This window comes from Sitophilus oryzae, unplaced genomic scaffold (assembly GCF_002938485.1).
Source record: "Sitophilus oryzae breed Bouriz unplaced genomic scaffold, Soryzae_2.0 scaffold_1063_pilon_pilon, whole genome shotgun sequence".
Lineage (NCBI taxonomy): Eukaryota > Metazoa > Arthropoda > Insecta > Coleoptera > Curculionidae > Sitophilus > Sitophilus oryzae.
Window position 1 is genome coordinate 1,428,208 of NW_022145686.1, and position 126,940 is coordinate 1,555,147.

A 126,940-nucleotide genomic window follows, 5' to 3' on the forward strand; every position below is an offset into this window, starting at 1 on the left:
TGGTTATTTTTGATGTGGATCGCAGTGTGCAATTCGTTCATTTAATTGTGGGAATTTGTGAGTTTAGTTCGTTCATTCACCGGATATCGAAGATGGCTGTGAAAATAATCTAGAACATCATTTTTTATTTATGCCTTTTTGTGAATTGGACTAGTCACGATATATATAGTTCTCTATCTATATCCTGGAGGGAGATTTCCGGTTGGAAATCTGATTTTGTGAAGGAAATCGAATCCTTGCATCACTTCTTGTGTACTCCCCGGCTGAAGAGTGTCGTCGTGAAGAACTGGCTGCCGTTTCGTGAAGCATTCCCTGTTGGTGAATAGCAGGTCTTCGTAAAGGATTAAAGCTTCCGAAACATATTTGGTCAGAGACGTGGTTGGATTTTGTTGAATTTGTATGGACCACCAACCAAATTTCCGTCAAGGGATTAAATAGCCGAATTTTCCGACTGATATTCCGATTCCACGTGCCCAAGAAGTCCCCGAATAGTTCCAAGGTATGCTATAATTCTTCTGCCTAGTTTAAGTCAATGGTCAACTGATTTTTATTCGTATTGTTGACTGGTCTTCGACTTTTCCACGCCCACGTGGGGTAGAAAGATTAGTTGAGTGTTATCTTTCTTAAATCTTATTTGGTTGTTCGTAATTGTAGAGCAAGAAGACCGATCCAGACCGTAGCACAGAACAGTCCAGAATTCCATCCGTTCCTGTTGCCCGTGTGTAGAGTTACCCGTTGGACATCATAAACCCTCGTTGAGGTAAAGTTCAGATTTAATTAGTCCTTCTTTATTACCTTCATTAACTCCTACACGTTGTGCTAGTCCTTATTCTATAATTGAGGCTCTTTTCTAAGACAACCAATATTATTTAGGGTTTTTATGTTCACCTTTTGAAGTCCTACACCTGGCCGGCATCCGTACGTCTGCTGACATCCGTGGGCTCCAGTGACAGTACACCGAGTTGCTGTACACCATCGTAGCCACCCATAGCTATACACCGTAGCTCAGCCGGAGGAACTTCCGAGTTGTTTCAAGATTGTACATCCATTAGAGTAAGACTGTTTAGATTTAGATTTGCTATTTATAAACCACCCTGACTGTATCTAGTATAAGTTAGCTAAGGGGTTTGACGTCATAGGTTTAGTTCTTATTGATTTACATACTGATTTAACTTACATTTTCAGTCATTTACATTCATTTTTCATTTTCTATTCGTTTTTTTATATATCCTATTTAACTTTTAATATTTTAATAAATTGCTTAAATATTTTTAGTAGTATTATTTACAGTCTAGTCTCATAGTTAAGTTAGAGTCACTTAAGTTCAAATAATTATAGTAAGATTTGAAGTTCATAATAGTTGCACTCAACAGTTCGAGGTTAGTGTTGAAGTCTACTTAATAGTAACATCTTTTATGCCGAGTTCATAGAGTATAATCTCGTGGCGCCCTTTTATTAATATCTTTGAACCCCGACCACCCGGCTGTTAAAATTAAAAAGCTAGTGGCCTCTATGCAACTCATTCAGATTAAGTAAACTTTGTGTTTTATTTAACTTCAAATTAAAAAGGGCGTGGCACATTTTCAATATGTCTTAGAATTCTTTTGGTAAATTGAAATAAAGCAGTTTCAGTGGTCTTGCCAAAGGTATACCCTTGCTGATGCTCCCTAAATAAATCGCATTCATTAAAAAAAATTGTTATTCTTTTACACATTACTAATTCAAACAGTTTTGAAAATCCAGGTAGCAAACTAATCGGCCTATAGTTGTCAACTAGTTCTGGATCGCCTTTTTTGTAAAGTGGTTTTATTAGAGCCGTTTTCAAATGATCCGGAAAAATTCCAGTTTTAAGACTATTGTTAATTATATAGGACAAGATATTTTTGATATGTGGAATTGATAATTTTACAATGCTTAATGGAATTTCATCATAACCAGAGCTATGTTTGTTTTTTATTTTGTTTCCTAGTTCGCAAATCTCATCAGTCGACACCGGTTTTAAGAACATTGATTTATTATTGGGTGTTATTTTAAAGCTGTAAGGTTTCTGTTCCAATCTATTAATTAAGTCGGGTATAATTGAAAGAATTGTTATATTGATTTGCATTATCCCTGGGATCTCCACTTTTCCTAAAATTACTATCATTACCTTTTTTGCCCAAAATCTCATTACATACTGTCCACATGGACTTCGTTTTATTATCTGAGTTTCTGATTTTTTCACTATAATCTTTGGATCTCACTGCTCTGAGAAGATTGTCACACTCTTTTTTGGTGTGTGCATATTGAATTTTAAAGTTATTGTCAGTTCTAGATAATAGAAGTAAAATGTCAAGTTGAGTTTTAATATCTATTATTTGTTTGTTACTTTTATCACGATATTTTTTTCTTGTCCTTGATAACTTTAATGGAAAGCTGTGATTGAATACCCTACAGATATTTTTTTATAAAATTGTTCCACTGCTTATTTACATCGTCTTTATCGATGTTATAGATATCTAACCAGTCCTCATTTGATATGCATTTTAGGAATGTTTCTATGTTTTCTTTAGAGAAAATTCTTGTGTACCGGGGTTTATCTTTGACATTTTTTTTAATCTGATCAAAAGTAATCTTCTGAGCAGTGTGATCCGAGATATGTGTGTCTACAACTTTGCAATCAATGAAATTATAATTTACAAAGATATTATCTATACAACTTGAAGTATTTAGCGTAATTCTAGTATTCTGAAAAATAGTTGGTACAATATTAAAAGAAGATAACAATGATATCAAATTTGTGCGATTGTTATTACATTTTAACATTTCAATATTAAAGTCGCCAGCGATCACAATATTTTTGTATTCACTAAAAATTAGAGAAACAAGTTTTTCTATACAACTGAGGAATGTTTCAATATTTCCTTGTGGTGGTTATAAATCGAAATCACTAAAAACTGTTCTTTCTTCATAGTACATTCAATTGCCGAGCACTCAAATTCATTTTTTATTGACATCTTTGACAATTTGTTTCTTGCCTTAAATGGTATTGTTTTATGAATATATATTGCACTACCCCCATGTTCAAAACGAAAAAGACTTAAACTTTTTAGAAAAGACTTAACTCATTAAAAACACTTAAGTCTTTTCCAAGCAAAGCAGCAGAATAAAAAACAATATAAATACCACTAACAAATAAAATATTAGTTTTTTCCTAAAAACTTACCGGTTTCGATTATTAATTTGTCGTGATAAATACCTGGTATCTATATACAGTAATACAAAGTGTAAAAGAACGAAAGGCAAATTTCCAGAAACTGGAAAGCCTTTGATCTCTAAATGGTTAATGATCGGTACTGGTGGCTTGATACTCTATCCCAAGAATAAAATCAGTAAGCTCCGACCGTACACAACTAAGGAATAATGTAAACATGAGCTACATTGCTTTTTCCCTGAAAAAGTAATAATGTTTACTTTTAGTGGCTATCGCTGCGCGTCGGACTAATGAGTTTTGCTTTTTCTTAACGTCCGTGCCATATTAAAGGCACGTTTAAATTTTTTGTGTGCAAACACACCGGGTAATTATAGTTCCAGTAATTTTTAACGGCCGTTTGTTGGGCGCACACATTCGCATTCAAAAATGCAATTTTTAATGAAATTTCTTTCGTTGAACAGTAAACACAGGCAATTTATTGTCGGCATATTTGCACAAATAAGCTTATGTAAATGATTAATTAATATTTATTGTTTTTGCACGACAAGAACGGTTTTATTATTTTCAGAAATTTGTTTAACATGAATAAAACTCATGGAAGTATAGTTTTATGCTTCAGGAAGTTTTAAATTTTCTGACTTTAAAGCAATAAAAATATTCATGAAGGAAGCTTTAAAGGTTCACATAACATTAAAAATACGATAAAAACTAGATTATTCAAGAAACTATGACAATTTTCTTCAAATAAAAATTTTCGTCAAACAAATATTCTAATAATGTCAGGAGGCGCCTCACTGTTCAAAGTACATGTACCTACATTTTCTTGGTAATTTTCTTCACAGTCATTGGTAGTCGGTTGGCTGTCCCAAGTGGCATTTTTGGACACATGTTTCTAATAATTGTGTCTGTTTCTTGACACAAAATGGAAACGGTATGCCACAAATAGGAAACATTTTCGAAACCTGTATATTTTATATGGCTTTATTACATGTGTTTCCAATGTGGTGGCACTACCCGTTTCCTGAAATGTTTCGATGCGGAATCAAAACTTTTAGAGGAAATGTTTCGAAACATTTTCTGCAATTTTTGTCCAAGATGTTCCCGTTTTCAGCAGCCACCATTTCTAAATGTGAAGAAATAAAATACCAAACTAAAACAGTGTGTATCTACACGCAGATACAGACTGTTTTAGTTTGGGTTTTTATTTTGAAATCCACACACACACAGTGCCAGTGGTCGCGCGACTGCTGAAGCGCTAGTAGGGTCGAGTTTTCGTTGCAGTCGTTACGTTACTTTCGAGATCGCGATTTTTGGTAGGTTTAGGTACTAGGCATTTTTGATTAATAATAAACACATGTTAGGTACATTAGATAGTTACAAATAAACACTTTTACAAAAGTAAGAAAAAACAAAGAAGAAATATGAGCGAAAAAAAGGAAATTTGTAAAGCTAGTTTCAATTGATTAAAAATGTAATTCCAATTAGAGTTATATAGTCTGCAAAGAAAGAAAATTGCATTTTACTAACACACGGGAATAAAGTAAGTCTGATTTTATTTTGACTATCTGAGATGAACATTTTACTTCTAACTGAACTGTTCCACCAATAAGGAATATACACTGAAAAAAAATATTGTTCATAACATTAATGAACATTGATTTTATTAACTGTTGTTTCATTGGGACAATGATTTTTTTCATTAATATAATGATTTGTTAATCATAGATCGATGTCCGATTTATTAATTCTATGAATCTAATTTCATCAATATAATGGAAATCTGGTTATTAAATTAATGTAAGATTTTCATTAATATAATGAACGCGTTCATTGTCCCAATGAACGCGTTTTTCATTTTAGTGCTGAAACTTTAATAAACACATATTCATTATATTAATGTACTAAATCATTGATTAATGAGTTGTACATTGTGACAATGAACAATGTTATTAATACAACGAACACACTACATTATATTAATGTACGCGGTTATTAATATCATGAATAAAATATTAGGGCTTAAATGTCCGCCATGTTGATCGGTTACTTTGGCACTTTAATAACGTCTATGTGGTTGAGTTATTCAGTGAGACTTTAGTTTCATTAGAGCGGTAAGTGTTCTCTTCAATATTTTAAATAAAAGTCCTATCGTATTGTAGTTAATTTGTTGTGTTGTCAAATCAAATTCCGCTGTGTGAGATCTCTGGTGTGGGTATTCATTAAAACAGCGGTTTCCAAATATGTTTCAGAAGATAAAAAACAAAAAGAAGAAAAACATAGTAACAAGTCGAGGCATGGAACTGATTATGGTATATTCGAATATTCTTTTAATATTTGGCATTTTAATTATTTTGATATACGTCTTTTAGAACCGGAAGAAGATGTTGAGACCTGCCTTCAAGCCCTCAAATTCGACAATTTAACATCGGACCCACTTGATGCGACTTGGAAAGCCTGTTGCAAATTCGTCTAGACGTTATCAAGTCTAAGAATGCAGCTAATATAATGAAGAAATGGTATTTTTATAGAAATCCCTCAGGATATCGACTGGTAAATTAATTTTCTTATTATAATTTACCCTAAAATTAATAATAACATTAATATTCTCTTCGTCGATTCGATTTTTTTAATTTTTAATTTGTATATACCATATCGAGTTTAATAAATTATTATTAGTTTATTGCACTCTTTTTTTTATTAATAATCCGTAATGGAAAAATTTACTGTGCTGGTAAGTAAGTCGGCACTATTAGTAATTTTGTTACCTTTGTAGCTAAGGGCTTGTTCAAATGGAAATCTATTTATAGTAGAATTATTTCAGGTAGTTGGCTGGGAAATGACTATCAATGACATTTCATATCAATGACAGCGATCTTCATCATCGATTATACGGTGTAACAAGAGTTACTAATAGTGTCGACTTTTAAATGTATAACTAAGTAAATAGGTTATGAAATTATTTCATTCTATTAATGATAACGGTTCATTAATACAATGAAATAAATTTCATTGTATTAATGATACGGTTCATTAATACAATAAAATTATTTCATTCTATTAATGATACTTTTCATTAATATAAGGATTTAGGTACATTATATTAATGAAATCTGTTGATTGTACCAATGAATGTGTTCTTCAAATTAATGAACACTGTTCAACAACAAACAACAACAAACAACGCTTTATTCATCGACTTTTCATCGACAAAGCACTCACAAACAACAAAATCACAAAAAAAATACAAACAACAAAAAATACACAATACAAATAATACAATACAATAAACAATTCAAAAAAAGTCTTTAAAATTACAAAAAGATGGACAATTTTAGAACAGTACGCAGTAAATAGATATAATTTTAGAGTTATAAAATATTAAATACTTGACCTTTGACCAGTGTGTGAGATGATCAAAATTTTAAAATTCAATATTGTTCATAATTAAACATCAACAAAAAAGTCGTTTACCGCAATATAGGTACCTATATTACACTCCAGAAGGTATGATTTTAGAGCTTTGCGAAATGCGGAAAAGAATGAAAGCGACTTGATATTCAAAGGCAGATGATTGTACAATTTTTTGGCATTGTACAGTATTGAACCTTTAACTAGTTCTGAGCTCGGGATTGGCAGATAAAGATCGTGCTCTGCATTCCTAAATAGATAGTTATGAGATGGCCTCGGGAATAGCAGATATGTGCTTGCGGATTAAGCAAACGGATTCAAAAATGAATAAAGAAGGAAGAGTCAGTATTTTCAAATTTTTAAAGAAATTCTGGCAGTGAGTTCTACTGTTCAGTCCCAATAAATATCGAACTGCTCTCTTTTGAAGTCTGAAAACACGATCAAATTTTGTTGCGCAGCAAATACCCCAGAATGGAAGGGCATAACGAAGATGTGACTCAAAAAGGGCATAATAGGCTATTCTAGAGGTTGAGAAGTTAAGTTCCTTAGAAACTGATCTTAGCGCAAAACAGGCAGCGCTTAGTTTCTTTCATAGAGCTTCAATGTGAAGTCATATATAGATACGACGTCAATAGTGGTGTTATTAAGTACAAAAGGTTGTATAGTACTTTTATATGACAAAACTTTAGTTTTTGATAGGTTGAGGCATAGGAGATTAGAATCGCACCAAGACTTAATGGTGCATAAGTCACTGGATATAGTATCATATAGTGTCGCAACATCTGGGCCGCTCCAAGTGAAACTGGTATTGTCCGCAAAGAGGCAGATTTTACCGCTAATGTCTAGATTTGCAATGTCGTTGATAAACACCAGAAACAAAATAGGGTCAAGTACTGAACCCTGAGGGACACCACATTCTATAGGCTTACAAGAAGACATAGACGTATCAATCCTCACAAGCTGCCTTCTGTTGCCAAGATATGACTTAAGCCATTCGAGCGGCACTCCCCTGAAACCATAGTATTGCAATTTGTTAATTAAGATATTATGATTTACACAATCGAAAGCCTTAGAGAAATAATAATTCATTCAATATTCATTGATTTAATGAACTTAAAGTTCATAGAGTTAATGAATTACTTTTCATTGTGCCAATGAAATCGTTCATCGGCTCAAAATTAATGATTTAATTCATTATATTAAAGAACTTTTTCATTATATTTATGTCGACTTTTAGTTCAGTGTACTGGAGCCAGAGCCTCGGTTACAAAATCGCGGTATTTTGTAGCGGTATTTCTATGGAACGGTCGCTATTGTAAGGCGACTAATGTGGAACAGGTATTCCCATTACTACTAAGATTTTTTATTGTTATAGCTTATGTAGCGAAACCATATTTTGGTAAAATGTTTCGAAACAAAAGGTGATTTTGTTACGTAACAAATGTATCAAAAATGTGGCAAAACTGTTTCGCAATGTTTCTCAGCAGAGATTTTGTTTCGATTTTGTGTCTAAAAATTCCATTTTTCCATTGCAAGTTACGGATGGAGTCTTCCAAGTTCTTGAGTTTCGCTTTAAGTTGGTTTCTTTCTCCACTTGGGAGGCAGAAAATAATTTGAAGTCAAATATAAAAGCAACCACAAAAGTGTACAGGGTGGTCGAAATTGGCCTGTTTTAACAGAGAAAACCTATTTCCTGACTAGATAGAGCAAAACCGACATAGATGTCATGGGCTCGATTTTTGAGACACGTTTAATGGCATAAATCGCCTGTTGATATTTTCACTGTCAACTGAGATACGGGGTCTTTTTGAATTTTTTACCATTTGGAAAATTCTCCATAACTTTTTTATTTCGCTGAATAATAAAATTCTGTAAAAACGTTCTTAAGGCACTTTTTTAAGCACAATCCAGTGGCGTAGTCAGATATTTTCTATGCTTGCTCTTTTTGTCACAAATAATAAAAAATATAATTTTTTAAATAGAAATCATAGTTGGCTATGAACTTAAAAAAATGCTGGCGTTTAACCCTTTCCAACGATATAAAGTTATGGGTATCTATTTCTAAGAATGAGAGAAATATTGTTTTTTTTATCTTTGTATCGAAGTGGGAAGCTAGACCGGACAACATCTACCCAGAATTGATAAAACTAATAAACGGAGACAATTTAAAGTTATTGGTAAACCTCTTCAATTCTGTATACAATACCGGAAACATACCGCAGGACTAAGGTCGACATTTATACCTATTCCTAAAAAAACTGGTGCAAAAAGATGTGATGAGTTTCGTTTCATAAGTCTGATGAGTCAAGTCCTAAAGCTGTTTTTAAAGGTTCTGCATAATCGAATCCGAAGAAAATGTGAGCTAGACATAAGTGAACAGCAAATGGGATTTCGCGAGGGACTGGGGACGAGAGAAGCCCTGTTTGCGCTATCGGTGCTTTTGCAGAAGTGCAGAGATCAACGAAAGGAGGTACACCTATGCTTCATAGACTACACGAAGGCATTCGACTGCGTCAACCACAGGGAATTGCTGAGCATCCTTGAAAGAAGAGGCCTGGATACCCAAGACCTGAAAATTATCCAAAAGCTATACGAACAACAAGTAGCGACAGTAAAACTACAGGACACTGAAACAACAGCAATACCTATCAAGCGTGGAGTTAGGCAAGGATGCGTATTGAGCCCTATGCTCTTCAATATGTACTCCGAACTAATATTTCGAAATGCGCTTGAGGGATCAGAAGACGGCATAAAAGTGAATGGCAGGCTGATTAACAACATGAGATATGCTGATGATACCGTCGTTATTGCAGACACCACTGAGGGCCTGCAAAGACTTCTTGATAGACTGTCCTCGGTGGGCGACTCAATGGGTCTCAGGATAAATACAAACAAAACAAAAGTCATGGTGATAAATAGAGATGCAAGACAGGCAACGGAGGTAGTCGTAGGTGGGACACCAATAGCAAGAGTCTCAAAGTTTAGATATTTGGGCAGTTGGATTAGTGAAGACCTAAACCCAGACATTGAGATCAGAGCTCGAATTGAGATGGCTAGATCAAACTTCCTAAAATTGCGGAACCTACTGTGCGATAAACGTCTCAACATCCATATAAAAGACAACTTCGTCAAGTGCTACGTACTTTCCACACTTCTCTACGGGGTTGAGTCGTGGACACTCAAAGTAAGCGCAATGAATAAGTTGGAAGCATTTGAGATGTGGGTATATCGCAGAATGCTGAGAATACCATGGACTGACCGTGTCTCGAATGAACGAGTTCTAAACCAAATGAACAAGGACCGAGAACTCCTCGACATAATAAAAAAGAGGAAAGCAGCCTATTTGGGCCATATCATGAGACATAGCAAGTATGATTCCTTCAGCTCATCATCGAGGGTAAAATTGAGGGAAAGCGCGGACCCGGACGACGGCAATGCTCCTGGCTGAAGAACATCAGAGATTGGACAGGCCTGGACTCACATACTTTGCTGAGAAGAGCGAAAAATAGAGAGGAATTTGCCATGGTTGTTGCCGATCTTCACTGAATGGAGAAGGCACTTTAAGAAGAAGATCGAAGTGGGCCTTGATTTTGTGTTGAACTAGTTGCCTAATTATTTTTTATTACAATTTAATATTCTATATTATTATTTATCTACATAATTAAAAACTTTTGAAAAGGTAAATTGACATTCTATATTAGTATTAGTAATTACAGTTGAAATCGATACAATAAACAAAGAACAAAACTAAAAATACGTATTTTTTGGGTGACGAATATAGTTTTCTGAAAAAATCATCTAAGATGTTCAAACAGAGCACCTCCTTGTTGAATAAACATCTTTTGCGCACAGAGTTACAGCGATATATTACAGCGAACTGGTGTGATAAGTCCAAAAGCTTGCCTAGTAGCCTTCTGCAATTCTTCTCTCGTCCCAATGATTCTTCCCTTATATATAAGGTCTTTTAATTTTCCCCATAAGAAGTCGAAAGAACTTAAATCACAGGACATAGCACGCTAAGATATGGGGCCCCTTGTTCCAATCCGATTCTCTCTAAATTCTCCATTTAATAGTTCAGTTGTAACCCTGGCATTTTAATTGTAATTAGTAATACTAATATAGAATGATGATTTACCTTATCAAAAGTCTTTAATTATGCGGATAAATAATAATATAGAATATTAAATTGTGATAAAAATAATTAGGCAACTAGGTCAACACAAAATCAAGGCCCGCTTCGATACAAAGATAAAAAACCATCATTTTTCTCTCATTCTTAGAATTAAATACCCATAACTTTATATTGTTGGAAAGGGTTAAACCTCAGCATTTTTTTTAAGTTCATAGCCAACTATGATTTCCATTTAAAAATTATAATATTTATTATTTCTGACAAAAAGAGCAAGTATAGAAAAAAATTGACTAAGCCACTGGATTGTGCTCAAAAAAGTGCATTAAGAACGTTTTTACAGAATTTTATTATTCCGCGAAATAAAAAAGTTATGGGCAATTTTCCAAATGGTAAAAAATTCAAAAAGACCCCGTATCTCAGTTGGTAGTGAAAATATCAACAGGCGTTTAATGTCATTAAACGTGTCTCAGAAATCGAGCCCATAACATCTATGTCGATTTTGCTCTATCTAGTCAGGAAATAGGGTTTCTCTGTTAAAACAGACCAATTTCGACCACCCTGTACATCAATTATGGACAAAGTAAAAATATAATTCAACTAATATAATAACACTATAATCATATTTGGGTAAAAGATTTTAATTAACTATCACTTTATACGAATATCCAAGCATTGCCAACAAGCGCAACTCAACGATCCCCAACAAAGAAAGACGACTGTCCTGTAGGTAAGCCACACAGCCTAACGGCCAACGACAAAAAAACGCGACCAGTTCCGCCAATGGTCGCAGAATCAGCGCGAGAGCGACTGAAAGCCAGGTGGACCACAAACTCGGTAGCGGTTGATTTATTTCCTAATTAGTTCGGACAGGTATATACGACCGGGACGGCAGTCAAGTTTGAGGACGGAGAGAATGTGATATTACACGCGGGCCGATCGAATTGGGCCTATCGCGAGCCGCATCTCTTCCACCGGACAATAATTGACTAGATTTTTATTCGCGGAATCGTCAATCGTTCTTTAGTATGGTTGTATATCGATAATTATCGAGCTACATTGATAAAACTAGTACAAATGTGTGGAATGGATAAAATTGATCAAAACATCTATGACATTACTTACTACACAAATCTAAAGACTCGATATTTTACGACTAAAATGAATTGCGAAGTAACTAAAAGCGCCGTTATTTTCAAATAATCCGCCTATTTTTGCAAAATAGCGAGCAAGTTTAAATTGGATAATTGTTGATTATGTTATTATATTTCCAGAAACTTTTGGAAATGTGAGGCAACATGGGGTGCTAAGTCAAAAATAATTCAATATGCGACATCACTGTAGCGGCACAAATAAGACTGCATAACTAACTATTCAAAAGCTGTAAAATAGTAGAAACTATACTTAGTAAATTTACCCAACTAGTGACAATGGGAGTAAGGAAAAGTTTAATAAGTTAATGATTACCAAACTCAAAAAGTTTGTGTTTAAAGTATAACGTTTTTTAAACAACTACCACTGCGAACGGCAGCTTTTCATCGGAGAGCAGTCGTGGATAGGGTATTTCACTGGAAAGAAAACTAGTTAATAACAATAAACAAAAAAAAATAGATATTGGGCGCCAGGCATGTACAGAGAAAGAAAACACAGTTGTTTATTACTTAAAACTAGTGACTATATTCATTCATGATGTATTCTGATGGTAAATAGCATTGTACAATTTTAATAATTATTACAGTGGTTATATGTCGAGTTAAGCTATGTTTTGGTTGGTTCTATAGAAAGTAATACTATAATAGTAATTTTTGTAATAATAATATTTTATCTATAGTAAGTTAAATCTACACTTAGCTGTTCTTTATGCAGTCATGATTCAAACAGTAACAGCGTGAGGTGGGCTCGCATCTCTGTACTGTCTCTCGGCTATCCTGTTGGCCAATACAACAAAAGAGGCCAGAATGAGGACACCATGAATCAATACAGCCGTAACTATCGACTAGGCTTAGAAATGGGAAAGAAGCAGCATGGGGCTCAAGCTACATCCACGCTGGGGCACTCTATATATAAGATAAACCATCCCTACATGGGACACTCGTCCACAGGACATCCGTACATAGGGCATCCAACCATAGGATAGAGTCCGTAACTTGGACCATAACCTTGGACCCTAAAAATACGAAACTCTTGTTTAAAACCAAACAAGGTCTAATAAGCAAAATAAACCTACCTCGAAATACTTCCCAGGGCTCAATAATAAACAAAGAAACTGTCCTTTCTTCCATTTAACATTCTGGAGGACAAAAGCAAAAGAACAGCAATGTGCCAGCAAAATACAAATACGAGTAATATAATAATAACGAATCTAATAAAGATAATATCTCATCTTTACCTGTTGCTTTGAAATAGCAGCTGATTCAAATTATGCAGCAAGATTTAAAATAGCATTTCTAAAAGTCGGGTTTGCCAAACCAAACCGGCCAAAAACCAAAGGTGAGGTTAAAACGCAGAGAGGCGCCTTGAAACGATCTTGACAGCCCTCCACAGAAGCAGTGAAACGATAACAGGGTTGTTGACTAGAGAAAGTAAAAATTACGCCAGGCGCGTCAAGTAAATTATCAGGCCTGAGCGATACGGAATCCGGTGATGATACGCCAGACATCATATATCATATACAAAAGACACACTGAAAAAAAGGATCTCTCAGTCGAAATGAATATGACTGACCCAAAAGATTGGCGCTTTTCAATAGGGCCAAGAACGACGTTTCTTTACCCAAAACATTAACTATCTTTTCATAAGCTTTAAAAAATTACTTTAGAGAATAGAAGAATCTATCAGTCCAAAGTATTTCACTCTTGACCCAAAATGAATATGCAAAGAAGTTCTTGCTACAAGAACAATAGTCTCTTTGATTCATGCAAAAATTCTTGATTGAAAAGGGACATTTCCTGATTAAAGAGACACTTTTCTTAAACCAATAGCGAGTACTATTGACTCGACTAAAATTTATTTTGATCTAAGAGAAGTCTATACATCATATACAAGCCTATTACGAGGTATTTTATTTTCTGATAAATTTAGGTTTTCCTGGTCTGTAGTAAGTAAAGTGATATAATTTTCCTCGATAGTAGTTATTTCTGCTTCTTCACTCGTTAGTATTTTTTGGGGTGGTTCATCAATCTACAAATTACAAAGAAATGTTAGATCACGATTAATCAAAGTAAAGCAAATAAATTATTAAAATTATAAGCTTTGGTCACATTTTGAATTTTTTAATACGACGGCTTGAAATTCTAAAATTTTTGTAATTATTTGCATAAAAAAATCGATACCTATATTCTTATTCTATCTAAGTCATACATGCATTATCTAAACAGGTGCATTAGGTAAATGTCTCTTACCTTCAAATATAGCAAATAAATGCTGTAATTGCCATTTTTTCAGAAACTCCTTTAAATAATCCATATATCCTAAAATTTGCCCATAAAAAATGACAAATGCATGTTAATAACGATCACTAATTTGTTATACGATATGCGTTTAAAAAGCAAATTATGCAAAATTTCAAGTGGAAAATTCCAAGCAACAAAACCCGTGCGTACTATGATGTACGACTGATCGGACTGCCGACTGATTGTATATATACCGTCCTTCGTCATCGTCTTTGCGTGTCGTTATTATTTTTCATCAAAAAAGTGTTTATCTATTGGAAAAATGACCATGTTTCTTGAATTAAGTACTTCCTAGCGTATTTTTCTTATTATCTTAAAACAAAGTAACTTGCACTTGGTTGAATGAAAATAGATTCAAGAAAAATTTTCGAATTTTTCAAGAGAACCAGTTTTCTTGAGATAAGAGAGTTTTTCTTCAGGCAAAATATTTTCTTTTACGCTAAAATAAATTCTCTTGTCACAATTTTTTTTTTCAAGAACGATGACGACTTTAGTTCAAGTCTATCATTTTTATCAGTGCAAGTAACGAACTAAAAACGTTACAAAATTTATTTAGTTTTATCAATAAAATTAAAGAAAAAGAACACCAAAATAGATATTTTAGTAAACTACATACCCATTATAACAAAATTTTCTAAATCCTTTGCATACCAACTAGTTAGGTTGCAAAATAGCTGCTTGTTGCCATTTGTTTTGCTAGAATGGTCGGATTAGCTGAGTTAGCGGGCTAGCGGTTGAGGCTATTGTCATACGACACTAAATTACTTCTTTTTGTCATTATTTGCATTAACATAATATTGTCTTCAAAATATCAGCAATCAAACATAATAATAATATCAAGTATCCCAAATTTAACGAAACAAGGTATAGATAGACCTTATATGGAAACTCTAGCCAATATAAACAAAGCAGTCAAAACAAGAGTAATAATATACAAAACAACCCCAGAATTCCAAACTGGTAAAGGAGTACGCATACAGAGTGAAACGCGATATCCTCAAAGCTGTTTACAGCAACACTAAAAAAAATCTTCCGTCAACTAGACTGGACAAGGATTGGAACAGAGGATTAGAAAGGGATTGAAAATAGATGAAGAATATCTTAACCATCTAAGATTAGCTGATGATATAGTCCTAATTGTCAATGGTCTTGCAGAACTACAAGCACAAATTAACGAACTACATGCAGGCAGCAATAAAGTAGGTCTCAAAATTAAGTAATCAAAAATTAAAGTGATGTACAACGAACTAGAAGACAGAAAAACATTAGAAAAAGTAAGCATACCTATATTTAGCACAAATAATACACACCTCAGCATCTCTGACCAGAAATCAACAGAACAATTCAGTTAGCATGGAGTTCATATGGACGAAACTCCAAAATATTGAAATATAAAATGCCACTTTATCTAGAGAAAAAAACGTTCGACAGATATGTAGTACGACAGATGTGTGTAATACTAGAACATGACCTATGAATGCGACCTGGATACTTAAAACAAACATTATAAGGAAACTGCAGGTCGCACAACGCTCGATGGAACTAAATTATGCTGGGAATAACCAAGAAAGACCGTAAAAAATAGTGTGGATACGACAAAAGACCCAAGTAATCGATGTAATCCACAGAATCAAAACCCTCAAGGGGCAGGTCACCGGGCAAGCAGAACGGACAGCAGATGGACCACAAAAAATACATCATGATAACCACGAGAAATTAAGAGACCTAGAAGCAGGCCAAACCGGAGATGATACCATGATATTAGAAAATTAGCAAGGATAACTTAAGCCCGCATAGCCAACAATAGACTAAACTTGGCCCAAGTGCAAGTAGATTATCTAAATATATGTGAGGGAGGCTATACCATAATTGGAAATGGTTGAATAAGCTGAAAATGATGATGATGATACCAAACTTGAGCCCAGTCGAACATCACGAATTGCTCTATTTTAGCCCACAATAACACACTAACTAACACGACAAATTAAACAAAAGCTTGTAAAAAATGTCTAAAATCAATCCGTCACAAACGTGTTGACATTATTTTGAACCTCCACTGATAATTCTAATACCTTTACATAGGTTTACGTATAAACACTGAATAACTGTTAGACACGACTAAGCTAGCTCGAGCCGACCAAGTTGAAACTTTATTTTGCCGAGGAATGCACGAGAAATCCGCGAGACACATGTCCCACAGTTAGGTGTGCGCTAATTGCTAATTATTCGATGTGCCGAGGAAACGGTGCACGAACTTGTCTTGGCTAATTAGCGGAGGAGGTCACGCTTCTTTGTTGAAAAGTGCGACGGGGAAACGGTTATTACAGTCGTTGCCCGTGGACCGTACGCCAAAATAGGCAATTTGATAAAAATTCCACTTGCCTGAATGTCAACAAAATAGGATTGGTTTCAATTAAAGTAAATTTATTATCTATAATTATAAAGATTTCATTGAACAAATTTAACTGGTTTTTATCACAGTAGGTGTCCGTTGAGGATAAATTTACTTTATTGCCACCAACTTACCATTAAACTTTTTAAGGTATCGTTATCAAATAGGTACGTAGAAATACAAAAGATATTTTAACACCTAAGTATTAAATTTCCTTCTTTGTATAAACAAATTACGTATATTATTGATTTTATAGAATTTAATAATTATATAAATAAATTAAAATAAACTGTGTGTGCACTATGTGCACATATTTGAAGTAGATTCAAGCTAAGAAAAAAACGGAAAATGCAGATTCTGTGGGGAGAATGGGGAAACACCAGAACACCTCATCACTGAATGCGCCAAGACAATAACTAACCGTGCCATAAAATTTGGTATGACTAATATTGAAGATGGAGAACTACCGTCTGTAAAACCGTCCCAAATACTGGCGTTTGTCAAAACCCTGAGACTATATGATGAGTTATAATTCAAGAAAGGGAGACACAATAAATATGTAAGGTCGCGATGATTACCCCCGCCCCCCCCCCATTATTGTCTATCTATCTGTCCGTCTGAGGACTCCATTCGTGTTCCTCTATCCACGTGCCGAGTTTGGTTCCAATTGATTCATAATTAAGAAAATTCCTGATGATTTCGGCCATTTAGAGGTATGGGTTCGAAACGTCGAGAGCATCATCCTGTAGCCCGCCCCAATTATGCAGAAATCAACTCACATGTTTCTTCAATATCGAATCGTTAGTCCCACCTTGATGAAGATGTAAACGAAACGTCGTATCTAACTTTGCAGTGTGGGACCGTGTGCACCGTCGCCCACACAGCCTACCCATCAAATTTGAAATTTGGTCGCGATCGGACGACATCAACTTTTGACGTTTCCTACATCAAAACTAACTGTCACAGTGACGCGTGTCGTACGAGTTAAGTTGGTCTTGGTCATTACTTGGAAACTTATATGGTGAAATTTTGATAAAATAATTTAGTACTCACTAAAAACACGGTATGTCGCTAGTGGTAGGAAAAATAATTTTTAGAGGTTACTAGTTTATTTGGTTGCCTGTGATATGCATATACAGGGTGTTTCCTAATTAATCTAAAAAATAAAAAATCGTTAGAAAACGAATTAAGGTGGGCTCTTAATAAGTATATTTATTTTTTTCTCGACAACCATTTGATGAACAAGAAAAACTCAAAAGATCAATTTTGTTGAAAAAGGATGGCCAGTCAAGAAAAAAAAATATTTTCTTTAAAAAAGCAGTGGTGTACCATTTATGTTAAGCAAAAACATCGTTTTTTTTTTAATTTTTAACACTCTGTAGAACAGAAAGGAAGTACTTTAGACCTAATGGTTATATAAAAATTGTTTTAAGAACACATGAGGAATCACACCATAATTTTTTTAGACTAATTCGAAAACACCCTGTATATTGTCAACTTGACAATGACTGCTGATAAATCAAAAAATACCTTTTCAGTGAACAAAGCCTGATTTTCGCAGGAAAAATTTTGATTTTTATTGAATGTTGGGCCTGCGTTTGCAAATACTCGTTTGTTTTTTAATTTTCTATCTATCTAAATTTTAAATATCATAGTCAGAAATAGTTTTATTATTTATTAACTGTAAAATGGTGTTTTCTTGTTGTGTTGCATCTTGCAAAGAAACTAACAAAACTGCAAAAATGTACGTGTTTTCCAAAAGACGATAAGATATGTATCTTAGATAAAAGAAAATATATGGTATGTATTCGTTGTTTGATTTTTTTTTTTTTTCGTTCGATTTAAAATCTATAAATCTCGGTCTATTCATTAGACAGCCAGTCGACTTACGATCATTTACATGAAACTCTGTAAAATAAATAAAAAATAAATTGTAAAATATATATATATATATATATATATATATATATATATATATATATATATATATATATATATATATATATATATATATATATATATATATATATATATATATATATATACATATATATATAATATATGTTTTTTATTAATAATTAAATTTACCTTTCTATGTCAAAATAATTTTTAGTAATGTCAGAAATCATGAATATTTAAGAAGATTTTAACTTTTATACAAAATTTTAGTTCCTTTCTTCCATATGGAAATTGATATATTTTTCTATTTTTATAATTAAACTTTTTACACGTAAGTTTATAATAATATTATATTATATTCAGTTGACTTTTGTGATATGTTTTAGCCTTGAAAAAGGAAATATATTTTCCGAAAGCTCGGCGTTTGTAATAAATTGTTTAATTTTTTGCCTCTAGACCGCTATCCCCAAGAATTTTCTTCTTAGTTTTGGTTATATATATATATATATATATATATATATATATATATATATATATATATATATATATATATATATATATATATATATATATATATATATATATATATATATATATATATATATATATATATATATATATATATATATATATATATATATATTCTTATGTTTTATTAAAGTTACTTTGATATACTAATATATCAGTGTAACTTTAAAAAAAATCCTTTGAATTCAAATATAAACATAAAAAACATTTACAGCAGAAAAGGCGAAGGCGCTGGGTTAAACGTAGTCTCCACTAAAAACACGGAGGGACGCTTTGACCCAAAATTTTACTATTAAGTTTCATATCTATCTTAATAGTAGATTATTTTCTTTTATCTATGGTCTTGGTCCAATCTATCGACATACCAAATTTCATTTAAATCGGACGATTTTTTTATTTGATTCGTTGATGATGGGGTTCTGAAAAGATAGGGCTCTTTCTTTTCATGAAATTAAAGTTAACATTAAAACAACGAAGAATGGTGTCAAAAAAAATTAATTCGTGAAGAACAAACACGAGATGTATAATTTATATTATTTTGAAAAAATAATTGTTTTCACTTTCTTGTAAAATTAATTGTCTTATATTTTGTCTGATTTTCTTGTACTATCTATATACTAATTTACAGAGGAATTCCTATGTTTAATAATCAAACAATTACCATCAATCAACCAAGTATTTATAGCCATATTACACTGTCTCTAAGTGGCGATGCATACTATGTAAAACTTATTACATTAAATATATTTAGCAAAAAGTCCATTATTGCTTACAGAAATAAGCGAACAGCTATTCGTTTTCAACTAGGTAAAAACGGATCCGCCTTTGAAGTCGTCGGTCGTTTCGAATTACCCAGCAATGCATAAGTTGTAACATCCAATAAGGCCAGCTTTGCGTCTTCTATTAAGTTTTTCTGTCGGATCCGCTGCAAATGAATAAGAATGATCAGAATTCGTACAAGGAACAAGGAATGCACCGAGAAATCCGCAAAGTGGACATATATCGGGAAGGTGGGAGTGCATGCTCTAATGGCTAATTATTTGATGCCTGGAGAACGGAGAACAGCCAACACAACGGCTTTTTTGTAGAAAGACCATTCGTGCAGAATACAAGGTTAACGTAATTATGTCTTAACATACGTTTTAAAGGTAATTGTTTTATAGCATATTTTATGTACCCGTCGAAAACATTAAAATGTCAAAAAATTTCAAATCTCTCAACGCAGTTCGTCCGATATAAAAAGGTGAAAGATCTCATGTAAGATCCCAAATCAGTTATTTTAGTTAATGCCTATGTGAACCACCTATTTATAAAAAAAAACTTTGTTATAAATTGCTGTCTAATCAATTACCTATATTTTTAGTAAATTGTACGACAATTAATTAAAATACTTTATTTTTAAGGACATTTTTGCAGGTTAATAGTTATTTTTTATGCAAGATGATAAAATGGTATTTTATCGTCGACCGAAAAAATTAATTCACGAGCGATAAAATCGCGAATTAATTTTGGGAGGCGATAATGCAATTTTATCGTCGTGTATAAAACAATATTTTTTTCCATAGCTTCCTTTCCATATTTCAAGAAATTTATTACGAGTAGAAAAAATATTGTGCTGGGTTGGCGTTGGTTTCTATGTAATTTGACAAATAAATAAAGCTGTCTCTTTAGTTGTCAGTTTTGAGTCAATATTTTTAAATTCTCTTTCGTGTCGGTTGCTTTTTGAATTGGAGGCAGAAATGGCTCAAAACGAAATAACTAAATTACCAACAGAAATTCAGGCTGAGGCGACAAACGCCATATCCAAACTACTTCCATTTAAATCCCGAATAACTTATGAAAAGTAATACAAAAATTTTCAAAAATGGAAGCAATTAAAAAACGTGGGAGAAGAAATATAATTTTTAATCTATCCTCGCTGTTAAAATATCGTTTAATCTACCCTTGCGGTTAAAGTACTATTTTATCTACTATTTTTGATAGATATAAGGCAATTTTAACTATGGAAAAAAATAAATAAAGACAATGGAAGTTCAAATAATCCTTAGTTTCAATACTGAATAATTATCTACCATATTCAAAATTATTAGAGAATAACATATTAATTAATCATATTTTAAGTTTAACTGAATGACAATCAAACGCCGCAAAAAGTGTCATTTTTACTCCTAATAAAACAATATATTATTTTTTTTAAATTTTCATATAGGGATTGTTCCTATCCAGATTATGTTTCGTATATTTGTGGCGTATATAATTTTTCCATTGAAATTAGACACTAAATAACGCACAATTCAATTATTTCATGTAATTTAATTAAAAAAATTAATAACTACAGACATACCCGACAGGGAGAATAAAGAAATGAATAAGACGAGACCGAATTTCGTGTCACCAGACGTAATGGAACAATTAATAATTTTCCGCGAAATAAAAACAAAACGGAAAACGTTAACAAGGAACGGGGGGAAAAAGGCCAACTCTCTGCCAAGGGAAGTAGGATATTAAATGACCGTTTTTTTCTCTCGAACTGTCGTAGACGTTCGTTCGTGCCCGTTTCTTTCTCTCCCTTTTTGCTCCTTTTGTTTCCGTCTTTGTTTCGCCTTCAGACTTAATTAGGCAGTAATTAGTTTGCGGTTACGGCTCCGTCCAGATGTTGACGTTTCGGCTTTTTCGTCTCCTTTTTCCATTCTTTCGATTCGTTTAGGATGAGTTTTTTGCTTTGTGTTTTTGTGACCGGGTCTTGATTGACACAATGTGCTAAATACTCTCTTTGCTCGAACGACGTTCGACTTCGAGTTTGTTTACTGAGATGAGTTTGTTTATGTGAGGTAGGTTATATGTTACAGTGAAAGTCGGAAATTTAGTGATTGTTAACATTCATTAGGAAATGCTAGCAATTATGCACTGGACCAGTGAATGTGGTATTTTAAAGAGATTTGTCGACTTTTCCTAGTAATTTCTAACATTCACTAGTGGAAGTAACATTTACTATAGGTTGCCAGTAAAAGTTATTCGATTGTACAGGGCCAGTATGGTGAGGAAGAATGTTGGTGGAAGTTAGAGCAAATAAAACTTTTAAGAATATTGGATCACCCCAATATTCAAGCTGATCCGCATATCTTAACGTATATTTTTTTTTAAATTATAGAAAATAACGACATATTATAACATAAGATAAACATAAGATTACTTATTGGTACAAGTTTTTTTAATAGTTCTTCATCGTAAACAAAATAAAGTATGTCCGAATTTTCTTCAATGGGAGTTATTCGTTTTTTCAAACCTGCTACTTCAAGCATATCAGAACGTTTAATAAGTTCATAGTCACTAGGTTTCTTAGTATATTTTTCTCTTGCATGCTTAACTTATTGCATGCTTAACTGAAAATAATTTAGACTGATGGAGCAGGCGCCTTTATGCAAAAGTACACCGGTTCTCCATAAACGTCTAACGTGCCATGGCCGTGAATCACACTGTATATTAAAGAGAAAGAAAGATAGAATGCAACCATGACACACTCCCACCTTCAAGCTAAATGAATCTTAAGATGGTGTTGTTTATTATCACTCTTCCTCGATTAAACTAAATAGGACTACATAATTTATTTTATTAGTGACACTCATCAATTATTTCAACGGACATATCTCATTAGCAATTTTATTGAAAACCATATTGAACGTACACACAAACAGCTTATCGGCTCGACGGCCCGCGAGCAGCGGCATGTGCGCGCCACAATACCCCTTCACCCTACAATCTCCCACTCTTACTCCCTCGCCCCCACCGACGACAACGGCGCTGCCGCCGCCACCGCCGGCGTTGTAGGAAATTACGGGACGACTATCTTCCATTTTACGCCCGAAAATTTCTTATTCCAATTTCCCGTTCGCGTCTGTCAGTTGTTACGAGTCATTTTCTGATAAGGGCTCTCTCGTAGCGCGCGCCCATTATGCAATAGAACGGGCGCACAAAGCGCGCTTATCTGTCTGCGCGCCGCCCGCCGGCGTTCGATTCCAGACTTGGCCGCCGTCGTTCGATGGCGGCGTCCGTATAGGCTACGGCTATGGATGGGCTCGGAGGAACATGACAATTTATTACGCAATTAATTACTGGATCATATCCTTCTAAGAACATTTTAATTCCGAAGGACGTAATAGAAAAAGAATAACATATAAATGAAGAAGAGTACTAATGCTTCCAGGCCAGTATTGGTATTTCCTAAGAATGGGTCCCGCTTGGGACCCACTCTTAATGATTCCACTGCGGCCGGAAGGGCCTTTTCAAGAGAGTTTAGTATATTGGCTTAGTTCTAAAAAACTTTCAAATTCACACTCAAGACCTAACCTTTTACTATAGGTACCTATAAGTCTAGCATATTTTTTTCCAAACTACTCAAACCTGGTCGTCCTTCCAGCGGGGCAGGTACTGCTTCATAGTTTCGTCGCTTTCCATACAGAGTCGGCATTCGAAGTCTTCCATCAGTCCCATCCTCTGCAAATGCTATCTGATCCGGCAGTGGTCTGATTCTCGTACAATGAATCGTCATTTTTCGATGTAGTGCCGCTCTACCAGCAGATGCACACAGATTTCGATAGCATACAACTCAGCTTGGAAAATTCTGGTCTGGTTCCCAGGCTTTAGTAGATCTCATTCTTTCAACTGCTGCAATTTTTGCTTATAAAAAATCGTATTTTAAATTTCAATCTAGAGTGCCATGGCTATGTTAAAAACATTAATTTTTAATCAAGGAGCTTCGGAAAAATAGATTTGATCGTCTAACGTTTTTCGTGTCTTATCCTGGCCGATTAAAAGATGCCCAAATCGTATTTTTAATAATATCTCAATTTTTTTCAAATGGAACAAGGGTGGCTCATTAGCATATTTGGAGAAAGATTTTTTACGAATAATTTGGTACCATCCACTTGGTATTTCGCGTCAAATTGTCGTTATGAACCGCATGTTACAATTTCAAATGAACCATTTGCGAAAATGTCAAGAGTTGACATATTATGTCATTCTATTCAGAGTGTCATTTTCTTTCGAATAAAGTAGAAATATACCGAAGGTGCCATTTAAAAATCAAATGTTTTAGTCATTTCCGGCCAATTAATCCTAACTTATGTCACAAACTAACATACCAAATCTGTATACCTACGGTGATATATCATCTGAGACAGAATCTCATCCGACTATAATGCGTCTACTAGGTGGTTATGTACAAACTTGATTGTTCCTTGGCGTTCTCGTAACATATTTTAAAATTTATAAAAAATTATATGTAGCACAACTCGCCTCTCCAAAAGAATTTGAAGAGAAGGTAAGTCGAGGAGAGTTTCCAGAGCTTTCGACGGCGTGGAATGAAAGGCATTAATCACCGCTAAGCATGCTTGTCGTTGTAATTTCGACGTTAAACTTTTCCGTTGTTTAGTTTGCTTTTATTGTCATGATGTAGAAAGCCCGTCTCATACAATATTTCTCTCATACAATATTTTTCTGCTTAGGTGGCAAGCGATAAGAGAAAAAACAAAAGAAATATACAAGAGAAAGTTGCAGAAAAACACAGTTGTGTCGAGCCTGTGATGAAGAGTTGAGTAATTATGCTGTGATATTATTGCCTGTGATAAATATCTAAACTGTGATAAAAAAACCGACTATGATAAGATTAGAATGATAAGGAAGAAATGTATGTATATAATGAATGTAAGAATAGTTAAGAAATCGATTAATAACTGAAGATCACCTACTATCCCGATGTCATTCTTCATGGCAGTTCCAGGATAGTTAGGATTACGTAGAAAAGATGGGTTCTAAATGGGTAGACCCTCTGAGTAGAGTAGGGAAGTAGATCCCCACACTCCGACTCTAAAGTCGTTTCCCATCTATAAAAAAAAATGGTTGGATTTCTACCAGTAGATAACTGCACCATACGTGATTATAGGTAATGACTGTCTGTAGAGCCAGTACATATTTTTGGAGCTTAGTCCCTAGTTTCTTCCGTAATTCGACGGCATGCCCATAAAGCATGGCACGCCTTTTTTGTGTTTTTTCCAAATAGGTGTTCCAGTTAAGTTTTTATCCAGAGTTAATCCAAGATATTTAACTTCCTCCGCAAACAGAATAGTCACACCAAGAAGAGTAGCCGATTTTTTTTTCTCTTCTTCTGACCAATGGTATGATCACAGTCTTTCACATTTCGTTATTCCAGTGTGCACCAATCGTGGATTGCATATAGGGCCTCCTGTACATTTGGGGTGATGTCCTCCTCTTTGTGTCTTTTTACTAAGGTCACCAGGTCGTTCGCTAACAGAGTCCACAGAAGAGGAGAAAACCCCCTCCCTGCGGGCAACCCGAGCATGTGCTCAATCCAGTCAGTTATGGTTGTTTCGACTCCTCGAGCTTTTACAGCGCCTAGGAGTGATTGAGGGGTAACATACCACAAGTTTCTAGTGATCAAGAGTACTTTTAATACCCCCTCTTATTTCTTAATTCATTATGACCCAAAAAACTTAGAAAGAAAGTACCTATAACAAAAGCAAGGAGAGCCAGAAATCCAAGTGAGAAACAATAGTATGATTGAATGGCGTTACTGGCTATAGGACAACATACCATATGCCGTTCTAAAACCGATGTAAAACCTACCAATAATAAATTTATTTTTTTTTATTTTAAATATGGTCTTAAGACGGAAAGTACGTAAACGCCATGACACTACCATAATAAAATTTAAAATTAACTATCTTAATATAGTCTGCATACCTCTAGACACAACCCTGGTTAGAGATACGTCTACCAGCCACGATTCGACGTATTGTTCTCCAAAACACTCGGTATTGTTTCTCGGTTGGTCCTTTGTGGTTTGCGTGGCGTCTCTCGCTTTCATTGGACGATCGAACCGGAAGCTCGGCACGAATGTCTTTATTAATTTGTTATTGGGTTACGACGTATTGACGTATCGACTGTTTATTCATCATCGTGTAATTATTTCGTTTCATCGGAAGCTTCGTCCAATAATAGTTAGAGATGAAAGGCGTGATTTTCGATATCTAGTGGCCTGGAATTAATTTTCAATATACCAAAAGTTTTGTTTTGAGTTTTCTGCGGTAGGTTTATTAATTGAAATTCAACTTATTTTTACTAATCTAATTCATTGTCACATTTCCGTTGCTTGTTTTTCAAGTCGATGTTTCAGAATTGACACATCATAATCAAAATTCTTAATTATATTAGTGACCTAGATTTATTATTTCATATATTCTATATTCATAATTCTATATTTCTATAATGCCCTTCATAAATACAAAATATATTCCCATATAAAAATCATAGGTTGCGATTCGTTTTTTTTTTTGAGAATAAAACCATTTATTGGAGAAATTCCAAACAGAGCCGTCTAGTGACTACTAAGAGAGTCATTACGGTACAATAAATAATTTATGGCTCCACAAGTTTAGAAAATAAAGCACTTTTTGACACTAAATTGATTAAAATAATTTGATTGTATGTCTTTACATCATTAATATCACATATAATAAATTTACAAGAGAACAGTTCCATTGACATCCCCTGCTACATTACCTTTCTGTCCCAACCACTAAAGGTATTTTTATATTCCTTTTGGTAAATAAGTTCACTTTTAGGTGGAAGAACGCTTGACGTGCTTCTTCAGCTTTTTTAAATATTTTCTCCATTTTAATGGAAACGTACTCGAATATACGAGTAAATTCGTACGAAAGGTGTTTTTTACTAAGAACTCGATTGACCACAACCGTCAATTTATAAACATCTCATTTGCTACTACTACTACTGCCATTACTCGCTGACGAGTATTTGACACGCATCAGAAGATGGTTACCTAAGGCGTTCTCTTTCATGAGCTTTTCTGTGACTGAAAAGCCCGATACGTAATGTTATCTCTCTTCCGCACTCCGAACATTCAAAAATCTCATTACTTTGTTGCCTTTTTACTTTTTGGTTGTCGTTGTTTACTTAGTTTACAATTGTTCTCCATTGCTTTCTATTGTGCGCTGCTTTCTCCGGCACTTAAGACCTGCACTGATTCTGCATGCTTATCCCCTTTAAGTTTTCATGGAAAACATCCTTGTATCTTTTGAGTTGTCCACCCGGTTTCCTCTTACCCTCTACAAGCTTACCGTAAAGAAAAGACTTCGGTAGGCGGTTCTCTAGCATCCTGCATACGTGGCCAGTCCAATCATGACTTCAGCGCTCTCGCAGCTAACTTTTTCAAGGACTGATACGTTTGAGACATGGTGGCACCATTTGGTTCTTAACAGTTGTCTCAAGTTGTAGCTTTGCAAGTACTGTTGCAACTTGTTTAATGCGTTCATGTGCCGGCGGTACGGCACCCAGGTTTCGCTTCCATATAACATGGTGGAGATTATTATTGCTCGGTACACTGCAAGTTTCGTTTTTATGCTTTCCCCCAGTCATGAATGTAGAAAACCCCGTCTTTTAATTTCCAGAATGCTCTTGAGGCGCTGCTAATTATGTGCTGAATTTCAGAGTCGATATTTGCCTTTTCCGAAATCAAACTGCTGCATGTCGAGGTAATTGAATTCCGCTACATATTCCAGTAGTCCTTCTCCGATTTTTATAGCACTGTTATGATTTTCTGGGGGAGTCAGCCACATGAATTTAGTTTTATCGATATTCAGCTTAAGGCCCAAAGACTCGTATGCCCAGGTATTCATTCAGTTCAGCATTTCTTGTAATTGCTGTAACGTTTTTGCAACTAGAGCACAATCATCAGAGTATTGAAGTTCTGTGTTGAATTTTATAAGTATTTTTATGTTAAACAGACTGCCGTTATGCCTGTATCTAACACGCATTCCTCTTTCCTGTAGTTTGCTGTCCACTATAATAGAGAGCGCTGCCATAAATATGTTGAAGGAGAGGAGCTAAGACACATCCCTGCCTAACTCCGATATTTGTCAGGAAGGGATCCCTCAGTGATCCATGATGTGACACTCTCGACTCGTTATGGAAGCTTTTACACATTGTAAAAAATGTGTTGGGTACTCCGAACTTTTGCATAATTGCCCAAAGTGCATCTCTGATATAAGACTCTAACTAAGACTAAGTTCATCTCTTTACAGAGTCGAAGACTTTTGTTACTTGTTTTGCCGAAGGCTCTGCTGCTCCTTTACTTTCTAATGTAGTTAGCGGACGGAGGCTATTCTGGGAAGATTTAGCCAGTCAAGGTCTATTATAGGGGGTCACTTGGAAAAAGTTTTGGAAAGCTAATTATGGTCTTGATTTGTTCAGTTGTCATGAAAGATAAGTATCCTAGTTTTGCACGGTTACTCAATCGCCGCTCGACTAAAATGCTAATTTGATGCTCTGTAACTTTTATTGGATGGTTTATTATTTAGAATGATTATTTCCGTGTGACGAACGTTTGAATAGCACTTTAATGCCTTTATCAACAAAATAGGTAAATATCACCATCTTTCGATTTCTGCCATACTTATGCACCGAATTGAACGAATTGATAAGTACTCATACGCAGAATTTAATGGTCTTTAATTTTTGTATAGTAAAATATTGGCTAGAACACAATATTTCGGAACTATAGGCGAAAATCTGAAAAAAGTCCAAGAATTTTAACATCTTTTGGCCCTCCTGAGTCGAGCGGCGGTCGATCAACCGTGCAAAACTAGGATACTTATCTTTCATGTCAACTGAACAAATCAAGACCATTTGCTTTCCAACACTTTTTTCCAAGTGAACCCTCTAATTTGATTGGCCTATATGTGCAATATAGAAATATATAATTCTACAGCTCATTTAATGCAATAGTAACCTAGGAAAAAAGTTCCTACCAGCAGCGATAATACAAATATACAGGGATGGAGGGATATAATAGGATTATCTATGTACCACAGAAATTATAAAGTATAACCTCTAATATATACGTATTCATTCTGTAACAACATTGAATAAGTAAATAACCTCGGGCAATTATTGTCCCTCGGGACAGAAACTTTACCCTTTATAATCAATACCCTTATAATTCCCTTGATACATATAACTATTTTAAATTGAGGTGAGCTGGTAGCATAGACATCGCCCTTGATCCATGGGAGGTTCTACAGGATCTACATTAGGCACTAAAAAAAATCATGTTGTTCTTTTGAGCATTTTTTCATTCGATCTTTCTATATTATAGGTTCTGCGATATTTATACCTTTTTTTCAGATACCATCCCCTTCCATTAAATTAATTACAATGTTACAAATCATCCACAAAATCTGAGCACTGACAGTACGCCACAACGACTTATCTCCGAGCGCTGCTACTGGTTCCCTTAATTAAAAGGAGCAGCAAAACTGCCAATAGCTCATTGCAGATTTAATTACTGGCCGCCGCGCCGCTGACCGGCCATGCATTATCGTTCGTATTTGTCAGGAGATTGTGGCGGCACCGTTTTTGATCTATTTGTGTTGCGGAGGCGCAAATTGGACCCGAAGATGGGAACGCCGCCGGCCAAATTAACAGCCGAAGCGATACGGGTAGCCGAACCACAGCCGAACAGAGAAAGAGGAGCTATCGATTAGTTTTTAATATATTCGAATCGAAATGGAGTATGGGTTTTTTACGGAGATAGGCTTTGCGATGTTCAATTTATAGGCTTGTGATATCTGTCTGTGTCATAAGTCGAGCACAGCCGTACGATCTACTTGGGAAAAACGGATGATTTCAATCCTCGAGGATTGCAATAATCGGATGGTCATCCGAGGAATCCTCGGTCTGTCTCGATCGATACTCGGATAATGCTCGATGCGTTTTGTTTGCTGATACATTGTTACCATGTATCTGAATTACTGGAATCATTGGGTTTGAATACTCGAATGACCGAGTTTTTTAGCCGACCATACCAATAAGTATGGTAGGCTATTAAGATCGACAAAAAATATAAAATAAAAATAATAATTTCACTCAAAATGAGTTATTTGGGTCATAAATTACCTAAATACAAAATATTTTCATGGTGTCTGTCTGTCTGTCTGTCCGTCTGTAACACGATAAGTCAAAAACCGCTAAACCGATTTTAACCAAATTTGGCACAAAAATACTGTGGCACCCGAGAATCTGGCCATTAGCTTTTGGTGGGGGTGGGGGGTTGGTAAGGGGGTATGGGAGGGGGCTAAAAATTGAAAAAAATTGTAACTCCAAAATTACAGTAGCTAGCGAAACGCGGTTTTCAATTTAAGAATAGGAATAATATTTGCAAGAAAATTTGTAATAACATCAAAATCAGTCAAAGTCGGAGTTTTTGAGATAAAAAACATTGAAAAAATTCCTTTACTTTGAAACTAAAAGAACTGCCTACCAACTTTTTATTAACATTTTAGTATGGGCGGCTATACGTGCCTCCCGGCGCCAATTTTTTTTTCACTCGAATGATCCCATCACTAATACCATCTTTTTTTCTTTTTACCTTCACGTAGCTTCGTCGTGGATAAAGCAAGGATCTTAATTTTTAGTGATCAAAAGGAGTGTTAAGGGACCGTCCTATGTTGGAAACATTGTGGCTTGTAAGGCCCATTGTGTTTGTCGCCTTTCTATGTCTGCGCCCACTCTTCCAGTGATCGAGAACCCTTCTGCGGCGCCGGCGCATAGTGTTCAAAATTTGCAAAAAACCGATCGAAATTGAAAATTTTTAGTTTATTTGAGAATCGTCAAATTTACGTATATGTTTCTTTACCTCATTTTACAACTTTTAACCAAGCATTGCTTTAATGGCTTTATCATGACTGAATATCTTTATGAGCAAAAGCTAAAAAAATAATAATAATTTTATACAGCATATTTTGGCATTAAAATGTTTTCTTTTTTAGCCGCTGCAAGTCAAATTTTTCATGGAAATGTAATTATATCAGAAAAAAGTACATATTTTAAGGATTTAAATAACCTAAATACTACAATGAAGGTCGCTTTTCCTCTCAGGCATAATTCGCTGCCAATAACTCACTACAGTTTTTGAAGAAATGTCATTTTATTGGTCTTTTATGTTTATTGCTAGTCCTTGCTCATCAATAATTATACATTAAATAAAAGCCTATAATCTAAGGAATTTAGGAACATTTTGTTTTACCTGCGCAAAGGTGCGCATCAGGCTGCAATTCGGATTCATTTGCGCTGAGTTCTAAACATGTTTACACGCGGCCGGGCGGCCAGTATTTAGTTTTTTATTATATGGTGTTCAGTGTAGTCATAAGTTTAGTATGTGTTATTTTGCGGTGTTGTAAGTCAACAAATATATTGTTTTAAAGTGTGTGGGTTTATTTTTGGCATTTATTCATGATGGCAATTACACGTCTGCATCTACATGAGAAAATGATGGAAATACCTGGCCAAGATTTCTCTGTGAAGAAAATTCATGTTTTGGACTTTTTAAAAGATCATTTTGAAACAAACGGAGATGAAATTGCCACTAACGCTCTCAATAACTTCATGAGGCAATCGTTTTTTCCGTAATATTTAACAAAATAGAAAGCTGCTCGGAGGAAAGACAGAAATTTCTTGTCTAGGTATGCAGATTGGCTATACAGGTTGATATTATTTTTCCCGATGAAGTGTTTCATTGTCAACGACAACTTACGGTTCCTGATTATTCTGCATCTACAAGTGGAGGTAAATATGCAAAATAATTATTTATCTATAGGGATAAATTCTAACATTTTATATTATTATAGCAGGTCGACCGTCAAAAACATTTGTAGAAAGTTCGGAAAAACGTAGAAAGACTGAAAAAATTCGACGGCAAAATACAGCAGCCGAGTTATCATTTGCTGAGTCCATGAAATTGCGTGAAGAGGGAAACGTCTCTGCTTCAAAATTGGTAACAGAGGCAACTATGACCACGCCCACAAGAGCAACTAAAATTCTGGAATGTTCACATAACAAAAATCAGCCCTGCTAAAATTAATGAGGATTTGTTCAAAAGACTCATATTGAGCTCGGATCCACTCCTGAGTTCATTTCATTTCTCCAAAAAAGTTCATAGGAAAATAGACCAAAGCATGCTTCCTTTGCTGGACCTTACAGAGGAGGAGAAACATGAACTCAAAATTGATGAGCATAATGACAATGAAGATAATGATGGGCGAGAACAATATGAGGATTCGGATGATGAGTTTTTATACTATTATAATTGATATATGACTGCTATAGACTATTTGCAATAAAACCTGTCATAAATTAATGAAAAAGTCGTTTAAATTGGCGCAATAGGGTTTACAGCTTGCACGTAATCAATTTTGATCAAGTTTTCATCAATTTTGAACACTGTGCGGCGTTGCAAAGGCCAACAAGTCTCAAGAATGGTGGAGAAACTCACCAGGGCAGAGACAGGTAAAAAAGTTTATAGCAGAACATTCACCAAAATTCACGGCAAACCTGATAAGCAAAGACAGAAAGACAGTCAAAGCTGTGTAGTGGGTCTACTAACAGGGCATTGTAAACTGAATAGGCATCTAAAGCTAATGGGATTGATGGACCAGGCCATGTGTAGGTTCTGCCAATCTGAAGAAGAAACGACAGAACACATTTTATGTCGGTGCGACGGCCTGGCAAAGGTGCGGTTCTCCAATAGTCCAATGTCCTTTTTTTTACTTTGCAAAAAGTTGGCAACCCTAATGGCGAATCGATTTTGGGATGAATACAGTTACTTAACGGAAGAATGATAAAAATTATTATTTCTTCTCAAGAAGATGAGACTTTAAATTTGAGTGTTCATGTGCGCTCGTGGAATCGCCATTGTCGAATAAGTAAAATATGTTAAGTTAATGTTTCCGTAGACTGAGCCCATTGAATTTTTACATAAATCAAATATTTCAATTTTTAAGTAGGTACTTTATTATTTATTTTTTTATTTTATTTTTTTCCTAATCAATACATCCCGTATCAAAAATCTGTTATTACACCATCTAAATGTTAATCGTTCTTTTTAACCCCGAAAGGTTAACTTCTATCAGAATTCGCATATTTTCCATTTAGCGTATCGCTATCATAATCCGCATCGAAAACAATCAAACATTTGCATACGTCCAGGAGTCCAGACGACAAACCGAACCTAAAATTGCACTTTACGGGCCCGTTGATAGAACACATATAAATGAAATATGGGCGGCGTTATAATGTCGCGGGAGTGCAGGTCAGGAATAAAAGGAAATAAACTAGATTTTACGACCTTGTTGCGCGAAGAATTTATGTTCGATATGCACGTATAATCACTTAGGAACGTACTTGTTCGTACCCTAATACGATATACGAGCGCTTTATGCAATTTTCAAACCGTAAACCACCAGTATATATTACGTATAAATAAATTGACACTATTCTTTTCAATGCAAATGTTATTAGAGGGCTGAAAACTAGACAGAACAAACGATATCCTATTTATAGAATGATATCGTATGACATGTTACGTCAATTTTTTTAACATATTTGAAATGTCTACAATGGCGAATATAGGACGGGAGAGTCCGTTGTTATTAGAACATTTACAAAAATAAAAATGGTCTGAATGGTCCAATAACTTGGAAAAAAATTGACTTCATCATTGTCTGTCTGACATAAAATGTGCGCTGGTGTTTCTTTCTTAAACAAAATTGGATCATTCATTGAGCAATGAGTCGATCCCATGAGCTTTAGATTTTCCATTCCTTAGATTTCCCATTTTCCCCACAGAATCTGCATTCGCCGTTGTTTCTTAGATTCAATCTACTGAGGTTACTGAGGTTATATTATTACGCTTTATAGGAACTCAAAGAAAAGAGATTAACGAGTTAGTTGAAACATATCACATAGCAAGGGAATCCTGGGTTGATTATTTGTCAGAACTATGCAAATCAGAAGAAATCGAGGTCGAACTAAATACACCCGAAATAATGACGAACGAGAACGTACAGATTGAGGCAGCCGATTTTATTACATCCCTTCGAAAGCTAAAGAATAGGAAGAGCCGAGGGCAAAATTACATCCCAAACGAATTACTTAAATATGGCGGCCAATGTCTCATACAGCAGCTAACATCCCTGATTCAAAAAATCCTTTACCAACACAGGATACCCGATGAATGGCGAACCAGCACCACTATTTTGATATTTAAAAGAGGAGATAAGAAACTGCCCTCAAACTATAGAGGCATAAATCTTCTAAGCGCCACAAAAGTGATAACAACCAAAATTAACGACTTAACATGCTTAGCAGATGAACAGCAAGGTTTTAGATCGGGCAGATCATGCACAGACGCGGTTTTTGTCATAAGACAGATAACAGAAAAATCAATCGAATATAACAAACCAGCGTATATGTGTTTTATTGATTTAGAAAAAGCGTTCGACCGTGTGCAGCTAAGAGATGTTGTACACCTTCTTTGCAATAGGCAAATCCCACACACCCTCGTTAAAACCATAGAAAACATATATGAAGCGAACCAAATTCAAGCCAAAATTAACGGGGTCCTGACGGAACCAATAAATAAAGGCTGTTGTATCCGACAAGGTCCCTGAGCCCTCTTCTTTTCAACATCATTATGGACGAAATAATAGAAAATGTACGTTTACTGAAGAGATACAGTATGGGCGACAAGGAAATTACTATTCTGTGCTATGCCGACGACGCCGTATTGATAGCTGAAAATGAGGACGATCTACAGCGTTTATTACATCGATTTAACTGCTCTGCCACACACACAAATCACTTAATATGATAATATCGACCCAGAAAACTAAATGACAACAAACTAAAGATGACGACATCAAAAGTACCACTAAGATGCAGACTGGAAGTCGAGGGCAATGTTATCCAGCAAGAAATGAAGTTTAAGTATCTAGGCATTGGAATTTCAGGATATGGTCATGTAGAGGCGGAGGTGCGAGAACGGAAAACGAAGGGAACCAGAATAGCAGGATGCCTGAATGACACAATATGGCGAAATAAAAACATTGAGGTGGAAACTAAAGCAAGAATTTGCAAGGCAAAGGTACGACCAATAATGACATACACTGCAGAAATTCGACCTGGTACACCGAAAACTAAACAACTAGTAGAGACAACCGAAATGAGAGTACTATGCAGAATAGCTGGAAAGACGCTTCTGGACAGGGAGAGAAATGACAGCATAAGAAGAGCATGCAAGTTGGAAAATGTAAATGAGTGGGTACTCAGCAGAAAGAAAGAATGGAACGAACATATTAGCAGAATCGACAACAGAAGGATAGTGAGAGTTGCACACGACAAATCACCGTTAGGTCGCAGAAGCTTAGGACGTCCACGAAAATGATGGAGCGACAACTTGACAGTCTAACCAGTAGAGACGACGAAACCAAACAGGCAATTCGCCTAGTATGAAGAAAGAAGAAGAGGAAGAAGCAGAATCTACTGAGGCGTTCGTTAAGGACACAGTGCTGTTAAAAACCCCGTGACAATCCAAAGATTGCTCTATTGACGTTATTAAACGTTTCTCTCGTCCAATTTTTCTTCTTCTCTAATTTCCAATTCTTATATCTTTTTTTGTATATATCTGTTTTCCTTTCTCTTTCCAATTCCTCATTTCTACAGAGAGGTTTTTCTCAAAGTTCTACATTGAGGTATGTCATCCACTGGGAGTTGGAGGAGTGGAAAAAAAGTACTGAGAAAAAACTATACCTGCTCTATCGGTATTATTATTACTTATTATTTATCCAATAGATAGACACCCCTCGATTTTTGGTATATCTGCTTTGTCAATTATTCGATTTTTTTTTAAATTCGAATGTGAATTTCTCTAGCATTAGTGAAATAAATATAACAAAAAAAAAAACGATCATCAAAAACGTCATTTACTCTAACAGTACCTATATTATTATTCTTATAAATTAAAACCAGTCGATATAATTTGGATTAATGGTAGAACATCATATTTCGGCAAAAAAATAGATCCACAATAAATGAATACAGAGTTTTTTCAGACAGCAAAAAGCAAAGGATAGCAAAAATTCGGGCGATTTTTAAATTCACAGAAATCATGCAAAATCACGTAAAGCCAAGAAAATGGTAGAATTTTAATATCTTTACGAAACATTAACACCTATTTCACTGAATTATTTCAAGATTTCTGAAATATTTTTTGAATTATTCTTTTTTTTAATGTTCCCAAATTGACATATATAAAATCAAAATAATGCAAAAACACTTAACCAAACCAAACGTCAATCTTATAATATTAAAGAGAATTTTCTTTCTGTCTATCAATTAGTTACTACAGGCATTTTGGACTTAAGGTGAAAGAGAGCAGATATGCTCATGGTATTAAAACATGACTCTAAATGAATTTTTGCAGTATTTTACAAGTATTTCTTGCAGTATCGAAAATACAGAGGTATTTTCATCTTGAAAGCGTCAAACAAAAACAAAACTAGTTTATTAATTATCGAGTGTCATAGAAGAAAGAGCTCCTATGAAAACTCTTAAAAAACAAGACTTAAAAATATTCACGCCCCAATCGTCTCACTAAAAGCCTAATGGATCAACTACTTCACAAAATCGTTCTGAATGTATTTTCGTACCTTCAAAGATGAAAATTAATGAAACCACCGAAACCAAAAATACCGTCGCGCGCTCAAAGATCGAGACCTCTCCGCGTCCTGATTAATACACAGTTTTGACAGCGAACGGTGTAAGACTATTAGCTAAAGATACACTAATGATCCTATGTGTTGGCATATGAAGCTTTCCCGAACCGTTTTGACACTTCTCAATTAAGGCTGTTTTAACAACTCCGGATTAAGGCAGTTTTTACAAAAGAATGAAAATAAATCAATCTCACACACAATCACTTATAAAAGTTTTTGATATTCTGATTTTGTAATCTCTAGTGTTGGGGCTGGTCAATTGACTATGGTCAATTGACCGGTCAATTAACCACTTCTTAATTGACTAGTCAAATTCGGTCAAAATGTCTTAAATAATATCTTACAATTGTAGATGTTATCTATGAATATATCACACCCAGATATTCCAGCACACAGGAAACAATGCCAGTGAAATTACAAAAATTATTAAGGAAATTGATGAAAATAAGATTACCTCTCTTGTAACCGACAATGCTGCAAATATGCAAGCGGCTTGGGCTGAATTAAAGGAAACATATCCAAATCTACAAACATATGGCTGCGTTTCTCATATTTTAAATTTATTGCTGGAAGATATTGAATCACTTATAACACTTTCTGACCATATTAGTGTTTGTAAGGAAATGGTAATTTTTTTAAATTCAAACATATTCCCAATAGTGATGGGTTGTTATTTAACTATCTGTTATTTTATAACAATTGTTTATAAATAACATAACGCAACCGTTACTACTTCTAAAAAATAACAGATATAAAATAATGACACGTAGAGATCGGCCGCTCGTGAAACGAAAAACGAAGTCGGCGCTCTGCACCGCTACGAAATTCTATGCTGCTCGAAGCAATTCCAAAAAACAACTAGTATGGATGGAAAACATGTTATTTCGTCAACCATCGATACAGGCGGCGAGACAACGGACAACGGAGTGGGGAATCCGCTACGGCGAACGTAGCTGCTTCGGCCGATACCGTCGATGGTCGTATTGGGCTTACAACAGCTTAAAAATAATAGGATATAAAAGAAGCAGGTTTTTTGAAACAGTTGCGGGCATAACGCCTGGCGGTCGAGATAATAGGAGTGGGAAAGGAACGCTGCTGCATCGGTCGATTGTCGATGGAGGCTCGCAACGGGTTAGAGAAGCAGTCATTTTAGATACGTTGTTTTTCAACCTGTGACGAGCATAACAGGGCGGTGGTCGAGATAATCGGAGTGGGAAAGGAACGCTGCTGCATCGGTCGATTGTCGATGGAGGTTCGAAACAGGTTGGAGAATAACGCATCAGTTGTTTTAGATACATATTGTTTTTCAACCTGTTACGAGCATAACGGACGGAGGTCGAGATATTATGGCGCTGTATGTTTCAGTACTTACTTATTAAGTTTCAATATTTAGGTATTTATTCATTCTGAAAATTTTTCAGAATAATATTTTAAGATTTTTTAAAAATGTATACAGGGTGTTTTAAAAAATCTGGTCATTGATTAATCACGATCCTGCTTAAAGCACTTGACGTAAAAAGCTGATTTTTGGAAAACGGATTGACTTTAGGGTGTAGAGGTTCGATAAGAAGGGATTTTTCGAAACTCGAATTCTAAGGGGGTGAAACTAAAAGAAAATTGACAGTACACAACCCTAGTCATCTCACTATTGTTTTTCTGAAATTAGTTAGTTATCTATAAAGAAATTCTATGTTCTGGGTCATGGTACTTGGAAAAGTTGCAGTGCGGTGAAATGTTTAGTTAGGGAAGCAATTTTTAGAAACTTAATACCTATTTGTAATGTAATTCGATTCTTCGATCGCTTTTTGCAAATTCGTCAATTACGTCATCATAAAAACGTGGATGGTCCGACTTTTTTGGGAAAGCTTATTTTCTATGGACAACAGCAATACTTGCGGAAGTTTATCCTGACCCGCTGAATTTCTCACGAAATTTTTTATACATTTAAGTGTTGAAAAATTGCGGTTTACTAATAAACTTGTGGCAGATATTGTCAATACTAATTTACACAATTTCGACACTTCGGTGTAGGCATCTTATAGTTTCTTGTCTTTTAAAAATTGCATTAGTTCTCTAGCGTTATTTTTTGTACTAATGTCATCAGTTTCGTAAATCACTTTTAATTCAGATCGCAGTAACACTTGGTCGAAGAACTGGCCATAATGAAGAAGAAGATATTTAAACGCATCTTCTGGAAAATGTTTTCCTTTATTTGCATCAAAATTACAGAGCTCGAGGAATTTAAAATCATTTAAACCGTTAAATCTGGTTTATTTGTTGCTTAATATCTGTCCGAGGAAACAAACGACATCGATAAGTCTTTTTAATATTTACCTATTTTTATCGATTAGTTATTGTGTTGGCGGTGACAAATTTCCAACTGATTATTAAGGTTGTTTTCAATTCTGGTGTTGCCAAAGACTTTTTCTTTTATGACGGCCTGCAAATGTGCTTTGGAGATTTTGTATCTTTTTACAGCTTTATGGAAACTATTTAAATCGGAAAAACCAGTTTTGTTCTAGAGACCGTTTTCATTTTCAAATAATAAACATGGCCAACCAATTAACTTACTTATATTTTCACACCCTGTTAACACTAAGTTAGGGGAAGCACTGCTTCCCTTGCTTCCATGGACTGCACGCCGCTGATCAATGGGATAAATGAACTATGTCACAATAGGCGTAGAAATAACATTTTAACTCAATCTTTGTTACGCCTGAAGTACGTAATCATGGCCGGAACATCAATTTTTAAAGTTGAACTTCTTTAAGTGCGATGGGTGTAAAAATTCAAGGCCGCGACACACGAACTAATTTACCGCCACCCGTCACAAACGTAATAACGTTCGAAATAGTGGTAATCCCATAGATTTTTGGGTAATCCAATGAGTAAGTTAAGATGGGTTTTTGGAGCGTCGTAACTTGGACCTTATGTGAGCTACGGGACTGAAACTCGGAATGTTTTCATGATATTCTGATGACGTTTCGTGCACTACGAAACCCCATCATCAATGGCGAAAAAATCGTCCGATTTAAATGAAATTTGGTATGTCGATAGACCGGACCAAGGCCAACTTGACCGTGTACCACACGTGTCACTGCGACAGTTAGTTTTTACATAAGGAGTGTCATAAGTTGATGTCATCCGATTGCGACCAAATTGAACGACCAATCTGGATACGACCGCGACGTTTCGTTTACATCTTCATCAGCGTGGGACTAAGGATTTGAAATAATGTGGGTCGATTTCGGCATAATTGGGAACAGGCTACTGGATGACGCACTTGGCGTTTCGAACCGATGGCTCTAAATGGACGAAATCATAAGGATTTATCTTAATTATGGGTCGATTGGAACCAAACTCGGCACGTGGATAGAGGTATCCGAATGAAGTCCTCAGACGGACAGGCGGACTCATTATACTGCATTATGTAATTAATTACTATACATTATACTAGTGGCGGCTTAACCATAAAGTCAAATATTCAATGCCCCCCCCCCAAAAATCAGAAGAAAATTAGAAAAAAACTATTTAAATTATACTTTTTGTAAATCACAATTTTTCATCCTAAGAAATCTATCCTACTAAACCATCCTATTCAAAACTATTCCCAAAAATCTTCAATTTGTCCAATTTTCGCTTGAAAATGTTTTATTTTAGCCATTTTCTCTAATGCCGGTCAAAATTTCATTTTGTCCTTCGTTCCCGCTGTGTTTTGCACGTATTTAATTCCAAATGCCGCGGCTCGTGACGCCAACGAGGTAAGGTATACTACGTATAGAAAATATAATGGATTAAAGTGCGATAGATATAGTTTATATTGGCCATTGACCGCGTCATTCATAACAGGATTTCAATCATATCGCTGGAAAAAAATCGCCGTTTGGGCAGTTTGGGTGTTTTATAAGAACTCAAATTATAAAAAAACCTCTAGGTTTTTGTGTCGTTTATCGCATATAATGTATGGTTTAGTCAATATAAAGGAATATTTAAATTTTTAATATCGAAAGAAATCCTATCTAGTTTTAGTTGTCGTTGTCGAGTATTTGCGGTGTAAAGCGAAATTTGTGTAGGTAATAATTCATAATTTTCTGGTTATGGATAAATGATGAGCTGTGGTTGACTAATTCTGGAATAGATATTTTAAAATAGACAATATGGTGTTTAGTTTCTGAAATCGTGCGGTTCAAAACAATAAAATTGCTTAAATTTCGAAAAACGTTTAGAGAAAGAACGCCGCATTGACTTAAAATTTAAAAATTGTGAAATAAAACTTTTAAAATTGTGTATGTGTATATAGGTATGCATTTATATTTTTGTGACATTATTATTTAAGTGTCTTTTAAATCCTACCGTGGAAAATTTTTGTAAAGAACACTGACTGGATTTTTAGAGAAATAGAACGAACCTGTTTCACAAAAATGTAAGGGTAGGTTTCATTTTAACAGAATGTATATTTAATTTATTTTTCTTTTACTAAACTTACAAATGCCTTGTAAGGAACCAATTAAATTTGGGTGCGTTTTAAAAAAATTCCACGCAATATTTTTAGATATTGACCTCCCTACAATAATAACCACGAGCCGCCACTGCATTATACGAAAGTAGAGATAATTATGTCTTTTCTGAACCGGCCTATAACTTATTTAGAACTTTAAATACCCTTGTGTATGAGCATTAGGCCCCAAATGACAAAAAATCAGTATTTTTTACGTTTTTTATTGTGGAAAATGCTGAAAAAAAAACATTTTATATTATTTTAGTATAATTTTGGTTCTACTGGTTATTTTTTAAAGATAACATAATTTTTAATTCATTAAATTCTGATACCCGTTATTCAAATTTGTCCGTCATAATAGTCAATTTAATCATTCGTGAAAGGGATTTTTAGTAATGACCATAAGGCATACGGAGGCATATCTACATTTCATGACTGCAGTCCTCACATATTGTCTGTTGTAGGTATTCCTTTAGATAATTTCTAGTGATTCTAGTGGAGAATTCGGGTGCATACTGCATATTTTCATATATTTTTTATTCAAATTATATATATATGGATATATGGCAGGGTTGATTTCATATATCAATTACACGTTTCTGAGAAGAACTATATACCTACCTAGTGGCTGATATTAATTTTTTAAGGTCAAATAGAGCCGATACAGGAATAGCACGGGAGTGGTCTGTTTTGGTCGTTCTTGGTTCTCTCTCTTATTTCTCTTCACAAGATAATAAACATGTGAAATTTCAATTATTAATATCAAAATCAAAATTATCTAACTTAAATTAAATTTTTCTAAATCCTTAACTACGCACTTACCATAAAATAATTCTTTTCTTCTACTCGGTAAATAATAAGTTCACGATAAAAAAAACTAATTAAAATCCATTTAAAATCGCAGACTTGTCGCAGACCACAGCCATCTCACAATCACAAATCTGTGATTGGTGCTATGCTAAAATCACAATTTATAAATCGGTTTGCTACATTTGCTGCCATCTGTCGCGGAGTAGCTAAACTAATACCAGCAATATAATATCCCTGAGTTTGTAAATTTCTGAATATGTCTTTTTTAAAGGTTTAATTTTGTTTTTATTGTTTTTTTAGATATTTTAACTAGATTTCATATTGTGTTATTTTGCAATAGTTCAAGAGGCTGTAAAAATTATTTTTAGTAAATGTAAATACCTAGATTTAATAAAAATAAAACATTATATAAAAAGTTTAATAGATGGGGCCATCTTATAACAAATAGTCAAACTAAGTGTGGCTGCAAATAAACAGGGTTCGCTTTGTCAATAAACAGATCTCTGTATTTTATAACAATTTCTTCAAATTGACAGTGACAGCTATGGCGACCCAATTATTCTATAAATGACGTTATTACAATATTTTCGCTAAAGGTGTTTGCAAAATACAAACAATATTATATTAAATAGGGTAATACATGTATTTGCAATGAAATGTCGCTACGTGCAAAAGTATTAGGAGTGGTGGAGGTGTTGCTACGAGTGCCGCCACTTTTCGTAATAGACGAAATTTTAAAAATCGGTTTTGGACTCTCAGAATATTACCAGGACCTTTCGGACTCATCACCTGATTACTCAGAGTCTCTGGATGGAAATTATAAGGTAGATGAGACGTTCTCTAATATAACTACGTTTATATCCTTGGATCCAAAGGTCTCAAAATATATATTTTTGTCTGTGATAAGACTGCTGTTAGCAGCTGTAGGTTAGTATTTTAAATTCAATTTATTAACATATTTTTATGTAAATGTACCGTTGTATTGTGCCTAATCACGCTACACTTTCTTAAGTGATATGACAATATTTTTGAACAATTTAAAAAATAATTTTTGTAATTGCTTGTCATACAACAGTTTACTTACTGTCTTTTCATGATGTAAAACCACAAATTTTGTCTCAATTCAAAACTAATACTTGTTTTTGTTTTAGGATGTATTTCAGCAATGTGTATGTTTGCTTTAAACACAAAGCATCTCATGGTAGTTTACCTGTATTTGACGTCAATAGGAATAGCAATACTTTCATATTTTACCAATTTAAGAACTGTAAAAAATGCACCTGTAGAAGAAAATATACTAGAGGAACCCATCACCCTAATTCAATTTTATAATACTTTTAATTTCAAAGGAATATTGGAGAACAGAGAACTGCTAGAAAATTACATTTTACAAGGAATTCTAGGATTTCTGTTTATGAACATTCATTTAGGACCTAGATATTCCCTTATTCAGAAATTTCTGCCTATTACCTTTTTGGGACCATCATTTTTTGCATCGTTGCCTACACCGAAGGCATATTTGAAGCACATTCCTACAATATCTGCTCTCTTGCCTTTTTCTATAATATTATCTGCCCTGTTGTCATCATTTGGGTCAATTTCAAATGCCCTGTTTATAGGCTATGTTCAAGCAAAAGCTTTTATATCAAATTTTGGTATATCTGCATTAGTCGAAAGAGAGTGGCTTCGACTAAATGTTCCAGAAGTTTTAAGAACGTTTTGGTTATTAAGAACTATAGAACATGCAGGCACATTTTTTTTAGCTGGCTACTGGGGTATAGAAGATGGACATTCACCATATTTCCGACTAATGAAGTACCTGTTGGTTAGTGGATGCGATACCTTAACAGCTGTACTTGGTTTAACCAGTGTTGTTTCCTATATTTGCAATTTCATTGGAAAATTTTTCCAGTGGGTGTTATTAACTGAAGATGAAAATGACAGGAATTTTGGCACTGTTTCTGCAATAGTTTTTTATATATTAGCCCTGCAGACTGGACTGACTGGGCTCGAGATTGAAGTAAGATTTGTTAGACTTTGTAGAAATTTTTGTTTATTATTTACCGCTCTGTTACATTTCACTCACAACATTGTGAATCCTTTATTGATGAGTTTAAGTGCTTCACATAACCCTTCAATACGAAGACATACTCATGCTCTTGCTGTGTGTGCCGGCTTGGTGGGCTTGTCTTTGTCTTTAATGTACCTATTGTGGTCTACACAAGACGTATCAACCTGGTTACTAGCCGTGACAGCTTTCAGCATTGAGGTTATAGTGAAAGTGATGGTCTCTTTAGCAATTTATTCACTATTTTTGTACGATGCTCGAAGAGAGTCGTTTTGGGAGAAGCTGGACGATTATATATATTATATCCGATCTTTCGGAAACACCATCGAATTTTGTTTCGGTATTTTCTTGTTTTTTAATGGTGCCTGGATCCTACTGTTCGAGAGCGGCAGCGCCATCAGGGCTGTAATGATGTGCATCCATGCTTATTTTAATATATGGTGCGACGCCAAGGCTGGATGGTCAGTCTTTATGAAGCGACGCACTGCGGTAAACAAAATTGAAAGTTTACCAGAGGCTGATCGAGAACAATTACGTAACCTCGACGATGTGTGCGCCATATGCTATCAAGAAATGCAGAGCGCCAAGATCACCAAATGCAAACACTTTTTCCATGGGGTGTGTTTGCGGAAGTGGCTCTACGTTCAGGATCGTTGTCCACTATGTCACGAAATCCTCCATTTGATCGACTCCGATGAGAAAACGAGGTCCGACGATCAAGAGCAGGCTGACGCGGAACCTCTGGATATTATGGAACACCACGACAGGTGATAAAGCTTCATTGTGATTTAAGATTATGGACTGGGTTTGGTCGTGTACCGTATTGACTTTGAAACGAAGAGGTGAAAGAAGGTGGTGCTCAAGACGGTAATTTTATTTGATGTGAAAAAAAAAACAAGGAAAAATTGTAAATACAGACTTAGAATTTAACGATGTTGAGGTATTTATAATGTATTTTAGGTTATTTCAAATTTTACTAGGGTTTTGACTTAAATTTATAAAAAGGTCATGGATTTGAAAAGATAATAATTGATTAAATCACTTTTGGCTTAGTAAAACGAGAGTTTTTTTAGAGAATTCAATAAATTAACTATATGTAGCACTATACAAATTTAATATATATTTAAGCATTTATCGGCAATATAAATATATTACATTCAGCATTTTATCTTAAAATTATCCAAAAGAATTAGAGTAATAGAACAATTTCATATCCTAATATTAAAAAAAATAATTATTCCTTTAGTTAAAATAAATAAATAGGCTTATATATTACATTTAACTATGGCTGAATAGGTATTTTTTAGACTATAGTATATACTTTCCTTTCACCACATATGTATATCAACAGTTGAGTTTAATCAAATGAAGCTTTTATAGCATATTTTTATCTTTAGCTCAAAACTTTAGAATTGTCTACTATAATATTAATTTTAATAGTCATTTAATTTTTTTCCATCGTTCTCCAGATCCAGATGCTAAATAAACAATAAATAAAAACACTACAAACAACTTGGAGTAGACATTTTTTAAATATTTACTTATTAGCTAGATATACAGCATGTCTCCGGATTGTCTTTATAAGAGGAAAAAAAAACTTTTTTATTAATGATATTTTGACAAAAAGGCATTCTTGATAAAAAAATTTGCTTGTTCTGAAATGGTCAATTCCGTTTATAGTTTTCCAAATTTCCATATCGTTTTAGAGATAATTAAAAAAAAACATGTAAATATGATTGAATTTTTACTAAAGAAGTCCTAAAAACCAAAAGGCGTTTGTATGGTAATATAATTTCGATTCCTATTTCTTCCAATAACAATCTATCAAAAGTTGAAAAGGAGAGTATATTACCATAGAAACGCGTTTTGATTTTTAGGAATTTGAAAAAATTCAACCATATTTTCATGTTTTTTTTTTTAATTTTGGCTAAAATTTGAAGAAGTATAAACGGAATTAACCATTTCAGATCAAGCAACAATTTTTATGAAGAATACATTTTTCTCAAAATGTCAATAATAAAAAAGTTTTTTCTTTTGTAAAGACAATCCGGGGACATACTGTATAAAGAGTTTATTATACAGGGTGGTCCGAATTGTATTCGGGAAACTTCGGCAATACATTCTACAGAAAAAAAAAATAAGTAAAAAAGTTCGTATAAATGTATGTCCTAGAATACTTCATTTCGGAGATAGAAGTAGAAGTTTCATTTTTATTTCAATTTTAGGTAACCTCACGCCGCTTTTTTATGGGGACCGTATTAGCTACTCTAAAAAACTGACTTCCAGTGGCGGATACCCTAAGATCTATAAATTGGATTAAATATTAGCCTTTTGGGTTAAAAATGGCGCACTAATAAGCATATTCTACATTACTTTTTTACTTGGCCCCCCCTAAAATAAATTTCTGTATCTGCCCCTGCTGACTTATTTAACAGAGCAATCTAGAATGAGGTGGTTTATCAGCTACTGTGTACGCACTTTTTACCAATCATGTTAACATTAGTACGAGTATACAGTATGTCCCCGGTTTGTCTTTACAAGAGGAAATTTTTTTTTATTACATATAAACAGCTTGAGAAAAATGCTTTCTTAATAAAAAATTTTGCTTGTTCTAAAATAGTTAATCTCATTTATACTTTTCCAAATTTCCATACCGTTTTAGAGAAAATTAGAAAAACCTGAAAATGTAGTTGATTTTTTTCCTGAAATCCTAAAAATCAAAACGCGTTTCTATGGTAATATAATTTCGTTTTCATTCTTTGATAGATTGTTGTTGATAGAATTTTAATTAACGTCATATTTTTTGCTGTTTTAAAGTGTTCAAGAAGCACAAAATTTATTTAGTTCAATGCTACGGAAAGAGTATAGTTATTTTTCTAATTTTCTCTAAAATGGTGTGGAAATTAGGAAAAGTATAAACGGGATTAAAAACTTTGGAACAAGCAAACATTTTTATAAAGAATTCATTTTTCTCAAAATGCCAATAATAAAAAAGTTTTTCCTCTTGTAAAGACAATCCGGGGACATACTGTATACATAATTAACTATTAGGAGTATATTACTAATTGCTAGTAATATAATTATTTTTTTTTATCTGCTATTGGTTTTAACATAGTTAGCAAAACAAACATACTGAGTGATTAAAAATAATGTTCATATACAGGGTGGTCCGAGTTGTATTTGGGAAACTTTGGCAGCATATTCTGCAGATAAAAATAAGTAAAAGAGTTCGTATAAATGTATGTCTTAAAATTCTTCGTTTCGGACATAAGGGTGTAAAACTAAAAAACGGCAGAAATATATATTTTTTCACTCAGTAGTGTAACACGAATAAGGACAGAAAGGTATTACTGTTTAAAACAGTAAAAAAAACATGTAGCTGGCACCCTCTATAAGTGGGAGTCATATTGACATCGAAATCAAATTCATCATGTCAAAAATACCCAGGCACCAATTTTTATCCAAATATCGACGTTTGTTCAGAAATTATTTGGAAAAAATCGAAATTAGAATGAAACTTCTAGACCTTGTGTTTCCGAAACTAAGCATTTTAGGACTTACATTTATACTTTTTTACATACTTTTTTACAAAACTTTTTTACATATTTTGATCTGCAGAATATGCTGCGAATAATTCGAGCCACCCTGTATTTTAGACGAATTTTTCGTAGTTTTATGTGGTAATTTAGAATTAAAAAAAAAATAAAAATATTTTTAAACACATTGAAGTATTGACGAAAAAATGCATGCAAATGCATAAATTTGGATAGTGGGAGATCTTTCTGAGAAAAAAAAAACATAAATTGTCTCCTTAAAAATATAATAATACTAAAAATATAGTATGAGACATCTGACTTTCAAAATTGTCTTTGTTTAATACCTATTTAGCCAAAATTATAGAAAGTCCATATGCAAATAAAAAATATTTACACGATCATTATACTTTTATGGATGGATTGAATTGTAAGGCTGTATATTTATCTAATCTGATTAAATTAAAACTCTGCATTGAATCCTGTTTTTTTCTTTTGTATAGTGCTTAAAAATTTATTTGACCATGACATTATAGTTTTCAGTACTCTATTAATGAGTGTCAAAAAATCATGGCTAGTGATACATAAAATTTTAGTTATTGTACATGTTAGGTGCCAATATTTTAAATATTAATAATTACACTGTATTTTGAATGTGTTAAAAGTGAACAGGGTGTCACATTTTTTTGTTTTATACGGTTTCTCGTTTATGAGTAGAGATACAAAGATGCGGTTTTCAAGAAACATCATTGTGCTACTTTTTTATGAAACTAAGATGCTACACACATATTTGTTTTGACCTTCCTAGTTCCTGAAATACGGAACTGTCGTTTTCGAAATATGACTGAAACTTATTTTAATGGGGCACCCTGTATACAGTCGGTTGTTTATACAAAAACGGAAAGTTGTAGAAACAAAATATTTTATGGGTATATGTGGGGAGGCAATGTGCACAATTTAAAATTATCTAGAAATATACAGGGTGTCTCAGAATTAAGATCCATACCAAAGTTATATTTTTTCTTATGGAACACCCGGTATTTTATTTCATTTTTGGATTCTTGGGCCCAAAAAAAGGCATTTATTATAAGGGTTAAATATGTTTAAAATCTTTGGTTTTTGAGATATTTAAAAATATTTAAACATGCATGCTACAAAAGAATTGATTATTAACACCCCTGTACTTTTCAGAATTAATTCTTGTCCTGAGTTTAAAGGTAAAGAAATAAATTTTACTGAAAAATGTTATTGCTTCATTAAATTTATACAGGGGTACCAAAAATTGGTGATCTATTTTAAAGATTTATTTTACATATAAACTTTGTTATTTCAAATACAACACCTTGTATTTTTTTAAACAAATCAAAGCAGATTCAAATGCTCTTTCAAACTATATTAGGGTTTCCTATACCTATATATCTCAGATTTTGAATAAAAAGCGATTTTAAATAAAATGGCAATCAAGGTGGCTGGTATCGCCATGGCAATTTTCTAGTGACAGTTAGTAGCTATATAAAATCACTAGTAACATATTATCTTACTAGTGATTTTATTTTGTGAGGAAAATTATTTCTTAGCCTCAAGAGCTTATGCCCAAATATCTCCAAATAGGAATCTTCCTGGTAAGTGTTTCTTTGAAAAACTACTTGTCCTATTTCCTATTTCGCAGAGTTGGTAGTGTAGTTTATAAAAAAAATCTATTAGGCAGAAACCTGTCGTTGGAAGTGAAGAAATTGAATTTGCCGTAATTGGCTCTTTTATAGAAAATCCGTATATCTACAAGTTATCGTAAAATAAAACAAAGAACTACTTCTTCGTTTTTCTTGCTAGAATAATAAAAATACATATTAATAAATATTATTTATTAAACTATTGTAGGTAAATTAAATAAAAATAAACGGGTATAAATTTAAATACAAACTAATTTTGATTTTGAAAATATTTACTAACTGTCACTAGAAAATTGCCATGGCGATACCAGCCATCTTGATTGCCATTTTATTTAAAAATCGCTTTATATTCAAAATCTGAGATAGATAGGTATAGGAAACCCTAATATAGTTTGAAAGAGCATTTTAATCTGCTTCGATTTATTTAAAAAAATACAAGGAGTTGCATTTGAAATAACAAAGTTTTTGTGTAAAATAAATCACCAAACTTTGGTACCCCTGTATAAATTTAAGGAAGCAATAACATTTTTCAGTAAAGTTTATTTCTTTACCTTTAAACTCAGCACAAGAATTAACTCTGAAAAGTAACGTACAGGGTGTTAAAATCAATTCTTTTGTAGCATGCATATTTAAATATCTTTAAATATCTCAAAAACCAAAGATTTTAAACATATTTAACCCTTATAATAAATACCTTTTTTTGGGCCCAAGAATCCAAAAATTAAATAAAATACCGGTTGTTCCATAAGAAAAAATATAACTTTGGTATGGATCTTAGTTCTGAGACACCCTGTATATTTCAAAATAATTTTAAATTGTGCACATTGACTCCCCACATATACCCATAAAATATTTTGTTTCTGCATCTTTCCGTTTTCGTATAAATCAACCTAGGCGAATGAGGTGCGCCAAACTGTATATTTTTTTAAGTTTTATTTGCCTGTTTTATTTTCACAAATAAGAAAAAATTGCATTATTTAACTTTTTAACATAAATCAGCCTAGTTTAAGAGTATTATTATTTTATTTTATTTAAGTAACAAGAGATAATTTTGCTTTCCATCGTGTTATCTTAATGAACTGCACTGAGAATAAACTAGTACACCTTTTAGTTAACACGCGTTAATCAGAGTTATTGATGAACGAACTTTTGATGCACTTGTGCAAAAATTTCACACACAGAAACTAGAATGGAATAACCAATAACCAAAATTTGACGTCGAATACCTTATTCAATTGTTCTGATTACATATTTTAGACCGGCCGCCTATGTTTAAAGTTAAACAATAGATTTTTTACCTTGTTTATGAAAATAAGTATACTTAGAATAATTATATTTTCAGAAAGATCCTCGGAAATCTCATAACAGGACAAATAAATTAAAGAAACTCACTAAAAATCTTCAGAAAATATCTTTTATACTCCTTTACACTCTATTTTTTAGAATTTTTTGAAGTGGTGGACATGAACAATATGAAAAAAATAAAAACCCATTTTTTCTAAAATCTTCTTGTACTCATTTTTTTTATAATAATCTTTATGTTTATTTCTGGCAAGGATGTATTTTTAATGAAAATTCCACACCTGTAATTTTTAACCAATCAAAACGTGTTTTTCTGACAAATCACCATGGAACGGATAAATTTTAGTGAAATTTTTTTCCGTGTGGGCACCCAACAGCGAATTATACTGGAAATTTTTTGACGTTTATAATGACAGAATATCTTTTTGAGAGTCTGGTTTTTATTTGTTTACATGATGATTTTGATACATATGTAATGTATGTATATGTAAACTGCTTCCATACGCTTGACTTCGATTTCCTAGTATTCGCTTAATCTCCTGGCGAATATTTTCTTTGCTTTCATGACCGAAGCGAAATATTTTTTTTAAGCCGTGCCGCTTGACAGCTTCAAAACTGAAATAGTTTTTAAGTTTGGGTGTTTGGGTATCATCATAGATAAAAGAAAATAATCTACTATTAAGATAGATATGAAACTTAATAGTAAAATTTTGGGTCAAAGCGCCCCTCCGTGTTTTTAGTAGGGACTACGTTTAACCCAGCGCCTTCGCCTTTTCTGCTGTAAATGTTTTTTATGTTTATATTTGAATTCAACGGATATATTAAAGTTACACTCATATATTAGTATATCAGAATAACTTTAATAAAATATATAATAATAATAAAACATAAGAATATATATATTTTACAATTTATTTTTTTTTATTTATTTTACAGAGTTTCATGTAAATGATCGTAAGTCGACTGGCTGTCTAATGAATAGACCGAGATTTATAGATTTTAAAGCGAACGAAAAAAAAATCAAACAACAAATACATACCATATATTTTTCTTTTATCTAAGATACATACCTTATCGTCTTTTGGAAACACGTGCATTTTTGCAGTTTTGTTAGTTTCTTTGCAAGATGCAACACAACAAGAAAACACCATTTTTACAGTTAATAAATAATAAAACTATTTCTGACTATGATATTTAAAATTTAGATAGATAGAAAATTAAAAAAACAAACCAGTATTTGCAGACGCAGGCCCAAATTCAATAAAAATCAAAATTTTTCCTGCGAAAATCAGGCTTTTTTATGGCTTTTTTCGCTGAAAAGGTATTTTTTGATTTATCAGCAGTTATAGTAAAGTTGACAATATACAGGGTGTTATCGAATTAGTCTAAAAAAATTATGGTGTGATTTCTCATGTGTTCTTAATACAATTTTTATATAACCATTAGGTCTAAAGTACTTTCTTTCTGATCTACAGGGTGTTAAAAATTAAAAAAAAAACGAATTTTTTGCTTAACATAAATGGTACACCGTACATCACTGCTTTTTTAAAGAAAATATATTTTTTTCTTGACTGGCCATCGTTTTTCAACAAAATTGATCTTTTGAGTTTTTCTTGTTCATCAAACGGTTGTCGAGAAAAAAATAAATATACTTATTAAGAGCCCGCCTTAATTCGTTTTCTAACGATTTTTTATTTTTTAGATTAATTAGGAAACACCCTGTATATGCATATCACAGGCAACCAAAATAAACTAGTAACCTCTAAAAATTATTTTTCCTACCACTAGCGACTTACCGTGTTTTTAGTGTGTACTAAATTATTTTATCAAAATTTTACCATATAAGTTTCCAGGCAATGGGTACCACTTACTTGTCATGTCATAGTAACTAAATAATCAATTCGACCAAAAATCGAAAAATACATTTTAATTATTTGATTTTCAAACACAATTTGGTATGGAATTTTCTTACCGAATACCACACGAGGTCAAATTAAATCCGGACATTTTTTCTCGCTCATGAATATTTTTAGAAAATTATCCCTCGTCTTCGACTCGGAAAATTTTCAAAATATTCATGAGCTCGAAAAAATTTCCGGAAATAATTTGACCTCTAGTGGTATTACTAGTGAAAAAATATTTTCTATTCACTTTTTTAAACTAAACAAAAATATAAGTTAGATAAAACAAGATTTTAGAAAAAAAATGAGTACCACTTCAAAAAATTGTAAAAAATTCCAGAGTGTGGCGGAGTATAAATGACATTTTCTGACAATTTTTAATGAGTAACATATTTCACAAAGGTTAAAAAAATGAAGATTTTAATTTTCTTTTCTCCGCTAAAAATCGACTTTTCGTTTAAGAATCATGATCATATTATTTTTCCATGTCTTAGACTTCTAAGAATTAGAAAAAAACATCATTAATTAATTTTGAATCTTAAAAATAAAAATAAAATTGAGATAACAGGTTTTTTTCAAAATCTCGAAAACCGTTTGAGTTAAAGAGCTGAAAATTTAGGTGAATTATTTTGATTCAACACCAAATCGATCCCCTGAGTGCGAGTAAAAGCCTCGGAGGCAGATTTCCTCTATTAATTTGGCTATACCCTTTGTGTGTAGCATCTTTGTTTTTGTCTACTCATAAACGAAAAACCCTGTAAAACACACGAAAATGGGACACCCAAAACATTTGGCTTTCTTATTTGTATTATGAAATTTGTGAAACAGAGCAAAACTTTTTAACACTATTTCTTTTGTTGTTACATAGCTAGACATATTTATTTATGATGTATATATTTGTTTTTTCAAAGTCAATATGGAAGTATACTTTAAAATAATTATTAGTTACATCAATAATTGTTAGTATTTACATATAAATAAACAAATTGTATATAAAACTTGGTTGTACATATGAAAATCGTAATTTAGTCAGCATTGGCTGGCTATTACTATACTTTATACAAAATATCTAATTTTTTCTTGGAAATATAATTTATTTATATAAACAATTTGTATTGCACTCATTTAAAGGATATTTATTCTTGACAAATACAAGGTCTGATAGAAAGTACCATGGTTTCCATTTTTTTTCTGTAGATTTAGTTGAATACCAGATCCTTATAGTTGGAAAGTAGATAGTAGTTTGAGACTCTGCAATTTGTTAACGCCCTAACCACTGTCATGCGATCTGCTCTTTCAAAATTTGCCTTGACAATTTCATAATATCTTCCATCACTAGAAAGAAACATAAAATTTTAATAGTCGTATCAAAGACCCATTATTTCGAAAAAAAAACCCTATTATCATAGTGGGGTGAGAGGGCTGAAAAAAGTTTTACATCTGGCAACCAATGCGCCCTTTTGGATTCAGATAGCACATAGGTAGATGAGTCTAAAAAGCTCGGGACACAAATTTTTCTGGCCCTCTAGCGGTTTTGATGACGTAGTCAAAATTGCCGCCAAAATTTTGACACACGCTTCTAGATTTCCCGTTATAACTCAATTTTCCTTTCCGTTATTAACATATGTCTTTGGTGATTATGAATTAGAAGAAAACATGCTTCCCAACGGTGTATTTGGTTTTATACTTTAGGTTCACAAAGCCAAAAATATTTGAAATTTTATTTTTTATTTTTTTTTTATTTTAATTTTTTTCATCGTATTTTGCTAAATAACTTGAAATCAGTTACATTTAGCTAAAAACGTGTCATATTGTTCGTCAGAGAATTACCTTTCTAGCGGTATATATGACTTCTATTTTGTCACAAATGGTTTTTGACAATTTGCCAAAATATTGTAGCGTTACACATCTATACTCTGTTTTTTTTCTCAGGTAAGATTTCGACAGACAATGACAGAAGAAAAGCAGATGACGTCCCATACCAATCTATTTATTTTACTTAAAAAAGTTTCTAATAATTTTTAAGTTAACTATGGATGAATTTAAATATAAATCCGTCATGCCTCGTCTCTTGTTGTTTTAACCAGTTTTATTGGTTTATTTCAAAAATGACACATCGTATTTCAATTTTATCGGTTTGACGGAACGATGAACGGCAAACGGACGCCGATGCGTATGAACTCGCCTTTAGATTTTTGACGCTTGTCAAAGTCTTGCCAAATTATCGGTTATAATTTTGTGTCAACTTTTGTCAAATACCCTGCGTTTTGGAAGATGTGTTTTGTGTCTTTTGAAGTCAAATTGAGGAAAAATCGAGTGAAAATTAACTGTAGTCTCAGAGCACAGTTTATGCTTAATACTCGCTGCCCAGGCAGAAAGTCTTATTCACCAATAAAGTTCCAACAATAAAGTTCGTATACCATCTCGTCGTAGATAAGTGCATCTCGAATATGGTAGGAGGACCATACTATGGAGTAGCTGTAAAATATCGACATCACATGATAGGTAAATAATGGATTTTAGTACTGCAGAAAAATAATGTCAAAAGATACTGGTTTAAAAAAATTAAGATTAAAGTTAATTAATCAACTTTTAAGGTATAAAATTTGGTAAGTGCTATTATTAATAAAATAGTTTGTTTTATTTATGTTGTTTTATTTATTCCTGTGGAATATTACAAATATGTATTTGTACATAAGTTATATTGATAAATATAATCATGAATGCGGGAAGTTTCATAAAGCTTGAAAGTAAGAAATAGTTCTTTTTTTATATTTTTTTGGTATCTGGTGTCTTGTTCTTGTTTGTTTTGTATTAACACATACCGTTTTTTATTAAATAAAATAACTCGATTACATTTTTTTCAGTTTTATACAGTTTTTTTCACAATATTTTGAAACAATCACTTGTCAGTCAAATTTTAAATATATTAATTTCCTGCTATGCGTTCCAGTTGTACCAACTTATTTCTTTGTAAAATAAAATAAACTACTTTGAAATTAAAATGACAGACACATCTATTACTGTCAAGGATCTTCTCGTTGGACAGACTATAGTCGTTATGGTAAAAACACAATTTATATAGATCCTGAAAAGTAATACAGCGACCTAATGACTGTAAGTAATTGCTGTCATTTTTAATGTATTTCTAAAAATATACGAAAAATGGTGTACCCTTCTAAGTCGTGTCCCACTGTGTTTGTAACATTAGCAATAGATAACATTGATCACAACCAGTCTTCTTCTACTTTAACCGTTAACTGTTCCATGGTTCAAGTGTTACTATTATTCAGCATCCTCACAGTGAAGCAACTATAGAGATTGACGATGACAGCATTCGTATCCAGCAGTGGAACAAACAAATTGTCAATGGTCTACCTGAATATTACACTACTCTTCCTGCAACTGGTAAAGTAACAAGTGACCCATCTTTGCTTACTGTCAATCCACAGTACACGGACCACGATCCTGCATTCACCCCTAGGAAAGTTTTAAGTCATTGGCTTAACTCTGTCCTGCAGAGAGTGTATATTGCAGACATACAAGTATGTGCCTACGAGCATACATACAACAAGTATGTACATAAGAGCACGTGTCTACAATATCGTTTGCTGCTTTTCATGCACAGAATGAACCTGGTATTAAAAAAATAAGGTGTAATGCGTCGTTGCTTCCACTTCTTAATGACGAAATTGCAACGCCATCAATGGTACGTCATATGATGGATATCATAGTAATAGCTACTGCAGAATTACATGCAAATTCAATTCCAAATGTACATGCTCAATTTCTTCGTGGTAACTTTATGAGCAGCAAAACTGCTACAACTTTTTCTGCAATATCTGACGATCAGCTTCATGAACACAATAATAACGTTATAAAAGGTGAAGGTGAAACATATCAAACAACATATCAAACGAGCTACATTCCAAGCCACAATTTGGAGCAACAGTCTCGTTGCACAATACACGATACATTCACCAACCGAGTGGGAATGGATACTAACTTCGGAAGGATCATACCGACCTGTGTGGATAACAATTCCAGGAGTTTCAAAACACTATGTAGAACTTACCTCCTGTACTTGCCGCAAGCGATGTACATCTTGTAAATGTGTTAAAATGGGAATACGCTATACAAAACTTTGTGTATGTGAAGGACAGTGGACAGTGCTCGGATAGTGATCGGTAATCATAAGTGCGGGTAATGCAAATCCTCTACTCTGGATATGACTTCTGTAACTATATATCTGTATGTTTGAAAGCTACTTTACAGTTATACCTTGAGTGTGCTTCGTGTTTGCGATTTTAAAACGGAAATCAAAGTTTCGTCTTCCGAAAAAAGCTATACCTTATTTACTTATTCACCTAAAATTAGTTATTAAATTTTTTGCTTTTTGGCAGGTACAAAACCGCTGTATTACTTCTCGAAATCTATAAATTACATTGCTGCCCTAACGACTAGTTGTGCAACGCTACATTGTTTTGGCAGATTTTTAGCAACTGTTTATGATAAAATAGAAGATATATATACCGTTGTAAAGGTATTTTTTTGCGAAGAAAAAAGTATAAACACATTTTTAGCTACATATAGCGAATTTCAAGTTATTTAGTAAAAATCTGACGAAAAAATTAAATTAAAAAACATTTTTTTTATGTAACAAATATTTTTGTTATTATAAACGTAAATAATTTTGTGAAATATACCATTAAAAAGCGCTTTTCCTCCTCTTTCATAATCACTAACAATTTTTGTTAATATCGAAAAGTGAAACTGACTTATAGCGGGAAATATAGAAACGTGTCTAAACATTTTGGCGGCCATTTTGATTACATCATCAAGACCGCTAGAGGGCCAGAAAAATTTGTGTACCGAGATTATTAGACTTGTCTATCCATGTACTATCTAAATACAAAAGGGTGCGTTGGTTGCCAGATGTGAAATATTTTGGCATAATTTTAAGCTAACATACCCCACTATCAGTTTTTTTTTACAAATATGCAGGTAGTACTGCAAATTTCAGCAATATCATTGTTAATATACTGTAAGTTAAATATATTTTTTACAATTGTTTTTTTCTAAATGTAGTAGTTAAAACTTTTATAATTTGTAATCAAATTGTCATTTAAAAAATACTATACCGGGTGCGTCTAAAAAGTGGCTCACCCCTACGACTTTTTTTATTTTTTTAGATAAAAAACGAGATTTGGAATGTTAGTATATGACATAAATTAGGAATGATTGACGTATTCAATTGTTTCACCGAAAATGACTACAACTTTTGATTTTTAAATGGCACCCTGTGTATATTTCTACTTTAATCGTTAGAAAATGACTTTCTGAATAGAATGACATATATCATAGGTCAACTTTTGATATTTTCGCTTAAAAACAAAAATCGTATTTTAAATTTCAATCTGAAAGTGCCACGGCTGTGTTAAAAACTGTAATTTTTAATCAAGGAGCCTTGAAAAAATAGTTTTAATCGTTTAATGTTTTTAGTGTCTTGTACTGGTCGGTTAAAAGATGCATAAATCGTATTTTTAATCATATCTCAATTTTTTTCAAATGGAACAAGAATGACTCATTAGTATGTTTGGAAAAAGCATTTTTTATGAGTAATTTGGTTTGATTTACACACACTACATGTTATATTTTCAAATAAATCATATGCGGAGATGTTAAAAGTTGACATATATGTGATTATATTCAGATTGTTATTTTCTATCCAACAAAGTAAAAAATACCGAGGGTCTCATTGGAACTTTTGTTAAAAACTTATTAAGTCATTTCACGATTTTTTACCTATTTGTCAATATGATTTTTCTAGTATTTTTGTAGTCGATGTTGATCTTTAAGAACTGAAAATTTCAGAGTAAATGTCGATTTTGATATACCCTAGAACTGCTTAACACATAATCATAAAGATAAATGAGAACTATGTTTATTCTCTAATGGGGAGAAAATACAAACATATGTGATTTTGGCTCACAGGAAATAGCATATTTTATTTTTGGAATCAAATTATCTTACAGGGAATAGCATATTTTATTTTTGAAAAGAATATTAAAAACATTTTAAGAGGCTAATATAAATACATGCCCAAAGAGTGAGAGATATTGTACCTAAATGTGTGTACGTGCAAATTAAACTTAAAAAACTTGATGTGACTCAGCAGAGTGTCTACAAGAATTACTTATGTATATTTATGCAATAAGATCACTTGGTAGAGGGGAAAATAACTATTCTTTATCCTAAGTGAGTATATACTAATTTCATTTTTTCAGAAAAGCTCCTAAATTAAAATAAGTGTGTATCTACTATTTTTCATGAAATTAAATAGATTTTATTTTGTTATGTGCAACTGCATTTTATCTATTCAAAGCAATATTGAGTTTGTTGAAGATCGGGCGTCTAGGGATAAATTAAACTAATAAAAAACGTCAAAAGTTAAATCGGTTAAATATTTTCAAGTAACTTTTTATTCAAAAAACAATCATGTCAGTCTTAGTTTGTTTAATTATTTATATGATGAGTTTATATGTATTTATGAAACATTGTCCGTCGCTATTTTTTCTTTTTGTATCTGTTGGTTTAATTTAAAAATGAACACATCGCACTTCAACGCCCAAGTCGCATTTTCACGACTTGCGACAACATGTTTACTAAACACAACGTTGGATTAGTTACAAAAAATAGTTAGGTTCCCTTGGGTATTAAAATAAATGTAAACGTTGTTGTAACGTTGTGCCGACGTTGAACTAGTACTACAACAAAGTAAAAGCTTATGCGACGTCGAATAAACGTTATCTTGTAACCTTTTTTGCTTAAGTGATCTTTAGGTGATTCGGACAACGTAGTTACAGTACGTCTGTCCCTTCTGTAGCTACGGGGTATCCGTGAGAGGGGAAACGATATTCTCTCGATGTTTTTCGTAAAAAATTAGACGACGCGTCCCATCAATAAAAATTCGAGAAATTTGCAAGTAGCCAATAAAATGAGTGGGCGGAACGATTTGCGGTGACGCACTCGTCAAGTCGGCGTATAAAATATATTGCTGTTTATTTAAATGTTTTTTGTCCACATTCCTTTCGTAGACACAGATCCAGCAGACGCACTTTACCGACTGCGACTAGCCTAATATATTTCGGTATAAACCTATAATCTTAGTGATTTTCATAAAAATTCTTCGTGTCAATCATAAGTACCTATTATATAAATTATAAATATTAGTATTACTCCTATTTATATGGTAGGTACATAGTAGTCTGCAATTGCTATATTATTTTAATAAAAATAAATTATATTAAAAACCAAGTAATTTTAGAGCGGTCATTTATAAGATTTTATCATTTTGTTAGCCATGAGAATTGCGCTATAAAACTCAAAGTTTTGCCAATTACTGGTTTTATTTTTTTCTTTTTTTTTGTTACCTATATTCTTTATAGATACAGAATATATTTAAATAATCTTCATATAAATTATTTGATCGTCCTTGGCAGTTATTTTATCGTCCTTTTTGCCAAATTCGAAAAAGTTATTTATTTACAGTGTTCTACTGGAGGTCATTAACATTAACTGAATAAAAAAATCAGCAAATTATGGTAGGTATCTTTAGAGTCGGAATAAAAATTAAATATGCAATTATTAAAAAAAATAATTTCTTTAGAAATAACTTGTATATAATATCCCAAATAGTACAAACCACTATCAACTTACAGTCATTTCTGAATGATTAAATGGAATTGTATTTTATATGGTGAAGATAATCTACATAATATAAAATGCTAATGTTTCTCTGTGTCGTCTCTACTGAAGTAACGACTTGCTCTAGAGAGTTGCTTTTTTTACTAAAAGATAGCTAAGTGGCTCCTCTAAAAACTGTCGACGCCGGATTTTTTGTGTTTTTCGTTTAATTATAAAAAAAAGTAAAAAGTATTGTTTTTTCCTGATGTCGCATTTTGTGGCGGATGCGCCAGGCTTCAACTAAGCTTCAACTAGTTTATTAAATACCATTCTATTGAAATTTTGTCTTCTTTAAATGGCGAATGCGCTGGGATAGAATTGAAAATCCATTGTTTTATATTTACCTCAATGCTAAACATTTTAATTTAAGACACTTTACTCTCAAAGTGTCTATAGCTTTTTGACTCTTGTCGGAAAATCTCAAATTGTCTGGATCCCATCTTAATTCCAACCTTTCCAGATTACTGCAATTTTTAGCTATACTGTCCATTAACTGATCTGCTAAGATATTTACTCCAAGCCTTTCTTGAGTTCCCATTACGATTATCCTAAGAAGCAAGAGACAGTTAGTAGAATTCATTTATTATCGACTCAATCATAAAATCGTTTATATATATAAAAAAAAACTTTAATACTCTTAGCTATAGCTAAAAGCGTCTCGCCAAGCAAAAAGTACATTTCATAGAGTTAGATCATAGTTAGATGTCTGAAAATTTAACACAATATAGTATCGTAGGGGGAAATGGCGCCTAAAATATTTTCAACCATAAAGGCCAGGACTTTTTATTTTTAATTGTAGCTACCAGCTTATGATACTGGTATTTTAAAATTACAAGTATGTTTTATGTAGAATCTACACGAAGTTATAGGTATATTGTTTGAATTATTTTAAATTGTATGTTATGAATGAAATTATAGTACCGAATACTTTTAAATAGTTTTCATCATGACTGCGTTTTTAATGACATATTTTCTTTATTTTTAAAAAGCACTTTACTTATTTTTTTTATACAGGGTCCGGCAATAGTGAGTCGGGCATCTGTACAGTACGTCTGTCCGTTCTGTAGCTACGGGGTATCCGTGAGAGGGGAAACGATATTCTCTCGATGTTTTTCGTAAAAAAATAGACGACGCGTCTCATCAATAAAAATTCGACAAATTTGCAAGTAGCCAATAGAATGAGTGGGCGGAGCGATTTGCGGTGACGCACTCGTCAAATCGACGTATAAAATGTATTGCTGTTTATTTAAATGTTTTTTGTCCGCATTCCTTTCATAGACACAGATCCAGCAGACGTACTGTAGCTCCTAGAATAAAAAAGTTGCAAATTTTGTTTAAGCGCAAACCTGAAGTATGTACTTGGATGTATTTCAGGAAAATATTTAACTTAAAGTACAGTAAAAGTGTGAGTGGATCGGGATAATATTTTTTAATTTGACACCTTGTGTGCATTTTTGGCCTTCTTTCTTCTTTCTTCTTTCAGATCACTTTACATAATTTTAAGATATGAGTAAATATATTTCAATAGTTTTAGAGATATTAATAAATAAATAAAAAATATATATTTTTCAGCTTACTTAAAAAATTTTATTAAAAATACAAGAACTGTCCTGAAATCAAAACTATATTAAGTATTTACTTTAGATGGTCTGTATACTTACTGTGCTCTAAATATCGGAATCTTAAATTATACAGGGTGTTCAAAATTCTGCACCACACTTTCTAGAAATCTTGTTTAAAAAAAAATGGAGAATATTATCATTAAAAATAAATACATTTTTTGAATAAAACGTTTACATGAATTTCTCTATCAATAAATTTTATAAACTTATTGATTATCAATCCGTATTTCTGTGGATTACTTAAACACCTACAAATTTTGTAAAAAAATAAAAACTCACACACATTTTTTGAACAAACAAAAATAATATTAAGTAAACAAAAATGGAAAAAGAAATTTTTACTACTTCACAAGCAAATAAAAATAATATTTAGCCAAGAGTTATAATTCAGTCAAAATTGAAGATTTCTCTGGGAGTACCCAGCAGTACCTCGGGAGGAGGGGGGTCCGGCACCGGCACCCCCGGCACATTTACACCAACAGTGTTGATAAAAATATATTAAAAATTATTAAAAAAAATTAAAATTATCCGATTTTTCCAACGAAACTTTTCATAAAACTGTCATGCCAGTTGGCCCATTATAATAATAATAATAATAGCTCCCGTATACAGGGTGCTACAAATTCGAGGTACGAGCATTGGTATCTCGGTAACCGTAATAGATACGAAGATGGCTAAATTGGGGCAAAGTTGCGCCTTGGGATGTTCACCGAGATGCCATCAAAAAAGTTTTAAAAATTTCAAGGATTGCTGAGTTTTTTGGAAAAAACTGATTTTTTTGAAAATCAATTTTATTTTTTCCTGTCATTAGTTTTTAGAAAATCAAAAAACTAATTGCACATTCTCATTAGGGCTATCGGATAGTATTTTTAGATTTTTAAATTAGGTGATAATTTGTGAGATACAGAGGCCTACTTAATTTTTTTAAATACGGACCTGCATTTTTTATTTCAGATTTTAAAAGAACTCGGTCTCCTGAGTACAATGATATGCCACACTTAATTTTTTTTTGTTTTGACATTTGAACACAATTTATTTAATAAATAAATAAATAAATAATGATTTTTATTGTATAAAGAGTAATATTGCAAATATACAATATTACACAATAATTGGTAGGAGTTTGGCGTTAGCCACTCTTCCACTCCACCATAAAATAAAAGTAAATGATTCTGCACTTAGAATTCGAATTATAAAAAAAATGCAAAAGAATAATTACAATAAAGAATATATTTTTTTTTAAACAGCTGATCATTAAAACGATTTTAAATTAATTTAATTAGTAGACAATAATGTATTATTTTTAATTAGCAAACAAACGATTTTTTATCTCAAATTTAAATCTTGAAAATGGTGAATCTAGTATATCTAGAATTGGATTTAACAATAAAGGTGCCTTATAGGAAAAACTACATTTAAATTTTGCACTAAATGCCGCGGGACTGTAAAAGTATTTAATCTAATATCTCTACTATGGATTTCTGATCTTTTTATAAGTACATTGTATAAATATGGAGGAACTTTGTATGTACAGACTTTATATAATAACATAATATAAAGGTATTGAAAACGTAAAGAGAGTCTAGGCTCATTCAATTTAATTAGGTGAGGAGTTACGTGCTCTCTATATTGTAGATCACAAACAAATCTCACCGATGCATTTTGTACTCTCTGTATTTTTGCTTGGTTGTAGTTTGTCAATAAAGTGCAATAAATCTGACTGCAATAGTCCCAATGTGGATATATCAGCGCCTTTATTAGGTGAAGTTTTGTCGCTTCATCCAACAAAAATTTCAGATTATACATGCCCTTCAATTTAAACATAGCTTGTTTGTATACTTTATTACAGTGATGTTCAGTCAGGCCGCTGTCTAGGTAAACTCCCAGGTTCTTGGCAACATCGACCCATTGGATCAGAGTACCACCAATAGATAAATCAAAATTGGAAACAATAAAGTTTCTACTCCTCGCATTACCTACACAAAGTGCATGAGTTTTATTAGAATTTATTATTAGTCCATGGTTACTACACCATGTTTCGTAAGCAGCCAAATCGCGGTTCAAAATAGTAACAGAGTCCCCAGCATCTTCAATGGCAGTTTCCAGATATATCTGTACATCGTCAGCGTACATATGCATTTGACACTTATGAATCGCTGATGGCAAATCAAATGTGTATAATAAAAATAAGAGTGGGCCCAAGATGCTACCCTGGGGCACTCCATTCGTTGTCACGCTAAAGTTGGATAATTCTAAACTATTCAGCTTTACTCGTTGTGTCCTATCATTTAGATAATCTTCAAACCAAGACAATGCAGCAGTATCACATCCGATGAATCGAAGCTTAGCTAAAAGCAATTGAAACTTAACCGAATCGAATGCCTTACTCTGATCCAAGAGAACTAACATTTGTACACTTAGAGACCATCCATGGCGCGAGAAAGATCATCTACAATCTTAAGCAAAGCTGTAGATGCTTCATGTTTAACACGAAATCCAGATTGGACCATTGGAAGAATATTGTTAGCCTCCAAAAACTCTAAAATTTGTTTATAAATTATGTTTTCGAATAATTTCGATATAGCCGGTAATATACTGATAGGTCGCAAATCACCAAAAGAACCGGGCGTCAATACCTTAGATATAGGGAGAATATTAGCTGATTTCCATGCACAAGGAAATTTACCAGATATGATTGAGCTGTTGAATATATTTTTGATATGAGTTATGCAGTGTGGCAATACGAATTTAAACTAATTTTAAACTATCAAATCATTTTCCCAGAAGATGGATTGGAAATGGTAGAGAGTATAATGTCCAGCGAGGTTTCTGGACCTATCGTCAAGTGGCTACATTACTTGATGTCATTTGTAAAAGTGAAATCAATTCATCTCAACTTTTACAATAAAGAGTACAAAATGCATTCGGAAGTATTAGAAAAAAGTTCAAAGAGCTATAAATAAAATTGAACTAAAAATAAATGTGTGCAATAGGGAGGGTGGTAATCCTTTCGAACATGTGGAACATTAGAAACTAGTGTGTAGAAGTTGATTTATTTATAATAACTACGATTAATTTTATGCATATTATTAGATCGCACACTGAGATTTCAAATTCACAATAAAAAAAGTTAAAAATAATATCTTTAAATTTCTGACCTGGATATTATTTATTTGACTGTTCCAATTGGCTCGATTTTCCTTATTCAATGTTAATTAGCGCTGATCAATATTGTTGCGATGAATATAATCAGATCAAATAATTTAAGAAACAAGAGTCGGACTTGAAATTATAGTAAATAATAATTAAATAGTTTTGTTGCTGTTAAGGTACCCAAAACAAAAAAAAAAAATTGAAGAAACAAAAGGATTGTGAATCCCAAGTACTCATTTTAAGGCTGAGACGACCTAGGTACCCAAACTATTTTTATTTTAATAAAGATAGTCGGCTGATGAAATGCCGGGTGTTGGATTCGAACCTACAACCTTGAGATTCGTAGATAAGAGCCTGTACCTCTACGCCACCGGGCACCATGGCCCATTATTAGTGTTTTATTTTACAAACTTCTAAATATACTATGTACTTTTTGCTATAGTAATTTAACAATACAGTACTAATATTTACTTTGCATTAGCTAAGATCGGCAATATTGATTGCCACAAGGAATCAGTGATGTGAGTCATTCCAGATAATCCCAGACCCCAAAGTTGATGACCGTATTTACATAGGAATTTATAAATGGCATCTTCTGATAGGTTATCTGAACTGTCTAAATCCAAAGACACCTAAAATTAAAATAGGAAAATAAGCCTTAAGAGCAAAATAGTATAAGTTTGTCAGTGAAAAATGTAATGTTGTTAAAGTATGTGCATAATTTTCAACCAACTATTTTCATACCAAATTCCTCGGATTACCCGCATCCATCCAAGTTTTCAACACTGAATCGTTGAAGCCGTTGATTTGACCAGCACTAAGAAACCTCAAACCTGGCAATCTGGTCAGCATATCCTGTAGACATTCCGTGGATAGATCTGTCGCTGTTATGTCAAATTCCTGAAGGGAGCACTTTTCCCACTCCACTTGCATCAGATAGTCGCTCTGCAAATCTTTACAATCGTAAAAACCTTTAGAAAATGTTTTGTTTTAGTATAGCTTACTGGTTCCGTTCATCAGCAAGCATTTTAGTCTTCTACTTCTTTGAAACAATATTTTCAATGTGCTTCCGGTTACTTTGTTGCAATAATTTACTGCTAAGCATTCTAACTGTAATGAAGAGATCCTTACTGAATAAGTTCTGTTGGAGTTTAATAATTGCAATTAAACTATGAAAATATAATAAATCATGAGATTTGTAATGTGATTAAGTTGTAATGAGATTTGTAATGAGAGAGTTATCTATTCCTATATTTACTAAAACCTAGATCAAGATCTACAATACCGGGTGTTTTTCAAAAATGGTTCGCCCCTGTAACTTTTTTTTTTGTAAACTGTTATATGTTTTTATGTTTTATGTAAACAGTTATAAAATTAAATAAACTCCATAAACTATATCAATTTTGGAAATAGCTACTAAATGTCACTAGAAAATTGCCATGGCGACACCAGCCATCTTGATTACAGTTTTATTGAAATATTGCCATCTAGATTGTCATTTTATTAAAAAAAATCGCTTTTGTCTATTAAAAATCTATGTCTGAGCCAGATAGGTATAGGAAACCCTAATATAGTTTGAAAGAGCATTTAAATAGATCAGCAATTTTTGGTACCCCTGTATGCATTTAAGGAAGCAATCAAATTTTTCAGTAAAGTTTCTTTCTCTATCTCTAAACTCAGCACAAGAAATAATTCTGAAAAGTAATGTAAATGGTGTTGACAATCGTATCTATTCATAACAAAACAACAAAAACCTAAGTTTTTAAACATATTTAACCCTTATAATAAATGGTTGATTTTTTAGGCCCAAGAGAGGTATGAATCTTAGTTCTGAAACACCCGGTATATTTTAAAACAATTTTAAATTATGCACATTGCCTCCCCTCATATATCCCTAAAAATGTTATTTCTACATCTTTTCGTTTTCCTTCCTGTATACCCAATGTAAATCAAATATTTTTTTGATTTTATATTTTTGCCTGTCTTTAAAGTAAAATTATAAAAATTTATACCGGGTGCGTCTCAAAAGTGGCTCACCCCTATAACTTTTTTATTTTTTCCGATAAAAAAAACGAGATTTGGTATGTTGTTATATGATTGATTGCGAGTAATGTAATTTTGTGGTTAGAAATAAAAAGAGTTTTTTGTTTTATAAGTTAATTATTAGGCTTTTCTATGGATAAAACTGACTGCCGCAAGCTTTGCTAGGATATTCTATTAATTTTAATTGTATTTTTTTTAGACATTGTGAATGATCTTAAACTCATAAGCTTCATTCCGAACCTCGCAATTAGTGGAATAAATTGGTGGTTTCAATTAGCGTAGCAATTTGCTCCTTTAATTTCAATGTAAGCATTCAGAACGCCAAAATTAATAGACATTTTCAATTGGTAGAGAAAGTTATCAAACTTTTAACTTTTCCACTAACTATACTTCAAAATTTGTCAGAAATGTCATTTTGGCCTTTGATTATCTTGCGTCAAGAGAAATCAAAAGTTGATTGTTTTATAAGATAAATATTAGGCTTTCTCTAGGGATACAACTGGCTAACGCAAGCTGTTGCTAGGATACGTTTTAATCGTGTGTTTTAAACATTGTGAATGATCGTAAACTAAAAATATAAAGTGTATTTAAAACCACTAATTGCGAGGTTCTGAATGAAGCGTTAAAAGTATAAAGTGTAATTGAAACCACTAATTGATTTCACTAATTTCGAGGTTCTGAATGAGGCTTAAGTCTATTGCTTCCATACCTGAATACAGTTAGAACTGAAGGCGTCGATATGACTGTCATCCACAAAATTAATTCCATACAAATTAATCACCCTCAAATTCGGGGTGGCGCTTTTCAGCCTGTGTACATTAATAACTTCATAAATTTCTTCTTCCTCCTCTTCAACTTTCTCATACGTTCCTATTAAATGTAGGATTTCCAAGCCGTTAATAAAATTGTAGATTTTCCTCATAAAACCTTCCATAAAGATGACCTCCGACAAACAAATACACAAATACTTTAGTTTGGTGGGGAAGGCTTGAAGTTCGCTGAAATCGTGTAGTTGCATAGCTGTCGAGAAATCCAGCAACATGTGTGTTAGATTGGGGCATTTATTAGCTAATTCGTGCAGGACAGTGTGGGTAATAAGTTCGATGGGAAGTTCAATATATCTGAAACCAAAAATACTTTTTTACAAATGTTTTTCTTCTTCTTACAGTGCCATACTCTATATAGCGCGTCGGCTACCTCTCGCATGTACTTGTGATGTGTGTCATCAGTGTTTCACAAGTACACGGGACCGACAGTTTATCGCCGAATGCGAACGGCACTATTTGAGAGGTTGTACAATGTACAAGGTAAATATACTCAAGGTGGTTTGCCATTGCCTTCCTTGAGGTGGCGGCTCGTTGGTCGCACTATTTAGATAAATAAATATTTTTATTTAAATAAATAAAGCGACCGTACTGGCTGGGGATCGAACCCAGTACCTTCCTCTCCGCAGATCGACACGCTACCGCTGGATCTACGGCCGGCCACACAAATGTTTTTAGCTATCTCAAATATAATACACCCTCTACACTATTCGGAGAATAGTTCGAAGCAGGTCAAGGTTAGCGTAACTTTGTCGCGTTTCGGCTAATATCCAGTTGTCTTGGCTTATTTCGATTTGTCTTGACCTACTTTCGTTTCTTAAAAGCGCCTCGAAACTACTCGTGAAATTGCGGAGAAGGGTGTTGGTTTTTTTGGCGTTTCCTCTTGTCTCGTTCTCGTTCAAATTCGTTTCATTTTTTAATGTTTTTACAACGTGTCGGTATCTGTACCCGAGGCAAAGGGCTTTTTTCACAAATGTCAGTGAAATACGTAAAATTAGACGTTTCTAAAATATCTGTTGTTATAATGATATTTCGTTAATTACATCTCGTTTTATGTTGATATATATTTCACAAGATTAATATTTGAGCACGCGTTTATAATATGCATAGGTTACGTGTGTTATAAAGATTTTGTCGAAAGGTTTTTGGAGACAATTCCAATAAAAAAGCATTGAGTTTACTTCTGAAAGTATTTCGAAAAATGCTTCGCCGAAATGTAGAGAGTGTTTAAATGTGTAGTATCTGACAAAGGGATTTAACCACCCTGTACATTGCTTTTCAGAATTAATTCTTGTGCTGATTTTTAAGCCAGAGTAATAAACTTTACTGAAAAATTTTATTGCTTCGTTTAATGTATACAGGGGTATCAAAAATTGATGTCCTATTTTAAATATTTATTTTACATAAAAACTTCGTTATTTCAAATGCTTTTTCAAAGTGTATTAGGTTTCCTATACCTATTTAGCTCAGATTTTGAATAAAGAGTATTTTTTCAATAAAATGGCAACCAAGAGGGTGTCGTCATAGAAAGATTTTAATGACAGTTAGTACCTATTTTCAAAATCGAAATTAGTTTATGGAATTTATTTAAGTTTCTAGCAGTTTACTTTTATTTAATTTACTAATAAACTTAATAAATAATACTTATTAAATATGCATTTATTATTCTATTAGGAAAAACGAAGAAGTAGTTCTTTCTTCAATTACAGCAAATTCATTTTCTTCACTTCCAACGACAAGTTTCTGCCTAAAAGGTTTTTATAAACCACACTACCAGCTCTGCGAAATAGGATACCTAAGTATTTTTTCAAAGGAACGCTTATCAGGAAGATTCCTATTTGGATCTCTTTGAGCATAAGCCCTTGAGGCCATTTTCTCACAAAATTTGCCAGAGATGCCGACCCGGTATACCAAAAAATGTAGGTATCATTATGAAACCAAAAAAAATGTTTTTAGTAGCTTTATGAAGATATTTTAAGAGATCCATTATATTAGAACTACTAAAAAAAATGAGGAAAACGGAAAGATATGTTTAATAAAAATAAATAATATTTTTAAAACGCCTGATTGGGTGAGCTTAATATCTATGGAGATATATGGATCTATATTATTCTCTCTATAGAGAGTAGGAAGTTTTAGTGACAAAAAATATTAGGTTCCACCGAGATTTGAACTCGAATCGCTGGATTCAAAGTCCAGAGTGCTAACCATTACACCATGGAACCTCTATATTAATAAAATTGCAGATATTTTTGTAACATAAATAAGTCTTGTGTACGTTCTGCTAATCTATATACTAAATATAATTTTATTTATTTTTAAAGCATACATATTTTAAATTATTATATCAGATCTATATGCACATAAATTACATATTTTGGTTTAAATTGATAGTGTTGTGAATTAATTATTTATCATTATTTTCATAAATAATCATTAAAAAAATTATCTCTGAATTTATTATTTATGTGTCTGTCTAACACATATGCCATAAAATATAATTAGCCTCGTAATTAGCTAAAGTATGATTTTAAATTATTGATTCAAAAATAAATCTTAAAGTAAAGATCCAAGTTTGACATTGATTACTTCGCGAAGTAGTACGAAGAATATAGACGCGTGTTATTAAAATGTTGTCAAAACTGATCGAAACGTCTCTCAAAACATTTCCCGAAACAATTAAAATAACAATAAATATGAAACAATGACGATTTGTCTCGGTCGATTTCGATATGCTTCGGAGTTTGCGGCCGACAAGCCAAGATTCCCCGCAACATCGCCGCAACAACCCAAAGAAAATCATTGAGTTTACTTCTAAAAGTATTCCGAGAAATCACAGCAATATATTCTGTGGAGAAATGATTCGCGAAATATTTCCAGAAATATTTCATGAAACATTCGGGCATAGTGTAGAGAGCGTTTAAAGTTTAAAAATAATCAAAAGCTCCAAGTAGACTTATATTAATTATTAATAACAAATACGTTTCTAATGTTCGTAATACTATATGACATAGAAAACCAAAGGAATAGTTAAAGTTGATGAGAACAAAAAATTGCAGGTTCCACCGAGAAGTCCAGAGTGCTAACCATTACACCATGGAACCTCTATATTAAGATTTTTTGTCATCTTAATTTGTTTATTAACACTGGTTATAACATTGTAGTTATAAATGTGCAGAAAAATATTTACATAATTTTAATCTTTAAATTGATAATGCATATAAGTCTTCTAATTATTTTATTTCTTTATCCATCTAACAAAAATAAAAGTAAGTGTTGTCCCTCGTTAAGCAGATTACTTAAAAATTATTGGACCTAGGTACAGTTGAACAAATATAGGAAGAGACTTGAGGCTAGCACCGATCGCCGTGTTATTTTATATTTCTCACGTCTCTAGCTATACTTGTTAAGTTGTATATGGTTATTTATATTAATAAATAATACTTTCTTGCCTTTAGCTGTGTATTTTTTCTAATTTCGAAAAATGGTTGGTTCCCTCCCTTTACGACAAGTAAAACAATTTTCTTTTTACTTTTTTTTCTCTACTTTCGATTTTTCGTAGTTCCCCCCTTTACGACAAGCAAAACAATTTTCTTTTTACTTTTTTTTCTCTACTTTCGAAATTAGAAAAAAATACTCAGCTAAAGGCAAGGAAGTATGATTTATTAAGATACACTAAAGCTGTAAGAATTTTGTTCATTTCGTAGTTATTTATATAGGTATGTAAATAGTCACAATAGTGTAAACAAGGTTTTAAGGTAAAAAAGTTGTATACAAAATATATGTAAAGTCAGAATATTGGAGAAAATATAAGTTTTAAACTATGGAGCGTTTTTGTATATGATTTTGTATATGGAGAGTTTTAATATATGAATTCTTAGAATAGATTACCTTATTTTGAACGGTCGGCGAAAAAAATAGAAAATAGTGTAGATCTAAGAAGACTTTCATAAATGACTGGAAAATTAAATCAGGCAAAACTAACAAAGAAAAATTAATAATTTTATTTTTATAAGTTAAAAAAGTTGCAGTACCTTAATGATGGTCCAAATCTTATACTGATCAGGGCCAAAAGTGATTCCAAGGATCCAACGTGCAATCCTGATATTTCTGGTCTCAGAGATACATTCTTCCATAATTTGGTGTCATAGGCGATGAGCCTCCAACGTTTGCATACTCTTGCCATTCGACATATTTCTTTATGGGAAAGGTAGCTGAAGATATGGAGAAGCACTTTGTCTGGAAGCTTTTCGATAGTCTGAAAAAAATAAAACCATTATAAAGTAAAATATTATAGAGGAAGAAAATTGTTTCATATTAACAAGACCTATTTTACTTTTATATTTTAGGGATTAAAATAATTACAATCATACATACATTACATATTATCGCTTTTGATGATATTATATATTTTGAATTTTCTAGGGGACAAATTTTTTAAACATAAATTTAGATTCAACGAAATTTTCTAGTTTATTCGCTTGTGGATTTTACACATCGACTGTGTTGATAAAAGATATTAGTGCTAATACCCAAAACAACAACTACAAAGAGAACATACAACAAATAATAGAACAAGAAAACAAGAACACTTTAATACGAATACTCCTAAAATTAACAAATGACATATTAAATTTAGAAATTTACACACCGTACCTAAGATAATTCATAATAAGCCCTATATACAAAAAAAAAGCAGAAAGAACGAAACACGGAATTATAAAAACGCTCTACACTATTCGGAGAATAGAACGAAACCGGTCAAGGTCTCGTTTCGTCGCCTAACTTTGTCGCATTTCGGCTTATCTCCGGTTATCTTTACCTATTTCGGCTTGTCTCGACCTACTCTCGTTTCTTAAAAAAGCCTCAAAACCATTCGTAAAATTGCGGAGAAGGGGGTGGGGAGATTTTTTTTGGCGTTTCCTTTTGTCTCGTTCAATTTCTTTTCCTTTCGAACTGTTCCCAAATCGTGGCGGTATCTATAACCGAGGCAAAGGACTTTTTTTATAAATCTCAGTGAAATAAGTAGTAAACCTAGGCGTTTCTAAAATATCTGTTGTTACGATGATATTAACGAACAAATTAACGAGAAAATTAACAAACTAAATACAGCCAGCAATAAACTGGGTCTCAAAATAAACTTCGCAAAAACTAAAGTAATGTACAACGAACTAGTGGACAGAAAAGACATTCTCATAAATAACACAGCATTGGAAATAGTAGAATTAATATATACAGGGTGGCGCACCTCATTCGCCTCGGTTGATTATACGAAAACGGAAAGATGTAGAAACAAAATATTTTATGGGTATATGTAGAGAGGCAATGTGCATAATATAAAATTATTTTCAAATGTACAGGGTGTGTCAGAACTATGATCCATACCAAAGTTATATTTTTTCTTATTTCTTTTTTGGATTCTTGGGCATAAAATAAGGCATTTATTATAAAGGTTTAATATGTTTAAATGATTTAGGTTTTGAGATATTTAAAGATATTTAAATATGCATGCTATAATAAAAAAAGTTTGTCAACACCCTGTACATTACTTTTCAGATTTAATTCTTGTGCTGACTTTGAAGCTAGAGAATTAAACTTTACAAAAAAAATTGATTTCTTCTTTAAATGTATACAGGGGTATCAAAAATTGCTGGTCTATTTTAAATATTTATTTTGCATAAAAACTTCCTTATTTCAAATGCAACACTAGGCATATTTTTAAATAAGTCGAAGCAGATTTAAATGCTCTTTCAAACTATATTACGGTTTCCTATCTGGCTCAGATTTTGAATAAAAAGCGATTTTTCAATAAAATGGCAATCAAGATGGCCGGTGTCGCCATGGCAATTTGCTAGTGACAGTTAGTACCTATTTTCATAATCGACATTAGTTTATGACCTTTATTTAAATTTATAACAGTTTTCTTTTATTTAATTTACCTACTAATAAGTAAGTATTTATTATTTTATCAAGAAACACAAACAAGTAAAATGACTTGTAGATATATTGGATTATCTATAAAAGAATCAATTAAGGCAAATTCATTTTCTTCACTTAGAAAGACAGGTTTCTGCCTAATAGGTTTTTCATATATCACACTATCAGCTCTGCGGAATAGGAAAAGTAGTTTTTCAAAGGAACGCTTGTCAAGAAAATTTCTATTATCTAACTATATCCCAATCTATCTATCTTTGAGCATAAACCCTTGAGACATATCTATTCCTTCCCCCAGCAGATACTGCTTAATTTTTCTTGATAAAATAATAAATACTTACTTATTAACATTATTGTAGGTAAATATTGTTATAAATTTAAATAAAGTCCATAAACTAATGTCGATTTTGAAAATAGCTACTAAGTGTCACTAGAAAATTGCCATGGCGACACCAGCCATCTTGATTACAATTTTATTGAAAAATCGCTTTTTATTCAAAATCTGAGCCAGATAGGTATAGGAAACAACATAGTTTGATAACATAGTTTGAAAGAGCATTTAAATTTGCTTCGACTTATTTAAAAAAATACATAGTGTTGCATTTGAAATAAGGAAGTTTTTAGGTAAAATAAATATTTAAAATAGACCAGCACTTTTTGATACCCCTGTATACATTTAAGGAAGCAATCTTCTCTGGCTTGAGGGTCAGTACAAAAATTAATTCTGAAAAGTAATGTACAAGGTGTTAACAAACTTTTTTATTATAGCATGCATATTTAAATATCTTTAAATATCTCAAAAGCCAAAGCTTTTAAACATATTAAACCCTTATAATAAATACATTATTTTATGTCCAAGAATACAAAAATGAAATATAATACCGGGTGTTTCATAAGAAAAAATATAACTTTGGTATAGATTTTAGTTCTGATACACCCTGTACATATCAAAATAATTTTAAATTATGCGCATTGCCGTCCCACATATACTCATAAAATATTTTGTTTCTACATCTTTCCGTTTTCGTATAATCAACAGAGGCAAATGAGGTGCGCCACCCTGTATATATATTTGGGAAAACCTTAGGGGACAACCAATACACAGCTCGGGATCTCTGCTACCAAAAATCAACAGAAGAATTAGGTTGGCAAGAAGTACTTGGGAGAATGGAAGAAACTCAATCATATTCAAATCAAGAATGCCAGTATATTTAAAGAAGAAAACATTCGATCAATGTACCAGTGTACCAGTGATGAACTATGCATGCAAAACCTGGACACTTAAAAAGGACATCATAAGGAAACTGCAGGTCGCACAATGGAATAAATATATGCTGGGAATAACCATGAGAGACCATAAAAGAATAGAGTGGATACGACAAAAGACCCATTAATTATAATACTAATTAATCATTACTTATCAATACAGGCAAAGTATTACATCACTTTATTACTGAAAAAAATGAAAAACTAGAGTGATTAATAACAAATTTAAATAATACCTGCAATTTGGCTTTTATGACCAAGTAGGTATAACAATCATTTATGAAAATTGATTTGTTGTCAAGTGGTTCGCTTCCCAACTAAACATTTTATCTAAAAAGATAATGAAAAAATAATTAAAAGACCTCGGCAGCGTTGACGTAAAGATTAATATGTAAATATTTTTCTGCACTTTTATAAAGAATTTTTATTACAAAATTAATTGCAACAGATAATATTTTTATTAATACAGAGGTTCCATGGTGTAATGGTTAGCACTCTGGACTTCAGGAATCCAGCGATCCGAGTTCAAATCTCGGTGGAACCTATCCTTCTTTTGTTCCCATATTCGATAGAGTAATATGTTTGTTTTATAACTTGCAACTTTTAATTATTTTGTTAACTTATTATTATGAATTTGTCTCAAACTAGAGAAATGATTAGTTAATGATTGTAACTGCTAAAGTGACTTTTCCTTGATGACTGTAACTCTTTCTTATGGATTCATAATATGTATGTAGATTGTAGAATGTATGATAGGGGAGTTAATCCACCGCGACCTTACAGATCTATTTTGTCCCCTTTCTTGAGTTGTGTTATAACGAGTTCATACAGTCTCAGGGCTTTGACAAAAGCAAATATCTGAAAGTGTTTTATTGAGGTCATTTCTCCATCTCCGATATCAATCAGAATGGTTGTCGTCTCGGTACACTCAGTGATGAGGAGTTCTGGTGTTTCCCCATTTTCCTCGCAGAATCTGCATTCGCCTTTTTTGCCGGCTCAATCTACATAGGTGTTCATTATTGAGGTCCTATTAAAAACCCCGTAACAATCCGAAGATTGTTCTTACTTAAATCAAGGAAAATCTGTGATTTTTCTTGACCGTAAGTTCTGAGAAATTTCTTCGAGTATCCTAGACCGTTGAAAGGATTCCCATTCCAGGTTACGGATGAAGTCTTTCAACTTCTTGAGTTCCGCTTTAAGTTGGTTTCCATATGGGCAGTTGGTTCTCGCCCAGTTAGTAGACTGTTCGCTCCTTTTCTAACTAGATAGATTGCCTTCTATCCTGGTGGACTGGCACTTCATAATATGTATACCTTGCCGACAACAGAGTCTTGTATCTTTATTTATATATCTAGGAGTGAATCGCTATGGCGATCCTATAAGTCGGAAAAAGAACAATGCGAAGTATTTATTACACAACAACTTGCTCCGGCGCCACAGTGGCTCTTGCATATGTTAAAGAGCGGTCATAAGTGATTTTGGAAAAATTAAACTATATGACACACTGTTAAACTTTTTGAATAGTAGTAGCATTGGTTTAAAAAAAAAACAACAACAAATTTTTTGAATAAAATTTGTAACCATGTTTTTTTTTTCTCTGAAACCCATCACATTTAATTGTCTTTTTCGCTTAGTAATAGCAAATAAGAATCTAAATATTCCTGGAGGCTTTAAAAAACCCGAGATGATTATTATTTTTTATGCTTTAAAGAAAAGGTTTTTTCTACTTTTGGAGTATTACTAAGAAAGTTCTGAAATTATTATCATGTATTAATTTTTCATGTTTTTTTAAACGTCGTTTTTATCCATATTTTTATAGTTTTCAAAATACCAAAAAAATACCTTCGACGCTTATCGACGTTTCCTCTTATCGCAAATAATATCACAGATTAGGTATCCTATAAGTATACAGATAAAAATCTTGTCCCTAATTCGTGGTACGAAAATTGTTTTTTATGACGATATGCAAACGAGTCAAATTTCCTGTGCGCAAAAATAAACTCGCATAAAATAACAATAACCAGCGTAATAGAGAGATATCGCTAAACCGAATAGCATGCATGGACGTTACTAAGGCCAGGTGTTATTTCCTTTACGTGAGGTGGTATTAACTCTCTTCATTTATAATTATCGGATCGGAAAGAATTCTAACTAACCTAACTTTGAATTTAAAACTTTGAAATTGTTTTGTTTACTAGGTATTTTAAAACTAAAGGGCTAAAGTGCTTATTTCCAGTGCTTTATTGTTCAACGTCTGCCAGTTGATTTAGGGCAACAAGCAACAAATTCTCTTAGAAGGGCTAAGTCGTCATCTGCTGTAAACCTAAGACTCTTTATAGGTTCTTTAGTATTGGAAGAGGTGGAATCCATATTTTGGGCCATATTTATTTAATTAAAACTAATCCCAGCTACTTAAATATCAAATTACCTAATATAACTAAAGCAATAATTCAAAACAATTCAAACATAACCTAAAATAAAAGATCTCGCCGGCCGGCTCCGGTTGTCAAATACCCGCACATGCCCATTTGAGCAATTTTTAAACGTTATCAGAGGTTATTTAGAAAGAGCGCTTGGTGTAATTGATCCGCAAATTACGTCAATCGGTAACGTTATTAGCGGGTGTTGCGTTAAAAATTGACTCGCGCATATCGTAACCATGATAAGGTACGCGTAAATACTGAATGACGCTATTCGGTTTTCCGATAACTCTCTAATAACTGTGCCGGTCAGGTGCACAATTTTAGAGGCCATAAGTGGGCGTGCTATATGCGCAAACTAGTCACCTAACTAGTGCCTGATTCCGAAAATTGGAACCACGAAAAACAGTAAAGAAAAAACAAAGATTATAATCTGTGATAATATTGTTTGAGGAATGTATTTGTTTATAAACAAAAAATGGTTTGCCGAATTCTGCCTATTCATGCGATATATTTGTTTGAAGTAGTCCGTGTTTCTCAATAGACCGCAACACAATTTTAAGTTACGTTTTTTCAGAAAAGAAAATAGTCGAAAATGTTCACGGCATGCCACAAATCAAGATGTTTTTAATTGTCTCCTGATATCCTCTGACCCTTATTTGGTTGCATTTCGGCATATGTGGAAGAAAAGTGAATGTTTAGAGCTGGATGATGAAGCCAAAGAACTCCTTTTATAGAACATATTACTGAGTTGGTTGAGAATATGTTTTCTTAAATAAATATTATTTTCTACTTTTACGTTCAGAGTGGTAATGGTGGTTTAGTTTTTTTGTTTTGTGAAATATATATTTTTTAAATTTTATACTTTATTTTTTTTAGGTTTATTTTAGTATTGTTTAAAGTTTCTTTTAAATATGGAAATCACTTGATTTACAAAATAAAACTTTTTTACAAACATAATTAAATTATAAACACTTCTTCGTCTGCACGGATATAATCACAAGATTAAACGAACTTACCTGAAGTGAACTTCAATCTTGATTATATGAAGGTCTCGTCGAAATAAATAAGTACAATGTAGTTCCCTTTTCTCCGTGCGGCGACCACACATTTTAAAGCCTAAACAAACAAATTTCAACATGCCCCTCGCTTCCCCGCTCCCCCACCTCATTACATGCCCTTGCATCATTTCTTATTTAGTCAATTTTAAAGATACTTATTATGTTGTTGTAAATTGAGGTTGAGGGTGGGAGGGAACTTATTTATTTCGACGAGACCTTCATATAATCAAGATTGAACTTCACTTCAGGTAAGTTCGTTTAATCTTGTGATTATATAGGTCTCGTCTCCATAAATAAGTACAATGTAGATTTTTTAAAGTAATAACAACAACATAATCTTTTCTCCCATTTCTATATTGAAAATATATAAAGATTAATTTCTCAACAAAACTATTCTCATTATCCATCAAGGATCTATTGTAAACAGTAGCGACATTCTAGAATTTTTAGACCAACCAGCAGCGAGTCTGATGGTATCAAAATTTAACCCTTTCCTGGCAGCTGCTGAAGTTACAGCATGCCGTGTACTATGAGCGGTAAAATGATCCGTATCAATCCTACTCTTATTTAGGACAATTTTAATCCAGCTCCCCAAGGTTTGAGTGGATGTTTTCTTATGCGGTTTCTTGATTGTTACGAAAACAGAAGTTATACTTCCTCTAATGCTCTCTGTTCGTTTTAGATACTCTACTAACGTGCTAGCTACGCATAAATTAGCGTCTTTCTTGAAATAAGGTAAGCGTAAAAAGGGTTGCGGCTTATTTCTACCGAATGTTTTTAATCTTGCGCTAATTTTTATATGTATTTCCCCTAACTTCCGAAAAATTTCCCTTATATCAATAAGCGATAGTGTTTGTAAACGTTGACCCGATGCTAAGGCCAGTAATGTCACTAATTTATGCGTAAGCCCCTCCAAGGTTAACTCATAATTATTTTTTATTTTTAAATAATTAAGTACTACGTACGTAGGATCCCAGGTATTTTCGGACTTGGGCTTATTAGGTCTCAACATATATATTCCCTTAAAAAACCTTTGCATACGAAAATCTTGTAAGAGGTCTGGGCCCGCTATCTGTGCTATGGCTGCTCTATAAGAACTTAATGAGCTAAAAGATGCGCCTTCGTTAAAGAGTTGAGTCAAAATATTAGAACGTTGGAACCCGAAACCGAGAAGGGATCTAAGTTCTTAACGCTACAAAATTCCCACCATTATTTAAGCCCTGAGTTAGACTGTTTTAAGGTGTTACTTGTTATTGAAGACATGCAAATTTCCAGCGCTTCTTCTGGAACATTCCCTAAGAGCAAGGCTTGCCTGATAGCCGGACCTCCCGTCAGAGAAAGATGTTGGCTAACGGGTGGGGAGATCCGCTAAAAGAAGTAAATATTTATTAATTTAAAAAAATAATCGGCTCATCTATTAACATCGCCCTTAAAACCGAATACCAAGGTTGCGAAACCCAGTTGGGTACAACCATTATACCTTCTGCCTGATCAGAAATAATTTTTTTTCTTTTTGCAGAGCCTTTGGGACCATTGAAAATGGAGGGAAAGCAAAAAATAAAATGTTTCCCAGTTTGTTGTAAAGGCATCAATGGCGTACATATCTGGGTCCCTGTGCCACGATATGTATTTCTTGCATTTAGCATTTATATGCGTAGCAAACAAATCTATTTCCGGTAAACCCCACTTATAGTGACCAATTTCCCAAATGCCCAGCTCGCTAAACTCCATTCTGTCTCGACCTTAAATTCCCTGGAAGCCCTGTCAGCTTCCTTATTCTCTTGAGATCTAATATAAGAGGCTACGATAAATAATCTCCTTTCCTCACACCATTGCCAAATTATTCGAGGGATATTGTTTAACTTGGAAATTGAACACATTATGTTCTATGTAATATAGGTATATGCCAGTGCAGTAACACTACTGCACTGGCATATAGGGTAGACAACACTGTCTACCTTGCACAAGCTAGAAACGTTAGATAAGTCATTAGCAAAGCCTTTCAAGCCAAAATAAACAGCTTGTAACTCCCTAAAATTTATGTGTTCTTCTCATTCGTAGGTAGGCCAGAGACCTTGAGAACTTATGTTATTGCAACAAACACCCCATCCAATATCTGATGCGTCAGAGAATATTTCCATAGAGTATTTACTATATGATAATAAGTTTTTGCTAATAGGTATGTTTCGAATCCACCAATCGGTATCAACACATAACTTCTTAGAAATTTTCATAGTTCCGTTATAATTTCCTTTATTACTCTTTAACGCTAAATTTTTTTCTCTCTCGAAACAATTTGGTATATAAATAACCGTACTTATGGCTGGACATATGGATATCAACTTCCCTGTTAGCCTTACAAACTCCCTTGTAGTGCATTTCTTCCATCTTAAAAACTTTTTTAAATGCAAAATTATTTTTGTGATTTTTTCCTCTTGAACAGAAATAGTCATATCCATAGAGTTTAATTTAAACCCCAAAAACGTCACAATTTTTTGTGGAGATAATACTCTTTTTATAGTTTACAATAAACCCCATATTCGAGTAGTCCAATTGTTTCTAATACATTTGCTAAACATGCATCATAAGAATCTCCTAGTAATTAAAAATCATCTAAATAAACAACTGAAACGTGAATATCTCTGTAATAAACTGATTTTTACATGGCTGTGCCTTAGAAATAGCCCCTATACTAAGCAATCTCCGAACGTTGCCCTCAATTGTCTTATGTTGTTGCACCGACCATTTATGTCTACCTGAGATTATGTTATGTGATGGTCTCGTCACAAACGGAATTTTAAAACCTTGCAACCATGCCATAATACATCTATTATCCCTATACATCTTCCCTGAGAACGCGACCTTACGCCGAAGTGTTGTATTCGGTTCCAGGTCCGCCTTTGACGTGGGCGGTTGTAGGAAGTTTCTCGAACATTGAGTCTGTCCCGTTTCCCTCCCTGCTGATGTTGAGGCAGACTTTTGAAGTTTAAATGCGGCGTGGACCGAGATCTGGCTGCATTTGATACGATTCTTCCTGGAGTACTTCTGACAGTCTTTAACTGACTGGATGACAGTTAAAGGCGGACAACTCTTTGGCCGCCTTTAATCTTCCTTCCAAATCCTCACCAAACAACCAGGTATCCAAAGGGGATTCCGTTAGAGTGGTTTTCCAATTTTTATTTAAATCGAAAGACACTAGTTCCCTCCTCGATATTGACTCGGAATGGATAACACCAGTTATAAGACGTTCTGTGTCGTTTAGGGTCTCTATATAATGCTTTATATTCCTTTCTCCCCCCTCTCCTTTTTCCTCTAAAATTTTTGCCATTACTTGGCCTATAGCCGACAAACTGGCTGCTAATCTTGATTGAATTTTAGCCAATTTCATCTCTGCACTCCACATTATCATGTATGGCCTGTTTCCCCATTAAATTTAACTATGGTGGTCCTAAAGAGGTAGCATTCTCTATGGGGTACTTCTCCATTAATAGGTTAAGAACGGGTTCTTCAAGGCCGGTTTTTGCGATGTGTATCCATCTTTCTGCAATTTCCGGTTGAATCGGTGGTGTCGTGGTATTTTTCCCGTCTACCTTATCTCCTAAAACCGCTAATAAACCTTCCTACAAAGGTTTAGGTAGGCTCTTTCCAATACCTTTTTTTAATAAGTGTACTAGCGCTTTCACCTATAAGAAAATATCATGATATGTAAACACATATTGGGCTAACTCATGCTTAAGGAGTTTATAAATCTTATACAGCTAGCTTAGCAAAACGTCACTCCATAAGGACAACCACCAACGTGCCCTTATGGGACTACCAACTTGCAAATAAAAGCAAGACAGCCATGCGATAAGTATTCACCAATAATACATATATACCAAGCTAGAGTAACCACCAACGTACTCTGCTGTATTAATGTAATAAGTGGGAAAAAACTAGGTAATATAAGCATTCACTGAGGTATTCGCCAACAATACCTACACACCAAGCTAAGTAACCACCACTGTACTCCCGCTACAATTAACTTGAATAAATTTAATGTCCTATAAACCAAGCTAGAGTAACCACCAACGTACTCTGCCATATTATTGTAGTAAGACAGCCATGCGATAAATATTCACCAATAATACATATATACCAAGCTAGAGTAACCACCAACGTACTCTGCTGTATTACTGTAAAAAGTGGGAAAAACTAGATAATATAAGCATTCACTGAGGTATTCACCAACAATACCTACCCACCAAGCTAGAGTAACCACCACTGTACTCCGCTACAATTAACGTGAATAAATTTAATGTCCTATAAACCAAGCTAGAGTAACCACCAACGTACTCTGCTGTATTACTGTAAAAAGTGGGAAAAACTAGATAATATAAGCATTCACTGAGGTATTCACCAACAATACCTACCCACCAAGCTAGAGTAACCACCACTGTACTCCGCTACAATTAACGTGAATAAATTTAATGTCCTATAAACCAAGCTAGAGTAACCACCAACGTACTCTGCTGTATTACTGTAAAAAGTGGGAAAAACTAGATAATATAAGCATTCACTGAGGTATTCACCAACAATACCTACCCACCAAGCTAGAGTAACCACCACTGTACTCCGCTACAATTAACGTGAATAAATTTAATGTCCTATAAACCAAGCTAGAGTAACCACCAACGTAATCTGCCATATTAGTATAATAAGACAGCCATGCGATAAGTATTCATCAATAATTCATATATGCCAAGCTAGAGTAACCACCAACGTACTCTGCTGTATTAATGTAATAAGTGGGAAAAAACTAGGTAATATAAGCATTCACTGAGGTATTCACCAACAATACCTACACATCAAGCTAGAGTAACCATCACTGTACTCCGCTACAATTAACGTGAATAAATTTAATGTCCTATAAACCAAGCTAGAGTAACCACCAACGTACTCTGTCATATTAGTGTAATATAAGCATAAGTGGAAAAATCTAGATAATATAAGCATTCACTAAGGTATTCACCCACAATACCTATATACCCAAGCTTAGAAGAAATTTCCCCTACTATTCAGGTATTGTATATGTATATGTTATATGTTTATTTACCTTTATTTCTAACATCTCAAACACTGCTTCTAATCTCGTCCTCAGAATCTTGCGAATAATCACTACTATTCGCCTGCCTCTCAAAACTTGTTACACTTTCCTCTTCCAAACTTGTCACTAATCTTTTTCTTTTATGCATGTTTTTATTTTCTAATAACTTTAATCGCTTATCCATCCGTTTAAGATAATCTAAAACACTCCGCTCTACGGAGCGAGAGCCGATCGATATCTTTTACGCGACATTCGATGTGGGTCGTACCGCACACAAAAAAAGACTGAATAAGAAATGATGCAAGGGCATGTAATGAGGTGGGGGAGCGGGGAAGCGAGGGGCATGTTGAAATTTGTTTGTTTAGGCTTTAAAATGTGTGGTCGCCGCACGGAGAAAAGGGAACTACATTGTACTTATTTATGGAGACGAGACCTATATAATAGATTTTTTGGATCCCATTGTTAAATTGGTATCTTGTTATTTTATTTTTTCACGGGGGAACTTGAATTTTTTTATTAAGAATGGTCTAAACAAACAGCTAGTGATACCAGAAGTGATTTTTAAAGAATTTATAAACTTATCTCTTTCACCTTTCACTTGCTCACATTTCCCGAAACCCATCCCCCACGTTCACCCTTTAAAGGAGGGGGCATGGGGCTCTTAATGTAAGAAAAACATTTTTTGGAGTTCACCAGAAATCATTACTAAACGATAACGGTAAATCTACAGGTGTGTACCTTTACCGATATTATTAAGTGACACGCTTTACAAAAAAATAATTTTTGCAGTCATAATTAGACCGGCGTTTTGCTAAAATTCAACTAAAATTATAAAAAAATCTATAGATATTTTTCTTGTCACCATAAATAAAGCAGCTTGGCTACAAATTACTTATTAAAGTATTTTTTTCTATTTCTGACCGCTATATCCCTATACTTCGATCCACTGTGGCGGCGCTTTATTTCATGGGCTTGTGAAAATACTTGCTCTTCTCTCTTCGTTCAGTACATCTTATTGTACTAAACAAACTGCCTGTACTCTTCGAATACACAAAAATTGGCATCCAAAGCCAGGCGTTGCCGACCGTGCCAAAAATCTTCTGGACAATTAACTTTGTCTTCCCTCTCCTTGCTTTAAAATAGTCCTCCGAAATCCCTATAAACAATCTGTTCTCTCTTTTTCCCCAATACCAGCAGGAATAATAGCTGACCGTACTTCGGCAACTGATTCCTCGGAGGTGAACTTTTTTATTGGGTAACATTTGACTCCCACACTGTCTGGAGTTTGTCTCTATGATTATATCCCTCAAGATGGTGATGGGAACGAGCACCATTCGCCAATAATTTTGTTTACCACCCCCTCACCAAAAAAAATCTATCGAAATTTTTATTGGATAGGACAGACAACTTTTCTTATTATTTGTAAACAAATGTTGTAAAACGTTTAATCGTAAGTTGCCAAATGTTTTAAAATGTTTAATAGAGTAAAATAAACTATACTTTTATGTTTTGTCAATAAATTTATAAAAATAACACGTAACTTATTCTGACTATTCTTTTAACTCTATGTCTATTGGATAAAAAAAATAAAGTTAAGCATAAAGTCACAGATGTATCCTACAGAAAGTAGGTATATGAATAGTACCATAAGATTCTAACGATTTTATTATCATACGAACTTCCTCAAGGATATTTTTATTTACTATTAGAATGGAACTCCTAGATTTAATATTTAAGCTTCATTCAGAACCTCGCAATGAGTGGAATAAATTAGTCGTTTCAATTACACTTTATACTTTTTAGTTTACGATCATTCACAATGTTTAAAAAACACAATTAAAATTAATAAAATATCCTACCAACAGCTTGCCTTAGTCAGTTGTATCCATAGAGAAAGTCGAATATTTATAGCTTATAAAACTTTTATAAAACAATCATCTTTTGATTTCTAACCACAATTTCTCTTAACGGAAGTTTGCCAAAATTATATTTCTTGCAAATTTTGAAGTATAATTAGTGGAGAAGTTAAAAGTTTGATAATTTTTTCTACTAATTGGAAATGCCTACCGTTAATTTTGACATTCTGAAATGCTCATAGCTTAAAGCTTAATTCAGAACCTCGCAATTAGTGGAACATATTAGTGGTTTCAATTAGCGTAGAATCTTGTTCCTTTAATTTCAATGTAAGCATTCAGAACGTCAAAATTACCGATAGGCATTTTCAATAAAATTAGTAGAAAAAGTTATCAAACTTTTAACTTTTCCACTAATTATACTTGCCAGAAATGTCATTTTAGTCTTTGATTATCTTCCGCCAAGAGAAATTGTGGTTAGAAACCAAAAGTTGATTGTTTTATAAGCTAAATATTAGGGTTTCTCTATGGATACAACTGATTAACGCAAGCTTTTGCTAGGATATTCTATTAATTTTCATTGTGTTTTCTAAACACTGTGAATGATCGTAAACTAAAAAGTATAAAGTGTAATTGAAACCACTAATTGCGAGGTTCTGAACGAAGCTTTAGTCAATATCCATTTGGAGCTGCAAACTAAATTTAAATGTATTTATTTAGGATCATAAATCCCCATTTTAAAATTCAATCATTTGCCGCGTCGGCGTCGGGAGACACATTAACTATTACAACAATTTATTTACTCGTGATCCATTATTGCAATTATCTTAAAAGTAAACCGAAATAATCAATAGCTATAAATAATTTCCTTTAAACTGAACCTAAAATATCAATCACATTTTTCTCTGTTTAATGACGTACCGTTGCAGCAAAAGGACTCCTGGCACCGGTGCCTTCGGTGAGGTAGACTTGAGAGGCTTCTAAGGCCAGCTGGCCCCACACGTCGGGACATACATCCATTTTACACTGCTTTTGTCACTGTTTGTTATATTTTTAGGGTGAATTTCAAGAAGTAATGTCGCAAAAGTCACATAACTTTACGTAACATACACTGCTAAAGTAGAGTACGCGTCGCTGGAGTTGCTCACTCGCATTCTATTAATAGCTGATAAATATTTTCGGTAGTTCAGATTCCCGGTTAATTTTAGATATCCTTCGGAGACGTGATATTGAAATTTCATTAGGGTATATTCATTTAAATGATCAACTATTAAATTGAGCAAAATACTACATACTAAGTACACTTTTTATAATGATACTACCATGTACCCGCGACTTCGTTCGCGTCGAATTAATCATTTGTAATGGTGATATGATAAAGCAAAGCAACAATTTCCATTAACATACAAACTGGAGCAGAATCGTGGTTAATCAATTACCCAACTTTTTGGAACACCCTGTATGATTTTTTAAAAAATTTAAAAATATGTAAAAAACAAAATATATTATACGTGTCCAAGCGTTTTCCTGAAAGACTAACCGTTTTTTAAATAACAAATAATGTAATATTTGAGGTGCGTTTTCTTCTTGGAATTTAAGATTAGAGAAACCCCTCCTCATCGAACCTCTACACCCCACAGTCAATCCGTTTACCAAAATCAGCTTTAAACGTCAAGCAGTTTAAGCAGAATCGTGATTACTCAATGGTCATATTTTATGAAACACCCTGTACAAATTTATAAAAAACCTTAAAATATGTAAAACAACAAAATAAAATATACGTGTTTAAGAGTTTTTCGAAAAACTCACCGGTTTTAAATAAAAATATTCTAATATTTGCGGGGTGGTGTCACCCCCTTAGAATTAGAGTTTCGAAAAATCCCTTCTTATCGAACCTCTACACCCTAAAGTCAATCCGTTTTCCAAAAATCAGCTTTTTACTTCAAGCGCTTTAAGCAGGATCGTGATTAATCAATGACCAGATTTTTCGAAACACCCTGTATACATTTTTAAAAAATCTTAAAATATGTAAAAAACAAAATAAAATATACGCGTACGAGCGTTTTTTCGGAAACTTGATCGTTTTTAAAATTAAAAATATGATAATACTTGAGGGGTGGTTTCGCCCCCTTGGAACTGGGATTTCGAAAAATCCCTTCTTATCGAACCACTACACCCTAGAATCAACCTGTATGGCAAAATTGAGCGTCTTACGTTGTGTGGTTTGAGCAGGATCGTGATTAATCAGTGAGTCATTTAAGAATGTTATATATTAGTATAGATTATTTGAGGGACGTTTTTACCCTCTTGGAATTTGAGGTTCGAGAAACCCCTCCTTATCGAACCTCTACACCCCACAGTCAATCCGCTTGCCAAAATCAGCTTTAAACGTCAAGCAGTTTAAGCAGAATCGTGATTACTCAGTGGCCATATTTTATGAAACACCCTGTATATATTTTATAAAAATCTTAAAATATGTAAAACAACAAAATAAAATATACGTGTTTAAGAGTTTTTCCGAAAAACTCACCGGTTTTTAAATAAAAAATATTCTAATATTTGAGGGTGGTTTCACCCCCTTAGAATTCGAGTTTCGAAAAATCCCTTCTTATCGAACCTCTACACCCTAAAGTAAATCCGTTTTCCAAAAATCAACTTTTTACGTCAAGCGCTTTAAGCAGGATCGTGATTAATCAATGATCAGATTTTTCGAGACACCCTGTATACATTTTTAAAAAGTCTCAAAATATGTAAAAAAAATATACGTGTTTAAGCGTTTTTTCGAAAACTTGACCGTTTTTTAAATAAAAAATATTGTAATATTCCACCCCCCTTTTTACCCTCTTAGGGGATGAATTTTAAAAAATCCTTTCTTATCTCACGTAAACATCATAAAAAGAACCTCTGTGCAAAATTTCAGCTTTCTAGAGTCAAGGGTTTGGTCTGGGCGTTGATGAGTCAGTGATCAGTCAGGACCATAGACAAACTAACAAAAGCAAGACTTTTCAAAGGATTGAGGAAGTCGAATTATTGTTTTTGCGCTGGCCAGTTGAGTCAGAAATCATCGCGCAGTCGCACTCGTCAAACCTAACCTAAATAAAACGAAAAACGTTTTTGCCTTGAACCATCCTTGAACGAACTGTTGAATTCCTGATTTTGCCTTTTGTTTGGTTATTACTATTATTTTATTAGCGTACAAAACGAAAACAAATAATTTAATACATTTTACATTTATGAAGAACATAATAATTACTGTGATTATACATATTATTGTGATTACATCGCTAACGTAGACAAAACGAAGGTCCTACAAATTGACTGTAAGTTATAAGAATCTTTATCTTTTAATCTTTTTTATGATTTGAATTTTCGTGCTTTATATTTTATAATACACTCGAAATGTTAATATTTTTGCAAATTCTTGTGAAAATGTGAAGTTTATGTTTTTGTTTTATATTTGAAAAAGTTGTATATTTTTAAGATGTTTCTTGTTGTTCCTATTATTAATATTATAATATACATAATTATTTTTTGTACCTTTTGAAGAATAATGCTTTTATTTCGTTTACCATAACTGTTGTTTTTTATCATCTTTTTGTTATTTTAATAAGAGGAATACGTTTTCGTTTATTTAACTTTTGTTTTTATATCTGTTATGTCCAGAAATTATTGTTTATTTTACCGATGGAAATAAATTTATTTGATTTTAATAAACGCTTTTTAATTAAACATCCTTGTCTAAAAGGCTACTACAAAATACACAATCCATAAGTAAACCGTCCTCGTCTAAAAGGCCAGTTGACGCAAGCGGGGTAATAAACTCGTATCAAACTTGTTACCGTTTTGCAGTACAGCGTTGACGCGTCTTGCTTTTGTTAGTTTGTCTATGGTCAGGACTTAGAGATTTATATATATGTATATAGATTTAGTCTCTAGTCTAATAAGCCAAAAGGCTAGTATAGGAACGACATCCACATAACATAATTGTTCATCATTATGACATTTTACCTCACTACACAGAGTTGCAGTTGGCAATTTTACCTCACTATACAGAGTTGCAGTTGGCATTTAAATGAATATTATTACCCCACTACTTTTCTCTGCACTACGTTAAGTCAAACTAGCGAAATAAAAATAGTAGTACTACTTGTATGAATTTGAATTGTGAAGTCCAACCTATCGGTGTCCAATTTACGGCATATACTCTTGTGTCGTATTGCCATATTCTTTTCTAAATTAGATTGGCTGGTGGTTTAGAGATGTGTCGAGGATGCACCAGTAGTCATGGGGAATAAGCATAGCAGTCCTTGTGGATTGACTTTCCTTCACTGATCAGGCTAAATTATTCTAAGGTTGATATTGAATTTGAATGTCTCAATATTTTTCCTTATAGGTTAAAATCATTTATTTTCTTAATCTATCATTAAACCACCGCTTTATAAATTAATACCATCATCAACAGGAAGGCGTATGATTTTAGTCATGCTGTCTTGGGGAGGAACACGCTATCAAAAGATGCGTACATTAATTATCTTAGATAGGAACTATCGAAAACAGGAAATAACCATCTTATCCGATAGTCAAGCAGCACTAAACGCGATCAACTCAGTAACCATCAATTCGAAGTTGGCCAAAGAACGCCTAGAGAAGCTGAACAAATTAGGCAAAGAAAATAAAGTCCTCCTACTCCTGGAATGGAAATACTCAAAGGGTCTAAAACTTCATTTGACGATGGAACGACGTTTTGCCTTGCGGTGAATGAGATAAGTGTCGCTTAAAGTTGCTAGACTGATTAGTTTTGACACTTAGGCTCGTGGGTACCCACCCTGTACCCACTGTTTTCCTCTCGTGGGTGCTAGAGTACCCGAGCTAATTCAGTTTGCAGTTAGCTAGTTCACTTTGCCAGGAGCATCTTTTGGTAGACGAAGGGAACACTAATAGTGGTTGGAAGCTCCTTATCTTTAAACTAGGAGCAAGAATCAATAAATTCAATTTTACAGATTTGGACGTAAGTAACACAATGTATATCTGGACCTTCTGTGGCCACACTACAACAGCGTATTCACGGGTCTATTTCAGTTGGTCGATTTAAATAGCTTCGATATAGGGTTGAAAATAGATTGAACGTAAAAAGAGCCTGAGAAGATAATCCGAGAAACTTTCTAATTGTTATACTTAGTACTTACTGGATTTGCCTATTATGCGGATTAAGTATATTAGTATAATTTGGTAAAATAACTGAAATAAAGTTTTTATGGAATAAACATTGTTTTAAAGTTAATCATGGAGGGAGTTTTTGCTATCACAAGGATAAAATTTGAACAAGAAACAAAATGTTATTGTTTATTGTAAACATTATTGGAACTCAGCTGCGCTAAGTTCCTTGATTTTATATACTATCCTGAACTAGGTATTAGATCTAGACAAACAGCTTCTTTGCTCAGTCACATATGCCTTTTTTTAATAGTTGTATAATAGACCAAATATAAAGAGGGAAACAATAAAACTGAAGAAATGTAATAAGCAACAATTTTTCATTCTACTATCGTGTCTTGTTTTCTTCTTCTAGTAAACTGTTAGCTAAGCTACAGACAATATACGTAGTCGAAAGCCCAGAAGAAAAATGTAATCTATACTAATATATAAAATCCTTAAGTGACTGACATACTGATTAATCACGATCCTGCTCAAACCACTCAACGTAAGAAGCTCAATTTTGGCATACATGTTGATTTTAGGGTGTAGAGGTTCGATAAGAAGGGATTTTTCGAAATTCCAGTTCCAAGAGGGTGAAACCACCCCTCAAATATTACAATATTTTTTCTTTAAAAAACGGTCAAGTTTCCGAAAAAACGCTTAAACACGTATATTTTATTTTGTTTTTTTACATATTTTAAGATTTTTTAAAAATGTATACAGGGTGTTTCGAAAAATCTGGTCATTGATTAATCACGATCCTGCTTAAAGCGCCTGACGTAAAAAGCTTATTTTTGGAAAACAGATTGACTTTAGGGTGTAGAGGTTCGATAAGAAGGGATTTTTTGAAACTCGAATTCTAAGGGGGTGAAACTATCCCTCGAATATTAAAATATTTTTTATTTAAAAACCGGTGAGTTTTTCGGTAAAACACTTAAACACGTATATTATATTTTGTTGTTTTACATATTTTAAGATTTTTTATAAATTTATACAGGTTGTTTCATAAAATATGACCATTGAGTAATGACGATTCTGCTTAAACGGCTGGACGTTTAAAGCTGATTTTTGGAAAACGGATTGACTTTAGGGTGCAGAGGTTCGATAAGAAGGGATTTTTCGAAACTTGAATTATGAGGGGGTAAAACCACCCCTCAAATATTAGAATATTTTTTATTTAAAAACCGGTGAGTTTTTCGGAAAAACTCTTAAACACGTATATTTTATTTTGTTGTTTTACATATTTTAAATTTTTTATAAATCTATACAGGGTGTTTCATAAAATATGACCATTGAGTAATGACGATTCTGCTTAAACTGCTTGACGTTTAAAGCTGATTTTTGGCAAACGGATTGACTCTGGGGTGTAGAGGTTCGATAAGGAGGGGCTTCTCAAATCTTAAATTCCAAGAGGGTGAAAACGCCCCTCTTGGAATTTAAGATTTGAGTCTCAAAAACGCCCGCTTTAAAAAACTTAGTCTTTCGGGAAAACCTAGGGGAAAACGCTTGGACAAGCATAATTTATTTGTTTTTTTTTACATATTTTGAAATTTTTTAAAAAATCATACAGGGTGTTCCAAAAAGTTGGGTAATTTCTTAACCACGATTCTGCTTAAACTGCTTGACGTAAAAAGCTTATTTTTGGCAAATGGATTTTTCGAAAGTCAAATTCCAACGAGATGAAACTAGCCCTCAAATATTACCAGTTATTATAATAATATCGCCATATTGTTTTTTTCTCATGCTGACATAAACGTGAGAAAATTTTATCCAGTTTGTGTGTTAATGGAAATTCTTGCTTTGCTTTATCATCACCATTACAAATGATTAATTCGACGCGAACGAAGTCGCTGGTACACGCTAGTTATAATATATAATTAATATATATAGAATAAGAAAAATTTAATAAAAAGGTATAAAATGGTGGAAGGTTGGAAGATACGCAATGAAATATTGATTTCGAAATATATTTGCGATTTTTGCCAATTTTTATTTTAAATTTGTCATAAATATTTATTTTTTATATAATTTTTTGCAGCCTAGCCAACTATACACGCACACTGGTAATATTAAAATATTTTGTTAGGTATATGGAATTGCTTCAAACAAAAATTGCTTATGACAAATTTATTCATAAGTTTTAAAATTCAATTAATTGATATTTTAATTTAATTAATTTATTGAATATCATATGAAATGTGCATTTACTTCAGTTAAAAATTCTTAAGCTTTAAGGGTACTTAAAGACGACTTAACTTTAGGTAAATAAGTTGTTGGTGTTGATAATTCCAAAGTAATGATAAGGGGCATCCTAGTATTATTGGCCGTTCTAGTATTGCAAGACGTATTTTGCTACTCCCAGGCAGTGGCGCATAGAGTCTAGGAGGGGAAAAATTTATCAAAGCCTTGAGACTGTATGATTGCCCCCTTTCTTGAGTTATAACTAAACGGAATATTGGAACTCCCTGTATATTTTGTAGGTCTGCTTTGGAAAAATAAATTCTCCAAAAAAATGTTTCCTAAAAACTATGAGAGACAAAAAATGTAGTAAATACAAGGGGGGCCATTTTACGAAAAGAGAAACTGTCGTCGGTGGAGTTGGAAAATATTTATACTAAAATTGATGTGGGGGCGGGGGTAGTTTTTACCCTTCCCGTACTTTTTCTTGATTTTTGTGAAAACCAAATGTTAAAGCACTTAGGAAAACATAGACACCCAAAATCTCGTTCAAATCTGAATAACGGTTTTTAAAATATCTGAAAAAAAAAAATACGATTATTTTTTAAAGTTTGATGCCCTTAGCGGACAAACAAGGTACTTTTGTTTAGAGGTAAATTGTGTCAATTAACTTATTTTGATTCCAAAATACGTAGTAATTCTATGTCCATGGTATATTGGTTTGGAGATCCTGTATATAAGTCCGGTTCTACAGCGTGATCCGCCTTCCGGTTCCTTGCCGCCATTGCCTTCTGTCCATCCAGTCATCGGCTTGTAAATTGCCTAATGACATTGCCTTTGCTACCCCTTTTAACCGTGTCTCTCGGGGTCTTCCTCGTTTTCGTTTACCAGTTTGGGATCCATTTCATGATGTTCTTTGATAGCCTTTCTTCTCCCATTCTGTTTATATTCCCATACCAGATGAATTATTTTTTTATTGGATTTCTTCTAGGATAGTTATCTCTTTCTTTGTTATTCTTTTCATTTCTTCATTAAGTACTTTTGCCCATTTTGATTTTCTTGCCGTTCTTCTGAGGAAGTCCATTTCAGTTGCGAAAGCTTTCCCTCCATGGACTTGCTTATCTGCCAGACTCAGCGCCATATGTAAGTGTGTTCTTAACCATCGTTCATATATCCCAGTTTTTGTTGCGATGATTATATTTTTTGCCAAAGGATAGAATTTAGTGCTTTGTTGATTTTGTGATTGAGAGTATTGTTGCTTTGGAAAAAACATCAACCACAAAATATATTGTCCACAAAATATTTATTATTACTGATAAATTTTAAAGACTTTTCAGTCCATCTAATTTTAAGGGAGGTAAAATGAAGTAAAACCAATGTAGATCCAAGAAGAATGTACTAAAATTTTATGGCCCTATAGATTTATTGGTGGAGGTCAATTTCAACCAATCAATTTAAGATTTATATCAAGATATAAGATTACGAAAATGTTAAGAAAGAAGGTTTATGAAACATTATGGAAAAAATGTTACTTACAATTTTTTTATTCCTTCTGAAACTAGCATTCAAATCATCTCGCACAATTGCTGTGGCAATATCCAATTGACCCCAAGAATCCATTGTTGCACTTAAATTTCACCACGCTCTTTGCACTAGTTGGCCGTTGACATAGAGACAAGGCACGAAACTATTTCACGGCACATTAACAACATAGAAAAACATCAAGGGAATCCGCCAGCGGTGAGTCTTCGTCGAGGTATGTACTGGCAACTGGCACGCAGTTTGTCTAATTAAAGCATTTTTGGCAGTCGGGCACTAATTGTGTGTACAGGGTGGACAAGGAAAACGCTGACGTATTGAATAAGGTCGAGGGGCATTCAACTTAGGAACTGGCATAGATAACTAAATTTATATTCTACATGCAGCTCCAGATTTTTTTGGTCTGGAATATGCCGGACAAGCACATATATTTTAGCTAAGATTCAAGCGAAGGTTTTTATTTTCTATTTATAAAATTTTTAAAAATTATTGCTCTGTGAGTCTCATTTTTTAATTTTAGAATAGTTGAGACCGTGTTTTACATTTCATAATTTATTACGTATACGCGAATACCGTTTGGTTGAACAAAAAAATAAAGGTAGAATTCATATTTCATTGCAAGCTTCACTAGAACTATCACTGAATATTTCCAATAACTTCTGATTACAGTGACTGTTGACGGCTAAAAGTACAATATAAAAAAATATATTGTAACTTCTAAATAAAAAAAAATACAAGTACTTGAATTTTTAGAGCATCACAATATCTAGATCGGAGATTTTTTGCAAATCATTGTTTTACAACGAGATCTATCGATTAAAAATATTTTCAATGTGTCGACATTTCCGGAAATACCGGACGTTGACAACAACTATCTTATTTTAAATGGGTGCCCCCATTTTTTATTACATACTTAAATTCTCTGTAAAATTCTATGAATATGGATGTTAAACGCTATATGCCTAGAACTGTAGAATGTTTAGGAGGATAGTTCACCGCAACCTTACAGATCTATTGTATGTTCCCCTTTCTTGAGTTATAACGAGTTATAACTCATCATACAGTCTCAGGGATTTAACAAAAATCAGTATCTGAGACGGCTCCACAGAGGCCAGTTCTCCATCCTCGGCATCAGCCGTACCAAAGATCATGGCACGAACGGTCGTCGCCTCGACGCACTCGGTGATAATGTGGTCTGGTGTATCCCCATTTTCCCCACAGAATCGGCATTCGCCGTTGTTTCTCAGCTTCAGCCTACTGAGGTGTTTGTTGAGGAGACTGTGTCCTGTTAGAAATCCCGTGATAATCAAAGATCGTTTTTACTTAAATCAAGGAAAATATTTGATTTTTCTCGGTCGTAAGTTCTGAGGAACTTTTTCGAGTGTCTTAGACCACTGGAGGACACCCATTCCAGATTACGGATGGAGTCTTCCAAATTCTTCAGTTTCGCTTTCAGTTGGTTCCGGCTTCAATACCCCTTGCACCCCTATGTATGTATGTATGTATGGTTCCGGCTTGGAAAACAGAACGGTTCTGGTCCAGTTAGTGGAACGGTCGCTCCTTTACTAGCTAGATCATTTGCTTTTTCATTGCCTTCTATACCTTGGTGAGCAGGCACCCAGAGTAGGAGGACTTTATTTTCTTTGCCTAATTTGTTGAGCTTCTCTAGGCATTCTTTGACCAATTCCATTACAGCTGCGGTCATTATTATATGACATTCGAACAATTTTTGAAATAGATATCACTATTTTTGACGTTTAGGGTATACGGATATTATTGAGAGACAATTTTTTTCGTCCAAAAATTTTAAATATTTTTTTCTCAAAAACGGTTAATGTTAGGTATAGTGTGTTTAATATCAAAATTCATAAAATTTTACAGAGAATTTAAGTAGGTATGTAATAAAAAATGGGGGCACCCATTTAAAATAAGAAAGTCGTTTTCAACTTCCGGTATTTCCGGAAATGTCGCCATATTGAAAATATTTTTAATCGATCTCGATGTGAAACAATGATGTGTAAAAAATCTCCGACCTAGATATTGTAGTCCTCTAGAAACTTCTAATGCATGCTCAGCCTGGGACACCCTGTATATCAGAATCACAGATATTTTCGACGCTTACTGTGACGTCGTTTCCATTCGAACGCACGGTATAGTAATGACGAGAACTTTTCTCATTTAATAATGGTAATTAAATAACGTAAACAAATATTTTTTGGCAGTGAATACAAATACTAGGCATGTTTTACTGTAGCGGACACCCGCCCGCATCGCTGTCCATATTTATAATATTTTGATTTTTTTAACTGTCTAGAGTGATATGGTACTTTGAATTTATAAGAAAAATTAAAATTTATTTTTCTTTGTAATTTATTTCATCAATGTATGATATTTGTAGAATGTAGAATGTATAGGAGGGGGGTTAATCACCGCTACCTTACAGATCTACTGTGTCCCCCCTTTTTAGAGTAATAACTGTAAAATCGCTATTTTTGGGGCTTACTCAACCGGGTCTCACAATGCAAATTCACCTCAAATATCCATTTAGTTAGTCATTGGCAAGCACTCTCTCATTGTACATGAAAATAACAAAACAAACATTTACTGATCTTGATAAAATTAGGTACCCCGCCCCTTAGCCACTGATATATTCTATTCAATATATCCCATTCCATATTTTCCATCTAATTCAAATATCATTCGGTTATATATTGGTTAATCATCTTCAACAACTAGCTAGTGTCACTTGAAATAGTATAGGGGCTTCCTCCGGACGCAAATCTGCCGCTAAACAGATTCGCATCCCAATCGAATAGGCTAATTGGGGTACCTCACTCAGGCCTGATCTCACTACCCCAACGCCGCATCGTGTCAATCGAGAAGACAAGGGAGACCTCAAACTCTCAAGACCAACCTCGAACGCAAAACGTCACAAGAGGTTTTCTTCTGGTCAAACGACCCGTTGCCTTACAGTACTTGCAACGTTTATAGTCAAAAGACTTTCAACCCCCAAATATCAGCTCTATGACAAAACACAACACAACAGCCGGCCGGCCTATCAACTACTGATTCGCCTCCGGCAAGCTAAGCCTCCTCTTACATCACAATTTTACCAAATCGCAAATATTTACATTACTTGCCAATGAATCATACTATTTTCTCTAATCGACTTTCAAAAAGAGTGTTTTAGCATTACTAGATAAATAAATAGAGAGTTTCCAAATTATAAAACCATTTTATAACCAACTTATTTTCCAAGTTTTACATAACTCGTCATATTGTCTGATGGTTTTGATAAAAGCCAGTATCTGAGACGGTTTTACAGAGGTTATTTTTCCTTCTCCGATATCAGTTGTACTAAAGTTTATACCAGGAATGGTTGTCGGTCTCGGCACTCTCAGTGATGAGGTGTTTTGGTGTTTCCCATTTTCCCCACAAAATCTGCTTTCGCCATTGTTTCTTAACTTCAATCTTCTGAGGTGTTCATTGAGGAGACAGTGTCCTGTTAAAAACCCACTAACAATCCGAAGATTGTTCTTAATTAAATCAAGGAAAATCTTTGATTTTTCTCAGTTGTAAGTTCTTAGTAGTCTCTATTTCTACCCCATCTTATTCTTAATTAAAAAAGTACTAATTTTGATTGCTTTGGGGTATCGCTGTCCTCCATATTGAAGAAACCTTTAGATCACTAAAATCATTTTGTAGTTATTTTTTAGCATTCAATGTTTTATTGTTTTAGAATGAAATTTTTGTATTAAAATATTTTCAAAATGGCGCCTACTTGAAGGCAGCAGTTGACAGTAAACTTTCGTAGTTTAAATGAATAGGTACTTCTATTTTCCCGAGTAATTTTTCTTACAGATATGAATTACTTGAAAAAATTGATGAAGTTTAATCAGTCTAATATAAAACACTCTATATAGCTCAAGTAAACCGCTTTTGAGAAAAAAAATATTTAAAATTAATATACACTCAGTCTCCATTAAGTCATATAATTTAAATATCAAAATTAATAATCAGTAAAAACACTGTGGTATCAAGGTATGTGGCTTTCGATATTTTATTTTTTAACTCTGCGAGTCCCATAACAATTCTATATAAAAGATAAAATGTCTGGAAAAATCTTACTGCAGTGGGTAACTGTCCAAATATTTAAATACAGTTTGTGTTTTGTGAACCATCCTATATAATAATTTGTAGGCCATGCATCAACTGCTTTCTGTAAAGTATATACATTAATTATTATGAATTTAAACGATGTTTACATTTAGTCAGTTGGTGCGGGTTTTAATGATGTATCTAGCACAACATAGGTATATAAATAATAAGTGTGAGGGTTGCAATTATTTTTTTTTTCTGTAAGATACAGACGTTAATTATTTTAATTGCCCTATAAATATTATTAGTTTTGAGGTAAATAGAAATATTATTAAATGTGTTTTCAAGAGGCTCTTACAGGGTCCGGCAATAGTGCGTCGGGCATCTGTAGCTCCTAGAATAAAAAACTTAAGAATATTGTTTAAGTGTATTAGAGACAGTGTGGTCTCTTTATAGATATACATTATTAATAAACTAATTTATTAAAAAATAGAGATCCGTTATTAAGCAGGGAGCGCGACGAAGTGAAGTCTTGACGCCTCAAGACAGCATTCATCCTTGGACCTGCGCAGATCTTGACTACTGTTGGCGCGATAAGCGAATTTTATGAATTATATAGGGTAGGTGCTAACACGGCCATTCTGCATTTGAGACGTGCTCGGCTCAACACAAATTCAAATGATTGATTGTTCAGGTAATTGATAAGTCAATACACTTATACAATAATAATATTTAATATATACATATTAACATTATAAGCATACAAACAGTGGTTAATGCGAAGGTTATATGATCCAAATATAAAATCCACATATGCGATGCCACATCTCGAAGCTTTTCATTGATAGCTTCATACTCCATACTCTATGGAAGACTCTGTAAAATAGAATAACAAACAATGGACAATGTCCGGCCGCTGCCTGCGACATTTCCAACAAAACAAAACAAACAATGGACAATGTCCGGCCGCTGCCTGCGACATTTCCAAACAAAACAAAACAATCAATGGACAATGTCCGGCCGCTGCCTGCGACATTTCCAAACAAAACAAAACAATCAATGGACAATGTCCGGCCGCTGCCTGCGACATTTCCAAACAAAACAAAACAATCAATGGACAATGTCCGGCCGCTGCCTGCGACATTTCCAAACAAAACAAAACAATCAATGGACAATGTCGTGCCGCTGCCTGCGACATTTCCAAACAAAACAAAACAATCAATGGACAATGTCCGTGCCGCTGCCTGCGACATTTCCAAATAAAACAAAACAATCAATGGACAATGTCCGGCCGCTGCCTGCGACATTTCCAAACAAAACAAAACAATCAATGGACAATGTCCGGCCGCTGCCTGCGACATTTCCAAACAAAACAAAACAATCAATGGACAATGTCGTGCCGCTGCCTGCGACATTTCCAAACAAAACAAAACAATCAATGGACAATGTCCGGCCGCTACCTGCGACATTTCCAAATAAAACAAAACAATCAATGGACAATGTCCGGCCGCTGCCTGCGACATTTCCAAACAAAACAAAACAATCAATGGACAATGTCCGCCCGCTGCCTGCGACATTTCCAAATAAAACAAAATAAAAAAAACAAATGTTAGCAAAACTTTATTAAAAGGCTCACCCATTAAATAAGAGCTGCAGGCAGGTGATAAAATGGACGCTAACACGCCATCTCATCCTAGCAGTCGCTCTCTATGTCAAGCAAATCGGATCAGTCTTCCGGACACCATACCTTCGAACAACAATTGCATGGGTGATCTTTGGGTAGTTGTGTCAACATTGGAGTTTATGACAAGTTGTATTTTATCCAACTCGCTCGCCCATTCTGACAAAATGTACACTTGCGTCCTGATCTATGTAAGTATACAAATCTATATAACTCTACAAAAGTAATTACAGGAAAAGAACTTAAAAAAAACACTTGTGCTGAAAAACACCTTCATTTTTATTTTAACGTTCGATTTGCCACACCAGTGTACACCATTTTAAATTAACCTTAGCTTGTAAATATTACAACAGGTTAACAACAATAACATACCTATTAATCAGGCTAAAAATGTTAAAGTAGACACCAAACTATGTTTTTTCACCCTACACGTTACTCACCACTCAACAAAACAGTAACTTCAATCTAATGCGTGGAGTCTGGCTAAATCTTGACAAAAGTTCAATTTTAAACCCAATTTTCGCCTCTTGCAGCAATCTGAATTTCATCTACAATGCCTTGATTATGATTATGTTAGTGTTGGTGCACATGAAATCGAAAATTTTTGATAATGTATTATATGACATTTGGAGTAATTGAGAGAAACCAGATGCTCCCGAAAACTCCTTCACCGCATTGTCGATAAAAGCAAAAAAATGTATGTCCCTTCGCTGCTCTTACCAATGGGTACAAAAAATGTCACCCCTACACAGCTTTAACACAAGCACCCGCGTACAAAATACATTCCTCGATGCACGACTCAATGTACTATCTGTGGTACAATTTCATCGGTCTTACACAACCATTACAAACTCCCAAATACCGAATGTCTCAGCTTACAGTCGGAAAAACAAAACAATTCTCGAGACGAAAAGAAAATGCTAGGTGGCAAAAGGCTTGTTTACATTAACAAACCGATAAGGCTCAGACTGAACGCCCTGGATTTGCCACCAAAATGATTTTCATTATACAGGGTGCACCAAAATAAGTCGAATGAAAAAAATGTAAATTAATAAAATAATTCTGGTAACATGGTTCTAACAATATCATATACTAGACCATTATATTTTTATCAAAGCATAAACACCTTTATTTTACAGGATAATCAGGATTCACACTGAATTTATTTCGGACAAATAATATATTATACCTAACGAGTATAAAAACTATATTTTTATTTAATTCCCTTGTTTATTTATCCATTTGTTTTAAAGTAGTTGCTGAACATTTAACCGTTCACTGCACATTAAGTTACAAAATCCAGTTTCATTTTTTTTTAATTTTTTCTTTTCTTAACTAATTTTTAAATGACATCACAGTATCTCATTATGTACAGAACTCATTTTATTTGAAGAAATATGCTTATCTAAAATAATTGATCGTGTATAATGTAAAAATAACATTTTCCGAAATTTTTACCAAATCTACAAATTCAATAAACAACCAAAGCTGAGACCAAAGTAGACATAAAATAACTATCAACTTAAAATATTTTTCTTTGTTCCTTTGCCGAACCTATTTATTGCAATTGATATTTCGATTACATCACCACTATCCAAAAGTTTCAACAAAGAAAATTAATAATTATAATAATGTATTATAAATAGGTTACCATTAATCTTTAAATATAAATTCTTCAACATAACAAAATTGATTGCAATATTAATTATTAAATTAATTTTACCATTTATATTATTAATAATACCTAAATTATTACAAATCACAAAAACAAGTAGTGTCTGGTTGAAAACCAGCAACATCGTACCTCGCACCCTGTAGATATCGTGTCTGTCGGTTCAGAAACCTTTTTTATCATCAGTTTGTTTACATTAGGAGTAATCGAAATATAAAATATTTTGAATAAGCAAAGGCGCGTAAATTAGGAATGTCCCAGAAATAAAATAAATCAACATTTTTAATCGATTCCACATCGGACACAAGATCAATCCAGAAAAATCAGCAACAAAAGATCGATCCTACCAAATATCGACATTCGACTCTGAATTTACTAGTGTATCTACTGTCGAGTGTAATAAAAATACGATAATATCATAATATAAAAAAATATTAGATATATAAAAATCCTAAAACCGTTTATTAACACATGTGAAATTTAAACCGATTCAGAGGCTAAAATTATTATAAATATACGAATTATACGATATAAAATAAAAAGGCCAAAATATAAAAATATGGGAATCACCGACAATAATCTTATACCTGACATAAATCATAAACAAACATAGCGAACTTACACTTAATTCTATTCATTACTAGATGCCGTTTTACTAGTAAACAATTATTCAAGCAAAACTAAAGTGTTTCTTATTCTAACAAAAATAAACATGTAAAACTGTATAAAATCGATCTTCGATTTTGAAATAAAAAAGTCGATTATATCAAAAGACCATTTGACAAAAATCGATCGATTTTAATCGATTTTTCTTTGCAAAAAGATCGATCTTTGATTAAAATCGATTCAGTTCGTACATCCCTAACGTTAATTATCAAAAAGACTTCGCCCTTCGTATAAATCGGCACTTCTTTTAATCTTTCCTATAAAATCTCATTTCAAACTTACCGATAATCTAAATACCTACATTTTCTTACACTTGACCTATCCCCCAATAAAACAATTTGAAAATAATAGCATTCTTTCACCATAAAAGCTAATTTTATCACCAAAATATAGCACAACAAACCACAAACCAATCAAAGGGCACTTTTTCTGGGGTAAACGGGTACACCCCCACTTCTGATATTAGAGACAGTGTGGTCTCTTTATAGATATACATTATTAATAAACTAATTTATTAAAAAATAGAGATCCGTTATTAAGCAGGGCGCGCGACGAAGTGAAGTCTTGACCTTGACGCCTCAAGACAGCATTCATCCTTGGACCTGCGCAGATCTTGACTACTGTTGGCGCGATAAGCGAATTTTATGAATTATATAGGGTAGGTGCTAACAAAGTGCAAATCTAAAGTATGTTCTAGGATGTATTCCAGGAAAATATTTTAACTTCTATAGGATGGATCAAAAAAGTGTGACTGGATCGGGATCGATTTTTTTGAATGGAACACTCTGTATATTATTGCATTTTTGGCTTCTTTTCAGATCACTTTACATAATCCTAAGATATGATTAAATATATTTAGATAGTTTCAGAGATATTAATAAATAAATAAAAAATATATATTTTTCAGCCTTTCTTAAAAAAAATATTAAAAATACAAGAACTCTCCTGAAATCAAATATACCTATATTAGATATTTACTTTAGATGGTCTGTACTTATTTTGCTATAAATATGGTAATCGTATATCATACAGGATGTTCAAAATTTTACGCCAAACTTTCTGAAATACAAAATAATTTTTCTTCTTTTTTTTAAATAGAATTCTCTGTATATTATTTTTTCAATAGATGGAGAATTAAAAATGAACATTTTTTGTATTTAGAGTATTTCAAAATTTTTAACGGTTTCGCAGATATTCGCGGTTTGGTTTGGTTTGGTTTGGTTGGTTTTTGGTCCATGTTCTTGTTATGAGAAATGCAGAATTTCATAACCATTTGAAATATATTTAACCAACATCAACATATTTAAACTATATCTAATAACAATAAAAATAAATAGCAAACCAAGACATGAGATTTTGCTACAGGTGTTCGACATATCGACCGTCTTCTGTTATGGACAGACGGGGCAGTTTTTGAACATTTCTCGCGGAATTCATTAACTCAGTGGGGGTGAAAGATACCCTCTCATAACTGCTAAGTATTTCTAATTCTTGTCTAGATTATACGGAATAAGGAACCTTTATTCTTCCGCAAATGTATCCATAGGATTAGATCCATAGGCACTAAGTCAGGCGGTCTCGACGGCCAACGGCTGGTATCTTGGTTATCTATTCAATTATTCTTGAAATTGGCTGCAAAAATTTGCTGATAATTTCAGCGTTCAGAGGTGGTGCGTCGTCTTGCTGGAAAATGTGTTTTCGAGTTCCATTAAGGGCATATCATCAATAAGGGGTCCAAAGCCTACTAGTTAAAAGTGGCGAACTTTTAAAATTCTGTATTTCGATTATAACAAAATATCAAGTGTGCTATATTTTTGGAAAGGTAATTTTAAATTCTTTACAGTTAATTAAAAATATAGAGGGTGTCCCAAATAAAAAATCAATTTTTCTGTTGATAACTCTTAAATTATTAATTTTAAAAAAATTATACTTAAACCATTAAATTCTACGTAAAAAGGTGCTTTGGAACTCCCCACGAGAGATGGCACATGTTTTTGGAACACCCTGTATAACTGATTTCAGCTAAACGAAAGTAGCCCTAATTTCAGCTATTTTAAAGTTGAAAAACTCAAAATGATGCATTTTCGCAGACATTTTTTCATAACCTATTCAAAAAGGCTTCCAAATACTAATAATAATATATTTCTTACAAAACTGATTTCTGAATAAAAACTGAATAAAATAATAATAATACTAATAGACATATATTTCTTACAAAACTGATTTCAGTTAAACGAAAGTTGTACAATATAATACAATGTATTCAATATTTTTAAACAATTTTGACATAAACATTGCACAATATGGGTAAATAAATAGATAATAATATACTATTAATTATTAAAAGCAACCGATAAGGAGATTCCTAGTTTTGCTAATTTTATTTGGGTTGCGGCAAAATTGGCAAATTGTTATTGTTACTTGAAATACAAATATCACACATTAATATTCTGTTTAAAGTCAAATTTATTTTAAAACCTTTTCCATGTTGCATTTCAACGCTTAGAGTAAAGCAAAGCGTCCAATTTATCTGGAAAATAAATAGATAAAGCTATAAATAAAAATGCATCTAGACCAAACAATTTGAACATTAGGTACATTTAAAATAAGGTTTGTTTATTAAACTATTCAAGTTAATAGTTGAACGTCTTCAGTTTTCGTGCATGGTTAGGTAATTAAAAAACTCACAGATTTCGCAATCGCTGCAACCATCAGAGACATTGGAAATGATAACACCCAAAGATATTTAAATTCGGGAGATACAACGATCCATTCATAAAACGCTCTAAACCTTCATCACACATTGGTTTGCGAAAATCAACGAGTGCGAGAGAGAATAGACAAAGAAGGGAATAGGGTATCGACGCACCGTCAACAACGTAGTTGTTTACAAAGATTAGACGGTTGAGGTCAATTTCCAGTGGCGTGCCGATCGACCAACAGTATTTTAAGGAAATTAAAATAATTGTTTAATATATTTAAAAAAATAATAATAACACTTACATATTTGTCGCATTGTAAAAAGTTGAGAGAGGATATTAATAGGAAAAAAATAAGTTGAGGGAGGATAGCGAAATAAATAAGAACCGACATAATTTTTTATTATAAGATGGCTTTTCACATAAGAATAACGATTAAAAAAATCAATAAGCGTTTTTTACTTTATTTTATTAAATAAAATATCAAATTCTGGGTGTATTAGTAAATGCAGTTTCAATATCTTGTTTCAAACCTTGTTCATCTCCGGTGAATGAGACTCCCTCCATTAGCAATAACAAAATAAAATAGTTATTTTAACCTAGTAACACAATATTTTACCAAAAACTAATATTTGTAGACTTCACATATTTTTGATAAAAACTTTATTATTATTTGTATATTTATTATATACCTATATGAATTTTACAACTACTAAAATGTGTGTCTAAAGGGATCGCACGGCGATTAAAAACCGATACAATGATACAAAGTACCAGAGTGGTGTGACCCCAAAAACAAAATAGAAATAAATTAAATTATAAAAATAAACAGAATTAAAAAAAATAAAATTAGATAAAAAAAGTGAAAACATAATTTTATCAGGGATGAGCGGAGATAAGCAGAGAAGCATAACGAAACAGTGTAACCGGAACAGCAACCAATGACGGGCATATCAGAAGAACAAGAACCTCACAAATCAGTCGAAGAAATTATAATTTTTTAAATGATTTATTGTTATGAATTTAGTAAATGATTTTTAATTTGTTTTTTATAATCTGTAAAGGATTGAAAATTATAGTTATTAGAAATATTATTCCACAAATGTGGCGCTATGAAACTGAAAGATTTTTGTAAGTTAGCTGTTCGGTGTTGAGGAATTTTAAAATAATGCACTTGCCTAGTCGAATGATCATGGTCAACGTAGTGAAACAATGAGAACAAATAGGGAGTCTGCTCTGTAGTTAAAATTCGATAAATGAATGTCATTAAATGAAATTATTACAAATCAAAACAAAATTATTTGATATTATAATACAGTCATCAGAAAAGTCTATCAATAATTTTAGAAAATCATAAATAAAATAAAATGGCGATTGTTTAGTAAACGGTTCTTCCCTTAGTCTTAAAAAATATTTAGTTGTTTTTCTCTGGTTTGCAAAGGAAAATTCATATTGTTTATAAATAATAAAAAGTGCATGTGCAAAGAATTTCAATACAATAAAATGTAAAAATACAACAAAATGTAGTAGTCATAAAATTCATGTAATAAGTACATTAATTATATGTATGTCAAAAGATGCCCATTTACATTATAGCAACCAAAATTTAAAACAAAAGCAGTATTAAATTGTAACGGCAACAAAAAAGTAAGGCCGCAAAATTCCATTTTTGGTACAACCCAATAAAATTTTCACAAAAGGTAGGTAATGATTTGTCAAACCCAAGTGGGTACCTAGATTATACTTATTCAATACCCTTTCTTAAAAGGGAAACAGAAATTGTTATTAAGTTATTAGTAATTAGTACGTACCACATGTACCTTTGTTCTACAAATAATTTAATTAATAAATATATAATTTAAAATACATAATAAATTAATAAATATACAATTTAAAAAATAAATCTAAAAATAAATATAATTTAGAAATCTGCTATTTTTTATGTCTAGGTCCGCCTCTGATCTACAGAGAAGAGGATATAATAATATACCTAACCCTGCTTATTTTTATTTACCGGTGAAAAGTTAAATTTGGATTTAAATGATACACTCTCTTGTACACAATACATAAATGCACCATATTTTCAAATTAATGTCCACAGAAGTCCACAAAATAACGCAAAACTACTATAATACTGCAAATAAAGAATACGGAGCTTGATCGGCAGCATAGCAACATCGCAACAGGAGAATCTAGGAATTTTCATTCATCCTCGAAATCCGTTGTACTACGCCGGCATATTTCTAAAACTGACGTTGCCAAACTGCTTTTTATTATTAAAAGAAACACGATCATGATATTTTTATTCCATTATAAAATTTAAAATAGTTAAGCATTAAATGAAAAAATTGACGTTAGCAAATTAATGTACTTGATATATTATAGAAATGTAACGAAATTATTTATTACTTAATAATTGGTTGTGGTATTTAATCGAATACTAATACCAATATACAGGTAAATCTGGCAAATGTTTTCGGTGTAAGAGAGATGCGAAAATAAGGGTAGAATAATGGCCGATGAAGGAAAAAGGTAAACAATTGTATCATTTGAGTTTAAATATCTTTGATAACACCACATATAAAACATAATAATTAACGTTATGATTTTTCATACAGATACCTTGAAATTAAGTAAATATATTATATCTTTTAATCCTTAAATATACCGGGTGTTGCATCGTCGGACGCGACATAGGAAATCCCATGTAAATTTTAATGGGGTCAATTATTGGCTACCCTAATTATTTTAGAGAATAATTCTATTTAGGTTTATTGAAGAGCACTAAAACCCACATTCAAAAGAATAACTTTAGATATTTTTGATTAGCTTGTTTACGAGTTATCGCAGATTTCTTTTTAAATATTTCTCCTTTCTTATGGCCCTGTATTTACTTATGAGCACCAGTCTATGTAAAAGATAACTGTCAAATGAAGTTGTCATTTTAGAAATTTACCTATTTAGTGCTTTGTTATTATTGAAAACTCATTCCTACATCGGAAATCTTAAAGATGTATTTATAAATACAAATTAATATGAATTAAAGTAAAATAAAGTAATCAATTAAAAGGAGTATTACAATATTCAATAACTTATTAATTTAGGTACTATTAAATTGTTAGAACTTTAGGATTTAAGAAGATGTTCAAATATTCCTCCATCGATTGCTAGACAATAATCCAGACGATCATAAAATTCTCTTCTTACATTCGCTAGTTGGTAAACTGAAATTTTATTGCATTCGGCAGAAATAGCATTTTTTAACTCGTCTAGATTTGGGTATTTTTTGTCATTGTATATCCTGTTTTTTAAATGGCCCCAGAGAAAGAAATAATTTGGCGAAATATCAGTAGACCTTGCTAGCCAATTTACTATATGATTTAGGCCAATAACGTTTCCGTTAAAACGATTGTCTAAATATTCCCGAACAACCAGGGTACTATGTGCCGGACAGCCACCCATTTGGTACCACACTTCCTGATTTTCTCTAGCGGCATCATGTAAAGCAGGTAAAATATGATTTTCGAGTAGTTCCAAATAATATTCAACATTTAATTTCGCGTAAGAAATAATGGCCCGATAATATTTTGTCCGAATATCCCTGCCCAAACATTTACTTTCTGTAGATATTGCGTCCTTGTTTCGACAAACCTGTGTTGGTTTTCTTTGTACCAATATCGCTAATTTTGAACATTGGGTTCATTATTTAAGGTAAACGTGCATTCAGTGAAACATATGTTTTTTAAAAATTCTCTATCCGTGTTTGCTCTTTCCATAATATCAAAACAAAACGGCTGCCGCCGTATTTCGTCCCCATCTCGTGCCTTTTGGTGCTTTTCATATTTGAAGGAATAGTATTTATGTCGTTTCAAAATTCGAAACGCTGTAGTGTGATCTATTCCTATTTCATCCTCAAGTTTCCTTGTGCTGATCTTACCATCGTTCTCTTCCACGCACAATAAAACTTCCAAGTCGGTATCATTTCTTGCATCTTCTCTTTGTTCCTGCCTTGCTTCACATCTGCAGTTATTTATTAGGGTACCTTTGGTCTCAAATCTCTGGATATTCTTTGCGATTGTAGATTTTCTAGGTATCGGTCTATTCGGATACAGAGCAGCAAACATGTCCGACAACTTTTGATAACTATTTCCTTGATAATACCATTTAATCATCAATACTTTTTCTTCGGTAGTGTAATGCGTGGCTAATATTTTCGATGTAGGTATGAGTTTTTAATAATAATAATAATAAAGCACTAAATAGAAAAATTTCTGAAATGACAACTTCATTTGACAGTTATCTTTTACCTTGACTGGTGCTTATAAGTAAATACAGGGCCATGAGATAGGAGAAATATTTAAAAAGAAAACGGCGATAACTCGTAAACGGGCTAATCAAAAATATCTAAAGTTATTCTTTTGATTGTGGGTTTTAGTGCTCTTCAATAAACCTAAATAGAATTATTCTCTAAAATAATTAGGGAAGCCAATAATTGACCCCATTAAAATTTACATGGGATTTCCTATGTCCCGCTCGACGATGCAACACCCGGTTTATAAACGGGATTTGGTTTAAGTATTTAAAACTCATTTCCAACTACAGCTTATTGCTGCCTTCCCGTTACCCTACGCCACACATTTACACTACGCCACACTACGCTCGATTTAGAGCGTCATCAGCTTCTAGGTTACGAGCTTCCATTGCTTCCGTAGCCGTTCCGTTCCAGGATTTTCTAGGTCTACCTCTCTTCTGCCCTGGGGAGCCCATTGAAAAACTTTTTTTGGTCACCTGTTCTCCGGCATACGCAGAACATGTCCAAACCATTTTAAGCTGGATTTTTCGATTCGATGTAGTACTGTTTCCTCCGATGCATTCATGATACGCCTGACCTCGATGTTTTTCTTTTTTTCCATCCTAGATATGCCTGCACTTCTTCTAAGGTAGTCCATTTCAACAATTTGGATTTTGCGCTTCGCGTCTGCACTCAGAGTCCATAGCTCTGAACCATACCAAAGACTGACTCCACCAATGTTCTTCCAAGTCTCTTTTTAGTTGTTGCAGACAAGTTTCGGTCCCACCAGAGGCTATTAAGACATCCAACAACTTGTTTGCTCTTCTGAATTCGGGTTTGTATTTCTTCTTTGCCCAAACCCTCGTTGTTGATAGTAGCACCCAGGTATTTAAATTTGTCTACTTGTTGAATCTGGACGTTATCATTAATGAAGACTTCAAAACAAGCGTTGGAATTGACAGCTAAGTATTCCCTCTTCTTTAGACTAACCTGAAATCCCTATTTGTTGTATTCTTGATAAAGCCTCTTAGTCATGAATTCTAGATCGTGTGAGTCCTGCGCAATCACGACCTGATCGTCTGCAAAGCTCAGGGTAAATAGTGTGTTGTCCTCAACGGGTATTCCCATATCTTGACATTTCGTCTTCCATTCCCTAAGGGCTACTTCGACGTAAGCGTTGAAGATCAGAGGAGATAAGCTGCATCCTTGTCGCAACCCTTTTGTGGTGTTTATTGGATTAGATAGCCTGTGTCCTATCTTAACGTACGATTAATCGTAATCCTTAAATCCTTTCTGAAATATTCTGTAATCGTAATCCTTAAATCCTTTCTGGAATATATCAATACCTAAATAAAAATATCGTTTCATTACAAACAACAAAAATAATTGTCAAAACACAAATCAAAAATTACGAAAAGAGTACTGTTTTGTAACCTTTGTAAATATCAATCTATTCAGTTTTATAATCGCCCCCCGTAGCATAGTCGTCAAGTAATATCGTCGGGACTAACAAAATTAAACCTCGTATATCGCCGAGAGTTTCGTGCTGTGTCAGGCCAGTTCACCTAAATTAGGCATCACGCGACAAAGTTTTGATGCTTTAATTTGGTCAACTGTGCGGCTAGTGCGACACCGGTGCTGAAATGCTTGAAAGAAAACTCGAAATTTGGCCCCCATATACGAACATAAACATTTCCAATGTTAAAATTAATATTTCAGTTCTAAGTAGACACCTAGAAAGTAAGAGATACTGAAACAAAACTTGATGTTTTATTGTGTTCAGCGGCCCACAAACACAATATGAAATATTGCGCAATAATATTGACCGTTTAGGGTTTACATTGAAAGGTTGCACAATATATTGTGTCAATCAAAAACAGTTTGGTTTTTATTGTGCAATAGTGATTAGTTTGTATCGCGTGTGGATAATATTGCACAATAGTTCAGTATATTTTTGTTTTCTCTGCGTGTTTGTCTCGCTGCTCGGCTCTGTTTTGAATATTTTAGATCAGTGGTTTGTCAGCAAATATGGGATCAAAAGCAAAAGAGGAAGAAAGACGATTTATTTTAGAAGTCATCGAAATGTACCATTCTTTGCCAGCTTTATGGAATACAAAAAGCAAAGAATATAGCAACAGAAATAAAAAAAATGAACAATATGATGAATTACTAGGGAAATATAAGGAAAAATACCCGAACGCTGATAGAAAACAATTGATAAGCAGGCTGAATTCGCTGCGAACTAACTTCAGGAAGGAACTTAAAAAAATTAATGATTCTAAACGTAGTGGAGCAGGTACCAGTGACGTTGTAGAGCCAACATTATGGTATTTCAATGAAATTAAGTTTCTGATAGGCATTGAAAAACCATGTGAGTCTCAAAATATTAGGGAAATTGAGAACGATAGCCAGGGCCAGGATATAGCTGATAATAATTACAGTGATGTACCAACTACTGAAGGAAAAAAGGTAAATAACAAAATTGATACAATTGATTAAATACTATATATTAATTATTATTATCCATACATATATAAAAGCTCAAAGGGTTTTTTTGTTACATCCATCCCGCCGAAACCGCTTCACCAATCTTGATGATTTTTTTTTAAATGAAAGGTATATATGTGTAGATTTGTTATGAAGTATTTTTATATTGTTTAATGGCTATTTCTTTGTGTAAAACGATTAAATACTAAAACATACCTGAAAAACACCTATACAAAATACCTCCAGAAATAAATTATTTATTTGTCATTTTCAGTGGTGTGTCAGTTATAGATTATATATCAAGTTTTTAGATATTTTAGGGGTCAGTTAATACCGCCAGCTTTAGATACATAAATATTAGCACAAAGGTTCGTTTAAATGATATTAGTGATTAGTGAATTAGCTACGCAAAGCGATTTTAGGAAATTCATCCTCTTAGAGTGTAAAATTATGTCGAAAGTTAGTAAAAATTTATATAAACCTTCGTGACCTCTGGATTATACACATAAAAATATGAACAAAGGATCACTTAAAAGACATGAATTAATTATTTGGACATAGCGAATTTATGAAATTCATACCCATAGGGAGTAGAATAGGGAATGAAAGTTTGTTGTACGAAAATGCATTATTATTACTATCCTCCATTCATGCAGTTGTGCAGCTCTGAACTGTTCAAGAACGCGATACTCTCACTCCATTCAATTGAGTCATAAAGTTCAGAACTGTTCCGCGCCATATGGACACCCATATCCTAGGCTATCGCGCACAGCTCCTTTCAGAACCGTTCTGAGTAGCTCAGGGCGTAAAGCTCTGGAACTTGAAATTCGCGAATGGAGGACAGCATATAACATCTAGAAGTATAAAATTTTATACAAGGGTTTATTTAGTGACATCAATAATATGAACGAAATATTTCTTCTTCAAACCATCCTTCTAGGAATAAAAATAACGTATAAAGAGGGTATTAGTGCTCTTGAAAAATCAGTGGAGTATTCAAGAACAGCGACAATTGGAAACTTCAAATATTCAAATGAAAACTTTATACATATGTCAAAGCTATTTATTTTAGTAACACAGTTTATATGGAACCATAGGTAGGATTCTATCTATAGAGGGTAAATAATAATTTCAGTATTTATTATTTTCGAGAGATTTTCTTTTTTCAGATTTTGCAAAATTTCGACTTTGGTTCGATTTCTAAAACACCCTATACCCATAATTAAGAAATAAAAAAAACACACCAACCCTCTGTCCGACCATACATAATTAATTTCAGTCACAAATCATTTTGGGGCCAAAATTGAACTTCTTTGAAATACTTTGATTTCGATAACAACTTCTAGAATTATTAAGATTATTTAACTTTTTAGATTTCTTTTTAGTTTTTAGTTAAAAACCATAATTTATTGATAACATGGCAACATAGGTAGTAGGTAGATTAAATTTACCAGACAGAAACACCCGAAAAGCTCCAGTGGTTTGAAATCTCAAAATTTAAGCAAAAAATATTTCTTTTTTTGGAATTTTTTAAAGTAAAATAACTCGGCTATTTTGGAGTTATTTGAAAAACTGTAAAAAGAAAATGTTTCTTTTATCGAGATCTACCAGCCCTGAAAATATTTGCTCTTATTCAAGACTCGCCCTGTATAATACCCAGAAAATCGACAATTGCTAACTTTCTTATGAAATACGAGTAGCTCTAAAACTCTTAAAAACATAGTTTAAATATTGCATTTGTAAGGCTCACACTAGCTCTATCTATAAAGAAGTAAACAATCATTGAAATCAATGCATGAACGATTCGAGGTGTAACGCGAACGTAGTCGCGGGAAAAAGCTAGTTTAATATTATTATGCAATTTTATCTTGCCATGAAACTAATTCATTATTAAAATAATGGCAATAACTGTCCCTGACACTTTTTGCGTTTGTTGTTGAATTTCGAGTATGAGATGTCTGCAGTAATGTTGTGGGTGCACAATATCCATGAATGATATTGTCCGATATATATATATATATATATATATATATATATATATATATATATATATATATATATATATATATATATATATATATATATATATATATATATATATATATATATATATATATTAATAAATAATATTTTCTTGCCTTTAGCTGTGTATTTTTTCTAATTTCGAAAAATCGAAAGTAGAGAAAAATTAAAAAAAAATAAAAAGTAAAAAGAAAATTGTTTTGCTTGTCGTAAAGGGGGGAACCAAGCTCCACTCCCACAACCGGTTTCTGGGCCTACCCTTCATCAGGTGGGCTGTCCAGGGGCTGGTTCTCACCGATACGGTAAGCAAAACTTCTTCTATATCTACAGACGATGTCGTAAAGTGTCGGTGAGATATTAGTGCATCTCCCGTCAAAAGATGGTAAAGAGCGTTTTTCGGCCCGCTCAAATATATGAAATGAACAAAATTCTTACAGCTTTAGTGTATATTAATAAATAATATTTTCTTGCCTTTAGCTGTGTATTTTTTCTAATTTCGAAAAATCGAAAGTAGAGAAAAAATTTAAAAAATAAAATAAAAAGTAAAGTCTTTTTACTTTTTATTTTATTTTTTAAATTTTCTCTACTACTCGATTTTCGAGAAAAATACACATACAAAAGGCAAGAAAAATATTATTTATTAATATACACTAAAGCTGTAAGAATTTTGTTCATTTCATATATTTGAGCGGGCCGAAAAACGCTCTTTACCATCTTTTGACGGGAGATGCACTAATATCTCACCGACACTTTACGACATCGTCTGTAGATATAGAAGAAGTTTTGCTTGCCGTATCGGTGAGAACCAGCCCCTGGACAGCCCACCTGATGAAGGGTAGGCCCAGAAACCGGTTGTGGGAGTAGAGCTTGGTTCCCCCCTTTACGACAAGCAAAACAATTTTCTTTTTTTACTTTTTATTTTATTTTTTAAATTTTTTCTCTACTTTCGATTTTTCGAAATTAGAAAAAATACACAGCTAAAGGCAAGAAAATATTATTTATTATATATATATATATCTATATATATATATATATATATATATAATATATGCCCTGAATAATATTGCCCGATACGTGACCTTCAACATCAATGGTGGCTCTATCAATATATGTGTTTGATTCCTTTTTCTTAAATAACTATGTAAATAGCAACAAGCTAAAGTAATTATGCGAGCTTTTTCAGGACCTAGTACAATAGGTCGCTGAAATATGTCAAATACGGCAACTAAAATGGTAAAAGCATTCTCGACAATGCGACGAGCTCGACTAAGACGGTAATTAAATATATGTTGTTGAGCAGTTAATCCAGTTTGGGCATAAGGTTTCATAAAATTTTCTGTTAGTGCGAAAGCGTCATCGTCAATAAAAACAAAAGGTAGTGTTTTATCACTATTGGGTAATACGGTAGGTTCTGGTATTTGAAGTTTTTTATCCGATAACGCTCTGTCAAATGCAGTGGCACCCAACACACCTCCATCAGATATTCGCCCATTAATTCCGGCATCAACCATTATGAATTCGTAGTTTGAATTAACAACGGCTAACAATACAATACTAAAAAAAAATTGTAATTATAATAATATGAGCCACTGTGAGGTGGTTGATGGCCACGTGCTTCCCATCTACTGCTCCCAAACAGTTAGGAAAATTCCATTGATTTGAAATCCTTTTGCAATATTCTTTCATTCCCCTTCTGTTTTTGGAATCTGAAATAAAAAAATTAAAAATCTAGCAAAACTAAATACCACTTAGTTCTTTTATATTGTTTTATATTTTATGAATATTTTTTTAAGTATTATACTAAGGTCATTATATTGTTTGCAGAAAGAAGATAATCATCCAAAGAAAAAGCAAAAACTAGAGGATATTAGGAAAGAGGTACTCCTTCTTGCTCGCGAACAATTGCAAAAGCCAGATAGTGAATATGACAAAATTGCTGCTGCTTGGGCCGTAGAACTAGCAAAAATGGAACCAGGACAACAGTTATTTGCGAAAAAAGGTGTTAATGACATTTTATTTGAAGGCCAGTTAGGTACTCTTCACAAAAATTCTATAAAAATTAACGAAATTTGTCCAGGTAACAGTCAAACTACACCTAATCTTTCCGTAACCTTTTTTCCGCAAAGCCACACAAGTAACTCTTCATGATCATACGACACAAATCATTACTCATCCCCACCACCTGGATACAAATCCAAACGTTAACTGGATATAACTGTACATCCGGAAACCAGCCCGGTGGTCCTGCTGGTGATTTTTTTTTCAAACTTTTAAGAATCAACAATAAATAATAAAATGTGTAAATAATGAAGTGAATAAAAGTGTAATAATTAAATAATAAATAAGTAAAACTTTGTCTTTTTCAAATATTTGAAGAGCACACGGGAAAAACGATGAAGGTCCAAAAACAGTAAATTAATAAATTTGGCTCAAAAATGGACTTTCATCGTTTTTCCCGTGTGCTCTTCATTTGTTTTATTGCCTTTACTCTTTACTTACCTTTATATAATCGTTTAGCTTGTGAATTATAGTTGCACAAGTTTCCATGACAATAATTGCACCTATGGATTGTGGAGATATAGCATTGGTGAATTTCAAATCCTCAAAACTGTTGCCTGTAGCTAAATACCGTAGTGTGATTGACAGTCGCTGACTAGCAGAAATGGCATCTTTCATGGTAGTATTCGTTTTTTCAATTTCAGCTGTGACCATTCTTAACAATTCCTCAAATATTGCTTCATCGATTCGTAGAAAGTTTCGGTAATCAGCAGGTTCGCTAACTTTTAATTCTTTTAATAGATTTTCATGACTATACTGGCCTCTTTTCTTATACCAATCTTTCATCCATTTACTTCGACACTTTTGTTTCTTTGTTAAACAAGTGGCCAAAACAAAGGCAATAGCAGCTTGTTTTTTCTTATCCATGTTAACCAAAGTGCAAAACGAATCAAATTCATTGTACTGTTTGGAGATAACTAACAATATTATTGCGCAAGCATATTGACCGTCTGTGGGCTCCTAATTAAATAAATCTCCACTCCCAAAAAATATTTTAAATAACTCAATTCAATTTCTCATGGTTCAATTATACCGGGTGATGCGTCGTCGTTGGAAACAGGAAATCCTATGCAAATTTTGAACTGTCCAAATATTGGCTTCTCTGTTGATTTTACAGCGAAGTCGTAAATAGGGTTTTAAAGGTCTGCGTATGCTGAATACACATGTCAAATTTGAACAGTTTTAAGCAAGCCAATTTTAACTAATTTAAGAAAATCTACATCTATTTTTAAACTAAAACTGAACAATGGAAAACCAGGTAAATGCAATATCTTAATTTGTCAACCTATGACAGGGGTGGATGGGGAAGTGGAAACCGGCCCGGGAAAAACAGGCAACCGGCCCAAATCCACAAAAACAAAATGACCATAACAAAGAAACATATTTCATTTATTAATATATAAGTAAGGGTGTTTTTCTCTCGTGCGAAAAAGCTCTTTGGCCTCCGGTTTTAAAAAAAATAAATTGTCTTGATCAAAATTTTGGTAAAGACCAATATTGGGTCGGACATCTGTATTTTTACTACAAAATGGCTCAGTTTTACAGGGTTCTACTGCTTTATTTCCATTATCGATAACGGTAATTTGATCTTGAATAGGCTACGATTTTGAGTCACAATTTTGAGAAACTTTAAGACTTCCTGATTGATTCAGTTCCGCTGACCCAATCCTCTGTGAAATACATTACTTTTAGCTTTTCGAGTATATACTTTCTTACACATTGTACAAAGAAATTCTCTCTTTTCTGCTGCAGCAGCAACCTGCTCGTGTACAGTGTGGGTCAAATTCGACGCTTTTAAATGGAAACACCTTTTTCTATAGGAGATAGACAAAAACTAATATCGGTGTCTGGAGCTCAATTTCTGTCAAAAACATGATGGTGAAAACCGCATATCCCTATCTGTTACCGTTTCGGAGTTACGGGGTGTTTTTCAAAAATATGCATTTTTAACAAATCGCTGTAACTTTTATGCTATGGAAAATTTTGTATTTTTATGAAAACATTTCCAAAGCACCTTTTTACGTAGAATTTAATGGTTTAAGTATAATTTTTTTACAATTAATAATTTAAGAATTATCAACAGAAAACTTGATTTTTTATATGGGACACCCTATATATTTTTAATTTATTGAAAAGAATTTAAAATTACCTTTCCAAAAATATAACACACTTGATATTTTGCTCGATTCCTCTTTGAGATATAGAGTATATAAAAATTCGCCCGCTTTAAATAAGTAGGCTTTGAAGGGCACCGGCTGTAATGCAAAAAAATTCTAGCTGTGAGCATCAATTAAAACGAAAATAATATTATTTGCTATGAGAGATGCAGAATTTTATAACACTTTAAAATATATTTAACCAACATCACACATTTAAATTATATCTAATAACAATAAAAATAAATAGCAAACCAAAACATGAGATTTTGCTACAGGTGTTCGACATATCAACCGTCTTATGTTATGGACAGACGGGGCAGTTTTTGAAAATTTCTCGCAGAATTCATTAACTCAGTGGGGGTGAAAGATACCCTCTCATAACTGCTAAGTATTTCTAATTCTTGTCTAGATTATACGGAAGAATAAAGAACCTTTATTCTTCCGCAAATATATCCATAGGATTAGATCCATGGGCACTAAGTCAGGCGGCCTCGAAGGCCAACGTCTGGGATTTTGGTTAGCTATTCAATTATTCTTGAAATTGGCTGCAAAAATTTGCTGATAACTTCAGCGTTCAGAGGCGGTGCGTCGTCTTGCTGGAAAAATATATTTTCGAGTTCCATTAAGGGCATATCATCAATAAGGAGTCCAAAGCCTACTAGCACAGAATATCTAGCTACGCAACAGAAAAATACTCGAAATGAAAGAGCTAAAATTGCACAAATAGAATACTAGATGGCGCGACAATATCATAATCAGAATATAATCAGAAATTTTGAACTTTCGGTTCTGGATCGACGGCTCGTCGACTGCCTTGTAGCTCGGCTAAATATGCACAGTTGCCGGATTCAACAAGACTTGAATTGGCATCCCATTCTTTTACTGTGTATAGTGCAGTATGTGTTTCTTTCTATTCTTTTTTCTTGTCAGATACACTTATATTAATTATTCCTTTGGCTATTAAAATAGTTTTAAGTATATTATTACAATACATTTTTAATATACACTACCTTATAATGTTAACTAAGAAAATACCTTTAATTACCTTTAAAATTAATATTATTCAGAGCGATTGATAGTGATATTTATTAATGCTGGAACGTTAGTAATGAAATATAAGTTTAATAATAATGGAAATAATTTATTAAAATGCAGTACAAAAAATGTTAACTGACTAAAAAATACTATAATAACAAATTTCTTCCGTTTGCCATGTTATTTATATAGACCTAGGTAGATTTTAAAAAGTGACACAGGTACAATTAATAATATATTAGTTCGGCATAAAAGTTGCTGTCACGACATCGAACAATAAATTAAAATTATTAATTAAACAAATCTTTATAAAGAAACGCAAGTATTCCAAATTTGGGCCCAATCGAACTCCAGGAAATGATATTATAAAAGTGTACTATATTATGGTACCACTTGATATGCTTTAAGCACAGAATATCTAGCTACGCAACAGAAAAATACTCGAAACGAAAGAGCTAAAATTGCACAAATAGAATACTAGATGGCGCGACAATATCATAATCAGAATATAATCAGAAATTTTGAACTTTCGGTTCTGGATCGACGGCTCGTCGACTGCCTTGTAGCTCGGCTAAATATGCACAGTTGCCGGATTCAACAAGACTTGAATTGGCATCCCATTCTTTTTACTGTGTATAGTGCAGTATGTGTTTCTTTCTATTCTTTTTTTCTTGTCAGATACACTTATATTAATTATTCCTTTGGCTATTAAAATAGTTTTAAGTATATTATTACAATACATTTTTAATATACACTACCTTATAATGTTAACTAAGAAAATACCTTTAATTACCTTTAAAATTAATATTATTCAGAGCGATTGATAGTGATATTTATTAATGCTGGAACGTTAGTAATGAAATATAAGTTTAATAATAATGGAAATAATTTATTAAAATGCAGTACAAAAAATGTTAACTGACTAAAAAATACTATAATAACAAATTTCTTCCGTTTGCCATGTTATTTATATAGACCTAGGTAGATTTTAAAAAGTGACACAGGTACAATTAATAATATATTAGTTCGGCATAAAAGTTGCTGTCACGACATCGAACAATAAATTAAAATTATTAATTAAACAAATCTTTATAAAGAAACGCAAGTATTCCAAATTTGGGCCCAATCGAACTCCAGGAAATGATATCATAAAAGTGTACTATATTATGGTACCACTTGATATGCTTTAAGCACAGAATATCTAGCTACGCAACAGAAAAATACTCGAAACGAAAGAGCTAAAATTGCACAAATAGAATACTAGATGGCGCGACAATATCATAATCAGAATATAATTAGAAATTTTGAACTTTCGGTTTTGGATCGACGGATCGTCGACGGCCTTCTAGCTCGGCTAAATATGCACAGTTGCCAGATTCAAAAAGACTTGAATTGACATCCCATTCTTTTTATTGTGTATAAAGCAGTATGTGTTTCTTTCTATTCTTCTTTTCTTGTCAGATACACTTATATAAATTATTCCTTTGGCTATTAAAATAGTTTTAAGTATATTATTACAAAACATATACATTTTTAATATACACTACCTTATAATGTTAACTAAGAAAATACCTTTAATTACCTTTAAAATTAATAATATACAGGGCGATTGATAGTGATATTTATTAATGCTGGAACGTTAGTAATGAAATATAAGTTTAATAATAATGGAAATAATTTATTAAAATGCAGTACAAAAAGTGTTAACTCACTAAAATATACTATAATAACAAATTTCTTCCGTTTGCCACGTTATTTATATAGATCTAGGTAGATTTTAAAAAGTGACACAGGTACAATTAATAATATATTAGTTCGGCATAAAAGTTGCTGTCACGACATCGAACAATAAATTAAAATTCGTAAAATAAATTAAAATTATTAATTAAAGAAATCTTTATAAAGAAACGCAAGTATACCAAATTTGGGCCCAATCGAACTCCAGGAAATTATATCATAATAGTGTACTATATTATGGTACCACTTGATATGCTTTAAGGTACCATAATATTGCAATGTCACAGAAGATCCGTAATATACCAAATTTAAGAACAATCGAACGCCATGAAATGGTATCGTAATATGGTACTATATTAAGGTACCACTTTATATGCATAGTACCATCATATTACATCAATGTCACCGAAAATACGTAGTATCCGAAGTTTAAGCCCAATCGAACGCCATGTACGTAATATAGTACTATATTATGGTACCAGTTCATATGCTTCATGGTACCATAATAATGCAATGTCGTCAAAAATACGCAAGTATATATCAAATATGAGCTCAATCGAACGCCAGGAAATGGCATTGAAATATGGTACTATTTTAAAGTACCACTTTATATGCATCATAGTACCATCATATTACAATGTGACCGAAAATACGTAGTATACCAAGTTTAAGCCCAATTGCCGCCATGTACCTAATATTGCTATGTCATCAAATATGGTAGGTACTATAGAAGGTACCACTTTATATGCTCCATGGTACCATAATATTACAATGTCACTGAAGATATAGTATACCAAGTTTAAGCCCAATCGAACGCTATGTATCGTAATATGGTACTATATTATGATATCACTTGATATGCTTTATGGTACCATAATATTGTAATGTCATGAAATATAAGTATATATCAAATACCGTATGATACCGAAAAAAACGGCGTCCAGTTGGCTGGAAAAGGACGATCGATGACATTTCCCATATAAATTTACATATAAAATGACAGCGATATTCGTAGCCATCGCTAACGCCGTTTTTTCCCGATTATACGATATGAACTTGGTATGAACACAATCGAACGTCAGGAAGTGGTATCATAATAGTAGAACAACACTTATTATATTGTCGCCGAATTACAATGAAAATTCAGGATTCAATTATACAATCAAACGTCAGGAAGTGATTGTAATTTAGCTAATAAGATTTAATTCCAACTAACATGGCAAATTGAAAAAAACAGCTCTGATCTATTTTAATATGTTTAAATGATGTAGCAAATTTGAAGGTAGGCTTTATCAGGAAGTATTACGATATGAATTACACAATGGCAATACTGCACAAAATTCTTTTAAATTTTGTTTGTAGAAAACTGTTTTCTTTTAAATTTATTGCCCTCTATTATGTAGTAGCGAAACTACCGCATCAAAATATCTGATTTGGAGACAGGCTTTAAAAGCCTGTCTCCTTTTGCTACCTACAATTTTATACATGTAACGAGGCTTCTGTTGCGTAGCTAGATATTCTGTGCTTTAAGGTACCATAATATTGCAATGTCACCGAAGATCCGTAGTATACCAAATTTAAGAACAATCGAACGCCATGAAATGGTATCGTAATATGGTACTATATTACGGTACCACTTTATAAAGATCATAGTACAATCATATTACAATGTAACCGAAGATACGTAGTATACCAAGTTTAAGCCCAATCGAACGCCAGGAAATGGTATCGTAATATGGTACTATATTAAGGTACCACTTTATATGCATCATAGTACCATCATATAACAATGTCACCGAAAATACGTAGTATCCCAAGTTTAAGCCCAATCGAACGCCATGTACGTAATATAGTACTATATTATGGTACCAGTTGATATGCTTCATGGTACCATAATAATGCAATGTCATCAAAAATACGCAAGTATATATCAAATATGAGCTCAATCGAACGCCAGGAAATGGTATTGAAATATGGTACTATATTAAGGTACCACTTTATATGCATCATAGTACCATCATATTACAATGTAACGAAAATACGTAATATACCAAGTTTAAGCCCAATCGAACGCCAGGAAATGGTATCGTAATATGGCACCTCTTATTATGCTCCATGGTACCATAATATTACAATATCACCGAAGATAAGTAGTATCCCAAATTTAAGCCCAATCGAACGCCATGTACATAATATGGTACTACGAGCCCTAACAACTATATGTTGGGACAAGGTCATATTTTGGAATTATTGCCCTGGTTTTTCAAAATGACTGAAAAATATATGTTTAATTTTTTAAATATAAACATAGCCATATATGCTAAACAACTTGACAATATTTTTATGAATTTGTAAATCAATCCATATTTACAGTAGCGGATTTTGTTCATAAAAGGACAAATTTGCCTGACAACTAAATGTTGGGACAAGTATTTTTAAATAATTAATATCATAGACGACTTTGCTATAAACGTCACAAATGTCGCAAACTGTTTACTTCAGCATTGACAGCTTGTAAGTGACTCGATACTTTAAGTAGTGAGACTTACTGTAAGTAATTTTAATTTTCAATTTTGTTAATTTAATCGAAAGTAATGGTCCGTGGAAAAGCTACAAATCAAAAACTACGCGAAATTATCATTCGTCAATACAGTACGGGAAAAACAATTCGAAAATTTTTTTAAAATGATTTAAGCATTCCAATAACCACGGTCTTTAATATAATAAAAAAATACAGCGAATCTGCCAGTGTACGCGTTAGAGGTAAAAGTTCGGGAAGGCCAAAAGTTGTATCTCACAAGAGATTTACGAAATTTAGTAAAAATTTGCAAGTCTTCGAGAAGAAGTACTCTTCGCGAAGTAACAGTTAAATGGAATGCTGTAACTGGATTAAATATATCAAGAGAATGTTGCCGAACATATATCCATAAATGCGGTCTGGGGTTTTACAAGGTAAACTTTATTTTGTGTGGATAATCAATTACCTGAAGATTATTGATACAAATTCTTATTTAGGCCAAAGAAAAACCGCTACTGAGAGAAATTGGGCAAAATCTAAATTATCGTGGACACAAAATGATTGGAATAAGGTCATATTTAGCGATGAGTCTAAATTTGATGTTTGCGTTGGAGATCATCGAAAAAGAATAATACGAAATAAAGCAGAAGCCTTTCATAAAGATTGCTTAAAGAGGGTTGTTAAATTTCCTAAGGGGATTATGGTTTGGGGTTGCATGTCAGCAAGAGGTTTGGGCAAATTAAATTTTATAGATGGCACTGTTAACGCCCAAAAATATCAACATATACTTGAGACCTCACTTTTGCTAGTGCTCAAGAATTGTTTCCAAACGAAGACTATATTTTTCAACTTGGTTCGGTAATAATAATATAAAAGTTCTATCCTATCCTGCAAGTAGTCGGGACCTCAATATTATAGAAACTGTGTGGCATAAAATGAAGCAATATTTAAGAAACCACCCTCAACGAACAATTTTTGATTTGCGGACAAAAGCTGCAGGAAATTTGGGATAATTTTTCTCCCCAAATGTGCCAATCTTTGGTAAATACAATGCCATTAAGAGTTCAGGCAGTTGTTAAGGCGAAAGGTGATGTAACTCCGTATTAAACAAATTTCTTGTTGTGCTGTCCCAATATATAGTTGTCAGCAAATTTGGCTTGATTTTGGCAAAATAAGCTATTATCAAAAGTGATTTGTTTGCAATGTTATAAAAATATAGTAAAATTGTCTAGATCATATTGTAATGTTTGAATTTAGAATAATAAACAAAATAAATTGAGTCGTTTTAACAAATTACTATTTTTATTGCAAAAATAGACCTTGTCCCAACATATAGTTGTTAGGGCTCGTATATTATAGTACCAGTTGATATGCTTCATGGTACCATAATAATGCAATATCATCAAAAATACGCAAGTATATATCAAATATGAGCTCAATCGAACGTCAGGAAATGGTATTGAAATATGGTACTATTTTAAGGTACCACTTTATATGCATCATAGTACCATCATATTACAATGTAACCGAAGATACGTAGTATACCAAGTTTAAGCCCAATCGAACGCCAGGAAATGGTATCGTAATATGGTACCTCTTATTATGCTGCATGGTACCATAATATTACAATATCACCGAAGATAAGTAGGTAGTATCCCAAATTTAAGCCCAATCGAACGCCATGTACATAATATGGTACTATATTATAGTACCAGTTGATATGCTTCATGGTACCATAATAATGCAATATCATTAAAAATACGCAAGTATATATCAAATATGAGCTCAATCGAAAGTCAGGAAATGGTATTGAAATATGGTACTATTTTAAGGTACCACTTTATATGCATCATAGTACCATCATATTACAATGTAACCGAAGATACGTAGTATACCAAGTTTAAGCCCAATCGAACGCCATGTACATAATATGGTACTATATTATAGTACCAGTTGATATGCTTCATGGTACCATAATAATGCAATATCATCAAAAATACGCAAGTATATATCAAATATGAGCTCAATCGAAAGTCAGGAAATGGTATTGAAATATGGTACTATTTTAAGGTACTACTTTATATGCATCATAGTACCATCATATTACAATGTCACCGAAAATACGTAGTATACCAAGTTTAAGCCCTATTGCTGCCATGTACCTAATATTGCTATGTCATCAAATATGGTACTATAGAAGGTACCACTTTATATGCTCCATGGTACCATGATATTACAATGTCACTGAAGATATAGTATATCAAGTTTAAGCCCAATCGAACGCCATGTATCGTAATATGGTACTATATTATGGTATCACTTGATATGCTTCATGGTACCATAATATTGTAATGTCATTAAAAATAGTATATATCAAATACCGTATGATACCGAAAAAAACGGCGTCCAGTTGGCTGGAAAAGGACGATCGATGACATTTCCCATATAAATTTATATATAGAATGACAGCGATATTCATTTCATAGCCATCGCTAACGCCGTTTTTTCCCGATTATACGATATGAACTTGGTATGAACACAATCGAACGTCAGGAAGTGGTATCAAATAGTAGAACAATACTTATTATATTGTCGCCGAATTACAATGAAAATTCAGGATTCAATTATACAATCAAACGTCAGGAAGTGATTGTAATTTAGCTCATAAGATTTAATTCCAACTAACGTGGCAAATTGAAAAAAACAGCTCTGATCTATTTTAATAGGGGTAGGGTTTATCAGGAAGTATTACGATATGAATTACACAATGGCAACACTGCACAAAATTCTTTTAAATTTTGTTTGTAGAAAACTGTTTTCTTTTAAATTTATTGCCCTCTATTATGTAGTAGCGAAACTACCGCATCAAAATATCTGATTTGGAGACAGGCTTTTAAAGCCTGTCTCCTTTTGCTACCTACAATTTTATACATGTAACGAGGCTTCTGTTGCGTAGCTAGATATTCTGTGCTACTGCTAGATATTCTGTGCTACTAGTTAAAAGTGGCGAACTTTTAAAAATTCCGTATTTCGAAGAGGATTATAACAAAATATCAAGTGTGCTATATTTTTGGAAAGGTAATTTTAAATTCTTTTCAGTTAATTAAAAATATAGAGGGTGTCCTAAATAAAAAATCAATTTCTCTGTTGATAACTCTTAAATTATTAGTTTTAAAAAAAATTATACTTAAACTATTAAATTCTACGTAAAAGGTGCGTTGGAAATGTTTTCATAGAAATACAAAATTTTCCATAGCAAAAAAGTTACAACGATTTGTTAAAAATGCACATTTTTGAAAAACACCCCGTAACTCCGAAACGGTAACAGATATTGATGTGCGGTTTTCACCATCATGTTTTTGATGAAAATTGAGCTCCAGACACCGATATTAGTTTTCGTCTATCTCCTATAGAAAAGGGCGTTTCCATTTAAAAGCGTCGAATTTGACCCACCCTGTACACGTGTTTTTA

At 33.1% G+C, this 126,940-nt stretch overlaps 3 protein-coding genes and 2 non-coding genes across 8 annotated transcripts; 3 read left to right on the forward strand and 2 right to left on the reverse strand.

Annotated features, from left to right (window-relative positions):
- The first annotated feature begins 42,496 nt into the window (after window positions 1–42,496).
- Window positions 42,497–45,527, forward strand: LOC115878812 (protein TRC8 homolog). The gene is made up of 2 exons (XM_030895418.1): window positions 42,497–42,878; window positions 43,103–45,527. The coding sequence occupies exons 1-2, from the start codon at window positions 42,608–42,610 to the stop codon at window positions 44,788–44,790; spliced, it is 1,959 nt and encodes a 652-aa protein (XP_030751278.1). The 5' UTR covers window positions 42,497–42,607; the 3' UTR covers window positions 44,791–45,527.
- A 7,746-nt stretch (window positions 45,528–53,273) lies between these two features.
- LOC115878820 (F-box/LRR-repeat protein 12) lies at window positions 53,274–100,354 on the reverse strand. 3 transcript variants are annotated; one of them, XM_030895445.1, is made up of 8 exons: window positions 100,081–100,354; window positions 71,848–72,071; window positions 67,699–68,110; window positions 65,951–66,056; window positions 65,691–65,899; window positions 65,418–65,578; window positions 60,516–60,719; window positions 53,274–53,760 (listed from the first exon to the last, which is right to left on the reverse strand). In XM_030895445.1, exons 2-8 carry the CDS (start codon window positions 71,997–71,999, stop codon window positions 53,625–53,627), a joined length of 1,380 nt encoding a protein of 459 aa, XP_030751305.1. In that variant the 5' UTR covers window positions 72,000–72,071; window positions 100,081–100,354; the 3' UTR covers window positions 53,274–53,624. The 3 variants fall into 3 exon arrangements, with proteins under 3 accessions (XP_030751305.1, XP_030751297.1, XP_030751289.1); XM_030895437.1 differs by lacking the exon at window positions 100,081–100,354 and adding an exon at window positions 94,344–94,584; XM_030895429.1 differs by lacking the exon at window positions 100,081–100,354 and adding an exon at window positions 86,355–86,572.
- On the reverse strand, window positions 69,967–70,038 carry Trnaq-uug. The gene has a single exon. It is a non-coding gene; the product is annotated as a tRNA-Gln (tRNA).
- Window positions 75,484–75,557, forward strand: Trnastop-uca. The gene has a single exon. It is a non-coding gene; the product is annotated as a tRNA-Sec (tRNA).
- Window positions 100,355–110,952: 10,598 nt separating the features above from the next.
- LOC115878839 lies at window positions 110,953–116,278 on the forward strand. Of its 2 annotated transcripts, XM_030895463.1 has the most exons (3): window positions 110,953–111,193; window positions 111,461–111,922; window positions 115,787–116,278. In XM_030895463.1, exons 2-3 carry the CDS (start codon window positions 111,482–111,484, stop codon window positions 116,108–116,110), a joined length of 765 nt encoding a protein of 254 aa, XP_030751323.1. In that variant the 5' UTR covers window positions 110,953–111,193; window positions 111,461–111,481; the 3' UTR covers window positions 116,111–116,278. The 2 variants fall into 2 exon arrangements, with proteins under 2 accessions (XP_030751323.1, XP_030751318.1); XM_030895458.1 differs by having other exon boundaries at window positions 110,954–111,922.
- The last annotated feature ends 10,662 nt before the right edge of the window (window positions 116,279–126,940 follow it).

Coding starts and splice junctions, on each gene's coding strand:
- LOC115878820 (XM_030895429.1), bottom strand. CDS start 86,453: ATGGATGTATGTCCCGACGTGTGGGGCCAGCTGGCCTTAGAAGCCTCT. Junction 72,072..86,354: donor GGAGTCCTTTTGCTGCAACG/GTACGTCATTAA, acceptor TATTTTTTTCAG/ACTATCGAAAAGCTTCCAGA. Junction 68,111..71,847: donor AGATTTGGACCATCATTAAG/GTACTGCAACTT, acceptor TTTTGGTTTCAG/ATATATTGAACTTCCCATCG.
- LOC115878839 (XM_030895463.1), top strand. CDS start 111,482: ATGGGATCAAAAGCAAAAGAGGAAGAAAGACGATTTATTTTAGAAGTC. Junction 111,923..115,786: donor CAACTACTGAAGGAAAAAAG/GTAAATAACAAA, acceptor TATTGTTTGCAG/AAAGAAGATAATCATCCAAA.
- LOC115878812 (XM_030895418.1), top strand. CDS start 42,608: ATGTCGCTACGTGCAAAAGTATTAGGAGTGGTGGAGGTGTTGCTACGA. Junction 42,879..43,102: donor ACTGCTGTTAGCAGCTGTAG/GTTAGTATTTTA, acceptor TTTTTGTTTTAG/GATGTATTTCAGCAATGTGT.